Below are 144,179 nucleotides of genomic sequence, written 5' to 3'. Positions count from 1 at the left end.
CATGCTTCACAGCAGTGTACACCAAACCAATGTAAGACAAGGGAGATGTAAGCTCACAGCAGCGTAACTTTACATGAGTAAGCCTGTAGGCTTCACTCCAGGGACACAGGTTAAACAGGACCTTTTCACTTCTACTGATCACTCAACAATATGCTGCCACCAAAGCACTTGTGCTGCTTAGGTCCTGCTAACTGCATTAACAAAGCTGGATTCAGTGCAGGAGAGTGAACAAAGGTAATATGTTTTTTTAATGATGTCTGTCGAGGTTGCCTGCTGCTGTGACAGAGCATATGCAAGAATGAAGCCCAGTAGCTATGGGATCAAGAGCAATGGCATAAAAGGCAGTGGTCTTTGTCTGATCCTTGTTGTTCTGTGCCAACATATATAAAGAACAAATCTGTTACATTGAGGACAATACAATGTAAAGGGTTTATCACAGTAATGGAAGCACTAGTGCAGGTGCAGAAGTTAAAGCCTGCTCTACCTCTACAGTAGCTTGTCTGACTTTTCAGACTAATGCAAGGGTTTAGGGATACCTTTCTCAACAAACATTTCATGTGGTTGAATCATAGCAGCAAAGCATAGGTTAAGCCTTTGGCTAAGGTTCCGGAAATTATTTAAAAAAAGGTGCAATTCTGTGAGACGGACACAGGGGGGAGCAACTTAAGAATTTCTTTAAATCCAATCAGCAAATATGCGGCTTTTTCCAACAGCGACATCATGACCTCAAAACCATAAACTGGAGAGACAAAATAGTATTAGGAATCCCTATGTCCCTCATTAGCTTATTTAATGAGCAGATACTTGTATTGCTTTGAAGTGCCAGAGGCAAGTAAATCATCAAAATATTGAACCCTCAATTTTTTGGGAAAGACCCACTGCTAAGATTTCATTTCAGGGCTTGGGAGAAAATAGAAGGGAACTTGGCCAAATTAGGTAGCCTTGAAGGCAAAAGAGGTACTGTCTTTCTTCATTAACCCCTTAGCTGCTGGGCCATTTCCCCCCCCCATTGCCGAGCCCTTTTTTGGCTATTTGGGGTAGTTTGCGCTTAGGCCTTCATAACTTTTTGTGCACATAAGCTATCCACGCCAAATTTGCGTCCTTTTTTTCCAACATCCTAGGGATTCTAATGGTACCCAGAGATTGTGGTTTCCCCTGGAGGAGACCAAGAAATTAGCCAAAATACAGTGAAAATTTAGTTTTTTTTAAAAAAATGGGAAGAAAGGGCTGCTGAAGAAGGCTTGTGGTTTTTTCCCTGAAAATGACAGGAACAAAGGGTTTCTGGTGCTGAAATCACCATCTTCCCACCTTTCAGGAACGGGCAGACTTGAATCAGAAAACCACATTTTTCAACACAAATTTGGCATTTTACTGGGACATACCCCATTTTTACTATTTTTGGTGCTTTCAGCCTCCTTCCAGTTAGTGACAGGAATGGGTGTGAAACCAATGCTGGATCCCGGAAAGCTAAACATTTCTGAAAACTAGACAAAATTCTGAATTCAGCAAGGGGTATTTGTGTAGATCCTACAAGGTTTTCCTACAGAAAATAACAGCTGAAATAAAAAAATATTGAAATTGAGCTGAAAACAACAGCCATTTTTCTTTATGTTTTACTCTGTAACTTTGTCTTGCGATGTCAGATTTTTTAAAGCAATATACCGTTATGTCTGCTGGACTCTTCTGGTTGAGGGGATATAAAGGGCTTGTAGGTTCATCAAGAACCCTAGGTACCCAGAGCCAATAAATTAGCTGCACCCTGCTGTTGGTTTTCATTCTATACTGGTTATACAGCAATTCATTTGCTGAAATAAGAAGAGTGAAAAATAGGAATCAAGAAAACCTTTGCATTTCCAAAATGGGATCAAGATAAGGTTTTGAGGAGCAGTGTTTTTTTGCACATCTCTGAATTCCGGGGTGCCCATACTAGCATGTGAATTGCAGGGCATTTCTTAAACAGATGTCTTTTTTACACACTCTCTTATATTTGGAAGGAAAAAATGCAGATGAAGATAAGGGGCAATAACACTTGTTTTGCTATTCTATGTTCCCCCAGGTCTCCCGATAAAAACAATACCTCACTTGTGTGGGTAGGCCTAGAGCCCGCGACAGGAAATGCCCCAAAACACAATGTGGACACATCCAATTTTTTGACAGAAAACACAGCTGTTTTTTGCAAAGTGCCTGTCTGTAGATTTTGGCCTCTAGCTCAACCGGCACCTAGGGAAACCTACCAAACCTGTGCATTTTTGAAAGCTAGAGACCTAGGGGAATCCAAGATGGGGTGACTTGTGGGGCTCTGACCAGGTTCTGTTACCCAGAATCCTTTGCAAACCTCAAAAAGTGGCTAAAAAAACAAATTTTCCTCACATTTCGGTGACAGAAAGTTCTGGAATCTGAGATGAGCCACACATTTCCTTCCACCCAGCGTTCCCCCAAGACTCCTGATAAAAATGATACCTCACTTGTGTGGGTAGGCCTAGCGGCTGCGACAGGAAATGCCCCAAAACATAACGTGGATACATCCCATTTTTTGACAGAAAACACAGCTGTCTTTTGCAAAGTGCCTGCCTGTAGATTTTGGCCTCTAGCTCAGCCATCACCTAGGGAAACCTACCAAACCTGTGCATTTATGAAAACTAGAGACCTAGGGGAATCCACGATGGGGTGACTTGTGGGTCTGACCAGGTTCTGTTACCCAGAATCCTTTGCAAACCTCAAAATTTGGCTAAAAAAACACATTTTCCTCACATTTCGGTGACAGAAAGTTCTGGAATCTGAGAGGAGCCACAAATTTCCTTCCACCCAGCGTTCCCCCAAGTCTCCCGATAAAAATTATACCTCACTTGTTTGGGTAGGCTTGGCGCCCGCGACAGGAATGGATCACACAAGGGTCAATGGTAGTCCTTGCATGAGGGCTACTGTTAACCCTGGAGTGATTCATTCCTGAAGCAGGCACTAGGCGCAGGCACACAAGCGGGGTTGTGTTTTTATCAGGACAAGTGGGGAAACACTGGGTGGTAGGAATTTTGAGGATCCCTGCAGATCCCTGGACTTCTGCTCATTGGAATGCAAGGAAAATGTGTTTTTTTTAAGCACATTTTGTGATTTCAAGGGGATTCTGGGTGAAGGAAAACTGGTGAGAGCCACGCAAGTCCTGCACCCTTGGACTCCCCTGGTACTAGTTTGTTAAAGTTAACCCACCACTCACACTGGTTGGTTTTAACACCTCCAGAAATTATGGTTTCAAAGCATGATTACTTATCAAAGTGTCTGAATATTGAAACCAAGCCTTCTGAAGGTGGGCCATAAAGCCGCGTCCAGGCACCAACCTCTTTATGGTCCATTCACACGCCATTCACGCACAACAAACAACCCTTTCATATCACCAGCCACGGGCCCAATCCAACCAATCACTGCACTCACATTAACTTACCACTGCCAGACAAGGGCCCATCACATTCACACGCCACAGAAAGGAACGGAATAAGTTTGACTACATTTTACCACCTGTCAAGTAACTGCCTCCTTCTTCCTTAACATTACCAAATGCATGCGTAACGAACCTTTACTAATGACTCCTGTGACAGCCACCGGAGGCTCAGGAATACATGTTTTTCATGCGCCTTTAACGCACTCTCTGTGCTAAATCCAACTCCTTCCAGTTTGTGGATTCCAGTTTGTGGATGCAAGTTGGGGGTGTCCGAGTATGCCGTACAAAGCGATTCCTCAAACTGAGTGAGAATATCTACCTTTGAAACTAAGGGAGACATGCTTGGGATTTCTCATGATGTTCCCTAAAGAGAAGGTCATAGGCTATGAAAAAGGGTAGTGTTTGGTACATAGGGGAGTCCATGAGAACGTAGCATATGTCCCAGCCAACATTATGTGCAGTGATGTGACTATAATGCACTTATACAGCAAACTGAACATCTACTAAGTTCTGATGGAGGATGAACATGAAAAGCAGGTCAAACACTGACCTATACAAGTCATTCTCGTTCAGTGCTGGGATGGCACCAATGGGTTTGAATCCATAGGTGTAGATGATGTACATCTGTACTACCTTTACTATCTGCCTTCTACCTGTGCATTAACCCTGTGAAGGCACTCCTACCATAAGCTTTCCTTACCCATTCATGTCTCTGTTCTCATCACCTGTATAATAGCCAAGTGAACCTATACTAGTTTGTGGAAGCAAGTTGGGGGTTTCCAAGTATGCCGTACAAAGTGATTCCTTGAACTGAGAGAGCATATCTACTGTTGAAAGTAAGGTAGACATGCAGGTGAAGAAAGGGTACTCCGTGGCAATGTGGCATATGTTCTGTCCACTAGTATATGCAGTAGGGGGAATATAATGCATGTTAATTGAACAGAACACCGACCACGCTCGGACGGTGGATTTAGCTGTCAAGCAGTCCAAAAGGAAGTCCATGATGAAGTGAAATTCTGTGGCTCCTTGCCTAACGAAGCAGTGGCCCATGGACATTCGGTATCCATGCACTGCCACTGAAAGGATTATCGAACGGCAGCTCAACCTCAGTTGATTTCCCAGAACTTTGCTTTAGTATGATACAACATAAAGCAAGTAGGGATACAGAGGCCTGGTTGCAATGGACACTGGGGACTGTAATACCGACTCTCCTGCCGCTTTCCATGCTTCGAGCACACTTTACAGCGACGACATGGACGATCCTTTTTGGGTGTTTTAGGAATGCGATCAGCAAAGTGTCGCTCCTGCAGCCTTGCCACATCCTCCAGAACATATGAGGTGGAGGCTGCTGCTTCTTCTGTAACAACAGTGAGGCTTTCAATTACAGACAACTGGAAGTCAAGGAAGGTCATGAGTCTTCCTGTGGTTGTCTGACGGTAAACAACATACGCATTACAGTATATGTTGCCATCTGAATCAGGTGGGTAAACAGTTTCTTGTACCAAGTGCGAGTTTTACGACACGCATTGTATGGTTGAAGAACCTGGTCGTTCTTGTCCACTCCGCCCATGTATTTATTGTAATCAAGTATACAGATGGGCTTGTGGACTTCGGCCATCTGACCCCAAACCGTGATGGGAGAAGTACTCTCATCATGAATTGTAGTGAGCACGTATACATCACGCCTATCTAGGAACTTGACTGTGAGCAGTTCATTAGAACGCAATGCAGTACTCTGGGATTTCTGGAGCTTCTTGCAAACAAGCTCCCGCGGGAATCCTTTGCGGTTACAACGAACTGTACCGCAGGCCACAGTGCCAGCTTTGTAGAGCTCACTGAACAGCTCTACTCCTGTATAGATATTGTCCACATAAAGGTTATAACCTTTGTGAAGAAGTGGCTGGACAAGTTCCCAAACAATCTTACCTGTGACCCCTAACACGGGAGGGCAACCTACAGGGTTTAGGGTAGAATCCTTCCCTGTATACACTCTCAAGCTGTACACACAGCCAGTAGAGCTCTCACACAGCATGCACAGCTTTATGCCATAGCGAGCTCTTTTGCTCGCAATGTACTGTCTGAAAAGCAGCCGTCCTTTGTACAGGATCAAGGACTCATCGACTGCTATATTCTTTCCAGGAGTATAGATCTCTGGAAACCTGGCAGACAAATGTTCCACGACAGGCAGAATTTTGAACAACCTGTCATGATCTGGATGGTCCCGGGGCAATGCAGCAGAATTATCCTTGAAATGCAGCATGCGCTGCAGTAGCAAAAAATGATCTCTGCTCATGTATGGTGCGAAGATGGGAGTTACCCAAACCGTGCTAGTCGTCCAGTAGGACTGCAAGGTGGGTTTCTGCACTAAGCCCATTTTGAGCGTAAGGCCTAAAAATATCTTCAACTCCGCCAGCGAAGTGGGAGTCTACGGGCGTGCCCTAGAACGGGGCCCAAGAGTGCCACCGCGCTCCCTCAGAAATTGGTCTGCCCGCAAATTTGTTTGCTGCACAACTTTCTGAAGGAAGTCAACATCCAAAAATAGATAGATTTAGTCGACTGGCAAAAAGTTAGCTGTATCGACTTTACATCTAGCATCACCAGTAAAAGGTGGAATTTGGGGCTGAACCAAACAGGGGGGCTGCCAAGAGAGCACTCTCTCTGTGCTTGCGGCAGCAAGCACGTGCTCTCTGGGTACGGATAACCCAATGTGGTCCCGCTGCCCAGAATGTGCTTGCGAACGGACAGCACGGATGTCGTCATTGTGCTCCTTCAGACTCACTGGAAGAGGTGTCGTCGGATGGGACTCCGCCGACTGAAAAATCACTCCCAGAATCTGCCCCATTGTCCTCTCCCTCAGATGCTGCTGTCTCAGTGTCTGCTGTCTCAGTCTCTGAGCCTACATCAGAACTGTCCTCCATAACCCGAGTTAGGGCTTGATCAGCAGTCATCCAACGAGACGCCATCCCTGCAACTGGCTAAACTGTCCCTCTAAATTACTAGCCTACGTAGAAGGCAGATAGTCACAAAATTGCTTGTGGGTATGTTTGTTGTGTACAATAGGAAATGTCGTCACCTTACCTTCGCTTCTTCTCCAATTCTGCAGATTCTCTGAAAACACTGAAAAAAACAAAAAAAGAATGTATTACTTGACCTTACCACACACCCTGTGCAACAGTCATTTTTGGTGCTCTGCCTCCCATTACCTCCTCTTCTAATTCCCTCAGTACTACACAGCAAAAGTGCCACTCATATCTCCATAGTCCCCCTGGCATAACATTTGTTTTAAAGCGCAGGTAACGCTTGCCTTTACTAATCCACTCAGCTAAATACATATACATATATCTCCTTTGCAGCAGGACAATAAACCATCTGCGCTATTTTATGGCAACTGCCACTACAGAAAAGACATGCATGCATGCATATATATATAAATAATGTGTGAACAAGAATCTCACCGCACTCCACGAGGTTCAAATTGGCATCTTTTATTGCAAGCAACAGCCACGTACGCGTTTCGACTCTCAAGGAGTCTTGATCACAGTAAATGAGTCCCTCTTTTCTTTCATTGTTTATACTTGCAATAAAACATGTCAATTTGAACCTCGTGGAGTGCGGTGAGATTCTTCTTCACAAAATATTTTCGAGGTTGCTCTCCTCCGTCACTGAGCACCGGCAGTGGAGTGCGCTGCGCAACAATCTTTTAACCAATTTGTGTTGCATATATATATATATATATAATAATATATATATATATATATATATATATATATATGTTTAGAAACAAAGTGGTTGAAGGGTTGCTGGGCGGCACACTCCACAGCCGGTGCCCAGTGACAGAGAAGACCAATCTAGAAATTATGTAATGCCGAAAAATTTCACCGCACTCCACGAGGTACAAATAAACGTGTATTTTATTGCAGTCAATAACCACCAACGTGTTTCAACTCACCAAGGAGTCTTGATCACGGTCCTCATGGAGAGCGGTGAAATTGTTCCCCATTATTAAACAACACACAAAAGAAAAACAAGCATTTACAATGCAATGGGTCTCGCATCTGCTCGAGTTAGAGCTATTAGCGTTATAAACTCCTAACCCAACTTTTCTTGCCACATAAATTGATAATCGAAAGTGAGCCGATTCACAGCGCCACGGCCACCATGAGCATCAGGTGAAGAGACACACAAAAGGAAAAGAAGTTTGCTCACAGTTAAACGTAACAGCAAAAGTGCAATTAGCCATGTACCAGGGGCGATGGCCAAGGCAGTAACAAAACCTCCCCAAGGAGGGACAAAGGTAAACCATTTTCCAATGTAATCAAAGGATTTTTGAAGGGCAAGCCCATGAACGAGTGGTAGTGATGGGCATTGTTAGAAGCCCAGATCCACACGAAGTCAGAAAAGCAGCGCATGGGCGCTGCAATGCTCGACCTGAAAAAAAAAATATATATATATATATATGTGAGAGAGAGAGAAAACAAGACACTCATTTCACAAACTTTTATTTTTCATACATGTGTGCTTGCCCTTGGCAAAGCACACATATATAAAAAAAAAATTGCCCCATAGATGGTCACCCTAAGGGCTGACCACCAACAATTTGTTTTTTTTTTCCTGTTTTTATCCTGGGGGGGGCGATCGGCCCCCCCAGGCAAAACTACACGTTTTTTTTTAGCCCCAGGGGTCGGCCCGTGTTCTGAGGGCCGACCCCGCCATTTTGTTTTCATTTTTTTTTAATTTTTTGTTACATTTTATATAATGTGGTGGGCACGATCGCCCCCCAAAACAGTGGAAATAAATAAATATTGCCCCCAGGGGGGGCCGCCGTTTTACAAGGGGGCTGACCCCCCCAAAGAAGATCCCTGGTGCCTAGGAGCGATCCATGGCCAGGAAACGGTGCCAGGGAGGCATTGATGGAAAGGGGAGACACTCCCCTTTCCATCGATGCCTCCCTGGCATCTGGGGAGGCCGTTTTGGCCTTTTTCTTCCCCTACCGGAGAACAAGAGAACGCTTACCTGCTTCTCTTCTTCTCCAGTGGGGAAAAACTGTGACGTCAGCGTGCCTCGCGGCGCGCTGACGTCACAAGGGGGCGGGAGGGGGGCGGGATGGAGACGCGGAAGTTCTTCTGCGTCTCCTACGGGGAAAAAATAAATAAAAATTCATCCGGTGCATTGCACTGGAGGATTTGTAACCCCCTCCCTGGTGTCGGCCACTGGTCGTGACCCGCACCAGCGAGGGAGTGTGGGCGCCGGCCAGTGGCCAACGCTCGCAGCCAAAAGGTTAATATGGATAGAAAATATGGACGCGCATAGAACCACCACGGCGAACTTTTGAGTAATGGCTAGGATGAGAGAAAGAATGGTTGGGCACTAAAGGGAAGTAGAGCATAACCACACTGTTATCGCCTAAAGGTCCTGCACAAAGTGGTACACCGTGGTTGCTCCTGTCTTTTTGATGGGGAGAACTGGTTTGTAACAAATACTGAAAGTATGTACTTAACTCCCTTGTTCTATAAAAACAGCAATAACAGGTTTAATTCCGTCAATAGATTCAGGGTGTAATCGATATTGTGAGATAGCAGATAACTATTTTATTGGATTCACTTTATCTTTAACAGCGTCAATGGATGCAATATGACTGACATCATTGGAGTGGGTAGACTACAAAACAGTAGGAACTTATTCAAGCAAATTAGTTATATTTTTAGACCCTTGAGAATCAATCAATACATTTTGATAGTTTGGCTTGCAAAGCACTGTTAAACCACCATTCCCATAGACTTGTGAAACATTTAAGGAAACTCAGCCACCTGTGGAGATGACTATGCATTTAGACTTTCAGAGAAGGTCTCCTAACATATTTGCAGACAATGTAGGACTCAACAAAAAGGCATGTATTTCACTAATTTGTCTTAAGTAATGGAAACAGGATCAGTAATGTTGTAGGAGGCCTGTCAATATGTAATTTATGGCAGCGTAATTCACTAATACTTTCTGGAACTTTGTATTAAGCTTGTTACGTGAAAATCATCAAATGATGTCATTACACCACTTTGCAAAATTACAATCAGTTCACACTAAATATGGCACAATTTTTGTTGATTTACAGTAACAATTTACCACTAACGCAAGGGAAAAACAGATCAAAAGCAGCTGGTGTTTGTAGTTGTTTGCAATGGCCCTTTCTGTAGGGTAACCCCAAAACTTTTTGCCTCCCCCCTACTTGTTTTATGACCTTGTTTTTGTTGGCTTTAGGACTCTGTGCACTTTTCCACTACTAACCAGTGCTAAAGTGCTTGTGCTCTCTCCTTAAAATATGGTGACATTCGCCTATCCACAATTGGCATTTTCATTTATGTATAAGTCCCTAATAAAGAGCACTATATATGCCCATGGCTTGTAAATTGAATGCTACTAGCGGTCCTGCAGCACTGATTGTGCTGTCCACTACAGTAGCTTTTAAACATGTCTCAGGTCTGCCACTCCGGAGCTTGTGTGTACAGTTTTAAACTGCAATTTCGACCTGACAAGTGTACCCACTTGCCCGGCCCAAACCATCCTTTTTATTACATGTCTTCCGACCATACAGAACACCACAGTCAGACTTATCCTCAGTCTTCCCCGATGAACCAACATAACACCACACCTCAAGCAAATCCACTGACTCTCCATTCAGAAGAGATGCCAATTCAAGCTGCTGACCCACACACACAAGGCTCTACACAACCAAGCACCCGCGTACCATAACCACCGCCTGAACTTCCACCAACCATTAAGAAGACTATGCTCTGCCTCCCTTTCACTGCCCATACTCCCATCTACCAAAGCAGAAGAGGGGAATGCTCCTTCTCACACATCACAGCAAAACCGTGGAACAGACTCCCCACACACCTCTGGATCATCACCTTACTTCCGGAATTCCATTGGCCCTCAAGACCTGGCTGTTCGAATAAGCTTCTGGGCCCTGCAAGCACCTGGATACCCTATCAGATGATTAGTCACGCTTTATAAATCCTGATTGATTGATTGATGTAGGTCACTCCAAAGTTAGGCTCTAATTAGCCCCAAAGGCAGAGTGCTGTGTATTTAAAAAAAGGTTTTCACTATTGGAAAGCATTGGGATTGCTTTAAAACAATTTGAAGTGTAATTTCAAATTGGGAAAAGATAGAAATGTGAACTTTGGTGTCTCTTGACTCACAACTTAAAATCACCATTCACTGTGAAGCAGGGCTTTAAATTGTAAGTCTGAAGATGCTATTATAGAAAGTTAGCATTTTCTTACTTTAACCATTCTGTGCTTCTGTCTGTCTCTGAATACGCATCTGGGGTGGATGACACCCCAGCTTTGTGCAATCCTTCTAGACAATCCTTCTAGACATACACACACAATGGGAGCTTAGGTGTGAATAACGAGCTTGATGGGGGAGTCAGATCTTAGGACTGCCTCACTTACACTTGAATAGGGCTGTGCCACTCCTCACACAAAGTGCTGCAAATCCATTGGTAGAGTGTCTGGAGCCAGGGAAAGAAGGAAGGGCAGGGACCACATTAAAGGCACATTTGGGTATAAGTACTGGACCACAAACCCCACCAAATCAGAACTCTACTGGAACCAAGGGCATTCTGCCAAGAAGAGGGGCTGCCGTGCTTCCAGAAGGGAATGTCACTCTGCAACTGCATTTTGGTGTTGGCCTACTGCTTGCTGTGTGCTTTGCTGTAGAAGGGACTGCCACTTTGCTACTTGCTTTGATGTGTTGGCCTGCTGACTGCTGCTTCTTGCCTGCTGTGAGAAGGACTGGACCTGTTCTCTACATCCTTGAACTCAAGATTCTTCAAGGGCTTGTTGGTTTGTCACCTGTTTTCTTGCAGTTTCAGGGACATCAAAGACTGCCTGCAACTCACCTGTTACAGCATAGACTACCCTGCCTAGTGGTGCCACTCCATTCCTGGACCCTTGAACGTGACCCTAAGGTGCTCTGCCTTCTGTGGTTGTCATCGGAACCACCACAAAGCATCTCCAGGTGGACTGTGCACAAGGAATTAAGGTACTGTGATCAGCGGGCCCAAGTGGGTCCCTGTAGCTGGCCCATATTCCATCACAGTTGGCCTGAACTTGTGACTTTGTCACGGTCCAATGTGACCAGATAACCACCATTGTCACTTTGAGCTTTTAAACATTATTTTCACCTAAATGTTTTAAATTGCATAAATCTTCATCTACCTATTGGATGTTTGTCATTTTGGTCTTGTGTTAATAAGATACAACAATGCTCTATTTTTCTAAACTGGTGTGGAGTTTTTTGTGGTATTTTCAATGTTTTACTATAATTTAAGTGTTGCAAAAATACTTTACACATTGCCTCCTAGGTTTAGTCTGACTGCTCTGTGCCAAGCTACCACAGGGTTAACACAGGCTAATTTACGATGTGTATCTGACTTACCCTGACTAGGATTGTAGTCCCTACTTGGACAGGGTGTATACATCTGCCAATTAGAGACCCAATTTCTAGCAGCTGTGCTTTTGTTTAAATGCATCATCTTCTCCAAAAATGGATGGAATGGTGCATTTTGCTCAAAAATATAGCACAAAGTGATAGATTTGCATTTTAGGTAATTATGTGTAATCTCACTAAATCATACCATAATTTCACATAATCACATGAAAGCAAACTGCACGAACTTTACACACCACTAATTATAAGGAAGTATGTGGTTTGAGATGCCGACTGAGTAGTTGGGCAAGCCCAAGAAAGGTGATGAGATGAATTCAGAATTTATAAGGGGAAAACAGATGGCACCAATATTAACTAGGAATGTAATGAGTTTACTATTGATCAAACACTTGATATAGAAGCCAGGTTGATTCATGGGATGAGAATGTTTACAGCACACTTGGTGCCTCTTAGACTGTCCTAATGAACAGCATATTGTTTTTGAAAAATCTGCATATTTTGAGAGAGCTGAGTTGAGAGGGCATAACTGAAGTTACTTTTGGACAATTTATTTTCCAAGGTCCCAAGTAACCACAATTAAATCACTGCCTCTAGAAGAATTCTGTTAATTTTTTGCCTTTTCAGATCACTTGTCTACACTCCACCCTAATCCCCTCTGGGGGCACCTCTCCCTTTTTACCTTCCTTTTATGGTCGTCTGAACCTGTTGCATTTGTAAGGACATTAATTTTGGTTAATTTGATTAATTTGATTGTTTTATTCTTGAATTGCCACACAATGGTTGGCCATTGTAACCAGTTTAGCTAAATTCATAAAATGCCATCCAATGCAAAATGTGTGCTCTTTATTCTGAACATTTGAAAACAATCCCTCTAAAACATGTCTCTCTTATAGCCTTTTTTGCAGAGTCTGTAGGGTGGCGTATACATGAGTATCGTTCAAATGCATTCATAAATCTGTCTAAATAATCTGTTGGTGATGTTCCCTTATGTTGTTTGGAATTGGAGATCTTTGTCCAGTCGACCTTGATGGACAAACTTCTAAGATAGCATTCTCCAATCAACTCTTCACTTGAAGAGTCTGTAGGGTGACATATCATTCAATGCATTCTTAAATCTGTTTAAATAATCTGCTGGTGATTTTCCCTTGTGTTGTTTGGAATTGAAGATCTTTGTGCAGTTGATACACGCTGGAAAATGTCTAAGAAAGCATTCTCCAATCAACCCTTCACTGCTGCTAAGGTAGCCTCATTCACTGGACTCTATCATGGGCAATCACTTTTTTCCACCAACCAGTCTCTCACCTCATTCAGCACTACTAATGGCAACAACTGATTCACATCCACCCAGTTTGACTGTTACACCTAAAACACAATTTAAAACTTCTAACAGAACTTTATGGGTGTCTGATGAATAGTGGAGACTGTTTCCTGATGTTGATTAAGTCAGCTGGCGACTGGGGACATGAGCAGTACTTCTTCTTGCGGGGTGAGGGCAGACTTTTAGGAAAAGGATGTGAGGAAGTGGTCAAATACCTTTGTCTTCAGTGTCATTAGAGGGTATGTTGTGGAGATTGTCTTGGTTATTTTACCTTCTGTGACAAGGATAACAGCCTGTAGCGAGTCTCAGACTCTCCTGAGTAACAGTTGGACTGTTCTCCTGGTCTGTCTGACACCTCACGAGGATAAACAAATACTGGGCTGGGAAGAAGAAGGATAAATGGTGGAATCAGCCTCTTGTCCTTTGCACAGCTCTGTGTCCCCTAACACTTTGGGCCATATTTATAGTTTTTGACGCAGTTTGGCGCCAAAACTTTTACAGCCAGCTAACGCCATTTATTTGCGCCGCTTGGGCATTAAATTTATACCTTGACGCATGGCAGTGCAAACCACTGGTGTGAGTCATTTTTTTTTACTCAAACGAATGTGTCACGTTGTAAAGAAAAATGACGGTATCACGGCGAAAATGACTGTGAGCTGGTTTACGGTGTCGCAAACTGGATATGGGCCTATTTTTGATGAAATTGCGTCAAAAAGTGACGCAAACACAGCAAAATGTGCTAAGGAGCGAAAATGGATCCCAGATGCTTGCAGAGACCCCAGGAAGATGATGACAGACCAGGAACCAGCCAGGAGGACCCACAGAAGACCCAGGACAGGGAGAAGAAGAAAAGAAAGTGTTGCTTCAGTGCAGAGGAGCAGGAAATTCTAGTGAAAGAGGTGACATAACACCAGCACCAACTGTTTGTCACCTCAAAGTTGCCAATCAGTAGGAGAGAGGCAATATGGCAACAAATTGTTGACAAGATAAACTGTGTGGCAGAAGTACGGAGAACAGTCATCGAGTGCAAGAAACGCTGACATGACTGCAAGCGCAGGACCAAGGAAAAGCTGGCCAGGAACAGGAAGGCAGCACTGCAGAATGGAGGTGGGAGTCCAGCACCGCAGGAGGCCCTGGACCACAGGGAGGAAATGGTGGCAGCTGTCATCCCTGAGGGGATCGTCACAGGGATTCAAGGACAGGACAGCGCAGACTACCAGGAGACAACACAGATGCAGGGTAAGTCGCATGCGGAATTAAAATGCACAAATGTTAACTGCAAGCAGGGGGAGGATGGGGGGACATAACTACTACACAATGAATGGAAGTTATGATATACAGGGAGTAAAATGGGTAAAAGGGCACGGCACTGGGGCATGGCCCGTTCAGAGGTAACCTGGGGTACAGTACTACACTACACAAACAACCTTTGCATGGGGGTATGCTGCCATGCCAAGGATGTTGGAAAGGTAAAGCCAGTCCAGGAGGGTAGGGTACAACGTAAAACTGGCCTGCTGTCACACGTCAGCTGATATTCTCCCGACATGAACTAGGGCTCAGTTAACAGTCTCACGCCATGTCTGCAAGTGGAATTTAACATTGACAACAGTTGCCACTACCTCCTCTGCTGTGTGTGCAGGTCAAGCAGATAATGGCAGCAACGTCCCCATGGATCAAACACACCCAAATTAGAGGGTTCAGGATGACAACTTTATGAATCCCCTGTAATCAATAAAAATGTTCCAATCCTGTCAAATGTGATTGTCCATAATTGCTACAAACATGTGCCATTGTCATAAACATTATGAGGTACACAGCACCAATGTCATACCCATGCTGCAAATGTCAGGGTCCACCCTGTGCCTGGGTCACAAAAGCTCCAATGACACCATGCAACATCCTAAATGTCATACTGCTCAGACAACGGCATTGAGGGGGAGGACATATGTCCCCGGCTAGTGAAATTTACCCTCACAGTCAGAAGAGGAAATGGAACACTGTTAGGACCATCAGTGCAATCCAATGTAGCACACATTCCCCAACATCAACATTACACACTACCAATGCTGACATATGTAGTGTGTCATGCCAATGCTATTCAAAGTATATGCTAGGTCTCAGCAACATATAGCTAGATGTGAAATATCTGAGATTGGGTCAGTTACAGATTGTGAAGTGTGGTGCTAATGCCATCAGAACAACCACAGCCAGTGCAAGGCCTCACCATGAGAATGGAAGTAGAAGGAGGGTTGAGTAGGACAAGAAGGTGGCAATTCACAATTTGGCCAGAACCAAGAGGATGTGATGCTGACAAGTCCTGAAACTGACCACAATACATGTGACATGCAGGTGGGGCATAGGCCATGGAAGAATGCTAATATGAAAGACAGGAGTAATGAACCGGAACCAAGATCACAATGTGCAACAAATAGGAAGGCAGGCACGTCACATTACAAAACCCACAACACAGATACACTAATTGTACCATGTCTCATTGCAGAGCTCAATGGCTCTCCTGGGGATATGCCTGTCCTGGACTTCCCTGATGACATGGATGACGAGCTGACAAACATCAGCCAGCAGACCGTCCAAGATGTCCTTGGGACCCTCCAGACCCCACCTTCAGTCGCAAGGAGGAGCACAGAAGTTGCAACCATCACAGAGGACCCACCCACCACCCCAATCGTACGACCTGCCAGCTCCTACCCAGCTGAGGAGTCTGACGACACTGGCACCAGCTTTGAGAGAACTGTAGTTGGACTATAGCGGGAGCTGGCCAAGGAGGTGCGAGTGGGGATGGAAAATATGGCAGCCAGCCTAGAGGGGGTGCATTTGTGCATGATGTCAACAGCAGAACAGGCAGCAGCCATGCAAGGGCGAACATCAATCTTGCATGAACTCGAAAAAAGTGTGAAGAAAATCAACACAGCTGTAAGGGAGTTGACACAACACCTTCAACAACAATCCTGTCAACGCGTGCACAAATGCAATATTGACCCCCTCAGGGCCGACCTGGCTGCCTACCACAGTGATGTGGCTGCTCTACTTAAGAACCAGCAGCTCCTTCTTGCTGCAGTACTGCCCTTAATAGCCCCACAGTTGGCAGCTACCGGGATGTCTGACTCCACGTCTTCAAACACTGAGGTGTGTGTTGCCCCTTCACAACCACCATCCCCAAGGGAAGAGGAGACACCACACACATCTGAAGATGACGATGTGGAACAGATCACCTTCACCCGTAAGAGTACCTGGTAGCACTAGTCCCTGCCACATGGCCAGCTATAACCAAGGTCCTGTGCTTTGTAACATGCCAGTCTTGCAACAGCTGCTCACAAGCACTGTTCTCCAGCCCACTGTTTATCTTGTCACCCTGCCCTGTGATTGTCTCTCACTAACTCATTGGCAAATCCTGTCCCTCTGCACTGTCTGACACTTCACCCCAGTATGTTCAATGACATGTCCTTTTGCACTTGCGTAGGATCACAATGGAAGGTGTCACACTAATGGACTCATAATCATGGACAATGTACAAATAGCACTTTAAAATAAATAGCACCTACACAACAACTTTGTCTCTGTGTAATGTGACACCGTGATGGAGATCAGTGATGTTTACCTCAGGTCAATGATTATAGAATGTCAATACAACTGACCTGAAAGAATGTTCGCTGATAACTATGCACTGTGGTCTGGATTGTACCTTCATCTGCCCTTCTTGAGGGTTAATTATGAGGGAAATAGAAACTATACAGTATAATGCTGTTTTGGACAAAATTACGCTTCCTCAAGGGATGTCTAAGCCAAAAATTATTGCCTTCAACTTTTTCTTCAAGCCAATATTTACGCATATGACATTTGACCCAAATCTCTCTTAACACACACCATACAGCATGAATGGATGTGTATGAGTGTACGTACAAATATGTAACCTGGCTAAACAATGTAACAAATGTTAGGTGTGAGTTATGTATACCATATTACATGAGATCATACTACCACTCACCTTATAAGGCTTCACTTGAACATCAGGCTGCAGGCAGACTTAACACAGTGTCCTCAATACCAAATCTGGTCGCAAAGTATGTGAGATAGAAAACATACATCAACAATTAACAACACTTTGGGATCCATAGTAACCCTGAGTGGTGGGTGCAATGGATAGCAGATTCTTAGCAAGGTAGCTCTGGTGTAGCTGCCAATGTAACAGCTCAATTGGGATTTGGGTGCAGGATGGGACACAAATGCAAATACTAAAGAGACACTCAAAAAGAAAAAGGGAGCACACTGCCTTGCATTCAAGCGGAAAATAGCCCCAAGGCATCATGGTAAATGCAGTCATTTAAATATAAATAGCAAGAATTTTTCAAAAAATTATTCACCCTTAGTAGGTGCAGCAAGTGCCGTATCGCTGTAGAAAGTCTTTCACCTAAGGTAGGTGCAGCGAGTGCCGTATCTCTGGACACGTGTTTCTGGCTTTCGGCCGTCATCAGCAGAGAGCGTATGTAACTGTAGGGGTCGCTTGAAATGCCGCCAAACGTCTTTACAGGTTTTTGTACCACTCAGTAGGCACACAGGTGCATCGCCAGTGCTCGTCAGCAAGAGGCTCACGGGAGCCGTCATTTAGACATCCAAAAAGAAAAAGGGAGCACACTGCCTTGCATTCAAGCGGAAAATAGCCCCAAGGCATCATGGTAAATGCAGTCATTTAAATATAAATAGCAAGAATTTTTCAAAAAATTATTCACCCTTAGTAGGTGCAGCAAATGCCGTATCGCTGTAGAAAGTCTTTCACCTAAGGTAGGTGCAGCGAGTGCCGTATCTCTGGACACGTGTTTCTGGCTTTCGGCCGTCATCAGCAGAGAGCGTATGTAACTGAAGGGGTCGCTTGAAATGCCGCCAAACGTCTTTACAGGTTTTTGTACCACTCAGTAGGCACACAGGTGCATCGCCAGTGCTCGTCAGCAAGAGGCTCACGGGAGCCGTCATTTAGACATCCAAAAAGAAAAAAGGGAGCACACTGCCTTGCATTCAAGCGGAAAATAGCCCCAAGGCATCATGGTAAATGCAGTCATTTAAATATAAATAGCAAGAATTTTTCAAAAAATTATTCACCCTTAGTAGGTGCAGCAAGTGCCGTATCGCTGTAGAAAGTCTTTCACCTAAGGTAGGTGCAGCGAGTGCCGTATCTCTGGACACGTGTTTCTGGCTTTCGGCCGTCATCAGCAGAGAGCGTATGTAACTGAAGGGGTCGCTTGAAATGCCGCCAAACGTCTTTACAGGTTTTTGTACCACTCAGTAGGCACACAGGTGCATCGCCAGTGCTCGTCAGCAAGAGGCTCACGGGAGCCGTCATTTAGACATCCAAAAAGAAAAAGGGAGCACACTGCCTTGCATTCAAGCGGAAAATAGCCCCAAGGCATCATGGTAAATGCAGTCATTTAAATATAAATAGCAAGAATTTTTCAAAAAAATATTCACCCTTAGTAGGTGCAGCAAGTGCCGTATCGCTGTAGAAAGTCTTTCACCTAAGGTAGGTGCAGCGAGTGCCGTATCTCTGGACACGTGTTTCTGGCTTTCGGCCGTCATCAGCAGAGAGCGTATGTAACTGAAGGGGTCGCTTGAAATGCCGCCAAACGTCTTTACAGGTTTTTGTACCACTCAGTAGGCACACAGGTGCATCGCCAGTGCTCGTCAGCAAGAGGCTCACGGGAGCCGTCATTTAGACATCCAAAAAGAAAAAGGGAGCACACTGCCTTGCATTCAAGCGGAAAATAGCCCCAAGGCATCATGGTAAATGCAGTCATTTAAATATAAATAGCAAGAATTTTTCAAAAAATTATTCACCCTTAGTAGGTGCAGCAAGTGCCGTATCGCTGTAGAAAGTCTTTCACCTAAGGTAGGTGCAGCGAGTGCCGTATCTCTGGACACGTGTTTCTGGCTTTCGGCCGTCATCAGCAGAGAGCGTATGTAACTGAAGGGGTCGCTTGAAATGCCGCCAAACGTCTTTACAGGTTTTTGTACCACTCAGTAGGCACACAGGTGCATCGCCAGTGCTCGTCAGCAAGAGGCTCACGGGAGCCGTCATTTAGACATCCAAAAAGAAAAAGGGAGCACACTGCCTTGCATTCAAGCGGAAAATAGCCCCAAGGCATCATGGTAAATGCAGTCATTTAAATATAAATAGCAAGAATTTTTCAAAAAATTATTCACCCTTAGTAGGTGCAGCAAGTGCCGTATCGCTGTAGAAAGTCTTTCACCTAAGGTAGGTGCAGCGAGTGCCGTATCTCTGGACACGTGTTTCTGGCTTTCGGCCGTCATCAGCAGAGAGCGTATGTAACTGAAGGGGTCGCTTGAAATGCCGCCAAACGTCTTTACAGGTTTTTGTACCACTCAGTAGGCACACAGGTGCATCGCCAGTGCTCGTCAGCAAGAGGCTCACGGGAGCCGTCATTTAGACATCCAAAAAGAAAAAGGGAGCACACTGCCTTGCATTCAAGCGGAAAATAGCCCCAAGGCATCATGGTAAATGCAGTCATTTAAATATAAATAGCAAGAATTTTTCAAAAAATTATTCACCCTTAGTAGGTGCAGCAAGTGCCGTATCGCTGTAGAAAGTCTTTCACCTAAGGTAGGTGCAGCGAGTGCCGTATCTCTGGACACGTGTTTCTGGCTTTCGGCCGTCATCAGCAGAGAGCGTATGTAACTGAAGGGGTCGCTTGAAATGCCGCCAAACGTCTTTACAGGTTTTTGTACCACTCAGTAGGCACACAGGTGCATCGCCAGTGCTCGTCAGCAAGAGGCTCACGGGAGCCGTCATTTAGACATCCAAAAAGAAAAAGGGAGCACACTGCCTTGCATTCAAGCGGAAAATAGCCCCAAGGCATCATGGTAAATGCAGTCATTTAAATATAAATAGCAAGAATTTTTAAAAAAATTATTCACCCTTAGTAGGTGCAGCAAGTGCCGTATCGCTGTAGAAAGTCTTTCACCTAAGGTAGGTGCAGCGAGTGCCGTATCTCTGGACACGTGTTTCTGGCTTTCGGCCGTCATCAGCAGAGAGCGTATGTAACTGAAGGGGTCGCTTGAAATGCCGCCAAACGTCTTTACAGGTTTTTGTACCACTCAGTAGGCACACAGGTGCATCGCCAGTGCTCGTCAGCAAGAGGCTCACGGGAGCCGTCATTTAGACATCCAAAAAGAAAAAGGGAGCACACTGCCTTGCATTCAAGCGGAAAATAGCCCCAAGGCATCATGGTAAATGCAGTCATTTAAATATAAATAGCAAGAATTTTTCAAAAAATTATTCACCCTTAGTAGGTGCAGCAAGTGCCGTATCGCTGTAGAAAGTCTTTCACCTAAGGTAGGTGCAGCGAGTGCCGTATCTCTGGACACGTGTTTCTGGCTTTCGGCCGTCATCAGCAGAGAGCGTATGTAACTGAAGGGGTCGCTTGAAATGCCGCCAAACGTCTTTACAGGTTTTTGTACCACTCAGTAGGCACACAGGTGCATCGCCAGTGCTCGTCAGCAAGAGGCTCACGGGAGCCGTCATTTAGACATCCAAAAAGAAAAAGGGAGCACACTGCCTTGCATTCAAGCGGAAAATAGCCCCAAGGCATCATGGTAAATGCAGTCATTTAAATATAAATAGCAAGAATTTTTCAAAAAATTATTCACCCTTAGTAGGTGCAGCAAGTGCCGTATCGCTGTAGAAAGTCTTTCACCTAAGGTAGGTGCAGCGAGTGCCGTATCTCTGGACACGTGTTTCTGGCTTTCGGCCGTCATCAGCAGAGAGCGTATGTAACTGAAGGGGTCGCTTGAAATGCCGCCAAACGTCTTTACAGGTTTTTGTACCACTCAGTAGGCACACAGGTGCATCGCCAGTGCTCGTCAGCAAGAGGCTCACGGGAGCCGTCATTTAGACATCCAAAAAGAAAAAGGGAGCACACTGCCTTGCATTCAAGCGGAAAATAGCCCCAAGGCATCATGGTAAATGCAGTCATTTAAATATAAATAGCAAGAATTTTTCAAAAAATTATTCACCCTTAGTAGGTGCAGCAAGTGCCGTATCGCTGTAGAAAGTCTTTCACCTAAGGTAGGTGCAGCGAGTGCCGTATCTCTGGACACGTGTTTCTGGCTTTCGGCCGTCATCAGCAGAGAGCGTATGTAACTGAAGGGGTCGCTTGAAATGCCGCCAAACGTCTTTACAGGTTTTTGTACCACTCAGTAGGCACACAGGTGCATCGCCAGTGCTCGTCAGCAAGAGGCTCACGGGAGCCGTCATTTAGACATCCAAAAAGAAAAAGGGAGCACACTGCCTTGCATTCAAGCGGAAAATAGCCCCAAGGCATCATGGTAAATGCAGTCATTTAAATATAAATAGCAAGAATTTTTCAAAAAATTATTCACCCTTAGTAGGTGCAGCAAGTGCCGTATCGCTGTAGAAAGTCTTTCACCTAAGGTAGGTGCAGCGAGTGCCGTATCTCTGGACACGTGTTTCTGGCTTTCGGCCGTCATCAGCAGAGAGCGTATGTAACTGAAGGGGTCGCTTGAAATGCCGCCAAACGTCTTTACAGGTTTTTGTACCACTCAGTAGGCACACAGGTGCATCGCCAGTGCTCGTCAGCAAGAGGCTCACGGGAGCCGTCATTTAGACATCCAAAAAGAAAAAGGGAGCACACTGCCTTGCATTCAAGCGGAAAATAGCCCCAAGGCATCATGGTAAATGCAGTCATTTAAATATAAATAGCAAGAATTTTTCAAAAAATTATTCACCCTTAGTAGGTGCAGCAAGTGCCGTATCGCTGTAGAAAGTCTTTCACCTAAGGTAGGTGCAGCGAGTGCCGTATCTCTGGACACGTGTTTCTGGCTTTCGGCCGTCATCAGCAGAGAGCGTATGTAACTGAAGGGGTCGCTTGAAATGCCGCCAAACGTCTTTACAGGTTTTTGTACCACTCAGTAGGCACACAGGTGCATCGCCAGTGCTCGTCAGCAAGAGGCTCACGGGAGCCGTCATTTAGACATCCAAAAAGAAAAAGGGAGCACACTGCCTTGCATTCAAGCGGAAAATAGCCCCAAGGCATCATGGTAAATGCAGTCATTTAAATATAAATAGCAAGAATTTTTCAAAAAATTATTCACCCTTAGTAGGTGCAGCAAGTGCCGTATCGCTGTAGAAAGTCTTTCACCTAAGGTAGGTGCAGCGAGTGCCGTATCTCTGGACACGTGTTTCTGGCTTTCGGCCGTCATCAGCAGAGAGCGTATGTAACTGAAGGGGTCGCTTGAAATGCCGCCAAACGTCTTTACAGGTTTTTGTACCACTCAGTAGGCACACAGGTGCATCGCCAGTGCTCGTCAGCAAGAGGCTCACGGGAGCCGTCATTTAGACATCCAAAAAGAAAAAGGGAGCACACTGCCTTGCATTCAAGCGGAAAATAGCCCCAAGGCATCATGGTAAATGCAGTCATTTAAATATAAATAGCAAGAATTTTTCAAAAAATTATTCACCCTTAGTAGGTGCAGCAAGTGCCGTATCGCTGTAGAAAGTCTTTCACCTAAGGTAGGTGCAGCGAGTGCCGTATCTCTGGACACGTGTTTCTGGCTTTCGGCCGTCATCAGCAGAGAGCGTATGTAACTGAAGGGGTCGCTTGAAATGCCGCCAAACGTCTTTACAGGTTTTTGTACCACTCAGTAGGCACACAGGTGCATCGCCAGTGCTCGTCAGCAAGAGGCTCACGGGAGCCGTCATTTAGACATCCAAAAAGAAAAAGGGAGCACACTGCCTTGCATTCAAGCGGAAAATAGCCCCAAGGCATCATGGTAAATGCAGTCATTTAAATATAAATAGCAAGAATTTTTCAAAAAATTATTCACCCTTAGTAGGTGCAGCAAGTGCCGTATCGCTGTAGAAAGTCTTTCACCTAAGGTAGGTGCAGCGAGTGCCGTATCTCTGGACACGTGTTTCTGGCTTTCGGCCGTCATCAGCAGAGAGCGTATGTAACTGAAGGGGTCGCTTGAAATGCCGCCAAACGTCTTTACAGGTTTTTGTACCACTCAGTAGGCACACAGGTGCATCGCCAGTGCTCGTCAGCAAGAGGCTCACGGGAGCCGTCATTTAGACATCCAAAAAGAAAAAGGGAGCACACTGCCTTGCATTCAAGCGGAAAATAGCCCCAAGGCATCATGGTAAATGCAGTCATTTAAATATAAATAGCAAGAATTTTTCAAAAAATTATTCACCCTTGAGGCAGTGTGCTCCCTTTTTTCTTTTTGTCCAATGACTGCTCCCTTGAGCTAACGAGCTGACGAGCTCTGGAGAGGCACCTGTGCGCCAGTGAGTGGTACATAAACCCGAGAAGACTTTTGGCGGCATTTCAAGCAACCCCACAGACTTGGCTGCTCTCTGCTGATGACGGGCTAAACCTAGAAACACGTGTCCAGAGATACACAGCACTTGCTGCACCTACTTAGGTGAAAGACTTTTGATTACATTTTCAGTACAAAACGAAGTGACTGCATTTACCATGATGCATTGGGGCTAACCTTTTGCTTGAGTGTGAGGCAGTGTGCTCCCTTTTTTCTTTTTGTCCAATGACTGCTCCCTTGAGCTAACGAGCTGACGAGCTCTGGAGAGGCACCTGTGCGCCAGTGAGTGGTACATAAACCCGAGAAGACTTTTGGCGGCATTTCAAGCAACCCCACAGACTTGGCTGCTCTCTGCTGATGACGGGCTAAACCTAGAAACACGTGTCCAGAGATACACAGCACTTGCTGCACCTACTTAGGTGAAAGACTTTTGATTACATTTTCAGTACAAAACGAAGTGACTGCATTTACCATGATGCATTGGGGCTAACCTTTTGCTTGAGTGTGAGGCAGTGTGCTCCCTTTTTTCTTTTTGTCCAATGACTGCTCCCTTGAGCTAACGAGCTGACGAGCTCTGGAGAGGCACCTGTGCGCCAGTGAGTGGTACATAAACCCGAGAAGACTTTTGGCGGCATTTCAAGCAACCCCACAGACTTGGCTGCTCTCTGCTGATGACGGGCTAAACCTAGAAACACGTGTCCAGAGATACACAGCACTTGCTGCACCTACTTAGGTGAAAGACTTTTGATTACATTTTCAGTACAAAACGAAGTGACTGCATTTACCATGATGCATTGGGGCTAACCTTTTGCTTGAGTGTGAGGCAGTGTGCTCCCTTTTTTCTTTTTGTCCAATGACTGCTCCCTTGAGCTAACGAGCTGACGAGCTCTGGAGAGGCATCTGTGCGCCAGTGAGTGGTACATAAACCCGAGAAGACTTTTGGCGGCATTTCAAGCAACCCCACAGACTTGGCTGCTCTCTGCTGATGACGGGCTAAACCTAGAAACACGTGTCCAGAGATACACAGCACTTGCTGCACCTACTTAGGTGAAAGACTTTTGATTACATTTTCAGTACAAAACGAAGTGACTGCATTTACCATGATGCATTGGGGCTAACCTTTTGCTTGAGTGTGAGGCAGTGTGCTCCCTTTTTTCTTTTTGTCCAATGACTGCTCCCTTGAGCTAACGAGCTGACGAGCTCTGGAGAGGCACCTGTGCGCCAGTGAGTGGTACATAAACCCGAGAAGACTTTTGGCGGCATTTCAAGCAACCCCACAGACTTGGCTGCTCTCTGCTGATGACGGGCTAAACCTAGAAACACGTGTCCAGAGATACATAGCACTTGCTGCACCTACTTAGGTGAAAGACTTTTGATTACATTTTCAGTACAAAACGAAGTGACTGCATTTACCATGATGCATTGGGGCTAACCTTTTGCTTCAGTGTGAGGCAGTGTGCTCCCTTTTTTCTTTTTGTCCAATGACTGCTCCCTTGAGCTAACGAGCTGACGAGCTCTGGAGAGGCACCTGTGCGCCAGTGAGTGGTACATAAACCCGAGAAGACTTTTGGCGGCATTTCAAGCAACCCCACAGACTTGGCTGCTCTCTGCTGATGACGGGCTAAACCTAGAAACACGTGTCCAGAGATACACAGCACTTGCTGCACCTACTTAGGTGAAAGACTTTTGATTACATTTTCAGTACAAAACGAAGTGACTGCATTTACCATGATGCATTGGGGCTAACCTTTTGCTTGAGTGTGAGGCAGTGTGCTCCCTTTTTTCTTTTTGTCCAATGACTGCTCCCTTGAGCTAACGAGCTGACGAGCTCTGGAGAGGCACCTGTGCGCCAGTGAGTGGTACATAAACCCGAGAAGACTTTTGGCGGCATTTCAAGCAACCCCACAGACTTGGCTGCTCTCTGCTGATGACGGGCTAAACCTAGAAACACGTGTCCAGAGATACACAGCACTTGCTGCACCTACTTAGGTGAAAGACTTTTGATTACATTTTCAGTACAAAACGAAGTGACTGCATTTACCATGATGCATTGGGGCTAACCTTTTGCTTGAGTGTGAGGCAGTGTGCTCCCTTTTTTCTTTTTGTCCAATGACTGCTCCCTTGAGCTAACGAGCTGACGAGCTCTGGAGAGGCACCTGTGCGCCAGTGAGTGGTACATAAACCCGAGAAGACTTTTGGCGGCATTTCAAGCAACCCCACAGACTTGGCTGCTCTCTGCTGATGACGGGCTAAACCTAGAAACACGTGTCCAGAGATACACAGCACTTGCTGCACCTACTTAGGTGAAAGACTTTTGATTACATTTTCAGTACAAAACGAAGTGACTGCATTTACCATGATGCATTGGGGCTAACCTTTTGCTTGAGTGTGAGGCAGTGTGCTCCCTTTTTTCTTTTTGTCCAATGACTGCTCCCTTGAGCTAACGAGCTGACGAGCTCTGGAGAGGCACCTGTGCGCCAGTGAGTGGTACATAAACCCGAGAAGACTTTTGGCGGCATTTCAAGCAACCCCACAGACTTGGCTGCTCTCTGCTGATGACGGGCTAAACCTAGAAACACGTGTCCAGAGATACACAGCACTTGCTGCACCTACTTAGGTGAAAGACTTTTGATTACATTTTCAGTACAAAACGAAGTGACTGCATTTACCATGATGCATTGGGGCTAACCTTTTGCTTGAGTGTGAGGCAGTGTGCTCCCTTTTTTCTTTTTGACTAAAGAGACACTGTTCACCCATGCCAAGACCCTGATCCCCAAGCATGTGACACATACTGTAAAGGATTACCTAAATATTTATTTAACAGTAAAAAAGGAAATTAAAACCTGGGGAAACACTTTACCTAACCTAACCTATCCTAACTACACATTACCCACAATTGGCCCTAGCTAACCTAAGATAAACTTACTTATCACATTAAACAAAACGATCTAAACATCAACCCCCCTTATAAGACGGGACACATGGAGGACATCATATACTAACCTAAACACATACTATCTTATACTGAACAAATATATTTTTTTTTGTATTTTTTTCTTTAACCCCAAAACCCCAACATCATCCCCCACCCACCTACTCACACACATAATAAAAAACAGATATTAAAAGTATCATACCCCCATCCACTACTACTAACTTAACTAACAGCCTATTCTAACCTAACACTAAACCCCCTAAACCCACTAATGAAAAGAACCAGGAAAGAGGAGGGAGGGGAGGGAATCATGGCTAAGGGTAAAATGTTTACAAGTTCGCCCTCCGCAGAGTCTTCTTTATGGCACGCACCCTCCTATTCACTTTTGCCACCTCCTGCTGCAGCCTGTTCATTTTCCTCAACACACGGTCAATGTCACGTTGCATCCACTGAAAATCTGCTGGGTCAATGACTGCAGCAGGGGTGGTCTGGATACCAGTTGAAGATGTATGTCCCCTTGTCGGTGCCATGCGTGTAGGAGGAGGTGCAGGTGGTGCTGTGATAAGTCCTGGAGCAGTGAAGGTTGATGGTCCAGCAAAGGTGCCTGCTATGGTTGGTGCTATCTGGGTGGTTGTGGTGGTGCTGGTGGTGGTGGCTGTGGTGGACACGGAAGGGTCCCCCCACACTTCGGAGGCTCTTTGTCCTTGTCCTTGGGCAAATGCCCTCCACACTCCGGAGGCTCTTTTATGGCGATAACGCCGCATGTTGCGGAACCCAGACTCCACATTCAGAATGTGACGGTAACGCTTTGCCGGGCACTGAAACTCCCGAATCTGGATGGGATTCATATTGGCTGCTGTTAAAAAAATATGAAACCAAACATTAGTTACTTCATTGTGTGATATGGATCCAGAAGTAAATCAGACAATACATCTAATGTACCAGAAACAGGCCATATCATCATACAGATCACTGATTGTCCCAGAGGAAGTACATGCCAACACAGCCTACACATGTCCTATCAAACAGCACAGCAATGCTCTAAAAGATGTGTAACAACTTAAATGACCTATGCATCATTGTTCAGCCATTTGTCACGTAAAAAATGCTGCAAGTCCTCCTCATGTGACAGGCCAACTAATGACTAACTTCTGGATGACAATCAAGGGCCACAAGATCTGTGATTTGTAAATGGAATTGCCAGGATAGAATGCAGTTGCTAATCATGAGTGGGTATCCTAGTTTTGGACAAGTGATTTACAGATTTACATATCTGAGTACTAAACTTAGATCATCAGTCCTAGGTACACATTTCATAACCCTATGCCTGTGCCTGAGAGGGGGGAGGGTGGACAAGCAACAATTACTATCCAACATCTAGTACACCCAGGAAGGTTTGGACAGCTGTACATGGGTTTGGGCAGTCCACCGCAGGTAACGAGGATGCCCAACTAGGATACACCCAAACCTTGGACAATCCCATCCACATTTATGTTTGGAAATGCAGACAATTGTCAACATCATTTCATACCAGTAATACATGACTTACAACAAGCAGATAGATGCAAGCACACATCTGGCCATGAGCTGCATGCACACCTATGACATTGTACTCAAGTGCCACATACATGTAACACAACATGTGGAGCTACATGCTGCTAGGAAGTCAAACATACAGTCAAACATGTTCATTAGTGAACCGGGAGGCTCAAGTCTGTGGGTAAAATTTTGGCATCCCTATTCTGTGAGATTCAGGGTCTGACTTGCTGACTAAATCATAAATATGGTCCTCTGATAAATTTCTTGATATAAGTTTTATCAACAAAAGTCACCCTATTCACATGGCTGTGCCTACAGGGCTGCACTACAATCCCAAAATATGACTATACGCTAATGATTGTCCAACTCAAAGATGGAAAAAAAATGATACTCCACTCAAGTAACATATCCGATTATTTAACAGTGCATCATACCTTGCTATGTGTCCAACACAAAGGAGCCAATCACACAACAGCAGCAAACACAACACAGAACAGAAATATCAACACTTACTGGAGATGTCTAGGTCGGCAAATCGAGCCACCTCTCCGATTGTGTAGGGGGCAGGTCCATCTATAGAGCAAGTAAGGGAGAAATGTGCTCAATGTCTGTGCACTGTACAACACTTCCAAATACAATTACTGTGTGTAGGATTAAATCAGAAAGTCCATCCTCTCAGGCATGATGATACTGCAACCGACATACCACTGCAAACATGTACAGACCCGGGCACTCCAGTGAGTGATACACACATATCTGCACACATGCAGTGGCCCTAACTATCATGTGGTGGCCAACATACTCCATCATTTGTTTGCAGACTCATTTATGGAGTTTACTCCTCTCATCATGTGTATAAATGAGAGACATTCAAAGCCACTTTCCTGGAGGACTGCAATACCAGACACTCAGGTACATCAAAGGACAATCCTTTACTGTGCGACGCACCTGTTGGTTGAATTAAGGGTATGATTTATCATGCTTTCTATGGTCCCTTACATGTAGGGCCTGTGTTGTCTCTAGGTTACATATGCTACATTAAAAGGGTACCCTGAGCCACATATGCCCCCTATGACACCATAACGGCAGGGACCCTGTGCATTATTTGGTGACAGTTTGAGGCTAGCCATGGATTGACCAGTTTTCATATTTGGATACAACAAGGAGATATATGTTGACAGTGTATATTGTATTCATCCATGACAGACTGCATGGGCACAGGTGTAGTCATTGCACCTGAAATGTGTCTCCCATTGCCCTGTTTACCCAATATGGGTTTCGGAAATCACAGATGAGCCACATTCATCATCTTACATTTGCCACTTAGGTTGATCAGCGGATATATAGCAAACTGATACTGTGATATTATTAATACATGGTTTGGCAAATGTACCAGTGTGTCAATCATGATGATGTAGTTTTCAATTTGTATGTACCTTCGGAATGACAGCAGTCACAGGAATGCTGGTCTACTGATCTTAGCATACACCCATGTCAGTGATAGCCTCCATACTGGAAGGTTAGTTAGTAAACATATGCTGCACTTGATCAGCATGGGTGTGCCAAACTAAACTAGCTAAGTATTAGTCAACTTTATATGTATGATGGAATTGGTCAGTGGTCCCTTGCATGACATCATGCACTTAATCCATTGTGATCATGCATTCCCCAACGTCAGGTATCCCATGATGATCCCATAACTTATGAGAAGTACATGGCAATAGAGTAACACAGATAGCAAATGCATTAGCTCGGCGCCAGTTATTGTGACTAAAACCAATGTAAAACACACAGGTACAATGTACATAGGGCCATGGATAGTTGTAACCCCTCAATTTGTATAATTTGCTTCATTTTATGTGCCACAGCTATGGTAAGTTGCACCAAACATTTTGATATGAACCCGTGTGCATTACTTTTGGCATCCATCCCTAATTTAATAGCGGCACAACCAAGTCCAACTATCAGCCTAAGATATTGCCTAAGATCAGATATAACTAGTTACGTATGTGTCAGAATCCAGTTCAGACATGTATCGGAAATAATTAGGGGACACATTATTTCTTGAAAATCTCTGGATTAAAAACATGTCTTTTCTGGTACACTCACAGACCATGCATAAAACATATGTTAGAGCCACATTTGCTTCATCGATTGACGTGAAGGCAGCACTAATTTACAGGCTCCTGTTGTGTTTTGTAAGTTAGTGCAGCTGTTGCGTCATTAAATGACGGTAATGTGTAGGAATTATTGTATAACTCACAGCAACTGTATGTTTACCTTGCATTTTACATGTCCAAAAACATTGCCTGCAGCATATGAACAAATCTGCTACTGTCACTACAGAGAATTTAAATGTGCACATTACTCTGAATTGTACTCACCAACAAGGCCACCAATCACAATCCCTGGGTGGTCCGGCAGGTCTTGCTCTCTGGCAACCAGGTCAGCCCAACGTTGTTTTAGCTGGTGGTCGTTGCGCTGTGTGTTGTATATTCTCTTTAGATGATACAGGACCTTTGCCCACCAGATCCTCCTTGCCTCTGTGTGATACCCCTATATCACACAGCCACCTGCTTCAATCATTAATGTGAGGAAGTGGCACACCAGCCAAATAAATCCCCCCAGCTCCTCCTCTCCCATCCTACCAAGACGTGGCCTACCCAACATGCTTGAAAAAAAAGAAGTAATAAAGGGGTACAGAGGATAATGAAGGGAAAGTAGGAGAGGGAAATGAAAACTAATTCACAGTAAAATAGCCCAACTATCCCCAAACTAACACTACCCACAACAGACTCCCAGCAGTACAAAGACAAAATTAGACACCAGAAATGACAAAAATACACTTACACAGGATAACACAGACACTTAGGAAACACCAAAAGACAATATTAAGACCACACAGGAGACAAATTCACAATATGCACAGAGAGACAAGTCCAAACAGAGCCACACAGTCAAGAAAAATCACAGACTGCAAAGTGAAAGTGAAAGTACACCAACTATACCAATTCTGTAAACAGGATATCCTATTTCATCACTTCCTGCCCCAGCTGCAGTGCTTTTATAACGCTTACAGTCTGTGCGTTATTTTTTTTTAACGCACATGCTTACAAATTACCCTGCATCCATATTTTCAATTAATTTTTATACTTAACCAATTTCATGGGGTACAGTGTGGGAATTACCGCTCAGGGCCAATGGATATATCATGGCAGTGAGCGGCATTTTTTGACGCATATGCAGCATTTCTTTACGCATGTGCATCTTTTTTTACGCGCATGGATCAACATTTCTGTCTTTTACTGGGTTTGGATAATTTCGCAATTTTTATAGTACATGACAGATGTGACTATACAGAGATACGCTGTTTGCTTCTACATTGTGCATTACGGTGAAAGGGCACATGCGACAGATCATACTACTGCGGACCATGATCCTCTAGTTGTTGTACCGGATTTGCACTCTTCACTGGTGCAATAGATGGCCAAACGTGTGGAATACAAATTGGTATTATCCAGTTTGGGCATGTTGTGCGTCAATACAGTAACTCATTGACTGTGTGTCAATGTGTGTGAATTGGCTCTTACTAATGTAGTTGTCCACTGTGTGAACATCACAAGATGCGTTTTCTTAAATGTGCTTGTATCTATGTGTTCTCAATGTGGCCAACCATCAGATGCTTTTCAGTGTGGAAATGAGAAAGGAAATGTGTCTGTCATACACGTAGCAACAAATGCTGTGTGAACTTCCCAGGTTTTTTGGGACATAAGCATCTCCAATGACAAACCCTGCACAGGATATATAGAAGATGGTTGATCATGGCAAAGTTCCAAGACTAGGCCATCACACCGAGTCCCAAAACCAATCCATAAATGTAATGTCACGCCACAGATTGAGTCATATAAATGACCTATGTTTCTCCTGTGGCAGTGGAGGACCAGCAGACCAAGCAGCACGTGTGCACATATTTCCAGTGGTTAATTGCACAAAGGTGTCCAGTTCAAGTGTGTGGGGCCATGTGTAGCCTGTGTCATTATTGGGGTCTATGTTGTCACAGTTACGTGCAGGTCTAGTCATGAGTCTGTGGAGCCATTTCCTGCATTTACAAAGTATCCTTCACAGCTGAATTGAAGGAAAGCCGAAGAGGAATTCAGAACACTGAGAACACACATGGGGATAGGGTTCTTATAGGGGAATGTTCCTCCTTACACATATGTTGTGCAGGATGGCACAGGTCAAAATGATCTTGCAGACCATTTCTGGTGAGTATAGGAGGCTGCCTCTGGTGATGTCGAGGCACCTGAATCTTGACTTCAGGATGCCAAAGGTCTCAACTATTGTGCGTGTCCTCCGATGTGCCTCATTATAGGCATGCTCTGATGCTGTGCTTCGGTTTGCTAATGGGGTCATGATCCATGGCTGGACACCATAGCCCTGATCAGCTGAAAAAGAAAATGAGTGAGAAAATGTTGATGTTGCTTGCACCATGATTATTACTTTGCATGGCAGTGGTTCTCTTATGTTGTCTGTGACTCATCGGTGTTTGTGTTATTGTGTGGAATCCTAGGCTTCTAGGATGTAACATCAGCATTGGGTTGTTTCATTATCTGAACTGGTGTTTGGCTGATTGACCGGATGTCAGCGGTATTTTTGTAGAGTTGCAGTACATTGTGTACTCCCTTGCATTATGTCATGTGAAAGAGGCGTCATGTGACTTAACTGGGGGTGAAATGATACTTCCATACACAGAATCAATTCCACAGTAGTGGTAACATGGTTGCATCTATATGGCCTGGACATCCCATCCAATTTAACATATGCAATAGAATTAGTTAAACACCAGTGAGGCTCTTAGATTTGGCAAGGTGACAATGTACAACACATCTCCATAAGCTGTCAGCACTGACGTGTTGACAATTGACTATGCACAAATATCCCATGTGTGACAAGTTCTCTGCAGACTTATTTCTCTGCCCTTGCTGAGTCGGCTCAGGTTCAAACGTGTACCTATACTACTGAACCTGTTCCAGTTCAGCTGGCTAACTTGGTTGTGAGGTTGTCATTTACAGAGTCAGAAGGTCCATATGCCTGTACATCTGTTGTGTATATGTGTAATTTTCTCAAACCGTATGTGTCGGAATGTGCACTTTCAATATTGTCACATCAATATGTGTTTTAGCACAGTCCACTTGCTTATTGGTAGTGGGCAATGTCAGAGCAGGAGTGATGTGAGATATTGGTACTGCCTCAATGATTCCATGTCACCTTCATTAGAATCACCATCATGCCATGTGTCTCATGTTGTTTGACCTGCAGCAAAACACATTACACACCCCTTACATAGTACTTATTGCTCTGAAGGGTGTTTGATTGAGTGTTATTGAGGTGATATTGAAAGATTAATCTTCCAAGTTGTACTGGCAGTTAAGGCCATGTCATTGTCATTGTGTTGTTTTAAATTGTTCCCTTGTGTCTGTGGAGTGGCATCTGTTGTTATTTGGTACTGTCATTTGTCCATAGGTGTGTATCCCATTGGATGAGGATATCACACATGCCTAGCAGTGTCACAACCTCAGTGTATGTGTTGTGTGCCCCACAGGGTTGCTGTGCAGTGTGTATATAAGTAGGTTTCTGTACTTACCAACAAGTAGGCCATTTCCATTTCGTCCATCCTGGAAGTGTTGATTGATGGTGCAGTGGCGGAAGATGAATGAATCATATACACTCCCAGGATACTTTGCCACAATGTTGTTGATCAATTCCCGGTGATCGATAATGGCCTGCACATTGATGGAGTGTGTGTGCTTCCTGTTCCGGTATAGATGTTCGGTTGCAGCAGGTGGCACAATGCGTACATGTGTGCAGTCAATGGCACCAAGCGCGTGTGGGAAGCCATTGATTTTGTAAAAGTTCCGTTTGGTCTCCGGCTGCTCCAGCTGTGTGTTGGGGAAGCTGATGTGGCGGGGTATGAGGGAGATGATGGCATCCAATACCTTGGGTAGGAAGGCAGATAATGAGGGCTGTGAGATCCCGGCAACCAGGGCACCAGTGCTTTGAAAGGAGCCACTTGCCAACATGTGGAGTACAGCTAGCAGCTTGGATTCTGGTGGAATGGTGTGGGGTGTCTGCAAGCTGGGTGCCAACTGTGGTTCAATGTTGTGCAGCAGCTGCTGAATGGCTTTCCAGTTGAGTCTGTTCCTCTCGATTATGTCTTGTTGCGGGAGTCCCAGAAGGGTTGTCCTGGTGCGGAATATCCTCTCCTGCCTTCTGCGTTGCCTTTGGGGTCCCTGCTGGTGTTGTAGAAGCTGCTGTAGTTGGTCCTGTGCTCTGCGTCGGCGTGCATGCTGGATGAAAATCACCCCATGTCTTTCTTTTGGAGCTCTGTTGTTGCTTCTGTGTGTTTTCCTTAAGTAGTGGTGTGTTTGCCCCATTTTAACGCCTGCCCTGACCCAGGTGTTATTTTTTTATGCAAATCGGGCTGTGCGCCATTTTCTGACTCCGCCTCCCGGCTGTGCGGGATTTTTGCGTGGTAGCAAAAATATGGCGCACTGGTGTGTAAGTCATTTTTTGGACAGGAACACCGACCTTGCATGTCATTAATGCAAGGAGGTTTCCCGCATCCAGAAAATGACGCACATGGTGGACTTTTGGCGTTCGCGGGCTCGGGCGTCATTTTATAAATATGGTGCACGGTTTGCACCGAATGTGAGGCAAACTTTTTGATGCACTTTCGGTGCAAACAGGGTATAAATATGCCCCTTTATTTTCCAATTTAGTTCCAATTGCTGTGCTTGCGGCACCTGCTTGTGCATTGTTTCCCACTGTCCCTCCCACCCAGCTGGGCTGCCGACACTATTTCTAGGTGCTGCAATGGGTGCATCTCCCACTGACAAGGGGAAATTCAAAACTTCTAGAAGTTTTTATTGTTACTTTCTCTGGTGTTTCTCTGGTGTTTCAGTAATTTGAAGATTCTCACGAATCTACTTCATCCCATAGACCTGTGTCCCATGTAAGTGCTTATTAGATTTCTCATACCAATTAAGAAACACTGCCCACTGTTCTGTATCTGTCACACTTTTAAGATACTCTATCTATTCCCACAAATTAATTAGTTGCTCTTAATCAAGGATACCTCTTTCTGGAAAGCTCGTCTTTCTTTCCTCACTAGTGTGTCCTCACCACTAGTTTAAATACTGTACTTTTTTCATACTGGTGATAGCATGGGCAGGGGAGTAGTTTCCAAGGGTTTTTTGGGGGGTGGTTTATACGCCCCTAATAAGTGTATTTTCTGATAAAAAAAGTTGGGTGCAGGGGTTTTCAATCAGGTATTGTGAGGTGTCAAAAATTAGTTTTTTTTACAAAATATTATGTTTTCTCTCACTTAGTACTCCTACCAATCCACACTCCTCTCCCTTTCCACTGTTTCTCTCATGCACCCTGCTTGTCGCATAATGTATTTTAGCATTATATGTGAGTGTGACTGTTGGATAATCTGAAGCCCTTCCAATCTTACTGGCCAAGCTACACCCCTGAGCACGGGCAGGAGTCACTTTTGCTTGGGGTACTTCCTTTATCTTCGACTTCTTGGTCCCAGTCTTTATTGTACTTTTACGCACAGGAATACAAGAAAGTGTCTGCCAGTTTTGTGCCATAGCTCATCCTGTTGAGGAAGGGATGGAAATGGGCAAAGAGGGAGCCATCAGTTAATGTAACTAACTGAGCTTGTGGAGGGAGGGTAGGAAAGTGTATTTCTTTCACACCCACAAACCCCCATGCACTTGACTGATATCAGGTTAGCCTGTTACGGGTAGCAGAAGAGCGGAGGGAGACTAATCAGTGAGATGTTTTGCATGCACATTCATCGTTATAGGACCTGTGGTTGGTTCTTGACTGTACCTGGTAAAAGACAAGCAACAAGTCAACCAGCGTTCGTAGAAGTAGCTGGGTAGTGGACGTTAATGCATTGTAATGTGGGTAGCAGACAGTTAATGCACTGTAATGTAGTGTCCTTTAAAGAGGTGAATCTTCAACTCTTTCCTAAACTGGAGAAGCATTGGGTGGTCCTTTTGAGTATGGGATGTTGTTCCTGACCCTGGGTGCATGGGTGGAAAAGGCTGATGACTTGTTTTTCTTCTTTACACTTCTTAGTCTGCAGTCTGATGATGTCCTGAAGTTTTTATCTGGGACTTCACCCATCTCCTCACTCTAGCAGTCTAACCCTGTTGTTTCTTACTCTGATGACTGATGGGCATCTACATCAGTCAAAAAACACATTAAGAAATAAGCGAGTTTAGATTTAAACTTGTGTTTCAGCTCTGCTAATGCTGTCCGTCTTGATTTGCAGGTCGAGTTTTGGGCCGCACTCCACCACAGTTTCCCTGGAGAAATCTCTCCTGGGTCGTCCTGTGGAATCCGGTCCAACTCTCTTTCCTTCTCAGGTCAACAGTAGGTAGTTCATGGTCCCAGACACCAACCTTTGGGAGACAAATCTGTCTTCATGTCTTGAAATCTAAATACATTTCTCAGATGCTGAGTCATTAGCAAACCCACACTTGTCAGTGCTCAAATGAAATAGAGGGTGAATACGTCAGAAGCATGAGTAAAGTTTAGCACTAGTATAATTCAACATTCAAAACGGATGCTTTTACATAACACAGCGTTTTCATTAAATGCATTATAAATCGGCGTAAATGAAAAGTAAACAAATCTAGTGCGCAAACACAATCACAGTCATGGGGGAGAAAATAACTGTTGAGGGAGGATCCTAACTAAACAAGCAGGGCTAACAGATAGCATTTCAGCACAACTTGGAAGGAACTTTATTAGGCAAGCTGTTATAACCCAGTGGTGGATGACCTGACGTCTCTACTAATTGCACGAGACCAAATAACAATGGGAATACAAGCGCCTGCTAATCATTGGAAAAATACTCATTAATAATTATTGCAAGTAAATAGAAGTAGAAACGTAGTAAATATTTTGTCAGCTTGGTCATAGCAAGTGTACACCATGAAAAGTTGGTGAAATTCCGCCTGAAATGAGTTTTGGTTATGAGAACCATAGCAAAAGAAAATAGGAGTGATGGACCGCAAAGTATTTGTTTTGCCCTAATTTTGCCTCTTTGTCATTTTCCTAATTGCAACCGCGAGACTACTCTAGGATCTGACGAGCCTCTCTGCGAATGGGCCGAGGTGTTCCTAAGGAGCTGTTCCTTGAAGTTTGCAATGCGGTGAAGAAGTACATCAGTGCTTTCGAGTACCCTGATCACAAGAAATGGACTGTTATAATACTACAATTGTGAATTTGAGTAGATGAAAGGGAACCGTAACTATAATTTGGAAAGTGGTTATACTGCCCTTCTCTTGGGTATTTTTATGTCCCCTTTCGGGCTTTCACGTGCAGCATTATGAAAGCCCACGTCTATTACCATGAAGGTATCATTGGTACTATAAGTATTGCTATTGATGGCATAATGACTTTGTTTCTGAGACAGAATTGTGGCCGGGAAACCTACCGCTTTGAAAGCTGCTCCAATGGATGCCCCCTGTTTTCACAGGGCAGTCTGTTGTGCAGTAATTGCACCTACCATGGCTCATTTTGGGTGGGTCACTCTTTATGCTGAAAGTCCTCTGTCCAAGCTAAGAGTGCGTACATGTTGACCAAGCCAACATGTGAAGCAAATTATTTTACATTGCGTGGTGTAAGGCCTGGTTCGGAAGGGCGCAGTGGTTTAGTGGGACCAATGTGCATCTGTTATATGCAAATTTTATTTTTGTGGAAATTCGGTGGACTGCATACATTCTGTCAAATTTCCTTTTCATATTTAAAATTGGAAGAACTCAATCGAAAAATCTATAAAGGTGTGAGGGAAGCATGTTCATTATGGAACTGTGAGACTTCAAAATAAGCTGTATTCTATCACTTATAAAATACCTCCGTAGCTGTGGTATCTCCCTGCGATGCTTTCAATTTCTTGAGGAGTTTTTTCTATATAGGGATGGGCTCACCTCTTTGCATAAAGCCTTAATGCAGTTCCTTGCTGCATGCCACGTGGCTGTACTACAAAGTGCTATGGAAGTAAAAAACACATTTCCACCCATATCTGCAATCCCAGGACATGTTGCTATTACAGATTCGTGGATAAAAAAGACCTTCCAGCGGCATGTTAAGTATCCACTACCCAGGAGGGTGTCTTTTGGAAGGTGGCATTGAGGGTTTTGGGGTCCACAGGAAGATGTGAACAGGGTGTAGCCACAGACAGAATTCCTCTATGAAGCCGAGGAGCGCCAATTGTAGATAATTAGAGTCCAGACGAAATGCACACCATCAGTAGTTCTGCAGTCTTACAAAGGTGGACCCTGGAAGAAACCACAAGAGTGGGTTCAGTCAATGAGATCTTCTCAGTTGAGTTCTTCAGAACCCACTCATGAACGACAGAAGCCACCTTCGTGGATAAACGGACCAGCACGACTTCATGAATCCATATCCATATGCTTCCACTGCAAATAGAAATAGATTGTTTCTAAGCAGGCACATGGCCATGGTCTGAGTCAAGCACAATCACCAGGGTGTGGAACGAATGCAGACTCGAGCCATTCGCCGGATTGATAATCTATCCCACAGTGTCTGAAGGTCAATTCACTAATGAATAGTGCACATCTAAACTTCCGATGAACCCAAACAATCTGTTCTTAGGCATCACTCATTTACATCATGAGCATAGGGTGGCTATCATTCACCTGTCATCGCACTTAAAAGATTAAAGGCAATGCTCAGATTACCCCCTTTAAACCCTCTGCAATGGGAGCCAACAAATGTTTGCATATATGGAACAATTTTTTACATCTTCCCCCAGAACGCAATGTACAGAATGTACTCATTAATTATGCATGTATACTAATCAATTAATTTCAGTACTTCGGTGTTACAGTGTGGCCTTGCTTCATATAGGCATGTCGGCCATCATATCAAAAAACGTTACAGAAGCGTAATACATATCTCTATTTCGCTCATCATTTATGTGCTTTTGATGCATTTTACCATGGCTGTAGTATTGAGGTTCAACAAACCCCTGAAGCTCGAATATGAGGGGTCGGAATTATACATTTGCAGGTTTTACCTATACAAGTTTGACTCAATACGTTTCGGCAGGTCAAACTTTCTAATATTTTCTGATTTGCTTTATAAAACTCAAATGAGTTAATGAATGTCTTTAAACAATCTAGCGAGAAACCTCTTCAGACTTGTAGGTTAAAGGTGAGAAGATAAATCTATGGCACTGTCATATTTTGTCAATTATGTGCTATGCACCAGGGTCAAGGTCGTCCAGTGCAGGGAGAAGCCCTGCAAATACTGGTGCTTATCAATCCTATTTTTTTGGATCAGAAAACTGCCAAGGTAGAAGGCAAACGGGTCAAAGGGGGTTTTGAATTTTTTAACGCAAAGCTTCTTGGTAATCTGACTGAAACCACTACTCCTACTCCGCTGAGCTACATCACTGATTTAAAGACTACTAAACATCCAATTTAGGCCCTGATGTATACATTTTGACGGAAAAATGTGCTAACGCAGTTTTGCGTCAAAAAGTATCCCGCCGACTTGCGCCATTCCAGGAAGCCAGCCGGACACCATATTTACAAAATGGCGCAATCCAGCACAAAGGGTGGGCTAGCATCAAAAAATTGACGTTAGCTGGTTGGGGGTGGCGGTATGGGAGAAGGGGGTTTTGCACCAAAAAACATTAGGCCGGTTGGAATAAAAAAAGATGACTCTAACCAACCTAGCGTCATTTCTTGACGCAAAACCTACCATACCACATGACTCCTATTTTATAAAAGACAGGATTCATTCCCACCACCCCAATGGCCAGCACAGGGGACAAGGGTCCCCTGGGCATGGCCATTGCACCCAGGCCCCAATGGCACGTTAAAAAATAAAACAAAATACTTACCTGTACATACCTGGGATGGGGTCCCCCATCCTCCACTGTACCTCTGTTGTCGGTGGGGGTGTCGCTGGGTCCTGGGGAGGGCACCTGTAGACTCTTTCCATGGTGTACCACCATGGAAATGGGTCCACTGTTCCCCTTACGCCTGCCCTGACCAAGGTGTTAAATAATGGCGCTAAGCATGGTTAGCACCATTATTTAAGCCCGTCTCCCTCGCGTGCACCATTTTAGCACAGGAGGATAAATAAGGTGCTAGGCCATTAGAGTAATTTTTTGGGTGGCAACTCCTACCTTGCATCTCATTGACGCAAGGTAGGCTCACACATCCAAAAATGACCTTAACTCCCAAATTTTGGCACTAGACATGTCTAGCGCCAAAATATAAATATGGAGTTAGGTTTGTGCTGAATTGGTGTAAAACAAATTCACACTAACTTAGAGCAAATAGAGTATAAGTATGTTACACTAGCGCCTGATGGATCAATGATGCTAGATCGAATTTCGGGGCTCATGGATGAGCTTGATCCATCATTTTAAGCACCCCTCATTGGTTCAGGCATTAGACGATTTACACCAATTTCACTACCAGGGTTCCAGACAGAAGTATCGATAATACAAGATTTAAATTGATATTTGTAAGTGAAATAATTTTGTCCCCAAGAAGCAGTTTAAAAGTTTATGAAGATTTTTACACTTTTATTATCAAAGATGAGTTTTTCATTTTGAGAAAAAAATAAATTATTTATCAAACAAACGTATATCATTTTCATTAAAAACATGCTCATAATTTTATTAGTAGTTGGTGCTCAAGTATTAATTTGACATTTTCATCAAGTACTCACACTGTTACACCAAGATAGATTCTGCTATACATACCCAGGTATCAGCATTTCATTCCATAGATGCCCGCTGAATGCCAAAAATAATTTATTCTTGCCTGAGCATTATAAAACTGTGGGCATCATCATGCCATGAGTGTGCACAAAAGAATAGGACTCTCCACCATTATATGATAGCCAACAGTACCCAGGAGGGGCATTATTGCCCTCATTTCAACATTGGCGGTAAATGCCGCCTATCGCCACGGCGACAGCTGCCAAAAGACCATCGCCGCAGCTAACATCCATCCCCCAAATAATGACCACAGCTGGATTTCCACCACAAGAAGGGCGGAAATCTGGCTGTGGCCATACTGGCGGATGGTGTTATGGTGGCGCTACTACCAACAGCAGGGCCACGCTAGTAGATCACCGCCAGCCGTATTATGACGAATAATATGGCCTGGCGGTGTTCTGTTGGTGGGCGCTGCTGGCGGTAGCAGCACCCGTCCCGTTCCCTCCCAGAAGACCCCCTGGATGCAGGTAAGTTGGGTTTCTGACAGGGGAAGGGAGTGGGGGTTCGGGGCATTGTGTGTGTGTGTGTGTGGGGTTGTGTGCATGAATGTGTTAGTGTATGCATGAATGTGACTGTGTGTGTAGTGTTGTTTGCATGGGTGTATGCATGTGTGAGAATGCATGTATGAATGGAAGTGTGAATGAGTGTCTGTGTGTCAGTGTGAATGTGAGTATGGATCTGTGCGAGAATGAATGGATGTGTGCGAGAATGAATGGATGCATGCCTGAATGAATGTGTGTATGCCTGTGTGAGTCAGTGTGTGTATGCGTGGTGCGTATCTGCGAGTGAGCGTGAATGGGGGGGTGGGTGATCAGAAGGGGGGAGCGCAGATGGAGAGGGGCGGGGGTGTCTGGGTAGTGTTTGGGGGTGGGTGAGCCTCCTAAAAGTGACAGGGAAGGATTTTCCTGTCACTGGTAGGGCCTACCGCCATGGTTTTCATGCTGTTGCGAATGCCACAAAAACCATGGAGGTAGGCAGGGTCATAATGCCGTCAGTGGTACAATAGCAGCCGCCGGGCTGGAGATTGTTATCTCCGGCCCCGCGGCTGCCACTGCCAATGTCATAATGTGGCGGTATGTACCGCCAGTCTGTTGGAGGTACTATCGCCACATTATCACCGACCGCCAGGGTCATAATGACCCCCTATGTTCTTTAATGTGCTTAATATGCAAACAAAAACTGTGAATTTCAGAAGGTTTACGAGTTTGAGTGAGCACCATCACTCAGTTGCTAACTGTTTTTCAATGGATATGCAGACTTTTTAAGAGTAGTTTAAATGTTGCAAACCTCAGTGGCACACGTAATGCTTTGCCTTATGTTTTTGGAAGGACTGGAATCCCTTCCCATATTTTTTTTATTTTATCATTTACTAGATTTTAGCATTGTTTTCAGGTATGATTATATCAAATAAAGGGTTTAGTGGCCACTTAATAAGGTCTCTGTTAAGGAATGGTCAATGTCTTTATTATGTGGCACAACACTGGGCTTATTCACAAAGGCATTTTGAAGAAGAACATTGGTGGTACTCTTTTATGTACTCTTACAGGTCTTTGTAAATTGGCAATCAAACACACAAAAGGCCAAATAATGGGTATTTAAAAACCCAACCACCATCACCCCAGAAAGCTCAGAACATACATAAAGATACATACATTAGATAGACAGAGGCCTATCTAGTACACAATTTAAAAGTAGTGTTTAAGCAACTGGAGTTCTCTTGGAATATAGCCATTAAGGGACAAAACCCTCACCCACCATTAGGTAGCATGCTTCATCATCGTGTTTCTCCTGTTACCGCTGACCAGTGTGGTGGTGCAATGGGCTACACCTCTCTCAAAAAGACCAGAGAGGAGCCTACTGTTGCAGGGATTACACCAATGTGAGCTGGATGGTGTTGGTGAGAATAAACAGGGTGTAGTGCAAAAGTAAGGGAACAGTGAAAAAATTTCTTTGAAAATGCCTCTCAGTAATTGCATTTTAATACATGTCCCTGAGGAGCATTTTAAGAATAAAAAAGCAGAATATATTTTACCCTCATCATGATCAAAAGGGTCAACATGTTTCTCCTACAAATAATTAGCCTGCTATGAGTTGATTTGTATTCTTAAGGACCGCCGCTTCACTGATACATATCACTCTGTCAGAAAAATGTGAGAGAATACACAAAACAATAGTACAAACGCTATGCCATAGTCAATTTGGCTGTTGGTATCATTGTCGGCATCTGCAGAAAACAACTAAGAGACTACTTAAAAAAAACATGACAATCATAATGACTGCCCACCATCATATTAACATGTAACTCGGCCCCTCCGTCATATCTTTTCTAAATGCACATATAATGTAACAGTGCCACCATTAATACCACAAAGGTAAATTATTCATATCCCCAATTTTACAGACACAACTAAAGTGATGCGGAAAATGTCAATATTGGTTACCAGCATTCATCAAGTCAACTAGCTGCAACTCGCCAGCTTTGGACCAAAGCTGACAAGGCTATAAATCATGATTTAAAAAGGATAAAACGTATACACACTCACTCAATATTCAGCCACAATGGATTCCTTGAATCCAGACCTAAAACATTTTTTTCTAAAACATAGAAACCAAGAATTGTTGACTAGTACATCCCTCCTTCCATTTTCACCCATCATGCTTTCAATGCAGGACGCGTTGCACAACAACCATTATCAGTCAAATCATTTGCAAACAGAATACATTGCACTTGGCAACCACTGGGTGTAAACCCCTTGAAGTACCTAAAACAGCAATGACTCAGTGGCACTACCCTTGCCATGTCCTCTTCATAATAGTTAAATATACAAACAGAGAGCAAAACTTCTACATACCTTCACACGCTTTTCTGTCACTAAATGTGTCCTGTCCGACTCAGTGAGCAAAAAGCTTCTCACAGTGCGTGCTTGTATCAGGAATGCTGAGGAATGTGGTTTCACGGCAGTTTCTGCGCTAGGAAATTGCTTTATGGTGTCTAACTAGTTGATAGACACTACCACTCTATCCTATAGTAATTAATAGCTCCCATAGAGAAAGGCTCAGTATGCCATATTTCATCGAACCTCCCCAGTATAAAATTGAAAGCCGAAGATTAATATAAACCTGGCAACAAAAAGCTTAAATTGGCCGCATACTCCTATACTGTAAAAGTATAAAGCGGGTGCTCATACACATAAACATATTGTTGCCAAATATGTGTCCTGGTAAGGAATCTTAACCAGTATAAAAACTTACAAATAGAAAAATATGTGGACCACTCCTATAAATGGAATAAATATGTACACACTTTTGAAAAATATGAAACAAACACAAAAAGAGATGCAATCCCTAAACACCAAATATTCCAAAAAAAACAATATTTATATCATCTTCAACAGTATTTGACAGTACAAATTATACATACATAAATAAAAAAAAATAAAAAAAAAAAACCAATGTTTATCACATCTTCAACAATATTTGACAGTACAAGTTAGACAAACAGTATTTGACAGTGCAAATTGGACAATTGAACTAATTGTGTTCTTTCGCTAATGCATAGTAATATTGGCATATTGCCAACTTGCATATTTAATTTACTTAATATATCCCTAGTGAGGGCACTACATGCGCCCAGGGCCAGTAAAATAAATGCTAGTAGTGGGCCTGCTGGACTGATTGTGCCACCATCTCAAGTAGCCCTTCAAACCTGTCTCAGACCTGCCATTTCAGAGCCTGTGTGTACAGTTTAGAACTGCCATTTTGACCTTGCAAAATAAACCTTTTTTAGGTCCAAACTTTCCTCTTTAATACACAGAAGTCATCCCTAGAGTAGGTCCTGGATTACCCTGAGGGCAGGACCCAATGTGTTAAAAAGTAGGACATCCACTTACATGTGTGGGTGGTGATAATTCTGAAATTCATTTTTCACCATTGCAAAGCCTATCTTTCCCATAGGTTAGAATTGGAATTGCCTTATTAGACTTTATAAGCGTCATTTTTAAATGGGAAGAGATAACCCCTTCAAGTTTGGTGTCTCTGGAATCACAATTTAAAATTCTAACTCATGATGAAGTTGGATTTTAAATTGCAATTATGAAAATGCCACTTTTATATAGTTGGCATTTTCTTGCCTTAGCCATTTGGTGCCTGAAGCCTGTCTCTGGTCACATGAATGGTGGGACTTGGCAGTTTGGTGTTGTGTATTCCTCCTAGACAGCCACACACGACGTGAGCTTAGGTGTGACTGATGGGTCATCCACATCCTGATGAGCCATCTTGGGAAGTATGGGAGGGAAGCACTGACACTTACGTCTGAATAGGCTGCGTCCTTTCCACACACAAAGGGCTGCATGCCCACAGGAAACAGGACAGAGAGAGTAGGAAATCAGTGCACTTTAAAAAGCATGTCTTTAAAGACTCTCCCATATCAAAGGCACTACTCTGTATTAAAACTGGGCATCCAACACCACCACTTTAGTACACTTATGGACCTGGAGATACTCTGGCAGGAAGCAGGACTGCTGTGCAGCTGAAGGACTGCTCATCTGCTGAACTGCACTCTGCTGGACTCCTGCTTTGCTGTGCTAATCTGTTGCCTGCTGTCCTCTTGCCTGTGAATGAGAAGTCTGGATCTACATATCTCCACTCCAGAACCCGAAGTAACTCCAAGGACTAATTGGCTGGACTCCTGATCTGAAATCTCAGGGTCATAAAACCATTCCAACTACCCTGCTTCTGCAACTGGAGTCTGCCATCCGTGAGTCTGTCCTGCCAAGCGGTGCCACCCCAGTTCTGGGCCCTTGGAAGAAGGCCTAAGAAGTGGAACTGATGCATTCTCTCTGATGACTGGCTTATCTACAAGCAGAACTGTTGCATCTTCTCGGCTGGGCGGCACATCCTTGAGCACAACCAATGCATCGTCGATGTTGGGTGGCTTGGACCCAGCGCAGAAGCTTCGCATTGCTGCCGCATCCTGCATTGAGGGTTTGATGTATCGCCTTCAGAACCAACACTGTACGACGCTTCCTGAAGCAGGTCCTCACATTCCTCATCAACAGCAGCCTCGACGATAAAGCCAAAGCTTGCATTGCAGCTTCACTGCTCATCTGAACTGATGCATTGCCTCGGCTGTGCAACGCATCCCCAACACTGGTCTTCACATCACATGCCCCGTCAATGGGACTCTGCACCGCAGCCTCACCGCATCTTTTAACCAACGCATTGCATCGTCTGTAGGACACATTTTCATCTCAGATCCATGCAACGCTCTGCAGTCAGGATTTAAGGTACTTTGTTCAGTGGGCCTAAACAGGTCTCTGTAGCCGGTGCGTGCTCCATCCCAGTCTGCCTGAACTTTTGACTTTCACCTGATATTGCACAACCAAGTATTCCTGCTTGGAGCTTTTGGTTTTTAGGTGCTCTGCTACAGTTTATTCTTTAAAAAATCGTCACTCTGGTTCTACCAGTTGCATTTTGTTGTTTTGCTCTTGTTTTATTTCTGAAATAAAATTTTATTATATGTTTTTCTGTGGTGTTTTCACTGTGCTACTCTTTAAAGTGCTGCACAAGAATTCTACACATTGTCGTCAAGTTAAGCCTCACTGCTATGTGAAAAGCTACCAGCGGGTGAGAACAGGTTAATTTGAGGTATGCTTGTGCCTTATCCTGATGAGAATTGTGGTTGCTGCTTGATCAGGGTTCACATCCTAGTCAACCAAACCCAAATTCCCATGCCTATTAGTTAGAGATGGGCCAGGAGTCAGACCCACCCACAGGCTATTGCCAGGCAAAAATGTGGCACCCCTGGGCACCCTCTTCAGAACACTACTGGAGTTGTGGATGTCAGATGAAGGAATGCATTTGAACCCAGGACAATGAACTGGACTTCAACGGACCCCATTTGGCTGACATCCTGTCGAAACGCAGGCTAAGCACATAGGGGGTCATTCTGACCCTGGCGGTAATTACCGCCATGGCGGAGGCCGGCGGTAGCACCGCCAACAGGCTGGCGGTGCACCGCTGGGCATTCTGACCGCGGCGGTTCAGCCGCGGCCAGAAGCGGAAAGCCGGCGGGCTACCGCCGACTTTCCGCTGCCCGTCTGAATCCTCCATGGCGGCGGAGCGCGCTCCGCCGCCATGGGGATTCAGACACCCCCTACCGCCATCCTGTTCATGGCGGCTCTCGGCATGGGCACGGCAGGGGCCCCCGTAAGAGGGCCCCAAAAAGTATTTCAGTGTCTGCCCAGCAGACACTGAAATACGCGACGGGTGCAACTGCACCCGTCGCACCTTCCCACTCCGCCGGCTCAATTCTGAGCCGGCATCCTAGTGGGAAGGTTGATTTGCCCTGGGCTGGCGGGCGGCCTTTTGGCGGCCGCCCGCCAGCCCAGGGCAAATGTCAGAATCACCGCCGCGGTCTTTCGGCCGCGGTGCGGTGTTCTGACGGCGGTACCTTGGCGGACGGCCTCCGCCGTCCGCCAAGGTCAGAATGACCGCCATAGTGTATAATATCCTGTTTGTTTTACTAGAGAGGTTTTCCCTCCAGTTCTCAGAGAAGACTTAAGGGGCCTCTATCAGTATGTCCAGACTAAAGCTCAAAGGGGCTAAACCTCACTACCTTTGTGTTACCTCCTTGTAGGCAAATAAAAGGCATGGGAGTAGGGAATGGGAATAGGACATGTGGAGTTTATCAGACAATCCCTAATCATAGCGTTTATGGCTTTGCTGAATCTTTTTTCCACAAGACCATTGACGTGGAGGTGCAGAGGGGTGGCGAACTTGTAAGTCACCCCACACCAATCCCACTAAGCGGACCTGAAGGCTGTGCCCTGTCAGAGATTACTGGCATAGTTACTGTCCTCAGACATATGGCTGCAAGGTACCTAGTGTGATGGTCCACCACCACCACGATGATCCTATTCCCTGAAGCAGTTTTGGCATTCAAGGGACCAACAATGTTATTCCCCACCCTCTAAAAACCATAGGTAGTGGAATTAGAGGAGCCTCCTGTCTTGACACTGGCTTGACAGGTGGTCAAAAATGAAATAGCTACTTTACATTCTCAGACACCTGAAGCCAGTAGAATTGGTTGACTAACCTGCCCCAGGTTTTGGTCTTGCTCAAATGTCCAGCCAAGGGGATATCATGTTTTAAGAGGAAGGCCCTGTACTGCTGGGAGACTGCCAATCTCTAGGTTGCCTCAGGCTTTGGGTCACTATCCTCACTCTATCGAACACTTTCCTCCCAATAGATCCTATGGCACCCCCTGCACTTGGAATTCATCCTGGCACTGAAGGCCTTCAAGGACTGGGCATTCTCTCTGTGTTTCACAGACATCCTCCTGGAAGGGTACTCCTGCAACTCAGAGAGTTCTGACAGGTCTTCTAGGGTAGCTTCTCTGCCCCCTTTAGTCTTTAGGGGCCAGATGTATCAAAGGGTTTTACCCATTCTGTGTCTATGGGAAAATGTGTTCGTACATGTGGCCATAGATCCTTCCGTAGGTGTCAGATTCCTTCTGCGTTTGAGACACTTTGAAGCTGGTTTCCCATGCCTCTAGCTCTCCTTCATAGTTGTGGGAACATAGGCCATTGTTCCTGGCTGTTTGCACTACCTTAACAGACTGTCTGGGCCCTTGTGGCTACACACACCCAGTCAGGCTAACCTAATATTTCTGCATAGTCTTCCTTCCCACGTCAGCCCAAGCAGTAGTTTCAAGGTCATTTCCCAACAACCAATTCACAGACATGGCAGGGCAGGGCTCACAGCTACTTTCTTCAGGCGATTAACCCCACTCAAAGGTGACCGTTGCCAGGGGGTGACTTTGAGAATCATCATAGTCCGTGTTGGCTATGTCTAGTAGTGAGCATTTAGGATAATCTGTCCACTGTAGTCATTCTGGCTCCTGTATCCCTCAGAGCTTCTACCTTGGTCCCATCAATGTTTGGCCTTTTAATCTACTTCACCATACCAGGAAAGTAAAGCAGCCAGGGCTTCAACATCCACCCCACCCATGGACAATTATGTGGTTTCTGTACAACCCTTGGTTTCCCTTGGGCCAACTTCCATCACAATTCCTATATAGCAATACTTTGGGACTGCCCACCAGTAAGTCTCCCTTCTTATTTCTTGGCCTGTGGCAGACATAGGACGCTCAAGCCTTGAGGGGTGTCAAAAGGTTTCTTCCCTTGTATCCTCCCCACTTGGGTTAGGAAAAGGCATGGGCTCCCTCTCTTGTCTAGACTTTTGGGCCCTTGTGAAAACGTCTTCTTTTTGTACTGGTTGTTCCCCTCTTTTCCTTGACAGGGCGGCTTATTCTCCTTTCTTGGGATCACTCCCCTGGGACTTATTAGACACCCTAGTACACACCCACTCAGCAGGTGCTTTACCAAGCTTCCTGGGTCAGACAACTACCGGATGCTGGTGTCGCTCTGAATGAAAGTTACTCACTATGGGCTCATTCACGGTCAAACTGTATAGCCCATCATAAGACTTTACTGACTTTCACACAGTCTTCTAGTGATTTTAGTGGGGCAGCTACAAAGTCAACCCAGGATTGTTGTGTGTCTTTGTGTGTGCCCTAGAACGTCTTTCAGTACTCCTCAAGTGTGAGACCAAACTTCTCAACTAGTGCGTCCTTCATGTGTGAGCATCCCTCCCATATGTTGATACACACTTGGTAATGCTCTCCAGTGCTGTTGATGCACCCTGCACATTCACAATGCCCTTTTTAGGAGGCAAACCATTTAGCAATGTTGCCCCCACCACAAACCTAGGCACAATACCCTTGGGCAAGTGAGGAGTAAAAATCAGTTTAATCTCTTCCAGGGCTATAGCTGTAAAATTGGCCTGCATCTCCCTTCCTGATTGCTTCTCACTGTGCTCGAGTTGTTTGCTCTGTACCATAGCTACCACAGGTTAAGCTCAAGTTTAAATTACTGAAACCTTTACTGGACCTAACAAGAATAGTGATTGAAGTCAACCACCCAACCCAATTAATAATCCACTTGCTCAGAGTAATGTAGATTACACAATTCTCAATCTGCTGGAAATTATATTCAATACCATCTGCGTAGTCACGCCTTATACGAATATATTTCCCACTTGATTGTGATTTATCATATGGGTACAATTCACAACTTGGGTTACATATCATTTACGACCCAGAATCACTGAAGTTTATAATAATAGATTGTACAAAATTATCAGCAGTTCACTATAAAAAGTTTTTCTAAAAGGATGTGAATGTCAAACTTCATGTATGTTGTGTGCTATGTCCAAGTTTAATCCTATTATTCCTCCCAATATGGTAGCTTTATTAGGCAGATAACAAAAAAGATTATAGACTATACAGCTTTAAATACAAACACAAGATAGGGTTTCCAATGCGGCACACAAGTATGACACTGATACCGAGGTTGTAGATTACAGGTCCACATGTATCAGAAAGACGAGACCAAAAAGTATTTTCCAGCATTGATTTATTTTTTCATTATATTTTCAAAAGTTACTTGTGTTATCACACACACATGCTTTGTACTTATGTTTGTTTCCTGAGTGCGAAAAGTGCACTTTTAGGGGCAGTTTTAAGAGCCCATAGTGCCTCCTTGCGCCACATTAGTGTCTTTTTTTTTCACACTAATGTGGCCAAACGAGGCCAAAATCGCTGTGAAAAATGTACAAAGTGGTTCAATGCATGCATTGTGCCACTTTGTAACCCTTTGCACTACATTATGCCTGCGCCAGGCATAAAGTATGCAAATGGAGAATTCCCCCTTTACAGAGGCCCAAAAAATGACGCAAAGCATAATTTGTTTTGCCACTTTTAATGTAGGCATTAAAAGGAGGCACACCATTGTTTACAATGGGCCTCAATGGCCTTTGCAGGACTAGTGTCAACATTTTTGATGCTAATACTGCAAAACGCTGAACTAGCATAAAAAAGGATGACGCTTGTTCTCTAACTACTGCCATGGCGCGCCTTATATTAAATATGATGTACACATGGTGGTGTTAGGGGGGTGCTAAGGGGCGATAGAAAAGTGACGCTGCACTAGGTGCAGCGCCATTTTTCATAAATCTGCACCTTAGTGTTTATGTCAGTGCCTGAAGTAGAACCCCTTTGAGTCTGAAAAGTATTACGGGTACAATAGAATTTGTTCCAGCGGCTAATGTGCCTTCCTGGTACACAAAGTATGTGAATCAAATGGAATTATGAATTGCTGTAGGAATACAATCATCAAAAGTTTCTGGAGTTAGAAAATAATTAAGGTCCATCGGAATAGAGTAGTTTAATAGAAAGTCAAGATATATCTTGATAGGAAAGCTCTACAGAGCCATGCATCTTAGTGAGTTGAATGTGTGAATACACTTCCAGTTGGAGAATAGGTTCACAGTTTTTTTGGGCCAACAGACCCTCTGATTTAGCATATCAAAGTACCAAAATCAAAGAGCAACAGAAGCATGTGGGGGGGGGGGGGCAACTGAGGAGACCTCTCAGATAGTCTTCACAATGTCATTGCCACATTCATCAATGCCATATCTTGCTTTAAAAAGGGAAGCTCATTTCCACTTCACTGCATTTCAGTTAATTCCCCAGAGTGTAAAAGCATTGATACTTTAGTTGGTGGGGTTCTTGAATTCTATGTCAGGACAGGAAGTGATGAATATATATATACTGTCAACTCTTTACGAGACTCACAAGCAAAAACATAACTTGAAAGTACCTTGCCCATGTGCTCACTGGCATGACTAAAGAAAATCTCACAACATGACAATATTCATGTAACCAATATGATGAGTCAGAGTCTTTTCAAATCTATGATATGTCCTCCATTTCAAAACAACTCCTCTTTCTTTGCATGAAAGGAAAGGATTAAAGAAACAATAATTATTTTGATGGCAGTCTTGTAGAAGGAGGCTTTGGAAGAGGACATCTGCAGGCTGAGCAGTGTTCTGGCTTAGGCGAGGTCATTGGATTGGAGGTGTTTGTCCATCACCATTTATTTTCTTGTCTGCATATGGTGCCTTTGTTCTCCTTTAGTACTTGCATGTACCCTAGGACTGAGGTAACTGGTTGGTGGATTCTCAGTGTGTGTCGGTATTCAAATGGGTTTTCAGGACTGTGTTTTGCCTTGAGTAGAATGCTGACTTATGATGTGGACTGGTGAGAGGATCCTGAAGGGTTGATGAAAAGTATCTATAGGGAGATCTTTGAAGAAGTGGTATGTTTGTTTTTTTCTGTTTTTGGGTGCCTTCAATGACAGGTGAAGTAGGGAGGATAGAAAAGGGAATGTAAAGTTTTCCATCCACTCAAAGAAAACTGGGGCCTTGGGCCTTGCTAATTGTGATGGTTGATGGTGAGGCAGTCATGATAATTTTAAGGGTTTGGCCTATGGGGTGGATGGGTTTGCTCTTGTGCCCCCAGTAAAGATGAATGTAAATAAACATTGGAAAGCCAGTAGATCTGTCTTTGGAAAGCTTGTCTTATGACATATGAGCCATGCTGGATCAGTTTTGTGTGATGGAGATTTGGTTGTACCTCTTCTGTGTGTGTTTACTGATTCCTATAGTATAGATGGTGTTTGTGTCTCTATACATGTATACTAATAACCAAAGTGAACCCTCATATCATGTCATTCCAGGGACTCTGAGATCTTTCTCAACAGACCCTCAGTCATGTAGTCTACCCTCAACAGTGAATGTTACCAGCAATGAGAGATGGGAATTTTTTGAGAAGCAATCAAAATCTTCTAAAGTTCTGTAAGGGAAGAATTTGATTGCTCCTCCCAATGTTGCGGCAATAGTTGAACCACAAATCATAATTACATTTGGTGATTACTTGAAGGTTGCAGGTAATCTAATTAACAATAGGTCCTGATGAAAGCCATGGACCCTGATTGGCCGTGTCAGGCGAAAACATGTTGACCTTAATTTTAGTTGTATAGGATTCATTGCTGATCCTCATAATGTCACCCGTTTTAAATCTTAACCTTATCTTTTTTATGGACACTAATAAATAGGAATTTAGGATATGAGGTAATTTTAACTCACATTCTTTCACTTACCTCCTTACTGAGATACCTTTCAGTTGATTTGGATAACGGGATACTGAAGTGAATGGACACCCCGTGATGATGCTGCCTACAAAATCACCCCATGGTGGTCACAGCCATTCTCTGACTGCCAAGAAGACTGAACTAAGCAAAGCTGTGTGGCAAATCTTTGCTAGTCCTGCAAAATTTACAACCTAACTGCTAACAAAGGCTCCTGATACATGTATGATGGTAATGCAGGGCAGTGTCTGAGACAGAGTTACACCACATTTACATAGAATTAGAAGTGAGAATACTTTTATTTTTACAATAATGGTCATTTCCTGGCCCCAACATACACATAAAACTGCATTAATTCTCGTTTGACTGCTGAATACCTGTGCATTTCAAACAGCGCTATGTTATGTGCCTTATGCAGCAGAATGCGTACCATTTCAAAGGCCTCTTGGCACTGTTATGGCCTCCTAAAGTGGCCCTGTCTTATGACGTTCCTTTAAACATGGGAGAGTTTGCTTTCATCCTAATTGCCAGAGCATTCCCTAGCACTAAGTGGAGCCTTCCCCTGCATGGTCTTCCTGTTTCACAGAGCCGGCTCTAGGGTGGTGCGGCAGGTGCCATCTCACTGATTGCTGACTTTAAGAGGGGGTGCCATGTTTGCAAGTATATACCAATTTGAAAAGCACCTACCGCAGTATTCCTTGCCTCTAGCAATTTTCAGGCAGCAATAAAAATGTCAAGATAACTCTGGTGATTGATGTTCTAGCTGGAGAGAGCTTGGAGTTTTTTTTTACTGGAAGTTTTAAGATAGCACAGAGGGTTAATATGACTCCTGCAAAGAACATATACCATGCAGATTACAAAGTGTATATAATGCAAACAGGTGAGTGAATTACTGCTTTTGTCAGAGAGGTCTTTTTGTTACTTGCAGTTAAAATCCTAATTTAGAAAGTAAACTATTAATTTTCATCAAAGAACTGCATGCATTTCTCAAGGTATTGATTAGAACGTTATTATTTTTCCCCATTCTTTCATTATCCTAATGTTGCAAAAAGGGTTCAATTGGGTATAAATCTTTTTTCTAGTTATTCACGAGAAAAATCAACTATGGTGTTACAAAGCACTCAAACTATGCAGCCTATCTAGCAGTATGGATGAACTGTGACTCCTACATCTTGTAGTGCTCTGTCTTATGTAACATATGACACCCTACACAGGAATGAGTGGCGCCACAAAACGAATTAAAAGCATCTGAGAGAGAGTGGTTATGGAGACTTAAGGGGCACTGTTAATGGGTGGTAGTGAGGGAATCCGTGGCGGGGGTGGTCATTAGGGGCACCAACAAACATTGTCTCTCTGGGTACCACTAGCGCTAAAGCCAACCTTGTCTGTGTATTCCAGCTTACATGCCACTGTGCACTCTGTGAGGGTTATCAGCAGATTGTGGGTGACCCTGTTATTAGAGGTCAGAACAATAGGGTTGCAGAAATAGCAGTTAGACATAGCTGCAATCTATCACAGATGAGCCCCACGTATACAAGAGGGTAAAGTGTGATGTGGGTAAAATAGTAAAGGTTGTAATGGTCGAAATTAGATTGCTACATACATACATTGGTAAAGGTCCCAAGTTTAAGCATTCCACAGTAAACATTTCAACAACTCCAGTTTACCTCACATGCAAACAACCTTAAATTTACAAAACAGACTCAATTCTGCAAATTGCGAGTAATTCTTGCGATCTACACATCCGAGACAGGGAAAAAGAGCAGCACCCATGAAGGTGCAGAGCTCCTTCATGCCTCATGGATCACTGCCTACTCCAGCCGTTGCTTACAGCTGCCCAGGTTTCAGATTGCTTATGTGTGATTTCTGTGTAAATATGAGTCACATTTGAAAGACTATGGTGGTCATTACAACCCTGGCGGACGGTGTTAAAGGTGCGGTAATACCGCAAACAGGCCGGCGGACAAAAAAAGAGAATTATGACCGTGGCGGAAACAGCCAACAAAGACTGCCACTTTAACACTCCACCCGCCACGGCGGTACAGACAAGCAGCGCGGTGGTCACCACCAACAGACAGGCGGAAGACAATGTACCGCCCACAGTATCACAACCCACCAATCCGCCACCTTTTCCGGGGCGGATTCACCGTGGATAAAAACACGGCGGAAGCAGCTTTTGCAATGGGAAAACGCTCACCTGAACACATCCCACGAGGAAGGAGGACACCATGGAGCCGGAATTACAAATCCTACCTGCCCTTGTCTTCCTACTCATCTACGAAGATCAGCGCCGGCGGCAGCAAAGACAACGATGAGTACTGCACCTACGACATAGGGGAGGGGGGAGGCAAAAGTCAGGGGGACACACACGCAACACCCCCAACCCCACCCTCGCACATTACAACACACACACCAATGCATTTCCAAACATCACAGTAACAACCCACAACCCCCCCGGAAGAATGCAAAGACAAAACGAAATCAGTTCAAACATTGTAATGTATCAAAATACATGTTTCAAATATATACAGATATATATAAACTCATTCAAAAGTATATACATTACGAGAAGTAGTGCAGATATGCACATATCAATGTCCGTGCACCACTGGGCCAAAAATGCATGAGCGAGGCCCACACAAGATACCTGTCCACAAACGGAGAGAACACTGGCGGGGCATCAGAGAGAAATACAACAGGCAGACTTGGACTTTGGATCATAGCAATCTTGGAACAACAGATCAATTAATTCTACTATTTGGATGTGGACAGTGATACTGTAATTGGGGATTATGTTGGAAATAATCCTATTAATTTTCAGAAATATATGACAAAACATTGCCTATGTATACTGACTCATGAGTACTATTATTTTTCATGTTATAATGAGTGCCTCTTGTACTTTATATCCTGGGCAGTGCAAACCCACAGTCTCACAAGTCTCTACAGTGGGTGGGTTGCCCACTGCCATATCCTGGGGAGTGCAAAGCCACAGTCTCACAAGTCTCTACAGTGGGTGGGTTGCCCACTGCCATATCCTGGGAGTGCAAAGCCACAGTCTCACAAGTCTCTACAGTGGGTGGGTTGCCCACTGCCATATCCTGGGGAGTGCAAAGCCACAGTCTCACAAGTCTCTACAGTGGGTGGGTTGCCACTGCCATATCCTGGGGAGAGCAAAGCCACAGTCTCACAAGTCTCTACAGTGGGTGGGTTGCCCACTGCCATATCCTGGGGAGTGCAAAGCCACAGTCTCACAAGTCTCTACAGTGGGTGGGTTGCCCACTGATCAATCCTGGGGAGTGCAAAGCCACAGTCTCACAAGTCTCTACAGTGGGTGGGTTGCCCACTGCCATATCCTGGGGAGTGCAAAGCCACAGTCTCACAAGTCTCTACAGTGGGTGGGTTGCCCACTGCCATATCCTGGGGAGTGCAAAGCCACAGTCTCACAAGTCTCTACAGTGGGTGGGTTGCCCACTGCCATCTCCTGGGGAGTGCAAAGCCACAGCCCCACAAGTCTCCACAGTGGGTGGGTTGCCCACTGCCATATCCTGGGGAGTGCAAAGCCACAGTCTCACAAGTCTCTACAGTGGGTGGGTTGCCCACTGACCACCCTGGGGAGTGCAAAGCCACAGTCTCACAAGTCTCTACAGTGGGTGGGTTGCCCACTGCCATATCCTGGGGAGTGCAAAGCCACAGTCTCACAAGTCTCTACAGTGGGTGGGTTGCCCACTGCCATCTCCTGGGGAGTGCAAAGCCACAGTCTCTCAAGTGGATAACAGCCTCCACTGGTTCTGGAGGGGGACTGGTGCCCAGAGTGCTTCATCCTGTGAAGGACAGAGGTAGTGGATGGATCTCTCCACTGGTTCTGGAGGGGGAATGGTGCCTAGACTGGAGTAGGCTCCCCGTGACAGTTCCTGTCCCATCACTGTCCCAGCTACACATGGGATAACGATGCTTGATGTGGCGGTCTTTTCCTTCTGCAGCGGTGCTCTGCCCTGTTCAGCAGTGCTTTGCCATGGCGGTCTCTGGCCTGTTCAGCAGTACTTGCCTTGTTCAGCGGTGCTTTGCCATTGCGGTCTCTGCCCTGTTCAGCAGTGCTTTGCCATGGCGGTCTCTGGCCTGTTCAGCGGTGCTTTGCCATGGCAGTCTGTGCCCTGTTCAGCGGTGCTTGCCCTGTTCAGCGGTGCTTTGCCATGGCGGTCTCTGCCCTGTTCAGCGGTGCTTTGCCATGGCGGTCTCTGGCTGTTAAGCGGTGCTTTGCCATGGTGGTCTCTGCCCTGTTCAGCGGTGCTTGCCCTGTTCAGCGGTGCTTTGCCATGGCGGTCTCTGCCCTGTTCAGCAGTGCTTTGCCATGGCGGTCTCTGGCCTGTTCAGCGGTGCTTTGCCATGGCGGTCTCTGCCCTGTTCAGCGGTGCTTTGCCATGGTGGTCTCTGCCCTGTTCAGCGGTGCTTGCCCTGTTCAGCGGTGCTTTGCCATGGCGGTCTCTGCCCTGTTCAGCGGTGCTTTGCCATGGCGGTCTCTGGCCTGTTCAGCGGTGCTTTGCCATGGTGGTCTCTGGCCTGTTCAGCGGTGCTTGCCCTGTTCAGCGGTGCTTTGCCATGGCGGTCTCTGGCCTGTTCAGCGGTGCTTGCCCTGTTCAGCTGTGCTTGCCCTGTTCAGTGGTGCTTTGTCATGGCGGTCTCTGACCTGTGCATTGGTGAGTGGCATGACGGTCCCTCATTGGCCAGCGGGGCTGTGGGTGCCGGGGCCCTCCTGGGCACTGACTCTGGCGGTGGTCTCCTGACCAGTGACGATGCTCGTGCCCTCCTGGACAATGACTCTGGCGGTGGTCTCCTGACCAGTGACGATACTCGTGCCCTCCTGGGCAATGACTCCGGCGGTGGCGGTGGTCTCCTGACCAGTGACGATACTTGTGCCCTCCTGGGCAATGACTCTGGCGGTTGTCTCCTGACCAGTGACGAAACTCGTGCCCTCCTGGGCAATGACTCTGGCGGTGGTCTCCTGACCAGTGACGATACTTGTGCCCTCCTTGGCAATGACTCCGGCGGTGGTCTCCTGGCCAGTGACGACGGTGCTGGCGGTGGCGTCCCGGCCACCTTTGGAGGAGTCACAGCTGACTCTGCAATCCCCCTGGGGCCTCTGTGAGTAGTTTGCCTCCAGGAGTCTTCACCCGGTCCCGTCGGCCACTTTCCAACTTCAGATGCTTTACAGGGGGTTGACTGGCAGTGCCTTGGCTCCGTGTCACACTGCCTGCCCTGGTGGCCGGTGCACTCCACACACCTGTATTACGCACCACTGGTACTGGAGTCTTTTTGGCTGAGGCGCTACGACTGCACTGATGAATTGGAGGGGTGGGGTTGGGGGCAAAGAGGTCAATGTTGCAGAGGGACAGTTTCTGACGAACACTGGGATGGGTAGCTGGAGGGGGTCTGGGAGTGGAGGAAGAGGAGGTGGTTGTAGGAGGTGTCACTTTAGGTGTTTTGGGTGCAGGTGCAGGTACTGGAGGCTGTCGTGAGGTGGATGGATGTTGGGTGTGTGGGTGCCCGCGTTTGTGTACTTTGGGATGGGGCGTCACAGACACACTGGGAGAGGACATAGGGGACGTGTAAATGGGAGTGGGGGTGGTGAGTGCAGGTGAGCGGGGTGTGGTGCTGGGTGTTCTGGTACGAGTCCTAGTGACTGTAGATGTAGTGCATGCAGGTGAGAGTGTAGACTAGACTGGGAGGGAGGAGGGAGACGACGAGGAGGGGGACACAGTGGAGGCAGTGGATGTTGCTGTGTCTGCATGTGGGTGATGCTTGTGTGAGTGCCTGTGGGCTTTGTGGTGCCTATGTTTGCCTGAGCTACTTTTGGGTGTTGAGGTGTATGCATGCTTGTCTGATGGTGTGCTTGGGACAGGCTGGGGTACAGGGGATTGGGTCTGGGTGGAGGAAGTTGGAAGGGGGAGGCTAGAGACACGGACAATGACTGCCATCAGTGCTGAGGCCAGAGATTGCAGGGTTCGATGTTGGGCAACCTGACCAGAATGAATGCCCTCCAGGAATGCATTAGTGTGTTGCAACTCCCTTTCTACACCCTGGATGGCATTCACAATGGTAGACTGCCCAACAGTGAGTGACCTGAGGAGGTCAATGGCCTCCTCACTGAGGGCAGCAGGGGTGACTGGGGCAGGGCCTGAGGTGCCTGGGGCAAAGGTGATGCCCACCCTCCTGGGTGAGCGGGCTCCGGGCGAACGCTGAGGGGCTGCTGGGAGGGCGGTGCTGGTAGGGGAGGTGGCAGCTGTACCTGTAGAAGTGGGGGGCACAGATGGTGCCGCCACCACAAGGGAGATCCCATAGGCGAACGAGTACGTGTTGCTGGTTGGTGATCCGGTGACCAATGTGTAGCTCCCCTCGCCCTCCGTCCCACTGGTGCATTCTGAGTCCGTGGTGTGGCCCTCCATGGCCATGTGGCATGCAGATCCCTCGTGCCCCGGTGCCACTGTACCTCCGCCTGATGATGCTGATGCACAAAAGAACAGGGAGAGCAGAAAAATGGGGAGGGAACGAGAGAAGGAAGACAGGTTGAGTGCATGGCTTACCGCTACCGTTGGCGGACAATACAGACACAGGAGCTCCCTGAACTACGCCGTGCTCTTGGCCTCTACAGATGCAATTGCTGGGATATGGCCTACATGCCTATGGTGGACATCTGCACACATGGATGTCACAGGGGCATCTATACCTGTACTTGGCCCACTACTGAGGTGTGGTGGAGTGCCACATGCCCTGCATTACGGAGGGGCCTAGCCTACGTATTTCGGCCTGGCCTAGGTACACCCACAGCCCTCCTCCCCCACCCAGACCCCTCAACTGCACGCAACATCCCCAGAATGAGGTCGTACTCACCCCCTTGTGTCTGCTGTGATGCCCTCAAGCGCCCATCCAACTGTGGGTAGGCCACTGCCAGGATCCTGAACATCAGGGGGGTCATGGTGCGACGGGCACACCTCCCATGTTGGGAGGCCATCCCCAGCTGAGCCTCCGCCGTCTTCTTTCTCCAGCGGCGAATGTCCTCCCATCTCTTACGGCAGTGGGTGCCCGTCTTTCTGGTGGGCGCTGACCTACATGACATGCACAAGGGAAGAAGAGAAGTCATTACCAACTGCACCGTCGATGTGAGTGGCCCCCATCCCTACCCTTGCCATGTGGCACATGCATTCACATGCATTCATGTTCCCTGAACTCTGCCCCCTTCCCTCTTACAACCAGCCCTCTCCACCCAGGCCTAGCCCATACAACGTGCTCCCTGTGTACTTACCTGTTGGTCTGGAGGACCGTAGAGTAGCGTGTCCTGGGGGAGGACCCCGTCTACTAGCTTCTCCAACTCCTGAGCAGTGAAGGCAGGGGCACTTTCCCGAGACGCAGCAGCCATTGTCTCTTCCAGACCGAGGTCACAGCAGCACTTGCAGTGTAGGTCCTCTTCTGTCGAAGATCAGGTATCGAGTGATTGAACAGATAGAAAATGGCGGTCACGTCCGCAGCGGTGACGTCCGCGGCGGTGCGTATCATCACCGCCGGCGCACTTCGTCATTGGCTCCTGGGACCCATAGGGACCAATGTTAAATAATGCAGCATTGCGCTGCGGTCTCCGACCGCGACAGGGTACAACGCCAGCGCAGTGACCTCACATTCCCATTGTCCCAGTTTAGATGTCAGGGAGCCGCCATTTCAGGGGCCCACATGGCTTAATTTACTACTGCGTCACACATAGCTAGGCCTACACTCAACACACATACAGGAAGGGTTTTGTGTTTGGTGTCGTGTTCTGTGTATCTGTGGGTACATACCTGGGAATTTGTTGACTCTGTGGTTGCTGTTGTCCTTCCTAGGCACCGTCAGCTGGGACATTTGAGAAGATGGTGGAATCCTCAGGTGTACCGACCGCTGGTGGACCTGTTCACAATGGAGGAGCGACATTTACTCGTCACCTACAGGTTTGACCGTGCCACTATCCAGGAACTATGTACCCAGTTGGAGCCAGACCTGATGTCACCAATCCGCCATCCCACTGGAATCCCCCCTGACGTGCAGGTGCTGTCAGTGCTCCATTTCCTTGCTAGTGGGTCTTTTCAGACAACAGTGGCCATGGCATCAGGGATGTCCCAGCCTATGTTTTCCAACGTGTTGTCCAGAGTGTTGTCTGCCCTGCTGAAACATGTAAGGAGATACATCGTTTTCCCTGAGGTGGAGGATTTGCCTACAGTGAAAGGTGACTTCTATGCCCTTGGACATATCCCCAACATCATAGGTGCCATTGATGGGACCCATGTAGCTCTGGTCCCCCCCGCAGGAGTGAACAGGTGTACAGGAACCGGAAAAGTTATCATTCGATGAATGTACAGATGGTATGTTTGGCAGACCAGTACATCTCCCATGTAAATGCTATGTTCTCTGGTTCAGTGCATGACGCCTACATCCTGCGGAATAGCAGCATCCCTTATATGATGGGTCAACACCAGAGGCACCATGTGTGGCTATTAGGGGACTCTGGTTACCCCAACCTGTCCTGTTTGGTGTCGTGTTCTGTGTATCTGTGGGTACATACCTGCGAATTTGTTGACTCTGTGGTTGCTGTTGTCCTTCCGAGGCACCGTCAGCTGGGACATTTGAGAAGATGGTGGAATCCTCCGGTGTACCGACCGCTGGTGGACCTGTTCACAATAGAGGAGCGACATTTACTCATCACCTACAGGTTTGACCGTGCCACTATCCAGGAACTATGTACCCAGTTGGAGCCAGACCTGATGTCACCAATCCGCCATCCCACTGGAATCCCCCCTGACGTGCAGGTGCTGTCAGTGCTCCATTTCCTTGCTAGTGGGTCTTTACAGACAACAGTGGCCATGGCATCAGGGATGTCCCAGCCTATGTTTTCCAACGTGTTGTCCAGAGTGTTGGCTGCCCTGCTGGGGGGAGGATTTGCCTACAGTGAAAGGTGACTTCTATGCCCTTGGACATATCCCCAACATCATAGGTGCCATTGATGGGACCCATGTAGCTCTGGTCCCCCCCGCAGGAGTGAACAGGTGTACAGGAACCGGAAAAGTTATCATTCGATGAATGTACAGATGGTATGTTTGGCAGACCAGTACATCTCCCAGGTAAATGCTATGTTCCCTGGCTCAGTGCATGACGCCTACATCCTGCGGAATAGCAGCATCCCTTATATGATGGGTCAACTCCAGAGGCACCGTGTGTGGCTATTAGGGGACTCTGGTTACCCCAACCTGTCCTGGCTATTGACCCCAGTGAGGAATCCCAGGACCAGGGCAGAGGAATGCTACAATGAGGCCCATGGGCAGACTAGGAGGGTGATCGAACGCACCTTCGGCCTCCTGAAGGCCAGGTTCAGGTGCCTCCATATGACAGGTTGTTCCCTATTCTACTCACCGAAGAAGGTGTGCCAGATCATCATCGCCTGCTCGATGCTTCACAATCTTGCTTTGCAACGCCAGGTGCCTTTTCTGCAGGAGGATGGTCCAGATGACGGTGTTGTGGCAGCTGTGGAGCCTGTGGACAGTGATGAGGAGGAAGCTGAGGAAGAAGACATCGACAACAGGGAGTCAGTCATACAGCAATATTTCCAGTGACACACAGGTGAGAACATTGGCATTTTTACCATTACATTAACTTTCACACGTCTACCTCTATCCTGTCTGTCATTGTATACCAGTATTTGGTCACTGAGTTGTACCTTTCCATTACGGTTTCACAGGTGTGGTTACCAACGTTTGTCATTTGCTTGCATCCTTCAAGGACTTGTGATGTGTGACATCGGTATGTTGGCTTTACAATAGCAAACGCATTATGACACTGTCATTGATAATACATATTTACTAAATCACAGACTGACTCCAGATTGTTTTGTGGTTCAAGGGTGTTTATTTAAGTGCTCAAAAATTTAGGGGGTTGTAATTTGGTGATGGGGGACGGTGGAAGAATGTCCATGGCAGAGTCCAGTCCATTGGTCACACAGGTGCACTGCCCATATGGGCATAGGAAGTGGAGCTGGGGCAGTTTAAGTATGGACAGGGTAACAAAGTGGGACAGTGGGAGGACAATCAGGGTGGTCTTGTTTCCTGGCGGGGGTCCTGCCATCTTGCTCTGTCCTGTTCCTCGATCTCAGGGACCGCTTGCGTGGTGGTTGTCCGTCTGCAGGGGGTGGGGTGCTGGTGTGGTGATCCTGTGGCGGGGCGTCCTGTCCACTAGCGCCAGCGGAGGTGGTGAGCAGTTCATCGTCCAGGCTAGTGTCAGGGGCCCCTTGGTGTGCCACGGTGCCCCTCATGGTGTGCTGTATGTCCTTCAGCACCCCTACGATGGTGCCCAGGGCGGAGCTGATGGTCCTGAGCTCCTCCCTGAACCCCAAATACGGCTCCTCCTGCAGGCGCTGGGTCTCCTGAAACTTGGCCAGGACCGTCGCCATCGTCTCCTGGGAGTGGTGGTAGGCTCCCATGATGGAGGATAGGGCCGCATGGAGAGTGGGTTCCCTTGGCCTGTCCGCCCCCTTTCGCACAGCAGCCCTCCCAGTTCCCCTGTGTTCCTGTGCCTCCGTCCCCTGGACCGTGTGCCCACTACCACTGCCCCCAGGTCCCTGTTGTTGTTGGGGTGGTGGGTTATCCTGGGCTCCCTGTAGTGGTGGACACACCGCTGATTGACCTGTCCTGGGTACGGAGGTATGGGCCCGCTGGGTGGGTCTGTGCTGGTGTTACCAGAGGGTGGAAGGTCAGTGTTGGGCTGTGCCTGTACAAGGGGAACCGACTGTCCCGAGGCCCACGATGGTCCGGGCTGGTCAACAGGATCCAGTAGGGCAGATCTGCTATCGTCACTGTGGGCCTCTTCTGTGGGTGAAGTGGAGTTGTCTGGACCCTCCGGTGTGGTGACGGGCCTTTGTGATCCTGCAGGGGCATAAGAGCATGATTATTGCATGTGTGTGTGTCATGGTGTGCAATGTGTGGCTCACCGTGTACACCAGTGCAAGCATTCCTGTGTGTGGGTTTGTGTGATGATGGTTAGGGGGTTCGTATGGGTATGTGCAGTGAGCATGCTTTCGTGAGGGGTGACCATGCTTAGTTGTGTCATGCAGGGCTTGGTGTTGTGATGGGTGGTTTGTGTTATTGGTACATTAGTGAGGAGTTGGAGTGATAGGGGAGGGGGCGAGGGTGGGGGTGTGTGATGGCATGCAGGTAGGGTGGGGGATCTGATAGTTAAGATTTGACTTACCAGTGTCCATTCCTCCACCAACTCCTCCGAGGCCCTCTGGATGCATGATGGTCAAGACTTGCTCCTCCCATGTTGTTAGTTGTGGGGGAGGAGGTGGGGGTCCGCCGCCAGTCCGCTGAACCGCAATGTTGTGCCTGGAGACCGCTGAACGCATCTTCCCCCGTAGGTCGTTCCACCTCTTCCTGATGTCCTCCCGATTTCTTGGATGCTGTCCCACTGCATTGAACCTGTCCACTATTCTGTGCCATAGCTCCATCTTCGTGGCTATGGATGTGTGCTGTACCTGTGAGCCAAATAGCTGTGGCTCTACCCGTAGGATTTCCTCCACCATGACCCGGAGCTCCTTCTCAGAAAACCGGGGGTGTCTTTGGCGTGACATGGGGTGGTGTGGGTGATGTGTGGGGTGGTGTCAGTGTTGATGTGTGTGGTGATGTGTAGTGGTATGTGGTGTATTGTGAGTGTAATGTTGTATGGGTAATGGTGTGGTGTGCCTGTGTGTGGTGGGGTTCTCAGTTGCTGTGCTCTCTGTCTCTCTGGCCTTCGGTCGTGAATTGTGGTCGTAGAGGTTTGTGGGTGATGTGGGTGTGTGTTTTATATTACATTGGGTGTGTGGGAGTGGTGTGTGTATGTGTATCAGGTGTGTGTATTTGGAATTGTCCAATGTGGTGGTGTTTTGGAGATGTGTGTGTATTTTGAGCGCAGCAGTGTGTACCGCCAATGGAATACCGTGGTTGAAAGACCGCCACGTGGATTCATGGGTCGTAATAGCATGGGCGTGTTTCTGTTGGCGTGGAGGTAGAGGTTTTGTTTTCGCCAGTTTATCACTGACCTTTGGTGTGGCGGACTTGTGTGGGTGTCTGAATTTCGGCGGATTCCGAGATGTGTGTCATAATAGCTGTAGCGGAATTCCGCGGCCGCGGCAGTGTATTGGCGGTCTTCTGCACGGCGGTAAGCGGCTTTTACCGCCAATGTTGTAATGACCCCCTATGAGTGACACTTTCTTGTGAGCAAAATCAAGAAATGAAGACTAGGGAACATATAAATATCAGAAATGGCACCCATTTGAGCAATGAGAAGCTATAACATTGCAGCTCTGAAATTAGACAGGCTGCTGCGTAACTATGCAGTTCTCAGTAACACAGGGCAGACAGCTGAGAGCTCAGATGATGATTGATCATGACTGTGCCACCCATTAAAAGCAAACTTTTATTAGCATAGCAACTATACTGCCTCACTGAAACTCAGACACTTAAGCTTTTTGTGAGGTGTGCCGGTGCTGTAGCAATAATTGGCAGGCCCATGTCAGCAATGACTTGTTGTCTCTACTTCTGCTGCACTGTACCACATGATACTGGCTGAGCTGCACACACACTGGACTGGACAGAGTGCTCTGGGCTGCTGAAGCACTCTCACGGCGGCCAACGTCTTGGTCCATGGTTCACTCAGCAGCCAGCAACGGTGAGTTCAGGTCTGGTCATGGGATGATTTACTGCCACAGTGCCATTGCCAGCAGGTTCACAAGTGAGCCGCCGACTGGGTGTGGTTCCATCACGAGATCACATTTACTGCCATTGTCCAGCAGCAGCCAAAACTTTCTCATGAAAAGGGCCAGACTGGCCATATCGTGCATTTCCTGGGTGGCCGGGAGGGTGGGGCTGCTTATGCAGATGCCGGGCCAGTTTTGATACTGGGGTCTGGTTATGCAGTGGTGCTACAATATTGTCCTCCAGTAACTAAAACAACAGTACTTCAGACTTGCCCCCACCCCTTTCCCGGGGGCGAATCTGACCAAATTGCCAGTGCTGCTTTGGGTTCCCACTCCAGCCGTGCTCATGAACTACCACTCGCATGTGCCACAGGCAGCAGGACAAACCTGCCTATTAAAGTGTATGTGGCAGCTCATGTCCTGACCTCACGCAGTGGTCTGACAATGTCTCGGTAGTAGCCATTGAGCACTGACTTCTGATGTGAGTGAATGTAATGCCACACAGTGTAGGTTGCCCTATTCGGAATGTGTTACATTTATACAGAGTAGCAGCTAGAGCTGGGAGCAGCTCAGCCAGCCCACAAACCTGCTAGGAGCAGCGCACAACTGCTGCTTTCTTTTAGTATGGTGCATTATAGCAGCACTACAGCTTCAGCTGAGGTGCATGGCTTTGCATTTCAGTTAGGTGATGCAGACCACCACACTGAAATGCGTTAGTCTAATGCTTGGTGTGTGGTACTTGGCAGGGCTAGTTGCTGCCCTTCCTTCATTCTCCATCACCTGCTTTGTTATTCCTCACACCCTTTTTAATGGTAATGTTGGCATTAGCAATACAAGCTTGAAAATTCCACTTTTAGAAATTTGGCATTTTCCTGCCCTTAGCCCTCTTTGCCTGCAGCCTGTCTTAGGTTACATTACTGGGTGTAACTGACAGTTAGAACTTTGACAATTCCTCCCAGACAGTCACACAATAGTGGGATTAGTAGTGCCTGAATGGGCCATTAACTGACTTGATGGGGGCGGAGCTCAGCACAGCCCCACTTAAACTTAAATAGGCTGGGCCCTGCCACCACACAATAGGTTTAACAACCCTGCATTGTCAGTTTTGCCAGCTAGGAGCCAGGGGATGCAGGTAACCCCTGGAATGTCAAAGAGCCCTTCTGGAAACTTCTCCAAACTTCCAGGAGCAGGGTATAAGGTAGGGCTCTCAGACCCACTCTTCAGTTCACTACTGGACTTGCGGAAGGAATCTGAGAGGACTGCCTGCTATTGTGACCTGCTGTGCATTCTGCTGCTGTATGTAGAAGGACTGCTTTGTTGCCTGGAGCCCATCCTGAACCTCCAGAGGCCAGCCCTGCTGTGGATCCCTGGATCTTCCCCTGCACCCAGGACTTCAGAAGTGACTCCAAAGGATAGTGTTGCTGGCCTCCTGTTCAGAGCCACTGGGGCATATCAGGCTCCCACCATTTTGAACCCACACCTGAACCCAAACAGAGAGAGTCTTGAACCCCCAACTTGTCTCCATCTACTCCAGAAGCCTTGATGGTGGTGTTAAAAGTGCATAGCCGCCATTTTCTAAAACTGGGGACTTGCTATTTTGAAACTTAACCCAGAGCATAATTTGAGCCATGACTTCAGGTGCTGGGCACCAGCATTTATTTGTGAGGACAGGCACTTATTTTTCTACGTCAAGCATTTAATGTGAGCAAAAGACACATATGGGAAAGACGGAGGAAGAGAAAAATAAAAAAGCGTCACAAAGGGAGAAAGCAGAATGCAGCAAGAGTGAGCTGAAGGGACAGGGAGTGGCTGTAAATGGATTAATGAGGCCTGATATGGCTTCAGGATTATGCTGTCTCAATATTCTGTGCTTGCACATTTAACTGTAGCAACTGCATGTTTCAGAGAAGAGGTTTGGGCACCGGCACATTTTATTTATAAATTAAGCACTGCCTTAAATGTTACAAATTCATACCAGTTCTACTGATTGGATTTTTGTCCTCTTTGTGTCAAATAATTTATTGCATTTTACTCTATTTTTCTAAGCTGGTTATGGATTTTTCTTGTATTGTGTTCTCACTTTATTACTAGTTGTGTGCTGCATAAATACTTTACACATTGCCTGTTAGTTAAGCCTGACTGCCTTTTGTGTCAAGCTATCTAGGATTCAGCACAGGTTAATTTAGTGACTTTTTATGGTTCACCCTGAAAGGGATTGTGGCTGTTGCTTGACCAGGACTCACACCCCAGTCAACCAACAACCCGATTTCTCACAGACGAAATATGCAGCTTACATGCTGGGATCTTTGCAAGTGTTGTGGAGAACTAGGTCACAGCCAGGAACCAGCTGAGACACTGACACTATGTTGCATAAGAACAGTTTGCCTGCTGGGATATCAGAGAACCTTTGGAAGCTTCTCTTTAGAGCAAGCACACAAAAGCAGCCCACTGAAATCATGTACTTTTAACTTCCAATGTGTGGGCAGAGCCAAACCCCCTTTCTTTTGATGATGCTTACATTATTGTATGGTGACAACTATGCTGTCAAGCTACACCATAAAAAGAGATTCTTTCAGTACATTGATGCTTGAGTCAGTTAAGAGGTTAAGGTATTGGTTGAATATGGGGTGAGAGTGATGAATGGAGCAGAGGTGATAAGGCCTGAGATTTCTTTAGTGAAGTGTTCTTAGAAGGTCTGTAGATCAGACTGAAGGAGACTGCCTGAGATGCTGAGAAAGGTAAGCAGCAGGAGAGAATGTCAGGTGTTATTTGCAACTGAGTTACACACAGAAATTAAAGTGTGCAAATTGTATTTCGACCGATTTTGCGTGTGCTTTGACACTCTGAAGGTAAGTGCCCAGGTAAACAAAGGAACACGTATTATTTGCACTTTTCTGCTAATAGGTAATCGTTCGAACAATGACTCAAACTGCATGTGCACTCGTTGTACTTCTACTAGTGCACATGACTAGATGACTGCCAAAGGACGGTGGGCACAGGGCCACTCATACAATTTAGTTTCCCTTTACACCAAGATGTTTTCTCTAAGCCAAAATTACCCCTTCTATTTACTTATTAAATCACAAGGCCGGGTTCTCTTGCAGTCATGTTGTTAATATTTAATAACCTTTCTCTATCTACTGCCAAGAGTGTCTGGTAATATTTACATTACAAAAAAGTAACATGCTGTCTGTGGTGTAATTCACTAAATAACATTAACCATGTTCCGTTACTAATTGTTTTATTCTCACAAGAGTTACCTGAAGTTTGCTTTCATATCTGGAGAATAACAAATTGTGTAATTTTAAGGCAAATGATTTTCAAAGTACCCAAGATCTCCAAAATAAGAAGAGGCTCATACAACTGAGAATCTGAGGAATTTTATGAATAAAACACATTCAGTAAACATTAAAGTGAATTTTCCGAATCATTCTAAAACACGAGCATAGTGTAACTAGAATCATTGAATGTTTTGTGGCTCTAATAGGTCACTCACTAACAGGGTTATGCACCCTGTGAATAAGAAACAATTTATTTATATATTTATCATGGAATGTTGTGGAGCTTAATATATTGGTTTAGGGTTGCTTCAGGGCGCTGTTATGTTTTTGTTCACTAGCACTAATGCTAGAAATGTACTGCTAAATCCATGGTAATAACCCCAGTTTGATAATTACCTTACGAAAAGCTGGATTGACTTACCATGGATTTTGTTTTTTTACATACATACGCTGCAGCGCCACGGAATCCTAGCTATTATTTACACTGAATGGTGGATTCTGGGCTCGAGGACGATGGATTGAAGAAACATAGGTTTGAGAGGATGTCATCAATGAGTAATGTAAGCATCAACAATAATGAACACAATCAATGATATTAAACCTCAGTCAATAACCACACCAGTGTATTAAGAAACATTATACAATTTATTTCCTTAGATTAACAATGCTAATGTTACGAAAATAACTCTCAAACACAAGTGGTAAGCATATAGAATTAATAATGGTTGATTAGACCGTCTTGTATATCTCAATTTAATTTGAACAACCAAACAAATGATTTCCAAGAGAGAATAATACTAGAACAGGTAATAATGGCAAAGTATATATTAATACAACACTCAAAAGATGTCAGTGTAAATCATGAGCATTTCAAGTTAATTTGCTCACTAACCACAAATTAGCATTAACATGTTGGGCTTCATGTAAAAAGAATTTAGTAACACAAATTTAGAAAAACACTTTAACTCTGGTTAATTATAAAAAAGAATATTATTAATATGCAGCAATCAAATCATAAGTTGCAGCTGGTACCTGGAAAGCAAATGAGACACATATAACATCACAATGTCATACATTACCCTATTCGATCATAAAATGCAGAGTACTTCAGCAAAAGGACACCATCAGATATGTCAGAAGATTTGGGCCTAACGACAGCTAAACCCACACTGCTTACATGACTCAAACCATCAGCTGGAACTCTGGCATCTGACTCTCAGGTCTCTAATATGGAATCTCTCTCTAGCGTCCCTCTAAAGGTTGTTATACTTATCTCTAAAAAGTTTATGATTGGTCAGTCCATGGGATGGTTACGCTTCAGCCAATCAACAACTAAACTGATAACCTTAAACACGACAATACTACATTAACTAGAACATTTTATTCAATATTAACTTTTCCTCTTCCATCTCATCTGTAGCTCCATTGTTCCATCTCTGTCCAAACACCTCTTCTCAAGAAGAAACATTTACAGTCTCAACTCCACTTCCATCCTCGAGGAAAAATAACATATTAGTAACATTCTCAACCAATAGAACATTCAACTTATGCAATGTTCGGTTAAAACATGACCTTGTGAGACGTGATTCAGCAACCCACTAGGGGTAGCTGTGGACACATCTATTAAATCACTGAATGCACTTTTATGTAAGCATTGAATTATTGAAAATAACCACAACATTTAGTTAGAGTTTTACTCAGTTAGGAACAGAAAATGACCTGTGGCAACCATTTTCAAAAGTCACCCGTTTTACACGTTAATTCATCATACATTTTGTTATACCAAAATCATTAATAAACATAGTAGAAAATGTACACTCTCACAATTCCTCATCTGATGACTATTTATGTCATCACATTAATCTATAATAAATTCATTTATTATCATCAATTCTCAAAATTTAGTCTCACTTATTTTCGCATTATTTCTCTTTTTCCTTTAATTGTCTCTATGAAATGTATTCATTTGTATTTCAAAATTTCTTCTATTCTTTTACAATTTTCTTCTTTTGAAACATTTTATTCCCACGTTGCTAAACCAATTTCCCACAGCTTTAATCCCTTTGCCAGCTTTTTCCTAAACTGTAGTTTCTGTTAGTTCTTTTAAATCTTCTTTATTAGTATTCATTACATTTTTAATCAACTCTTTAACTTCACCTGAATTGTCAGGTATATATAAATGAACAACAATGATTTGAACCAAGTAATTGACAAACTCTGCCCTTTTTTGCCAAAAGAATGTCTAACGTAAGGCAGTTCTGAAGTGCCATAGCTCTTGTAGCAGCCAGTTCTGTATCTAAAAGAATAATAGTTCAAAAATATCTTGTCAACATGTTATCCACTTTTGTAGACAACTTCTGAATTTTAATTGAATTCAAGACTACACCCACTGAAGAAATTAGAGCCCCAAAAATGTCTCTCACAAAGCTAGAAATTGATTCTCGCTTGTGTTTCATTTGAGATTTCATTGTTTCAGGAATCTTACTCAAGTCTTCCAACTGATAGATTTTTGGAAAGACTATTCCTAAGTAACATGTTCCATACCGTCCTCTAGGAAGACGGTAATATGCATTTCACCCACAAAATAATAAATCCCAGGTACTGGTGGATCCTGTCCATCCATCATAAAATACCACTTACTCCTGAACATAGAAACATGTCAATACTCACTCTTTCCAACAAACTCTCTATCATTCTTACTCCAAAGTCTATATATACAAAGTTTCCCTACATGTTCAGCATCTATTGTTAGTTTTCTTTGTTTAGTAATGTCAGTATAAGCATAAACAACTCCAGGTTGTAAACTTATTATTCCCTTATCTATCTTTGCCTTTATTTCTCTTCTTCTATCTTCTGTATTATCTAAAAATGTATTTTCTACAAGGGTTAGTAAACACGTAAAATTATTTCTATGAGTAAAAGCAGTACCAAAAGTTAAAGTAGGCTCAAAGAAATCTCTCATAATAACTATAATACTTTCTTTGGCTATTCTATTCAAATAACCTATGACAGGTACAAATGACAATACCATGTCATAATTTGAATAGAAATACTGAATATATTCTTGATTATAGAAACGTGTTAGCAAAAGGCTACAACTTATAGCGTAAGTGACAGGCAGACTATGATATGCAGTTCTATCTTTCACTGAAGTTTGAATCTGGGTACATACATAACAATGTCCAATGTGTCACGTCCATCACCTCAACATACTCATGCAAGAAGCGATAGAAAACATTGGAAGAAGCTCTTTCTCTTCATGTAAGTATTTGACATCTATTCTAAATGTATCTCTCATTAGTGACGTATCAGTTATGTCTAAAGAACTATCAATCTTCGTAGTCTGGTTGGCTCCATTCATCTCATATACATACACTCCTACAAACAACAATAAACATATTAACGCACTCACTACCACCAATTCAATACTTAACACTTTACAACAACTAATTCTACTCTTTTGGTTATGTAAGTTACTCATATTTTCTATATTCTTAAAAAAAAGAAAAATTAAAAAAAACTTGCCAACATTTAAAAAAATTCAAAACAAACAACAAAAAATCCATCCCATTTTTTTTCCTTCTTTCAAATAATTAATTCACTCTGGTCAGTCTCCTTGTCAATTTCAGTAAAGCAGCTTGTCAAAGCCAGTTATTTATTTGTCTATTCCAGTAAGTATTATTGTCTTCTCTAAAGTACGACCTTTTAAGCACTACTTTTCATCTAATTTTCCCAATGTCTTTTCTTGCAATCTTTACGTGCCAAAGTAAACATTTTCAATGTCTTTGTCAAGACAATAGTTCAAAAATTCTTCTTGACAGTCATTTAAGTATGCCCATTCTGGTCCTGCATTTCTCTTGCTTGCAAGTCTTTTTCTTTTCAGTCTTCTGATACTTTCACCTTCTTCTCCACTAGTATTTTTTTCCTTCATTCAATTCCTTTTACTATTGAATTGGTGGAACTACATTAACCCTTGCACTCTTTGAACCTTTCTCTGGCCAATTTTCTCCTTTCAATGTCTTTTTCTTCAGCAATTTTCTCAATATTGAGTCTTCACTTGCCTTTGAACCTTTCTCTTCTGACATTCCCGCAACTGGTTCAGGAAGAGTATAATCCACTTGGACGGGACTACCCTCAATTCCTTTCCCAGTCGGGTCTGTCCTTTCTTCAGTTTGTTATGTCAAACCACCTGCTTATGAGGACACCCTCCTCTGAGCAGATCTTCCTTCAGGTGATTCCTTCTGTTCACTCTCATTCAAGGACACCCTGCTTGGATCAGAATCAGTCTTCTTCCTTTCTTTTTGGACTGACTCTTCTACTCCTTTTACAGATTGCTCAACTTCTTCAGTACTTTGCTCTTTCTCGTCTGCTATAGGAGTAGGCACATCACTGTCATTTTCAATGTTCTGCTCACTTTCTTTCTCTCTGTTTCCAGTGTTTTTAACTGTTGGCAATCTCAATAGTTCCTCTTCTCTTTCTGTTGGATCATGCACTTTCTCGAGTGGCTGGCATGCACCCAATTCGGTAATCCAGCACACTTTACAGCTGTTGTTGTAGTGAGCACGATTTGATAGGGACCCTTCCACTGTGGTTCTAGGCAATACTTTCTTATGTGCTTCCGAATGAGCACCCAGTCCCCAGCTCTCAAGCTGTGGCCTTGACCTTGCGTTTGTTATACTGTTGTTGCTTCCACCTGATGAGAAAAAGACCGAACCACATCAACTAGGCTTTTACAATAATCTAGCACCAAGTCATCTGTAATATTCACAAGTGCATTTGCAGGTATTGCTGGTAATCATATTGCTCTCCCCATTAAAATCTCATGTGGAGACAACCCAGACTTCTTGTCAGGAGTGCTTCTCATTGACATTAGCACTAGTGGTAAAGCATCTGGCCATTTTAAATTTGTCGACGCACACACTTTTGCCAATCATGTTTTTAATGTTCCATTTGTTTGCTCTACCAATCCTGAAGCTTCTGGGCGATAACTACAATGTTGTCTCTGCTGAATGTTGAATGCAGAAAAAAGCAATTTTATCACCTCATTATTGAAGTGTGTTCCCCTATCTGATTCAATTGAAACCGGAAAGCCAAAAAGTGGAATTAGTTCTCGGAAAAAACAATTTAGGTACTGTAAGACTGTCATTTTTCCTTGTTGGATATGCCTTAATCCAGTGACTGAAAAAGCACACAATCATCAACACATATTTCAAGCCAGCACATGCAGGCATCTCAATGAAATCCATTTGCATTCTACTGAATGGACCTCCCGCCATATCTATGTGTCCCATGTTGACAATTGTTACTTTGTTAACATTCATCTGCTGACAAATTACACACCTATGACAAACCAGCTCCTCCACCTGTCTGAATTTCGGATTGTACCAAAACTGTTTGAAACTCTTGATCATTGCAACTCTCCCTATGTGTGTTTGACCATAATAGTATCTAGCCATTTGTGTCAACAGATTGTTTGGTAAGATTACTTTCTCCTCAACTGTCATCCAAATGTCATCTTCCCTTTGAATGCAATGATGTTTTATCCAATCCCTACGCTCTTCTTCTGGAACATGGTTCTGTATGGCTTTCAACTCATCTAATGTCTCAACTATGTGCATTGTAAAATTTGCATATACCTCATCATTTTCAGACATCAGTTCCCAATTTCCTTTGAATGAAATCCCATTCAGAGCACATCATTTTGCAACCTGGTCTGCATAAGCATTTCCAAATGTTACATAATCTTGTCCTCTCTTGTGTACAATGCATTTGACCACGGCAATTTTCTCAGGCTTCTGTACAGCTTGTAACAAATCATGTATTCTTTCTCCATTTCTCACAGGTGAACCTGAAGAAGTCAGGAACCCCCTTTGTGACCAAATTTGCCCACAATTGTGTACAATACCAAATCCATACTGACTATCAGTATAGATAGTTACTTCATCTGGTCTAACAATAGGCATGCCCTAGTAAGAGCCACCAATTCTGCGACTTGTGCAGACATTACTCCTTTAAGCCATGAAGCTTCTAGTATACCAGTGACTGTGCACACTGCATATCCTGCTTTCAAGGCACCCTTGTTGTCTCTTAAGCAAGAACCATCAACAAAGAGAATTTGATCATTGTCTTCCAAACAAGTATCTTTATTGTCATCTCTTGGTTTGGTGCATAGTTCTGTCACCTCCAAACAATCATGTTCAATGTCATCTATTTTATTTGGATCTTCTCCCTCATTTGCTAACAATGTTGCCAGGTTAAGCACTGTGCACCTTTTGATCGTTACAGTTGGTGCTCCAAGAATCACTGTCTCATATTGTGTCAGTCTTGCATTTGTCAGGTATTGTGTTTTTGACCTAGTCAATAAAATTTCTATTGAATGAGGTACCATCACTATCACATGATAACCCATCACAATGTTTCCACTTTGAGTTATACTCTGCTCAACTGCTGCAACTGCTCATAAGTATCCTGGTAAGGCTGCTGCAACATTATCCATAGTAGCTGAAAAATATGCTACTGGATGATTGACACCTCCATGTGTTTGTATCAAGACAGGCAAAGAACATCCATCTTGCTCATGACAAAACAACAAGAAAGGTTTTGTATCATCAGGCATACCTAAAGCTGGAGCTTGACACAAACTCTCTCTCAGTTTAGTAAATGCTCTCATGCATTCCTCATCCATCGTTATGGGATCTGAAACATCCTTATGTGTCAATCTCTGCAGTTGCTTAGAAATAGCTGAAAAGTTTGGAATCCACTGGAAACAATATCCTACCATTTCCAGAAACATCCTCAACTCTTTCTGCGAACTCCGTATTTTTATTTTCGTTATTGCCGCTAATCTTTCTCTTGAAATTCTCTTTGACCCTTTCTCGATCAAATGTACCAAATATTTCACCTCCTGTTGACAATACTGTAGTTTTAGTAGGAGATACCTTATGACCATTGTCTCCCAAAAAGATCAACAATGCAATCATATCCTCTGTACAACCTTCCTTTGTATTTGATGCAATCAACAAATCCTCAATGTACTGTACTAATGTCGACTGCTAAGGCATTACCAATGACTCCAGGTTCTTTTTCAAAATATGATTGAAAATAGATGGTGATTCTGAAAACCCTTGAGGAATTCTACACCAGCAATAGACTCTGGTCAGGAACTTGAAACAAAAGAGATATCTGTTGTCCTCATATAGAGGTACTGAATAGAAAGCTTGGCACAAATCAATTACTGTGAACCATTCTGCATGACATGGAATCTGAAACATTATCAGTGCTGGATTTGGCACAACTGGACAACACTTCACCACAATGTCATTTATTTTCCTGAAATCCTGAACAAGACAACTTTTCCCATTCAACTTTTTCAAACCCATTATTGGTGAATTACATGGACTGCTCATCACATCTTTCAAGACTCCCTGTTCTAAAAACTGTTGTATCAAAGGTCTTATCCCTTCGATTGCCTCATTTGTCATTAGATATTGTGCAGTCTGAGGAAACACTACATTCTCTTTCACTGCCACTTTGACTCCTTTGACTCCTTTAAATCAAACCAATGTCTTTACCTGAAAAGTCCTAAACTTTTGATTTTACCCTTTCCTGCAAATTAATCGGCAGATCTTTCTTTCCAAAAACTGGAAAGAAATTAATTAAGTCTACCAAATTGTAATCCTCATTTGCCTGCTCATTTTCATCTGTCTGATCATCGATATTTAACAAAGCAAATTCCCAAGACATCGTCCTTTTCCCAACATTAACTGACAAATGTTCTTCCTTATCACTGTTTGTCTCAATTTTAATCCCTTTCATTGAACACAAAATTGAACAATTTATTATGCACAGCAAGTCTCATCCCAATAAAGACACAGTACTAGAATCGCAAACAACAAAGCTATGGTAATATCTAAAATTCCCAACTTTCACAAGGACTGGTTTCCTAAAAGTATTGACCAAATGTTTATTTGCAACTCCTACTATTTGCACTGTCCTTTCTGAAATGGGTAAATCTGGAACTTCTATAGTTCTTGCTGTAGAGCGTGTCACTCCTGTATTGACAAAATTAACCTCATGACCATGTACTTCACCCTTCACATAAGGACCCCTCTGATCTACTTCTACTGATGCAGCCATCATATACTCCTCCTCATCTGAACTATCCAATGGCCATTCAGCTTTTATTTCATCCTTACTGTGTAAAGGAAATTGTTCAGCTGTTTTTACACTTTTTTTCTTACTCTGATTTGTGACCACTTGTGAAAGCATTACCTGTTGCTGATCCATAGGGTTCTGTATCATTTGAACCTGTCTCGGCATTTGTTCATTTGTTGTACAGGCACCATCTGCGCCTGTGGCTGCATTTGTTGCATTTGTGGCATTTGTACCTGATGTACCTAATGTACCTGATGTTGTGCATTCTGTATCTGTTGAATTGGCTGTAAAGGCTGAAAACCCTGCATATTATTCACATTGTTCTAGAAATGTTGACTTTGACCTCCCATCCTATGTCCTCTCATGCTCTGATATGAATTTACACTATTTGTCTGCTGTACAATTCCCCCTTGATTCAACATCGGGCACTGTCTTTTCCAATGTCCAATTACTCCGCAAATATGACAAGGTAACACCTTTCGCCTTTGCTGCTCATCCTGCATCACCACTGAACTCAAATCCACATTTCTATTGACTACCGGAAGCAGCACTCCACCTCGACCTTGACTCGGAAATAAGCCATTACCCTGTGGAAGCTGTGGAAAATTTACCTGTAATCCAGTCTGTGCAACCTTAATCTGCATCACAATCACTTTCTCTTTCAGCTTTTTCTGCTTCAACTCAATTTCATCACTACAGTATTTACCATACTGCAACACCTCATCAATTGGCTTTGCTTGTCAGCAAATTAAGTGATTCTTTCTGGTTTCAACCCTTCAACAAACCTGAACACCAAATGCTCAATTGTTTCTACAACACTAAATTGCTTGAACGCCTTCAACAACCTTTCATAATATGCATGTACTGATTCCTTTCCTTACTGTGATGTTCTATCTATGCATTGCCAATCAACATTTGTTTGCCAAAACTCTCGTTTTCAGAAACTCATTGACCTTATAGTAATGTTTCATTACTTCAGGAGATGGTGCACCTGTTTTCAAATCTCTTTGCGGTTAACTCATTGGCCAATCAATACTCCTTTTGCATTCAATCCACAAATCTGCTGGAACAACAATATCAAAAAGTGCATTCAGATCTTCTCACAGACTTTTCACAAGTTTCACAAACCTGTCTGTTTGCTGATACCACTCCATCGGTTTCTCTCTCAACCTTGGGTAATCATTTGTAAAGCTTAAAATATCACTCCTATTCCAAGGTACATGTATAAAATTCCCTCCTGGTGTTTCTCTCATTGGCAGCATTTTTAATGCCTCTCCTGCCTGTGTCACATCATCTTTCTTTGGTCTTTATCTTTTCTTGACCCAATTGCCTTTTCTATTTATCTTATGCTCTCCAAACCTGTACTTTTTTGAGTAATTCTCTAAGCTGTGTTCTCATCCATGTAGATCTCATGTGAATAAAATCTTCCTCTTCCATGTTTAATCTGTAACTTCTTTTCAAGGCTTTTGTTTTGGACAAATCAATGTCATAATCGTCTGCTACCTCTTGTAACTGTTGATTGACTCTGTCTGCTCCGCTAGTAATTATTTTACATAGATATTTAAACTGAGCTTCATTACATGACTCAAGTCTATTCACCTCCAACATTCCCTTCCAAGAGTTAATTTCCTTCCATGTTCAATCTCAGTTTGCTTATTGTTTCTTCTTCTTTGTCTCTCTTGTGTTTTTGAATTACTTAAATCTTCTAACCGTTTTGTTATTTCTTGTGCAGACAAACCTTTTAATGAAACTCCATTAGCTTGTGTACCTACATCCTGAACTCATGCATTGTTGTGGAACCATCACTCTCTGTCCCTGATTATTATAAAATATTGTTCCCGAATTCTGAACAAGAGACAAATCTATTAAATAATTAGTCTCATTCCAGCTTTGTCCTTGTCTAGGAATTGATTTTTCCAAAATTCCATTCTGCACATTAATTAATGAACTCGCTCACTATTTGTGAGAAAGTAGCCTCTTTCTAGCCTTGTTACCCCCACTTTTGGCCTGTTTGTGAGTGTATGTCAGGGTGTTTTCACTGTCTCACTGGGCTCCTGCTAGCCAGGGCCCAGTGCTCATAGTGAAAACCCTATGTTTTCAGTATGTTTGTTATGTGTCACTGGGACCCTGCTAGTCAGGACCCCAGTGCTCATAAGTTTGTGGCCTATATGTATGTGTTCCCTGTGTAGTGCCTAACTGTCTCACTGAGGCTCTGCTAATCAGAACCTCAGTGGTTATGCTCTCTCATTTCTTTCAAATTGTCACTAACAGGCTAGTGACCAATTTTACCAATTTACATTGGCTTACTGGAACACCCTTATAATTCCCTAGTATATGGTACTAAGGTACCCAGGGTATTGGGGTTCCAGGAGATCCCTATGGGCTGCAGCATTTCTTTTGCCACCCATAGGGAGCTCTGACAATTCTTACACAGGCCTGCCACTGCAGCCTGAGTGAAATAACGTCCACGTTATTTCACAGCCATTTTACACTGCACTTAAGTAACTTATAAGTCACCTATATGTCTAACCTTTACCTGGTAAAGGTTAGGTGCAAAGTTACTTAGTGTGAGGGCACCCTGGCACTAGCCAAGGTGCCCCCACATTGTTCAGAGCCAATTCCCTGAACTTTGTGAGTGCGGGGACACCATTACACGCGTGCACTACATATAGGTCAATACCTATATGTAGCTTCACAATGGTAACTCCGAATATGGCCATGTAACATGTCTAAGATCATGGAATTGCCCCCTCTATGCCACCCTGGCATTGTTGGCACAATTCGATGATCCCAGTGGTCTGTAGCACAGACCCTGGTACTGCCAAACTGCCCTTCCTGGGGTTTCACTGCAGCTGCTGCTGCTGCCAACCCCTCAGACAGGCATCTGCCCTCCTGGGGTCCAGCCAGGCCTGGCCCAGGATGGCAGAACAAAGAACTTCCTCTGAGAGAGAGTGTGACACCCTCTCCCTTTGGAAAATGGTGTGAAGGCAGGGGAGGAGTAGCCTCCCCCAGCCTCTGGAAATGCTTTGTTGGGCACAGATGTGCCCAATTCTGCATAAGCCAGTCTACACCGGTTCAGGGGACCCCTTAGCCCTGCTCTGGTGCGAAACTGGACAAAGGAAAGGGGAGTGACCACTCCCCTGACCTGCACCTCCCCTGGGAGGTGTCCAGAGCTCCTCCAGTGTGCTCCAGACCTCTGCCATCTTGGAAACAGAGGTGCTGCTGGCACACTGGACTGCTCTGAGTGGCCAGTGCCACCAGGTGACGTCAGAGACTCCTTGTGATAGGCTCCTTCAGGTGTTGCTAGCCTATCCTCTCTCCTAGGTAGCCAAACCCTCTTTTCTGGCTATTTAGGGTCTCTGTCTCTGGGGAAACTTTAGATAACGAATGCAAGAGCTCATCCGAGTTCCTCTGCATCTCTCTCTTCACCTTCTGCCAAGGAATTGACTGCTGACCGCGCTGGAAGCCTGCAAAACTGCAACAAAGTAGCTAAGACGACTACTGCAACTCTGTAACGCTGATCCTGCCGCCTTCTCGACTGTTTTCCTGCTTGTGCATGCTGTGGGGGTAGTCTGCCTCCTCTCTGCACCAGAAGCTCCGAAGAAATCTCCCGTGGGTCGACGGAATCTTCCCCCTGCAACCGCAGGCACCAAAAAGCTGCATTACCGGTCCCTTGGGTCTCCTCTCAGCACAACGAGCGAGGTCCCTCGAATCCAGCGACTCTGTCCAAGTGACCCCCACAGTCCAGTGACTCTTCAGTCCAAGTTTGGTGGAGGTAAGTCCTTGCCTCACCTTGCTGGGCTGCATTGCTGGGAACCATGACTTTTGCAGCTACTCCGGCCCCTGTGCACTTCCGGCAGAAATCCTTTGTGCACAGCCAAGCCTGGGTCCACGGCACTCTAACCTGCATTGCACGACGTTCTAAGTTGGTCTCCGGCGACGTGGGACTCCTTTGTGCGACTTTGGGTGAGCACCGTTTCACACATCCTCGTAGTGCCTGTTTCTGGCACTTCTCCGGGTGCTACCTGCTGCTGAGAGGGCTCCTTGTTTTGCTCGACGTCCCCTCTCTCTCCTGGTCCAATTTGCGACCTCCTGGTCCCTCCAGGGCCACAGCAGCGTCCAAAAACGCTAACCGCACGATTTGCAGCTAGTAAGGCTTGTTGGCGTTCTTTCGGCAAGAAAACACTTCTGCACGACTCTCCACGGCAAGAGGAATCCGTCCACCAAAGGGGAAGTCTCTAGCCCTTTTCGTTCCTGCAGAAACCACAGCTTCTTCTGTCCAGTAGAAGCTTCTTTGCACCCGCAGCTGGCATTTCCTGGGCATCTGCCCATCTCCGACTTGCTTGTGACTTTTGGACTTGGTCCCCTTGTTCCACAGGTACCCTAGATTGGAAATCCACAGTTGTTGCATTGTTGGTTTGTGTCTTTCCTGCATTATTCCTCTAACACGACTTCTTTGTCCTTAGGGGAACTTTAGTGCACTTTGCACTCACTTTTCAGGGTCTTGGGGAGGGTTATTTTTCTAACTCTCACTATTTTCTAATAGTCCCAGCGACCCTCTACAAGGTCACATAGGTTTGGGGTCCATTCGTGGTTCGCATTCCACTTTTGGAGTATATGGTTTGTGTTGCCCCTATCCCTATGTTTCCCCATTGCATCCTATTGTAACTATACATTGTTTGCACTGTTTTCTAAGACTATACTGCATATTTTTGCTATTGTGTATATATATCTTGTGTATATTTCCTATCCTCTCACTGAGGGTACACTCTAAGATACTTTGGCATATTGTCATAAAAATAAAGTACCTTTATTTTTAGTATAACTGTGTATTGTGTTTTCTTATGATATTGTGCATATGACACTAAGTGGTACTGTAGTAGCTTCACACGTCTCCTAGTTCAGCCTAAGCTGCTCTGCTAAGCTACCATTATCTATCAGCCTAAGCTGCTAGACACCCTATACACTAATAAGGGATAACTGGGCCTGGTGCAAGGTGCAAGTACTCCTTGGTACTCACTACAAGCCAGTCCAGCCTCCTACATTGGTTGTGCAGCGGTGGGATAAGTGCTTTGAGACTACTTACCACTCTTGTCATTGTACTTTTCATAAGAGAAAAATATACAAAACAAGGTCAGTGTATATACACATAGCCAAAAAGTTTTGCATTTCCTCTTTTCACTCTTTTCTAAGTGCTGAAAAGTACTTCTAAACTTTCAAAAAGTTCTTAAAAGTTTAAAAAGTTTTTTTTCTGTCTTTCTAAAAAGTTCTGAAAACTTTTTTCTCTTTTTCTATCACTTTAACTCTCTCTAAAAATGTCTGGCACAGGCCAAAATGTTGATCTGTCCAAACTTGCATATGATCACCTTAGCTGGAAAGGAGCAAGGAGTCTCTGCATAGAGAGAGGTTTGAGTGTAGGGAAGAATCCTTCCTTGGAACTGTTACTTAACATGCTTAGAGAACAAGATAAGGCTATAGGTCCCCCATCTGTTGAAAAAGTACCTAATAGTTCCCAATCTGATTCAGGGACTCCCCCAGGAAAAGATTCAGGAAAGAAACTTCCTAGCCTGCCCATTACTAGACAGTCTAGCATAGTTGGTAATGATGATGAGCCACACCATACAAATAGTGTTGTCTCACATCATAGCAAAAGCATTTATTCTCACCATACTGGTAGTAATGTTTCTGTTAGCCAAGCTGTTAGGGTGGCTTCTGTAAGGGACAGGTCTCCTTCTGTTCATTCCCATCATACCTCTATATCTAGGAATGTCCCTCCCACCAACCCTGATGACAGAATGTTAGAGAGGGAACTCAATAAGTTGAGGGTGGAACAAACCAGACTGAAGCTTAAAAAGCAACAGCTGGATTTGGATAGACAGTCTTTTGAACTAGAGAAGGAAAGACAGAAGTTGGGTTTAGAAACCCATGGTGGCAGCAGCAGTATTCCCCATAGTCATCCTGCAAAAGAGCATGATTCCAGGAATCTGCACAAGATAGTTCCCCCTTATAAGGAGGGGGATGACATTAACAAGTGGTTTGCTGCACTTGAGAGGGCCTGTGTTGTACAGGATGTCCCTCAAAGGCAGTGGGCTGCTATCCTATGGCTATCATTTAGTGGAAAAGGTAGGGATAGGCTCCTTACTGTGAAAGAAAGTGATGCCAATAATTTTACAGTTCTTAAGAATGCACTCCTGGGTGGTTATGGCTTAACCACTGAACAATACAGGATAAAGTTCAGAGAGACCAAAAAGGAGTCTTCACAAGACTGGGTTGATTTCATTGACCATTCAGTGAAGGCCTTGGAGGGGTGGTTACATGGCAGTAAAGTTACTGATTATGAAAGCCTGTATAACACAATCCTGAGAGAGCATATACTTAATAATTGTGTGTCTGATTTGTTGCACCAGTACCTGGTAGACTCTGATCTGACCTCTCCCCAAGAATTGGGAAAGAAGGCAGACAAATGGGTCAGAACAAGGGTGAACAGAAAAGTTCATACAGGGGGTGACAAAGATGGCAATAAGAAGAAAGATGGTGAAAAATCTCAAGATAAGCATGGGGATAAGGGTAAAACCAAAGATCCCACTTCAAATCTTAAACACTCTTCAGAGGGTGGGGATAAAACTAATTCTTCCTCTTCTTCTCAACCCACACACATTAAAAAGCCTTGGTGCTTTGTGTGTAATAATAGAGGCCATAGGCCAGGGGATAAGTCCTGTCCAGGTAAACCCCCTGAGCCTACCACCACTAATAAATCAAGCTCTAGTGCCCCTAGCAGTAGTGGTACTAGTGGTGGGACTGCTGGCAACAGTCAAGCAAAGGGTGTAGTTGGGTTCACTTATGGGTCCATCATAGAAACTGGGGTAGTCAGTCCCAAGACAGTTTCTGTCACACCTAGTGGCATTGGCCTTGCCACACTGGCTGCTTGTCCCCTTACAATGGATAAGTACAGGCAGACAGTTTCAATAAATGGTGTTGAGGCCTTGGCCTACAGGGACACAGGTGCCAGTATCACTTTGGTGACTGAAAACCTAGTGCACCCTGATCAACACATCATTGGACAACAGTATAAAATTATTGATGTCCATAACTCCACTAAGTTTCTTCCCTTAGCTATAATTCAGTTTAGTTGGGGTGGAGTTACTGGCCCTAAGCAGGTGGTGGTATCACCTAGCTTACCTGTAGACTGTCTCTTAGGTAATGACCTAGAGGCCTCAGGTTGGGCTGATGTAGAGTTTTATGCCCATGCAGCCATGCTGGGCATCCCAGAGGAATTGTTCCCTCTCATTTCTACTGAAATGAAAAAGCAAAGGAGAGAAGGCCTGAAAACTCAGGATCCCTCTCCATCAACAGGTAAAAAGGGTATCACAGTATCCCCTAACCACCCTACCATTCAGGATAGCATTCCTGTGGTGGGAGAAACCTCTCCTGGGGTGGCACCTGTTCCAAGGGAATCATCAGCTGGCAAAGCTGGACTCCCTGAGGTAGAAGTACCTCTCTGTGGGATAACTAACATTGGTGAGAAAAAGAGCACCATTTTAGTTAACATGGAGCATCCCTCCAACCCTCCCAGAGAAACTTTAGTGCAGAAACCCTGCACTGCCTCACAACACTTAGGACAGCATCCCTGCCCTAGTGTGGAGCTCATAGGACAGCATCCCTGCCCTGCTCCAACTCAAGAGAAACAGCATCCCTGTTCTCTCTTCCAGCCATATGGACAAAGTTTTTGCCCAGCTATGGCTTTTCTGAGACAGCATCCCTGTCTGGCATTTCCATCACTACAAATAGGTTCAGTGGACAATTCCCACTGCTCTAAACTAAAACTTACTGATAGAAACTCTGAAAATACATCTTCACATTGTTGCTTAGCTAAAAAACTTCAAACAGGGTGGTTTACATCCCCACAGGGAAGTAACCATATAGTGGATGATAAAGGGAGTAACCAGTCTATTGCAGAGCTACTCTCTACTTATCACCACTTAGACAATAAAGTCTCAACTGGCCAAGGTTAGCCTTATTGTCCTTCGTTTGGGGGGGGTTGTGTGAGAAAGTAGCCTCTTTCTAGCCTTGTTACCCCCACTTTTGGCCTGTTTGTGAGTGTATGTCAGGGTGTTTTCACTGTCTCACTGGGATCCTGCTAGCCAGGGCCCAGTGCTCATAGTGAAAACCCTATGTTTTCAGTATGTTTGTTATGTGTCACTGGGACCCTGCTAGTCAGGACCCCAGTGCTCATAAGTTTGTGGCCTATATGTATGTATTCCCTGTGTAGTGCCTAACTGTCTCACTGAGGCTCTGCTAATCAGAACCTCAGTGGTTATGCTCTCTCATTTCTTTCAAATTGTCACTAACAGGCTAGTGACCAATTTTACCAATTTACATTGGCTTACTGGAACACCCTTATAATTCCCTAGTATATGGTACTAAGGTACCCAGGGTATTGGGGTTCCAGGAGATCCCTATGGGCTGCAGCATTTCATTTGCCACCCATAGGGAGCTCTGACAATTCTTACACAGGCCTGCCACTGCAGCCTGAGTGAAATAACGTCCACGTTATTTCACAGCCATTTTACACTGCACTTAAGTAACTTATAAGTCACCTATATGTCTAACCTTTACCTGGTAAAGGTTAGGTGCAAAGTTACTTAGTGTGAGGGCACCCTGGCACTAGCCAAGGTGCCCCCACATTGTTCAGAGCCAATTCCCTGAACTTTGTGAGTGCGGGGACACCATTACACGAGTGCACTACATATAGGTCAATACCTATATGTAGCTTCACAATGGTAAGTCCGAATATGGCCATGTAACATGTCTAAGATCATGGAATTGCCCCCTCTATGCCATCCTGGCATTGTTGGCACAATTCGATGATCCCAGTGGTCTGTAGCACAGACCCTGGTACTGCCAAACTGCCGTTCCTGGGGTTTCACTGCAGCTGCTACTGCTGCCAACCCCTCAGACAGGCATCTGCCCTCCTGGGGTCCAGCCAGGCCTGGCCCAGGATGGCAGAACAAAGAACTTCCTCTGAGAGAGGGTGTGACACCCTCTCCCTTTGGAAAATGGTGTGAAGGCAGGGGAGGAGTAGCCTTCCCCAGCCTCTGGAAATGCTTTGTTGGGCACAGATGTGCCCAATTCTGCATAAGCCAGTCTACACCGGTTCAGGGGACCCCTTAGCCCTGCTCTGGCACGAAACTGGACAAAGGAAAGGGGAGTGACCACTCCCCTGACCTGCACCTCCCCTGGGAGGTGTCCAGAGCTCCTCCAGTGTGCTCCAGACCTCTGCCATCTTGGAAACAGAGGTGCTGCTGGCACACTGGACTGCTCTGAGTGGCCAGTGCCACCAGGTGACGTCAGAGACTCCTTGTGATAGGCTCCTTCAGGTGTTGCTAGCCTATCCTCTCTCCTAGGTAGCCAAACCCTCTTTTCTGGCTATTTAGGGTCTCTGTCTCTGGGGAAACTTTAGATAACGAATGCAAGAGCTCATCCGAGTTCCTCTGCATCTCTCTCTTCACCTTCTGCCAAGGAATTGACTGCTGACCGCGCTGGAAGCCTGCAAAACTGCAACAAAGTAGCTAAGACGACTACTGCAACTCTGTAACGCTGATCCTGCCGCCTTCTCGACTGTTTTCCTGCTTGTGCATGCTGTGGGGGTAGTCTGCCTCCTCTCTGCACCAGAAGCTCCGAAGAATTCTCCCGTGGGTCGACGGAATCTTCCCCCTGCAACCGCAGGCACCAAAAAGCTGCATTACCGGTCCCTTGGGTCTCCTCTCAGCACGACGAGCGAGGTCCCTCGAATCCAGCGACTCTGTCCAAGTGACCCCCACAGTCCAGTGACTCTTCAGTCCAAGTTTGGTGGAGGTAAGTCCTTGCCTCACCTCGCTGGGCTGCATTGCTGAGAACCGCGACTTTTGCAGCTAGTCCGGCCCCTGTGCACTTCCGGCGGAAATCCTTTGTGCACAGCCAAGCCTGGGTCCACAGCACTCTAACCTGCATTGCACGACATTCTAAGTTGGTCTCCGGCGACGTGGGACTCCTTTGTGCGACTTCGGGTGAGCACCGTTTCACGCATCCTCGTAGTGCCTGTTTCTGGCACTTCACCGAGTGCTACCTGCTGCTGAGAGGGTTTTTTGTCTTGCTCGACGTCCCCTCTCTCTCCTGGTCCAATTTGCGACCTCCTGGTCCTTCCAGGGCCACAGCAGCGTCCAAAAACGCTAACCGCACGATTTGCAGCTAGTAAGGCTTGTTGGCGTTCTTTCGGCGGGAAAACTCTTCTGCACGACTCTCCACAGCGAGAGGGATCCGTCCACCAAAGGGGAAGTCTCTAGCCCTTTTCGTTCCTGCAGAAACCGCAGCTTCTTCTGTCCAGTAGAAGCTTCTTTGCACCCGCAGCTGGCATTTCCTGGGCATCTGCCCATCTCTGACTTGCTTGTGACTTTTGGACTTGGTCCCCTTGTTCCACAGGTACCCTAGATTGGAAATCCACAGTTTTTGCATTGTTGGTTTGTGTCTTTCCTGCATTATTCCTCTAACACGACTTCTTTGTCCTTAGGGGAACTTTAGTGCACTTTGCACTCACTTTTCAGGGTCTTGGGGAGGGTTATTTTTCTAACTCTCACTATTTTCTAATAGTCCCAGCGACCCTCTACAAGGTCACATAGGTTTGGGGTCCATTCGTGGTTCGCATTCCACTTTTGGAGTTTATGGTTTGTGTTGCCCCTATCCCTATGTTTCCCCATTGCATCCTATTGTAACTATACATTGTTTGCACTGTTTTCTAAGACTATACTGCATATTTTTGCTATTGTGTATATATATCTTGTGTATATTTCCTATCCTCTCACTGAGGGTACACTCTAAGATACTTTGGCATATTGTCATAAAAATAAAGTACCTTTATTTTTAGTATAACTGTGGATTGTGTTTTCTTATGATATTGTGCATATGACACTAAGTGGTACTATAGTAGCTTCACACGTCTCCTAGTTCAGCCTAAGCTGCTCTGCTAAGCTACCATTATCTATCAGCCTAAGCTGCTAGACACCCTATACACTAATAAGGGATAACTGGGCCTGGTGCAAGGTGCAAGTACCCCTTGGTACTCACTACAAGCCAGTCCAGCCTCCTACACTATTGTCTATGCGTGCATATAATGGAGTTACCGGACCCATTGTAATAGGTACATGTTAGACTTTTCATCCCCGGCGTGGTCTCCCTTAACTTTTTGCCTCTGTTTCCCAGGTTGTTGATCTGTGCTGGACTCTGTTTTTGTTACTCTGGGCACTTTACCACTGCTAACAAGTGCTAAAGTGCAAGTGCTCCTTTATAAAACTTATATGTAATTGGTTTATCGATGATTGGCATATTTGATTTATTAGTAAGTACACTAGAGGTGCCCAGGGCCTGTAAATCAAATGCTACTAGTGGGCCTGCAGCACTGGTTGTGCCACCCACATTAGTAGCCCTCTAATCATGTCTCAGACCTGCCACTGCAGTGTCTGTGTGTGCAGTTTTAACTGTGAATTCGACTTGCCAAGTGTACCCAATTGCCAGGCTTAAACCTTCCCTTTTCTTACATGCAAGGCACCCCTAAGGTAGGCCCTAGGTAGCCCCAAGAGCAGGGTGCAGTGTATGGTTAAGGTAGGACATATAGTAATGTGTTTTATGTGTCCTGACAGTGAATTATTGCTGAATTCGTTTTTCACTGTTGCAAGGTCTGTACCTCTCATAGGTTCACATGGGGACTACCTTTAATTATGATTAATGTGTAGATTCCCTTTGGGAGCGGATAGACATGTGGAATTTGGGGTCTCTGAGCACACAATTTAAAAATACATCTTTTAGTAAAGTTGATTTTAGGACTGTGTGTTTGAAAATGCCACTTTTAGAAAGTGAGCGTTTTCTTGCTTATACCATTTCTGTGACTCTGCCTGTTTGTGGATTCCCTGTCTGGGTCAGTTTGACAGTTGGGCTGGCTGCACCTCACAGTAGACAGTGACACAAAGGGACCTGGGGTGTAGTCTGCATTTCCTGAGGAACCATCTGTGCTAGGAGGGAAGGGAAGAGTGGGCACTCACACCTGAAAGGGATGTGCCTGTCCTCACACAGTGCCGTCTCTGGCCCCCCTGGTGAGTGTCTGGGGCCTGGCCTGGGCAAGGCAGGATTTAACATTCAAAAGAGACTTTACTTTGAAGTGGGCCTACTTCAAAGAAGAAATTGGGTATAAGAAGGGCACCCAAAACCACAGACTTTAGAACACTTCTGGAAACCAAGAGGAACCTCTGCCTGGAGAAGAGCTGAAGAGCTGAGGAAGAAGAGCTGCGCTTTGTGGAGCTATCCTGAAGTTGCTGCTTCTGCCACAATAAGAGGGCAAAGACTGGACTGTGTGTGCCTTCCATCTTGTGAAGGTCTCCAAGGGCTTGATTTAGAGCTTGACTCCTTTCGTTTGAAGTCTCAGGGACAGCAAAGACGTCTCTCTGCCAGCACCTGGAGTCTCTGGAGAGACTCCTACTCTGCCCTGTGGTGCCCATCCAGTTCCGAGACCCTGAAAGGAGAAGCTGACAGCCTAGGAGGAAGAAATCCACGCACAGAACTCCGCGTGGGGAAAAGATTGGCGCAACTCTGATCTGTGGCTGGAAAATCGATATGCCGCCGGCTTCGGTGCTGAAAATTGACACTCACCTGCAACGCGACCCGAAGATCGGCACTCCGGGCTGGAGAAATGATGCACAGCATCACTGACGGAGGCTGGTGAGATCGCAACCTGTGCTACGTGGTTTTCGGATCATTGTGCGGCTGGATTTCCAATCAAAGCACCGCTGGGCATGGAAAAACTACGCAAGACCTGCCCGGACCCAAGAGTGCTGATCGGATCGACGCATCGCTCTTGTGTAGAGAGAAGAAACGACGTGCCACTGACCTGATGAAAGGAGAAACGATGCAAGGTCTTGCCGTGAGTGAAATCGACGCATCGCAAGCCCTTTTTGACGCACACTCGCCCCTGTGGGGTTATTTTTGATGCACCCATGGTACATTTTCATGCTAACAGTGTTAGTGTGTGTTTAAAATTACATGAAGACTCTTTTTGCATTTTCAGTGATAACTTGACTTGTGTATTGAGGATTTTTGTCGTCTTGGTCTTGGCTTGTTTACATAAATATTTCCTATTTTTCTAAACCTATGTTGTGTCATTTTGTAGTGATTTCATTAAGTTACTGTGTGTGTTGGTAGAAATACTTTACACCTAGCACTTTGAAGTTAAGCCTACTGCTTGTGCCAAGCTACTAACGGGGTAAGCAGGGGTTAGCTGAGGGTGATTCTCTTTTACCCTGACTAGAGTAAGGGTCCTTGCTTGGACAGGGGGTAATCTGACTGCCAACCAAAGCCCCCATTTCTCACAGTACAGTAATTGCATCTGGATTAGTTAAAGATCCAACCCTCAGCATCGGTCCTGCATTCATGCTCTGCATTTGTGGTATCTGTATTTGAACAGGCTCTCTTATTTTCATTCCCTGGTGATCTTGTGACAACACTAAATTAGTAGTCATCTTCACAATCTGAGCCTCTGGCTGTATTTCAGGAATGTTTTTTTGGAACTGCTGTCTGTTGCTCACACTGAATCATTGAAACTACTCTGCATCTGAACTCTCTCATTGTCCAGGATACCCCTTGATAATTCTGAAGTAGATCGTGCAGTAGGAATTGTATTACTAATTCCTCTCCCATTCGATCTATTATCACTCCTCTGATCCACATTCAGTGGAGGATAGGTCTCTAAAATCTGAGAAACTATCTCATCTTCACCCATCTCATCAGCATCATTGAACATGACTCATTTCAAATCTTTCAAATTGTGTTCTTTAGTCTCTGTTGAACCCTTTTTCCTTTTTTTCCCATCTTTTGTTTCATCCTCATCCCCCTTCGTTCTTGCAGGAAATAATCTGATTCCCTGTAATGTTTCTACTCTCCACCTTTTCTGCTCTTCATCCCATCTAGATTCCACTAGAGTCTTTTCCACGCTCCAAATTTTCTTTTCAAATTTTAATGTCTGTTGCTGTTTAGCTACCAGCTCCCACATCGCTAAAGGTTTGTATTGTGCTGCCTCGGTGAAGGTTTTAAACTGTACATCTTTGACCTCAAATAATCCAAAATTCTCGATTGAATGTTCCATGTGCTAGAAAAGTCAAACAACCTTCTTTCTTTGTAATTTTGACCCAATGTTTCAACCAAAGACATGCTCCTGCACCCTTCTCCTCCAACACAATATATACCGTAGTATTCTGTGGCGGACAAACCTCTCCTTCTAGCGCCGGAATTTACTCATCACCCTTCAGCACCCTTCTCAAAGCTTTGAAAAACTTCATTTTCAACTGAAATTTATTTAAACCTGATAGCCACAACAAATTAGTAATGAACTCAGTTTAACTAAGCAAGTACAAATAGTAAATCAAATGTAAAGAAAGAAAAACCAATCATGAAAAGTGACTACGATCCCACAATTCTCTTCGGCCCTCACCTTCCAATCGCGTTACTCTATTTCGGACTGATTGACAAATCCATGCGCAACTCTTTTCACCAATCAACTAATTCCCGCATGGCACCAACTACGTCACACTAACAAGTTCACCCCTCCTCAGCAAACTTGCTGAAATGCTGACAAAGCCTATTGTACCAATTTCTTTCACAACCCACACACAAAATCAATGCAATATTCATTTGCGAGCTAACTTAAACAAAAAGAATAAGAAAACAAAGTCGCTCATTTACTACAGGTAGGGTAATACAATCGCTTCAGAACCATCCAAAGTAACCTTCAGCTTTTGCCTATCTCTTTTTCACAGTTCCCACTATTGTGAGTAAAACTGGACCTGCAATTTTCACTTCTCAACTGATCCTTGGACTATTGTCTAGTGCACTTAGCACTCATCAAATCTTCAGTATAGTTCCAATCACACCAATTCTCACAAACTTGACTTACCAATCACGCGGGATCGGTCTATTAAAGGAACGAATTACAACACATACCAAGTGTCTCACTACACTTGTCAATATACTCCGGAGTCCCAGACCTCTCTCCTTAGGTCTGTAATCAACAACCACATGGATAATTTTTCCTGCATCAAGCGCCACACTCAAATGAGAAACGCCACTTTCCTACTCTCATGCCTATAGGAGTACTCCTACTCCATCTAAAAATCTACTTGAGTATCTCCATTCCTTTAAATTCATATACACCTCAACCATCTGCAAATTAGCTAAAGCTGTGCAACCGCAAATCACTCCACTCAATTCAACCATCACCGCTAGGAACATACCCTTCAACCTAGAGGATCTCCAAGAACCGGGAAAAGTCACTTTAGGTGACTAGCAACTCATCTTGCTAAATCCATACAACATTTTAGAAAAGAAATCTCAACAAACTTTATTTTCACTAAGAGAACCTTACATCAACCGCATTATGACATCATCAAAACAATGATGTAACCATAAACTGCTACCAAAAACTGCTGCAGTGCCACAGAATCCTAGCTATCATTTACATTGAGTATTGGATTCTGCGCTAGAGGATGATGGATCGAAGCAACATAGGTTTCAGGGGATGTCATCAATAAGTAATGTAAGCATCAACAATAATCAACACAATCAATGATATTAAACCTCAGTCAATAACAACACCAGTGTATTAAGATTTATAACATTTATTTCCATAGATGAACAATGCTAATGTTACAAAAATAACTCTCAAACACAAGTGGTAAGCATATAAAATTAATAATGGTTGATTAGAATGTCTTACATATCTCAATTTAATTAGAACAACCAAACAAATGATCTCCAAGAGAGTTACACATATTAATGATACCAGTAGAGGTAATAACGGCAAAGTATACATTAATACAACACTCAAAAGATGTCAATGTAAATCATGAGCATTTCAAGTTAATTCCCTCACTAACTACAAATTAGCATTAACATGTTGGGCTTCATGTAAAAAGAATTTAGTAACACAAATTTAAAAAAACTCTTTAACTCGGGTTAATAATAAAAAAGAATATTATTAATGTGCAGCAATCAAATCATAAGTTGCTGCTGGTACCTGGAAAGCAAAAGAGACACATATAACATCACAATGTCATATGTTACCCTATTCGGTCATAACATGAGACTACTACAGCAAAAGGACACCATCAGATATGTCTTCAGAAGATTTGGGCCTAACGACAGCTAAACCCACACTGTTAATACGACTCAAACCATCAGCTGGAACTCTGGCATCTAACTCTCAGGTCCCTAATATGGAATCTCTCTCTAGCGTCCCGATAAAGGTTGTTATACTAATCTCTAAAAAGCTTATGATTGGTCAGTGGGGTGGTTACACTTCAGCCAATCAACAACTAAATTGATAACCTAAAACCAAACAATTCTACATTACCTAGAACATTTTCTTCAACAGTAACTTTTCCTCTTCCGTCTTGTCTGTAGCTCAATTGTTCCATCTCCATCCGAACACCTCTTCTCAACTTTATGGTATCAACTCCACTTCCATCCTCGAGGAAAAATCATGTATTAGTAACATTCTCAAACGATAGAACATTTAACTTATGCATTGTTCGGTTAAAATATGACCTTGTAAGACATGATTCAGCAACTCACTAGGGGTGGCTGTGGACACATCTACTAAATCACCGAATGCACTTTTATGTAAGCATTGAATTATGGAAAATAACCACAACATTTAGTTAGAGTTTTGCTCAGTTAGGAACAGAAAATTAACTGTGGCAACCATTTTCAAAAGTTACCCGTTTTACACATTAATTCCTCATATATTTAGTTATACCAAAATCATTAATAATGCACACTCTCACACATACATAGTGACTAATTAGCAGCAACCATATGTGTTGCTCCCTTTGTACACAGTGCCAACAAAGGCCCCCCAATGCGTGTGGCCCCCGAGCTTCCCCTCAGCAGAGTACACTGCGCACTATCGGCATGTGCGTGACTGAGTTCAGGCAGAAAGGGGTTCTCTCCAGGTGCTTTGCAAGAAGACCCCCCTTAAGTTTCCTTACACCATTGTTTGTATAGTTGAAAGAAGCTAAGAGTACCCTTGGCTTTATAAGAGCAACTCCATATTACTGGCCAGTTATTTTGGGAATACCATGGTTATGTAAAACATTCAAAAGTGATAAATGTATGGTAGTCTGATTACATTATATTTATCACTTTTTTACTGTGTTTATATGCAAAGAGCAACCTGCTAAGCAACAGAGGTATCACACCAAATATGTGATCATACAATTTAGATATTACTACTTTTAAAGGAACAATAGTTAGACGGATTAGTGCCCAGAGGCTTCTAACCTATGGGCCATATTCCATGACACATAATGCTGTGGGTTGTTTTAAGCATAGAAATTCATTACCAAATAAAAATATATATTATTCTTATAAGAATCGAGATCCGAACGAATATTCAACTTGAGAAAAGTTTTAAGATGAGCTATCCACATATATGAGGCCACTCCTATATCAAGATTAAATTGTTAAAAAGCATACTTAAAATTCCTATGAAATAGGGCTTTGTCTCTTTTCATTTAAAAAGTTTCTTTAGACATAAGGGAGCAGGTTTAAGGAAAGTGGCACTGCACTGAACTGCAGCCCTCTGATCGTAAAAGCCGGCACCCTCCCGCTTTAGAAAAATGCCTTGGGAGACATCAAATCTCACTCACCAGCTTGCATATTGTGCCTTAAAGGAGAATAATTTTTGGAATTTGGCCAGAACTCTTTGTTAAGAGTACCATTGAGTGGCCAAAATTCTGCCAATTCCACGGGTGGTACGGAACTGTCTGCCCACACCTAGGGTTTTTATACTTTAAGGACTATGGGGGTTATTCTAACTTTGGAGGAGTGTTAATCCGTCCCAAAAGTGACGGTAAAGTGACGGATATACCACCAGCCGTATTACGAGTTCCATAGGATATAATGGACTCGTAATACGGCTGGTGGTAAATCCGTCACTTTTCCGTCACTTTTGGGACGGATTAACACCTCCTCCAAAGTTAGAATAACCCCCTATATTCCAAAAGACCTCTACTAGCTTAAACACTACTTTTGAGTTGCTCTTTGTAAATTGGATCCAAAACATATACAATAGGACTAAAATATGAATATTCAGAGAATATTCCTACAAAGTTAGTACTTATATAAATGATTTGGCTCTTTTTGCACTTTAACAAATAGAGTTTAACATTTCAGTGCTGATTCACAAAGGTGTGTCAATGTATGTAAAATAATACTCCTCTAGTAGTAAATCCATTACTCATAAACACTTTTGTGAAACATCTCCCATGTATTTGAGTGAAATAGGTTTTATGTTACCTAGAAGCATTATCTGAGGTGACTCTCTCCGCAGTCATGGGACATCTTGTGTCATGTACATGTTGGACTGGTGCATTTCCAGTTTTGCTGGTGTGTCCTGTTTATTGAGAGGGAATGTGGCCAATTGTAGCTCAATCTGTGGCTTGTAAAATGTATGTTGTGGGGCTTTCCTAATGGTGTAAATTGTATTTGACAATCACTTATTAAAGAACATAATAAATAGGAAGAGATCAGAGATTCAATACATCTTCTGAATCACATGGAATGGAGTGCCGTCCTGTTTGTTTCGGGTGAGGAGAGTTGGTGTTTGATGTTTGGCAGTGCTCGACTGCTGGTTGGCATCCAGATCATGGGCAGTGTCCAGCGCTCTCAGGTGTAAAGATGATATATGTATGTTGCCACTGGGTAGTTATAGTGAGGTTGTAATTTTTTGTTTTCCTAATAACTTTGGCTCCATTTGAGGAATCTTGTATAAAAATTGTTTTAAAAATTAAACCACTTCGGCACCTTCTTGGAAGGTTTCAGGGTGATCCATTAAGTGGGGTGCAAGGAAAAGAGGGATAAAATCGGTTGCATGTACAGAAAAAAACTGATGTTAGGAATTACACCAAATTAGTCAAAAAGTTAGAACTTTACTTAGAAAGCATTTTTTCTGATCTGGTGTAAATCAGTTCAGTCATTTTTGAGAAATGTGTGTTTAATTTGATGTATGCAGTGGTCTTGAAGGGGTTATAATATAAATGTATCTGGAAAGGTTGATTTTGTGGGAATCCTGTTGTGATACAAATTCAAAAGCAGGACCTTCTCATTGTCCAAGGGACATTTGTATCCTATTAGCCATTACAGCACATTGGGACTGGTACAGGTCACTGATTAACTGGCCGCAAGCTGTGTGTTCTTGGAGGCGGGGCAGGAGCCCTTTAAAAACTCGTTCGCGCTCCCGCCGTCGCGGGAAGCGCTGTGTGTTCTTAGAGGCGGGGCAGGAGCCCTTTAAAAACTCGTTCGCGCTCCCGCCGTTGCGGGAAGCGCTGTGTGTTCTTGGAGGCGGGGCAGGAGCCCTTTAAAAACTCGTTCGCACTCCCGCAGCGCGGGACGCGCGCGGGCGGCGCCCGGGCGAAGCCCGGGCCAAGGGCGGGCCCGTCCTGCGCCCGTCAGCGGCTGACAGAGGCTGGGCTGGGCCACTCCCCTAACATCTATCTCCCAAGAAGGCCATATTGTACTCAGTCCCTTTTGTTATTTCCTACTCTGTCTCCCCAGTCAGCTGCTCCATTTAATCTGACACCTTATCATTTAACCTTGCACCTACACTAACACCAGATGGGCAAAAGGAAAGCAATAGAGGCAGGGGCCGGGGCAGCACTAAAAGCCAAGCGAAAAAGGCATAAGCACGCAGCTAGCAACTGCGTTATGGATAGAATCGACTCTCTCCTAGGCGAATGCAACGGAATACTAACTAGCCCCCAGGGTAACATTTCTATTGCAACTGGGGAGGGGCCCACTTCAACTAGCAGGAAGGAAGGTTCCATGAAAATCGCTGAGATTTTCGTGAAACGTGGGCAACAAGTTACTGACTCTACAGGGGTGGGTGAAAATAGGAACGTTATCACCCATGCGGCCCCCTCCCTAGCAGAAGACCTACCACTTGCCACCAACGATTCCATCCAGCTCAGTAACCGCTTCAATCCCCTAACCAACCTCCCTGAATCACGCGACGACATCAACCCAGACACCCTGGCAGATGGGCCAGCAGCAACCAACACGCACTCTCCTCATGTAACCCCACAGCATATCGAATACATACAAGCTTTAAGGAAGGAAGTCACAGAACTCAAGCATATGGTTAACTCATTACTTGCAATAGTAAAACAGCTAACCCACGCAAATAACACGACCACCAGTAACCTTGCCCAAAATCCAATCCTATCAGGCATCACAACAAACTCGCCCAACTCCTCTGCTTCTAGCCACGCTGGCCCTCACCCTACCAAAGAAAAGACCATGAACTCCCACCAGACTCCCCTCTTCCACAATTTAGGCACAGGAAATTCACTAGACATCTATCATAATACCCTCAAACCCATGAGCAACACCGCCTCAAAATACTCTACGCAACCAGCCACTGACCAGTCCCATTTAGGTAATATAGTTCTAATGGTTAACGTTCCCAAGTTAACCACATTGGCGCGCAAGGAAGGGGTAGACTCTATCAAAAACAAGGCAATCCACTGGATTCGCCATGTTAGAGGCTGCCGATCCATAATACGTGAGGACCTAATTACCGTAGTACGACGGCCAGACCCGGGAACTCACTTTGATATCCTAAAACTGACACTCAAGAACAGGACCATGGCGAACAATCTGGTGGCCCTAGACGCAAGAACAAGCCCACCTGCACACTCACGCATCCAGTTTAAACAGCCCAGGTCACCTACGCTCCACGAGGAATGCCCGAGTTATCACTCAGCAGAAAACCTATCCCCTCTTGGTAAACATGATTGACTCACAGCCCCACCTAAAATCTATGCAGGCAAACCTTGCAACCTTCCAACATCTATCACCCCCAGATCCTCCTTTTACCCCACCACTGTCTGTCCATGTATTCACCCCCCTACCCATGACACGGCGACCATTTCCGGCTCACCGAGCAATCATGACAACGATGCTCCACCCATCTTGCAGGCATATTGCCCACCAAACTTAGAGCTGCTGTCTAGGCCGGCAAGCATCTCCTTGATCAGGACCAGGCCTGTTCCAACAGAGGAACATCACCAACCACCACAAGCCTCACGGGCAAACATTGGTATCAAACCATCTCTGCTCCCTCAGCCACATCTGCCAAACCAACCCCCGACAGCCAACTTCACAAACCCCGGGCATTTAGGCAGGACAACTCAGTCACAATCTGGGGTACGACTTGTCTCATGGAACGTGGCGGGTCTGAAATCTATTCTTCCCCTTCCATCCTTCTCCTCATTTATTGACGAACATGACATATGTCTCCTACAGGAAACATGGTCACTCGACCCACTCTTCCGAACAGGCTACTCAAATTTCCACATCCCCGCTGTGGCCAGCACGAGAGGCAGGCCCTCAGGGGGTCTGACCATCTGGATCAAAACATCGCTTAGCTGCCATATATCACAGCTACCCACCGCCTCTCCCGACCTGTTAGGCCTTCGTCTATCCTTTGGGCCTGACTCTGTGGTGAACATCTTTAATATCTAGGCTCGAGGGGTCAGGGGGGGTCAAGTCTCCAAAACCCTCAGCGCCCTCGTAGCCCTCTTACAAAATTATCCCCGCCATCATAAAACCATTGTGGCTGGGGACTTCAACGTCACATTCGAACCCCTTGACTGGGACGATCTCAGGTCCACCCGCGAGGAAGATCAAGCCTGGTCTATCCCCGCCCTGTCAATTCCACCCATCAAAAGGTGGACGTCGGTTGCCATTCAGGTTAAATCATTGACCATGGAGTTTGGACTCAGGGCGCTAAATGGCAGAACTAATTCAGACACCAACGGTAGTCACACATACAACAAAACGAACCACACCAGCAGAATCGATTATTGCCTATTCGATATAAGATTATGGCCTCTAGTCATCGATATGACAATCATCGAAAGGACCGAAAGTGATCACAACCCTCTCTCTGTCCACACATTAGCCCTAGGTAACCTCCCAGCCACGTCTAACCCCGCAGCAGTAGCACCCGAGGGTATTAACCTGGCCAACAACAAAAGACACCTAAAATGGGTCAATATTGTGGCCCGGCCCGCACTCATCAATGCTGCCAACAACACCCTAAAATCCACACTAAGGGACCTAGAGGCGGGTTCTGCAACACCCCATCAGGAAATTAGCTCAATCCACACCTCCTGCTTTAGGGATATCGCGGACCACTTCTCAGCTTCCCCAGCCCACGACGACAAACGACCCAAAGCCAGGCACCGCTGGTTCAACAAAACGTGCCGGTCCCTAAACAAGCGCCTAGTTCAAGCCATTAAATCCAAGGACCCCATCGCCATCCGCGTAGCTAGGAAGTCCTATAAATCTGCAATATGCATAGCCAAGCGTGATCAAGATAGCAAATGGTGGACAGCACTCAGCGACGCTGTGCGCGAGAGAAATTATAGTCTGTTCTGGTCCCTGGCAGCGCGAGGCCCAGAAACCAGTGGTTTGGACATCACAACCAATATTGCCCCAAGAGACTGGATAGCCCACTTTAGTAGTCTGTACTCCCCTGATCATGATAGCCCCACCTCTGTTTGTACGGGTCCCCTCCTACTCCACTCATTAGCACCAACCACCGCAGCACCCCTGTTGTTCTCCCAAAGTGATATAACTTATTCTCTAAGCACTCTAAAACGCGGCAGGGCCCCTGGTTCAGACTGCGTCCCAGCAGACCTATTCTCAACAGACCTAGCATCCTGGTCAAGATATCTCACCATTCTAGCTAACGCAATAGCATCTGGGGTGCCAATTCCCGACTCTTGGAAAGCGGCCATTGTTATTCCAATCTTTAAAAAGGGCGACAGATCTCTTCCCTGTAACTATAGACCCATTAGTCTAATTGACTGTGTCCAAAAAGTCTTCTGCCACTGCCTCCTAGGGAAGATTGAAGAATGGATAATTGACCACGATATCCTTAGCCCCCTCCAAGCCGGTTTCCGAAAGAAGATTTCCACCACTGATCAAGCCCTCAGATTCCTATTATTATATTGGAAAACAGTGTTCATTGATAAAGGCAGCCTTTATGTAGCTTTCGTGGACCTCAAATCTGCCTTTGACCTAGTACCTCGCAACAAACTGTGGGTCACTCTCTCTCGGATGGGAATCCCGGAACACATCCTTGCCATTTTGATACGACTCCACGAGGACAACTACGCACAAGTCAGGTGGGGCAACAAGGGCCAACTTACCAATAGAATCCACGTCTCTAGGGGTGTGCGGCAAGGTTGCGTACTTGCCCCGACCCTCTTTTCCCTGTACATCAACAAAATTGTCCCCTCCCTCCTCAGACTGCAGGCTGACGCACCTTCACTCAGCACACAAAAAATCCCAGTCTTACTCTTTGCCGATGACACTCTTTTGATATCTAAGACCCCTAGTGGTCTAAGGAAACTCCTTGCGTGCTTCGAGCATTTCTGTTCATCCCAGGGACTCGAAATCAACGCAACGAAAACCAAACTGATGACCCTTAATCCCCACAGATCCTTCAAAGGGAAATTTACTTTAGAGGGCTCCTCAATCGAGAAGGTGGGCATTTTCAGCTACCTGGGCATAACACTCACTGACAACATGTCCTGGAAGCCACACATAGGAAAACAAGCCCTTAAATTAAGACAAACAACTGGGGCTCTACTAAAATATTTCCACCTCTCACACACAAAACCAATTTGCCCAGCATTACAGTTATACGAAGCCCAGGCAGTTTCCTCAGCGCTCTACGGGGCTGAACTTTGGGGTTATACCAAAACCCAAGACCTAACCATCGCTGAAAACAACTTCTTAAGAAACCTTGTGTCCCTTCCGCTAAGCACCCCACTGTTCCCTCTTTTCAAGGACCTCGGCATCAAACGCATTGGTCACAAAGCCCGCCTGCGACCTCTGCTGTACTGGCGGCGTCTCTGGACTACTCCGGAACTCGACATCTTCACCGAAGCTCTACAGGTCATCCTAAAAGCTGACCACCTGCACAGAATCCCCTGGCTACGATCCATCAAGGATTTACTTCACTCTATCGGGCTCGATGATCTCTGGAACTCACCAGCCACGTCAGTCTTTCCCTCGAAAAGCGAACTAAAGAAACTTTACTGGCAAATGGCCAACAACGAAGACACTCGGGCTGCACTCCACACTACATTATCTTGTGACTTTGCCAACCTAAAAGAGTCATGCAAGTACGAATCTTTTTGGGACCTAATCACGGTCCCAAGGGAAAAGAAACTGTACTTCCAGCTCCGCATTGGAACACTCCCATTAAGACTTTTCACCAGCAGCTGGTCACACAACGAATCCACCGCATGCCCTGCTTGCAAAGCCCCCGTCGAGAATCTCCCTCACCTCCTTTTTGCATGCCCCGCGTATACTGCCCCCCGTAGGAAATGGCTGGCCCCGGCATGCAGACTACTGGGAGCACGCTGCTCTGCGCTAGCTCTGCGAATCCTTAGATCAGACACCAGGCCAACGCTAGTGATCGCTATCGCCAAATTCCTCAGAGCTAGTTGGCTTATTAGAGGGAAAACTCTCCTGGACAAAGACTCCAAATAAGACTGTCCCAACATCCTGCACAGTGCATTTCATTTCATTTCATTTCATCTAATTTTATTCCATTTGTTAGAAATGGGGTTTCTGGTTGGCTAGGGTATGCACCTCAGCCAGGCAAAACTTACCCACTCTAGTCAGGGCAAGGGAGTTACACGTCCAAGATAACCCCTGCTCACCCCCTTGGTAGCTTGGCACGAGCAGTCAGGCTTAACCCGGAGGCAATGCGTAAAGCGTTTGCACAACACACACATACAGGTGACGCAATATCCCCACCACAAAGGAAACACAACACCAGATTATATGAAAATATACTGTATTGTACACAACGTAATTATTAGACCAACATCACATAACAGTACTATCCTGCTACCTTAGCAGTTGTCAGAACGTTACACATTAGTTACTCTGCAAACTAGCAGTAGTCACACATAACACACAGGTTACTCAGTATTCTGCAACATAAGCAGTAGTCAGGAAACACGTTATCACATTAGAACACTTGTCATAAGAATATCATAAAACGCCCATAGTAGGAACATTAGAAAACCTATGGCAAGTTAGGGAAACATATTAGCAAGTCATGCCCATAAAAGGAACATGTGCACACATATGTAAAAGCATCATAGAACAGGTATGTAATATACCACAATTAATAAAGTCTGTAGAAAGAACTTTAAATCGTAATTATATTTGTCCATTTAAAAGTACCTGGGAATGATGAAGAGGCACTTCCAGTGCCTAAAACGAATCATGGGGCCCCCGGCGCTCTTCTGCGCAAAACGGGGGCCTCCCTAAACTTGGCAAATAGAGAGGGGCGGCACGCACCCTCTCTGTTTCCTTGGCGGGCCCCTTCTGGGACCCGTGTTCATTGGAGGGCCCCCCGGGCCTCCACCGGCCCTCTCCAAGGGGGGCCCAAGTCAGGGAAATCCTCGGGTTAAGGAGGGGGGCGCCACGCACCCCCTCCGATCTGCGAGCGGGCCCCTCTGGGGGCCCGCAACTTCCTGGGGTCTCCCGGGGCCTCCGTCGGCCCTTTCAGCAGGGGAGACCCCTTTGTGCTGGCCTTGGGCCCACGAGGGGGCCTACCAGAAAGCTGGCGGCGGGGGCGAGCCTCCGATGAGGCTGCCTCCCTGCCCGCACACGTCGGGGAGAGCCCTTCGGGGCTGGAGCAGGAGAGGGAGAGGCGTCCTCCTCTCCCTCCGGCTCCAACAACAAACGCCGGCACCAGGTTGGGCCGGCCGGTGCCCCGGGGGCGCTCCTCGGAGCGATCCCTACCCCGGGGGCACCGCTAGGAGCAGGCTTGCTCCTCGTTATTTCCGAAGTGGTTTCCTCGTGCCCCGGGGGCACGGAGCGGAGCGCGATCCTCGCGCTTCACAGCATTTATCTCCCCGGGCTGCGGCGGTGATTTTTTTACCAACGAAGCGCTTTTCACAGCGCTTAGGCAAAATATGCAGCCTGGGCTGCGGCGGTGATTTTCATCAACGAAGAAGCGCTTCACAAAGCGCTAGGGCACAGTTTAAAGCCCGGGCTGCGGCGGTGATTTCTTTTTGGAAAAGAAAAGCGCTTTCCAAGCGCTATAGTGCATCAACAGCCCAGCAACTGAAGGAATGCCTTGTTCTCCTTCAAAGCATTCTGGGCAAAGGTTTAAACGAGCGTTGCAGGGATCAGGGGCCACAGCACCCTGCCCCTGGGAACAACCAAACCAGAAAAAGCACAAAGCTGGTGGGTCCAGCTACAGGCCAGCACAGGGGGTGCAGATGGTGGCAGTTCCTCCTAGTGACCAGGCAGGTCACAGGTCAGCACAGCAGCAGCAGTCCATGGCGGTTTCCTGGTGAGTCCATTCATCAGCGTTCTGTGTCCAGTTTCAAGTTCCAAGAATGTTCAAATTGTGGGGAAAATTCCCCTGTACTTATAGTCAGTTCTTACAGTGTTTTACAGTGGTAGGGAGAGGAAGTTCCAGCCAGTTACAACTGGTTCTGGGAGTGCCCCCTCTCTCCTTTCAGCACAGGCTCCAAACATCAGTGGGGGGTTAACGACCCTATTGTGTGAGGCCAGGACACAGCCTTTACAAATGTAGGTGTGCCCCGCCTCTCCCTTCTCTCAGCCCAGGAAGACTATTCAGTATGTAGATGCACCTCAGTGACACCTCCACCCTCCCTGTGTACAGGCTGTCTGAAAAGTATGCACAAAGCCCCAACTGTCACTCTGCCCAGACGTGGATTGGAGTCAAGCTGCAAAACACCAGAATCATAAGCACAGATAAATGCGCACTTTCTAGAAGTGGCATTTCTGTGATAGTAATAAAAAATACACCCACACCAGTAAGCAGTATTTATTATCACCATCACAACCATACCAAACACGCCTACGCTAGCCCTCATAAATCAGACAATACCCCTACACATAAGGCAGGGCATTTCTAATGCAATCCTATGAGAAGGCAGCACTCACAGCAGTGAGACACCAAGTTAGGCTGTTTGTCACTACCAGGACAGGCCATGCAATATGGCACATGTCCTGCCTTTCTACATACATGGCACCCTGCCCACAGGGCGTACTTTAGGGGTGACTTACATGTAGTAAAAGGGGAGTCCTGGGCCTGGCAAGTAAATTTAGATGCCAGGTCCCTGTGGCAGAAAACTGCGCACACAGGCCCTGCGCTAGCAGGCCTGAGACAGGTTTGAAAGTCTACTTCAGTGGGTGGCGCAAGCAGCGCTGCAGGCCCACTAGTAGTATTTAATTTACAGGCCCTGGGTATAGAGATACCACTGTACAAGGGACTTATAGGTAAATTAAATATGCCAATCAGGTATAAGCCAATCATACCAACTTTAGATGGGAGAGCACCTGCACTTTAACACTGGTCAGCAGTGATAAAGTGCTCAGAGTCCTAGAGCCAACAGCGAAAGGTCAGAAAAACCAGGAGGAAGGAGGCAAAAAGACTAGGGATGACCATGCGTATGGCCAAAAGTCCAACACAACCCCCTACCAGCCAAAATCCAGGGGAGAACAATCAATACCTTGATGTACTTTCCTGATTGGGGCGATAGAACAAGGACCCAGGCCCACAACAGCAGGGGCATGTTCCAGTTCTACGCCTTCCTGACTCCACTGGGATCTCTCTGTCAATGCGTCCCAGGCAGCCTAGACCAACCCACGGGGATTCTCTAGCTGCCAATGGCCAGAACCAGGCCCCAGGCCATCTAGGAGCCTCTGGTCTCTGAAACCATAATGAGTGGGGGGCGGTAGCCCCAGGTGCAAAGCAACCTGTCTCCACTCCCTTTCCGATCAGTTCAGGGGCTCTACCCTGCCACTGATCCACCAACCTAGGGTCCGCACCCATAGGTTCTACAGGGGCTAGAGGCGAGGCTCTCCTCCCTCTACCCCTCCTTCTAGGATCCCGCCCTCCTCTCCTAGGAGGGGTATCACCAGAATCCACACTTGCCAGGGTGCTGGGTACAGCAGCCCTGCACAACTTTCTTGCCAGCCCAGGATCACTACCTGGCAACTGACCACCCAACCCAGGGACGACACCCTTGGGTTGCACCGGGGTCCGGGGCGGGCTTCCCCCTCCCTGAACCCCACTTCCAGAGTCCTGCGTCTCCCCACCTCGGGAGAAGCCACCAGAAGTTTCACACAGGGGGGTGAGCACACTAACCGCCCCCCCAACCAGGTCAGAGTTTACCCCCTGAACCTGTCTATCTAGTCCAGGGACGACACCCTTAGACTGGACCATTGCCCAGCGAACCAGGACTTCCTTGGGAGCACACCTACCCCCTACCAGATCAGAGCTTACCCCCTGAATCTGGCAATCCAACCCAGAGTCACTACCCTGCGGTTGAACCACTGCCTGGCGCACCAGGACTTCCTTGGGAGCACACGTACTCCCCATCAGGTCAGAGTTTACCCCCTGAACCTGATCATCCAACCCAGAGTCACCACCCTGCGGTTGAATCCTTGCCTGGCGCACCAGGACTTCCTGGGGGGCACACCTACCCCCCACCAGGGAAACACTTTCCCCAAGGGCCACACAAGAGTCTGGCTGGCGCAGGTCTCCTGACCTCTGCCCATCGGACAGAGTCTGGATTCCCCCCAGCCCAGAAATGGTCTCACCAAGGTCATTCCTGGGGGGCTCTGCTCTCAGAGCTGACCCCTGACCCTCCAGGTTCTCCACTGGGGCCCGCAGCCCCCTCTCAACCCTATGTCTGGATTTCCGCCTCCTCCGCTGTAGAGCGAGACTACCAGACACCAGGACCGGCGGAACGCTATCACCAGCCACCCGCCTAAATCCTAATGACAAAATGGGATCCTTCTGAACAGCTGGCCCTACGGCACAGGTTAGGCTCACCTCCTGGCGTTCACTCATGGAACCTTCAGGGGCCTGGGACGGTATCTTGGGCACCTTGGGCCTCAGCCCAGCCCCATTCCCTCTCCTCAGAGACGGGACATGGGGTCCCTCACCCATCCCAGTCCACTGGGACCTACCTGGGACACTCCATTCCTTTCCCACCACACCTTGTTGGGAAACACCTAGACCACTCTCATTAGGAACACCCCCTAATGTCACACCAGACCCTCTGGTACGCAACCAGAAGTCTGCCTCCTTTGCAAGCTCCCTGGAGTCAGAGAGCTCACACACTGACAAGTGTTGGCGTAACTCTGAAAAACAACAACGAAACAGGTGCTCTCTGAGAATCAGATTAAACAGCCCTTCAAAATTGTTTACTGTGCTACCCTTCACCCATCCATCTAGTGCAATGCAGCAAGCCTCCACAAACTCCTCCCAAGACTGGTGGGACAGTTTCTTACCACCCCTAAACCTTTTTCTGTATTCCTCAGGGGAAAAACCATACTTCACAATCAGTGCGTTCTTCACAGCGGAGTACCCCTCCCTGTCACTCTCTTCTAGAGTCAGTAGGGCATCCCTCCCCTCCTCAGGAATAAAACTCCCTAGGCCAGTTCCCCAATCCTTCTCAGGGATCCTGCGCTCTACCAAAGCCTTCTCATATTCCTTTAACCACTGACGTATGTCACCCCCCTCTTGGAACCTAGGTACCAGATCTATGGGTATGTGAGGAACCTCTTTGCTACAGCACTGTACATTGCTGCCACCACTGGACTCCACCTGCAACGCTGGTGAGTCCAGAACCTTCAGACTGCGCTCTAGAGCGAGTCTTTCTCTGGCAAAGGCCCTCTCTGCCTCTGCCATTCTCTCCTGTACTAAGGCCTTCTCTACCTCAGCCCTTCTCTCCTCAACAGCTAGGCGCGCTAACTGCAACTTCAGGTCCCTCTCTTCCCGCCTATCTCTTAGCTCATCAGGCGTCAAGGAATGAGAGGTAGCCCTGCTTCTTACACTGGGCCCAGCAAGGGACTCCCTATCACTGGGGCCTTCCCTGTCAACTGGCGTCCCCAACCGGTCATTCTCACCCTCCTGATCAGTCTCTCTACCACTCTCTAGGGATGAGGTCTGGGAGCCCTCCCATTGGGAACCCTCGCTACACTCAGGATCCTCTGGGTACCCCCTACGCACACTCCCTCCCTGGGTAAATGTCACAAACCTTTCAAAGAAATTCAGAGATCTCCTGAGGTCCCCTTCTACAGGCAGCCCTCTCTCTCTACAGAACCCCTCTAATTCCCCCTGCGTGTAAAACGGCAGGTCCTCTAAATCAAAGGTAAGCCCCATCTTGAAAAGGTACAAATAACTCAACTGTGACAACCACACTACCCAAGCATGAGAACTGAAAACAGGAAAAATGACCAAAGAGAGAAAGTTAAGAGAAGCCAAACATGTGATGGTCTAAACGCAATCCTTGTAGTGAAATAATGAGTCACAATGGTATTGTGCAAGCGCAAGTCCTATCCTCACCGCTGACTTCCAATGTTAGAAATGGGGTTTCTGGTTGGCTAGGGTATGCACCTCAGCCAGGCAAAACTTACCCACTCTAGTCAGGGCAAGGGAGTTACACGTCCAAGATAACCCCTGCTCACCCCCTTGGTAGCTTGGCACGAGCAGTCAGGCTTAACCCGGAGGCAATGCGTAAAGCGTTTGCACAACACACACATACAGGTGACGCAATATCCCCACCACAAAGGAAACACAACACCAGATTATATGAAAATATACTGTATTGTACACAACGTAATTATTAGACCAACATCACATAACAGTACTATCCTGCTACCTTAGCAGTTGTCAGAACGTTACACATTAGTTACTCTGCAAACTAGCAGTAGTCACACATAACACACAGGTTACTCAGTATTCTGCAACATAAGCAGTAGTCAGGAAACACGTTATCACATTAGAACACTTGTCATAAGAATATCATAAAACGCCCATAGTAGGAACATTAGAAAACCTATGGCAAGTTAGGGAAACATATTAGCAAGTCATGCCCATAAAAGGAACATGTGCACACATATGTAAAAGCATCATAGAACAGGTAGGTAATATACCACAATTAATAAAGTCTGTAGAAAGAACTTTAAATCGTAATTATATTTGTCCATTTAAAAGTACCTGGGAATGATGAAGAGGCACTTCCAGTGCCTAAAACGAATCATGGGGCCCCCGGCGCTCTTCTGCGCAAAACGGGGGCCTCCCTAAACTTGGCAAATAGAGAGGGGCGGCACGCACCCTCTCTGTTTCCTTGGCGGGCCCCTTCTGGGACCCGTGTTCATTGGAGGGCCCCCCGGGCCTCCACCGGCCCTCTCCAAGGGGGGCCCAAGTCAGGGAAATCCTCGGGTTAAGGAGGGGGGCGCCACGCACCCCCTCCGATCTGCGAGCGGGCCCCTCTGGGGGCCCGCAACTTCCTGGGGTCTCCCGGGGCCTCCGTCGGCCCTTTCAGCAGGGGAGACCCCTTTGTGCTGGCCTTGGGCCCACGAGGGGGCCCACCAGAGAGCTGGCGGCGGGGGCGAGCCTCCGATGAGGCTGCCTCCCTGCCCGCACACGTCGGGGAGAGCCCTTCGGGGCTGGAGCAGGAGAGGGAGAGGCGTCCTCCTCTCCCTCCGGCTCCAACAACAAACGCCGGCACCAGGTTGGGCCGGCCGGTGCCCCGGGGGCGCTCCTCGGAGCGATCCCTACCCCGGGGGCACCGCTAGGAGCAGGCTTGCTCCTCGTTATTTCCGAAGTGGTTTCCTCGTGCCCCGGGGGCACGGAGCGGAGCGCGATCCTCGCGCTTCACAGCATTTATCTCCCCGGGCTGCGGCGGTGATTTTTTTACCAACGAAGCGCTTTTCACAGCGCTTTGGCAAAATATGCAGCCTGGGCTGCGGCGGTGATTTTCATCAACGAAGAAGCGCTTCACAAAGCGCTAGGGCACAGTTTAAAGCCCGGGCTGCGGCGGTGATTTCTTTTTGGAAAAGAAAAGCGCTTTCCAAGCGCTATAGTGCATCAACAGCCCAGCAACTGAAGGAATGCCTTGTTCTCCTTCAAAGCATTCTGGGCAAAGGTTTAAACGAGCGTTGCAGGGATCAGGGGCCACAGCACCCTGCCCCTGGGAACAACCAAACCAGAAAAAGCACAAAGCTGGTGGGTCCAGCTACAGGCCAGCACAGGGGGTGCAGATGGTGGCAGTTCCTCCTAGTGACCAGGCAGGTCACAGGTCAGCACAGCAGCAGCAGTCCATGGCGGTTTCCTGGTGAGTCCATTCATCAGCGTTCTGTGTCCAGTTTCAAGTTCCAAGAATGTTCAAATTGTGGGGAAAATTCCCCTGTACTTATAGTCAGTTCTTACAGTGTTTTACAGTGGTAGGGAGAGGAGGTTCCAGCCAGTTACAACTGGTTCTGGGAGTGCCCCCTCTCTCCTTTCAGCACAGGCTCCAAACATCAGTGGGGGGTTAACGACCCTATTGTGTGAGGCCAGGACACAGCCTTTACAAATGTAGGTGTGCCCCGCCTCTCCCTTCTCTCAGCCCAGGAAGACTATTCAGTATGTAGATGCACCTCAGTGACACCTCCACCCTCCCTGTGTACAGGCTGTCTGAAAAGTATGCACAAAGCCCCAACTGTCACTCTGCCCAGACGTGGATTGGAGTCAAGCTGCAAAACACCAGAATCATAAGCACAGATAAATGCGCACTTTCTAGAAGTGGCATTTCTGTGATAGTAATAAAAAATACACCCACACCAGTAAGCAGTATTTATTATCACCATCACAACCATACCAAACACGCCTACGCTAGCCCTCATAAATCAGACAATACCCCTACACATAAGGCAGGGCATTTCTAATGCAATCCTATGAGAAGGCAGCACTCACAGCAGTGAGACACCAAGTTAGGCTGTTTGTCACTACCAGGACAGGCCATGCAATATGGCACATGTCCTGCCTTTCTACATACATGGCACCCTGCCCACAGGGCGTACTTTAGGGGTGACTTACATGTAGTAAAAGGGGAGTCCTGGGCCTGGCAAGTAAATTTAGATGCCAGGTCCCTGTGGCAGAAAACTGCGCACACAGGCCCTGCGCTAGCAGGCCTGAGACAGGTTTGAAAGTCTACTTCAGTGGGTGGCGCAAGCAGCGCTGCAGGCCCACTAGTAGTATTTAATTTACAGGCCCTGGGTATAGAGATACCACTGTACAAGGGACTTATAGGTAAATTAAATATGCCAATCAGGTATAAGCCAATCATACCAACTTTAGATGGGAGAGCACCTGCACTTTAACACTGGTCAGCAGTGATAAAGTGCTCAGAGTCCTAGAGCCAACAGCGAAAGGTCAGAAAAACCAGGAGGAAGGAGGCAAAAAGACTAGGGATGACCATGCGTATGGCCAAAAGTCCAACACCATTTTATTCTATCTCATTTTTATTCCATTTTAATTTTTATTTATGTTTTACTCCCTTTTATCACCATATTTACCTGCAATTTTATTTTATTACGTGCATTTACTTGTATTTATTACTGCTCGCCCTTTTTTGGCTCTTGTAGCCGCAATAAAGCTTCTTTGAATTGAATTGAATTGAACTGGCCGCAACCCAGAGAAAGATGGATTAAAGAACTTGGGGACTCTGTTCATATGTCCTGAATTTGTATAAAACAGTAGTGTAAGGGGGCAGGCTTGGAGCACACTTTTCCCCTGACACTTGTGAGGTGGGACCGAGAGGGAACCCAGAGTCAAAATGTAAAAAAACAAATGTAGTGGCCCAGGTGCCCAGCAGGGTCCACGGTGGCTCTCCTATGAAGAACCATGGTACTTCTGCAGGAGCAGCCATGCAAGCTTCACCCCAAGGTACTGCGGTGTAATGTAAGCTCCTCCAATGGACGTTTGCACTGTACTGCAGTACCATGGGCCTGATACTTAAGCACCCGTACAGCAGGGTTAACGCAGTACTGGTGAAACAATTAAAAAAAATAAAGGAAATGTAGATTGGGAATTCATGGTGAATTAGCTGCCTATGGGGGTTGGGTGCAGTGCCTGACTAGTGGGGAAGAGGTTGGCCCACCATGCTTACTCACTGTGCAAGGCCGAAACCCATGCTCAGCAGAGGAGTTGGCTGAATGTGATAAAAAAAACACTGAACCCTGAAAAAATGAACTGTTAAAGTGACATAATATTTCGTTATGGTAACAAGATCTTAGCTTACATAAAAAAAAAACCTCACTGAAAAAATTAAGGTTAAAAGTAATTTGTCTGTAGTACTGCTGCATTACACAAGCACGTGCCACTATACACACTGGTCAATAACCTATTGTAAACAGAAGCTTTAAACTTACTGTCACATTTTCTCCAGGAGGCTGTGGAGCTAAGAAGTATTCAACTCTGAAACCCTACTCTGCAACCTATAACACATACTGGTTTAACATAGAGTACTAATTGGACCCCAAACTTTAATGCAAATAGTAGATTGTTTTACCTTGATCATCTACAACTGCACTCTCATCAAAGCCTTACGCCATTTCCACGCCCACATGTTCACAAAGTATCTCTACGCTGTACTGCATTATCAGATTTTCCAGGTAAATAAAAGAGTTCACTGGGGGAAAACATAGCACAGTTCAGAAAAAGCACACAGAGCAGGACATCGCAGTTTTTCAAGCCGCACAGTGGCCTTCATCACAACAAATCATGTTTGCAAGTAGGGGTTAGGAAGCTGCTTAAGAATTTGGATTTGTGGAACTGGCATGGCAACACCGGTGGGTTCTAATGAGACATGGTTGGTGGCAGTCTGTTCATTTGCATATGTGGTGAAAGATGCTAAATAAATATCTGCTTAATAAGTGAGGATTCATCACGGCTACATCTTATATTCACTTCACCTTCCTGGTTTTGCTAACATCCTTCCTGATTGTAACACATATTTGTTTCTTTGTCTTATTCTTTTTGTCTATGTCTATCTCTGTCCCTTTTCTTGACTGCCTCTCCAACCCCCCCCTTTTTTCTTCCTTTCTATCTGTAAGTGCAATATGTCACACTACTAGTCCCCCACGATGTGCTCAACTGTCCACCCATAATGGTTGCCACTTTCTCACCTTAACTAATGCTCTCCTTCACAGTGCGATCCCTCTTGCTGTTTCCAAGTCTCTCTGCATGATCATTACTTTTTCCCTTTTTTGTCTTGCATCCTTGGGCTGTCTGTCACCCATTACCTATGTTTCCCCTCTCTGTCTCTCTCTTCTATTCATTCCCTATGTCTTCCATTGTTTTCAATCTGTCTTTGAAACAGTCAAACAAAATTAATTCTCCTTTTGTTATCATCTTGGATATCTTACTCTTTCTGCTTCCTCTTTCCTTCTATTACTCTCACACACTCTTCCTATCTCCCTCTCTTTATCTTCTCCTTTCTCTGCCTTCCCCTCTCTCTTTTTCTTTCCCAGGCATTATCCTTGCCATTCTGCTTTTGGGCCTCTTTCTATACTTGATCCTTCCCCGTCCTCTTCGGCACTCATTCATGACCGGGCCAGAAAAAAGACCCAAAGACACTGACATTTACACAATGGGCATCATTACATCTGTAATTATACAGGCTTACATTTTATTTGCTCATCATTTTGTATATGTGAGAATAGGTGATCAGCATTATGAGAAGGAAGAATGTATATCACTAATCTAATCCCTATAACAAGGGAACTACCTCAGCAAAGGTTTAGTAGAAAACATAACGGAAGAAGCAAAAGGATTAGGAGATAAAGAAAGTGGACGAAAACCTGATCTTAGCAACAGTTGTAAAGGAATGTATGTATCAATAATAACTATTGCACTCTTCAGTTATTAAAATATTATGTCATATTAATTTTCCTAATGGAATGTATAATCCATAAAATGTTATTTTAAGAGATTGCATGTAGCCTATGTACGATTTCCAGTGAGCTATACCCATGCTGGTTAAATGTACATTTCATACTTTTTCGATGTATATTTGACCATGCAGTTTGTTTGTTGACCTCTCAAATGTGTCTGTCTGCATAATTTCTTTTATCCAATCAGTATACTGTTGGACATGTGGAGTTCTCAAATTATTAAGCATACACATTTTTGGTGTAGTCATAAAGGAGACAACCCATCATCCATCAATCAAGCATTCAAACTATTATTCCAGAAAATCTTAACATCAGCACAGGTCTACAAAATACCACCTATATCTCAGGCTGTTTGATCAGATCTGCAAAGTGTAGAATCTAGTTGATGCTCATTCAGTATCTAGGACACATTTTAATTACACTGATAAAACTGGCATAATTCCTCAACATGGGATTAAGCAAAATTACTATAATTAGTTGAAATTTCACATTACCCAGTTCTGTGTGATTTCATAAAACCTCTCGCCCAGGAGGTATTTTTTGCTCATACAAGTCTACTACTGGTATCTCACAAGTCTTTGTTTTAGGTAGAGAGGAGCAATGTGGGATTGATTGCAGTAGGGCAAACGGGAACTGCTACAAAAGTGGTGGGGTTACTACTGGGAACCCTTTTCCTATTGTTAAACCTGCCATCTTGGTGTGGTTTCCCCAAAACTTTTTGCCTTAAGACCTCCTGTTGTTGCTGACTTAGTTTTTCTTGGATTAACGATTCTGCACACGTTACCTTTGCTAACCAGTGCTAACCTGCTCGTACTCTTTCCCTACAACATAGTAATAGGGGCATATACCAAACCTGTCTCAGACCTGCCTTTGCAGAGACTGGGTGTGCAGTTTAGAACTCCTATTTCTGCCTGGTAAAATTATCTTTTTGTCAGGTCCAAACCTTCCTTTTTAATACATATACATCACTCCTAGGGTAGGCAATGAACAGCCCAGAAGGCAGAGTGCAATTTAAAAAAAAGAAGGACATGTACTTACTTGTCCTGGTGGTGAAAATATTTAAGTTTGTTTTTCACAATTGCAAGGTCTGTCTCCTACAGATTAGCATTGGAATTGCCTTATTACACTTCATAAGCTTAATTTCCAAATGGGAAGAGATAACCCCTTCAAAGTTGGTGTCTCTGGAATCACAATTTAGAATCCTAATTTATGATGAAGTCGGATTTTAAATTGCAATTCTGAAAATGCCACGTTTAGAAAGCTGGCATTTTCTTGCCTTAGTCATTAATGAACAGTGGCGTGGCACCCCATGCAGTGCCACTTTTCTTGCAACCCTTAGCACCCCCTAACACCACCATGGTACCACCTATTTATAAAACAGCGCACTATTGTGTAGTTATGATGACTTGCATCATAATTTGTGACGCTGCTTCGGCACTTTGCAGGACTAGCGTCACAAATTATGATGCGAATCCTGCAAAGACCCCAGAGGCCCATTGTAATCAATGGGAGCCTCTTTTTAATGCCTGCACTTAGCAGGTGTTAACAAATGCCTATAAGAATGATGCAAAGGAATCTCGTAGATTCCTTTGAGCCATTTTTACGATCCCCTCCCCAGTGCCAGAACACCCCCCTTGCATACATTATGTCTGGCACGGGCATAATGGGGCACAAGGGGTTTCAAAGTGGTACAATGCAAGCATTGTGGCACTTTGTAAACGGGCTGCATGCTAAATGCCACCTTAAAGCCACATTTGTGTCTAAATAAATTCCGCAAATGTGGCGCAAGATGGCGCTAGGGGCTCATAAATATGCCCCTTGGTTCCTGCCACCTGGCTCTGGTCATGTGACTGGCTGTATTTGGCATCTGGCCTTTGTGTATTGCTCCTAGACAGCCACACTGTTCTGCTTATGCTGGGCTAAGAGTCTTATGATGTAATTAGTATAGGAATGTAGAGTGTTGGGCAACCTGCATCCTAGATTTGATTATTCAGCTAGTATTCCAGCGAAATCAGTTAACCTGGAGCTGGTCGAGAGATAGCTATGCTCTTGTTGTAGATGTACCCAACATACTAAATAAACCCCGTTTTACATACCTTGTATGACTTACAGTTACTTTGGAATGGTGGAAGAATTGGCGACAAGAAGGCCAACTTATCCCTGAAATGGTGTAGGTGGCTCTGGACCCGGCGGTATACTGCACCACAATTAGTGGCATTGGTGTCTTCAGAGATGAACGGATGGCAGACACACAGACAGCGGACACAGCAGAGTCAGTCCTGCATTGCAGAGCAGCACTACTTGGTGGTCTACCACCATTTTGGGGTCCAAAATACACTACGACATGAGCAGAAGTGAGGAGTCTGTTGAGTGGACCTCAACGCGAGTCGGCGTGGAGCTAGAGAAGACAGAGACATATGCACAGAATGAGGACTCGATGCACCCATGTCACAAACATCTCCACCATTTTGGTTTGGGAAGTTTTAACAAGTAGTGCACATTGATTTGCAACAGCGGTGCACACACTTCTTTAAAATACGAGCAATTGCAAACTTTCTCTAGTTCATTAACATTGGCGTGCATCACTGATTCACAGCACGATTCACACGCTTCTATAAAATACATACAGCTGAAAGCATTCTTCAGTTTGATAACAGCGATGCACACGCTGATTTAATTTCTGTGCGCACTTTACACTTACAGCGCTTTGTGTGCATGCAGTACACTTCAGGCGGTGACTTTTTAGCAGTGCACATCTGTGTATTGGTGATACACACCTTCTGCAGAATAGCACCAACTAGATCTCTGCTACATTTAACTCGTTAATATTTTTTTGGGGTGAAATTTGTAGCGGAAGTTCTTCTGACCTGTCATTACTCATTTTAGTTTAAGGAATTCACCATGCAGTCAGAGTGTAATTGTTACCCCAACTCTCTTTCTATCTCAGTCAGGTCCATTAAATGTGGTGTGGGAAAACTGGATAGAGATGTCTGAAATGTACTTAGAGGCTTTGGTTAGGCAAAAATGTAGTGCTACTAGAAAGAAAGCTTTATTGTTGAACACACATTGTAAGGCGGGTCAAAGTATCTTCCTGTGTGCACAGAACCAAATGGGGACCCTTTTGAAGATGTCTATATTGAAGCAAAAAAAGCTTGGAATGTGGGTTTGCGAAGGAAATTAATGTAGTGTTGAATAGATATATATTTTGTATATGCCCTCAAGCAGAAAACGAAACAATTGATGACTTAGTAGGAAAGCTGAGACAGTTATCCATGAAATGTAGGTTTGGGGCGATGACGGATAAACTTGTATGGGATCAATTAATTGTTCAAGGCAAGAATAAGACAATTCAGGAACGACTATAGGCTGCCAAGAACCCATCCCTGAAGGATGCTATAGACATGGCTAAAATAGTACAATAGTCCCAGTTGTGCATGAGAGAAATGGAGAAGAAAGAAAGGTGTACTGGTGATGTGTCAAATGTGTCTACGGGTGCATCAGATGTGGGTGCAGTGGTCAGGTCTGGTAGTTCCTTAGGGGAATCTAAACAATACAACAGAACATGTATTGGTGTGGAAGCAATTTTCAGACCACAGAGTATAAGAAATGTGGGGCAGTGAATGAGGACTGCAGGAAATGTGGTCAAAAGGGTCACTTTGCCTCAGTATGTATGCAAGGTAGCAAACAGGAAGGGGAGACCATCAATTTGGTGGCATATTTGGAAGCATAAACGCAGTTTAGAGGGCAGGACAAATGGAAAGGTGTATGTGGCAGAAGCTGGGCCACCCATATTAGGTTGGCTACACCAATATGATCCTAATATTATTATCAACCTGACAGGGGCCCCACAAGTATTGGTGGTTGAAGAAATATTACTTAAGGATATTTTTGGATGAAGCATGGGAATTGTTTAAAGATGAATTAGGTCTTCTCAAGGGGTGCATCCATAAAATTGTGTTGAAGACTTATGCGTTGCCTATTCATCACAAAGTAAGAAGAATACTCTTGGTTACTCGTACTGCTGTGAAAGAGTTGTTGGATGAGATGGCATTGAGAGGAGTAATTGAACCGGTGGAGGCATCCAGCTGGGTGTCTCTAGTGGTCATTACAGAGAAATCAGATGGTCGCTACAGATTCTGTATGAATTTGAGGTCGCTCAATCAAAATGTTGTGGTAGACACCTAACCATTAAGCAATATCAGTGAAATAATTTTTGGCACTTGGTGATGGTAGGTAATGTCAAAGCTTGACTGGACAATTGTCTACCACCAAATCAAGTTACATGGAGATTCCAAATCTCTCACATCTTTTATTACCATGCAAGGCACGTTTCATTTCACTTGCATGCCCTTTGACCTTTGCTCAGCAGTTAGTGTATTCCAGAGAATAATGGATGAAGTCCTCAAAGACATGAGAAATATCTTGTACTTTCAAAACTACATTTTGACTTTTGGCATTACTGTTGAGCAACACAAAATGATTCTCAGTCAAGCGTTGCACAGAGTGACGGAGGCTAGGTTGAATTTATGTTGAGAATAATGCAAAACTTTGGTACAACAGGTGGGTTATTTGGAATATAGCATCATGGCAGACAGAGTCAAACCTAAAAATGTATTGCAAGCAATCAAATTGGTTCCAGCTCCTACAGACAAGGATATATTGAGATCTTTCTTAGGTCTCCTCGAGTATTATGCCAAATTTGTGGAGACATTTTTGGACAAGAGATAGGCCCTCATTATGACATTGGTGGTAAATCCCACTTACCGCCATGCCGACTAGCGCCAACATACCGCCACGGATATCCGCTACCCATATTATGACACACACATGGCAATCCGTCAATATTCAGCCACACATAAAAGTCTGCCACACCAAAGGTCAGTGATAAACTGGCGCTATCAAAACCCACACCGTTATGCCAACAGAACAATGCTCACAACATTATGACCCACGAATCACCACGGCGGACATTCTTTGGCGGTAAACCATTGGCGGTACATACCGCCGCACTCAAAATGCACACACTCAAACAAAACTACACCACATTGCTCAATTTAAACTACACAAACCTGACACCCATACACACACCATATCCACATACCCACACCACTATAAAACACACACCCAAATTACCCACAACCCTTTACGAATAAAAACAATTGCCACAAGAGAGTTAGCAAGACCACAGACAAGACCTCAGCCACACACCAGCATCACCTATACACCACCCACGCACCCCACACTACACACCCCAACACAGCATCCTACACACCCTCACCCACACCACTCACACTTCACCCATGGCACCACAACGACACCCCAGGTTCTCTGAAGAGGAGCTAAGGGTCATGGTGGAGGAAATCATTCAGGTAGAGCCACAGCTATACGGAGCACAGGTGCAGCAAATAACCATTGCTAGGAAGATGGAGCTATGGCGGAAGATCGTAGACAGGGCCAGCACCCTGGGACAGCACCCCAGAACAAGGGATGACATCAGAAAGAGGTAGAACGACCTACGGGGGAAGGTGTGTTCCATTGCAGCAAGACATCAACTGGCTGTACAGAGGACTGGCGGTGGACCCCCACCTCCTCCCCCACAACTAACAACATGGGAGGAGCAAGTCTTGGCAATCATGCATCCTGAGGGCCTGGCAGGAGTAGGAGGAGGACTTGACTCTGGTAAGTCAACTCTCTATTACTATCACCCCCCCTACCTGCATGACACCACATACCCCACCCTTACTCTCACTCCCATTACTCCACCACCTCCCACACACCCCACCATCACAACCCACTCATACCAAAGCCAAGCTCTGCATGCACCACCTATGCATGGACACCACTCACAGCCCTGCATGGACAACTGTCACTAAAGCATGCACACTAGAGATGATCACCTAGCCCACCAAATAACACCTCATACAAGGCAAAGCTGCCAGGAAGGAATCTGCCATTGGAAGTATTGACGAATAATTGCACTTCTGTTTTCCTCATCCTCTGCCTCCTCAATTTCACTGTCAACAGGGTCCACTGCTGCCACACGGCCATCTCTATCCTCCTCCTCCTGCAGAATAGGCACATGGCGGCGTAAGGCAAGGTTGTGCAACATACAACATGCCACGAGGATCTGGCAGACCTTCTGGGGTGAGTAGCACAGGGATTCGCCTGTTAGATGGAGGCAACAAAACCTGGCCTTCAGGAGGCCGAAGGTCCTTTCTGTAATCTGTCTTGTTCACCCATGTGCCTCATTGTAACGTTCCTCTGCCCTTGCCTGTGATTCCTCACAGGGGTCAGTAGTCATGAGAGGTTGGGGTAACCAGAGTCACCTGCAAATATTGAGGGACAACTGTTAGCCACACACTCACCCTTAGGGCCCACAACATACCCATTCACCAACATCCACTTGGTGGGAATCAGGGCTCACCTAATAGCCACATCCGGTGCCTCCGGAGTTGGGCCATCACATTTGGGATACTGCTATTCCACAGGATAAAAGCATCATGTACAGACCCAGGATATTTAGCATTGACATGGGAGATGTACTGGTCCACCAGGCACACCATTTCTGATTTTGATTTCTGAAGACCTGTTCATTTCGCCGGCGGGGGGACAAATGCAATAAGTGTCTCATCTATTGCCCCAATGATGTTGGGGATATGTCCCATTGCATAGAAATCAGATTTCACTGTGGCCAATTCCTCCACCTGGGGTAATACAATGTAGCTGCACGTGTGTTTAATCAAGGCAGACAACACTCTGGTCAACACTATTGAGAACACTGGCTGTGACATTCCTGCTGCCAAGCTCACTGTCACTTGGAAAGAACCAGTTGCCAGGAAAAGGAGCACAGATAGCATTTGCACAAGAGGGGTGATCCCAGTGGGGTGACAGATAGCAGATATCAGGTCAGGCTCCAATTGGGGACACAGCTCTGTGACGGTGGCCCTGTCAAGTCTATAGGTGATGATTATGTGCCTGTCCTCCATTGTTGCCAAGTCCACCCTGGGGTCTGTACACTGGGGGATGTCGCCATCTCCTATTCATCCGCAGAGGTTGCAATCAATGGAGCAAAAGAGTGAGTAGTTGGTCATTATTTGTACATTCTAACAACTACAGTGCAATGCATTTTGCGATTGTTACAATATTGTGGTGGGATATGTCCATAATGTGTATTTGTGTACTGTGACGCAGTTAGGATCTATGGCCTAACCCCCACCCCTGAAATGGTGTCCACCTGTCCTGTATGGAGGGACAAGTGGAAATGGGGTGATTCCTCATTGGTTTATATTGGGCCTTATGGGTTACACTGGCAAATGGTGATGTACGCCAGCGATGACGGTACGCACTGCAGCGGACGTGACCGTCATTTTCTATCTGTGCACATACTTGCTACCTGACCTTCAACAGGAGAGGACCTACACTGCATTTGCTGCTGTGGCCTGTGTCTGGAACCTACCATGGCTCGTGTCACTGGGGAAAGGGCCCCTGCCTTCACCTCAGCCGGGTTGAAGCGACTGGTGGATAGGGTCCTACCCCAGTACCGACTATTGTATGGGCCTCCAGACCAACAGGTGAGTACACTGTGAGTACGATGCATGGGGTGTGAATGCATGGATTGCTGTGTGTGAAGCCTCATGTGGGGAGGGTGAGTGGATGGGCCCTGGGCAGCATGCAGCAGGTATGCTGGGCCATGTCTGTAATAATAGGGATGGGATAGGGCATGGTGGGGCATAAGTGTAACAGGCAGGACGGTCGGACTAATACCTTTCCCTGTGTATATTTCCCCTGCATGTCAGCCCCATCAAAAGAAGGGTATATGGCGTGCCATCGCAAAGGACGTGCAGACGCTGGGGGTCTACTGCTGGCGGAACACCCACTGTCGGAAATGGTGGGAGGACCTGAGATACTGGGAATGGAAGACGGCGGAGGTCCAGCTGCAGATGGCCTCCCAATGAGGAAGGGGTGCCCGTCGAACTCTGACCCCCTTGATGGCCTGCATACTGGCAGTGGCCTATCCAGAGCTGGATGGGCGCTTGGGGGCATCACAACAGCAACAAGGGGGTGAGTACAGTGCTGTTCATTAATACTTACGCCTGGTGGGGTGGTATCCGGGTGGGGGATGTGGGCCTGTGGATGCCCCTAGGCCAGGCCTGACATTGCATAGTAGGTCCCATGTTGGGCAGGGTTCTGATGTGAAAGTCCTCCAACCAAGCTAGTAGGCACCCACTGCTAAGCAGGGCTCTGTGGGTCTCAGGTAAGCTGCAATTGGCGTTAGGTGTCCCTATCCATGGGCTGGGGAGTAGCATTGTGACGGTAGTGCATTGCCTAATGCGTAGGGCTGTTCCCTGTGTGTGAGTGTGTTGTGTACGCCAACGGTGGTGTTGGTGCCGCCATTGACCATGTGTATCCTTTGTCTCTCTCTCCCCCTTTTAGTTTTGTCACCCTGTCCTTATGTGCATTAGCATCATCTGGCGGAGGAGCAGAGGCACCGGCTATGGAGGGAGCTGCATCCCGCAGGACACAGGAGGCCAAGTCCACCGATGTTGAGGGCACAAGTGGAACGGAAGGCGAGGGAAGCACAACGGCAGAGACAGGAGCGGACAGTTCGGACACGGATACCTCTTCCGATGGAAGCTCCCTGGTGGTGGTGGACACCTCTGTGCCCACCCTAGAAACAGGTACAGCCTCCACCCCCTGTACCAGCACTGCCCTCCCAGCAGCCCCTCAGTGAGTTTTCCATGCCCACTCACCCAGGAGGGTGGGATTCTCCTTTGCCCCAGGCACCTCATGCCCTGCCCCAGTTAGCCCTGCTGCCCTGAGTGAGAAGGCTATTGACCTCCTGCGATCCATCTCCGTTGGGCAGTCAACCATTGTGAATGCAATTCAGGGGCAGCCAGCCCAAATGCAACAGGCCAATGCATTTCTGGAGGGCATTCACACTGGCTTGGCAGACCAACAAAGATCAATCCAGGCTCTGGCCTCCTTTCTGATGGCAGCCATTGTCCCTGTTTCCACTCTTCCCCTCCAACTTCGTCTACCCAATACCAGTCCCCTCAACCCCTACCTATCCCAAGCACACAGGCAGATGAGCATGCACACAGGACAACACACAAGAGTGGACATGGCAAACACAAGTACCACACATCATCCCACAGGCACCCACACAAACACCATCCAGATGCAGACATAGCAACATCCACTGCCTCCACTGTGTCCCCCTCCTCCCTGTCATCCACCTCCCTCCCAGTAGCGTCTCCACTCACACCTGCATGCACTACATACTCATCCATTACCACCATCACCAGCACACCTGTCAGAGCACGCCCCTCACTGGCAGTCACCACCCCCACATCCATGCACATGTCCCCTGTTTCCTCACCCACTGTGTCTGTGCCCCCTCCTCCCAAAGTACACAAATGCAAGCACTCAGACACCCAACAACCATCCACCTCACAACAGCATACAGCCCATGCACCTTCACCCAAACGTAGCAGACTGACACCTCCTACAACCACTTCCTCTTCCTCCACTCCCAAACCTTCTCCCTCTTCCCGCCTCAATGTCCCTAAGAAGTTTTTCCTCTCCACCATTGACCTCTTCCTTACCCCTCCTCCCCCCAGTCCCTCATGTCAGGCCAGGGTGATGAAAACCCAGGCAAGCACCTCAGCCACCCAGTCCATGGGCACAGTAGTGTCCACAGCCACTCCAGGTGGGAGGGAATCGCGGGCAACAGGCAGCCACACGGAAAGGGTGCCTGCACCAAGAGCTGCAAGGAAGGGCAAGGAGGCACCCCCAGCTGCCACAGGGAATGGCAAGGAGGCATCCCCAGCTGCTGGCAGGAAGGGCAGGGGGCCTGCACCAGCAGGCAGAAAGGGCAAGAGGCCTGATGCTGGGACTCAGTCAGAGCCCACACCACCGACCATGGTGGTGCAGCCATCCAAGGCTGATGGGGATGGGCTTGAGCCTCCCCCACCACTACCACCACCAGCTCTGCAAGCAGCACCACTGTCACCAGCACTGTCACCAGCAGCAGCAGCCTCAGTGGGCAGCCGTCTGAGGCTGCAGGGGATGGGCTGGTGCCTCCCCCCACCACTGCCAGCACTGCCACCAGCAGCGCCACCAGCAGCAGCTGCCCCAGTGGGCAGCTGTCCGAGGCTGTAGGGAATGGGCTGGAGCCTCCCCACCACTGCCAGAAGCAGCAGCGCTGCCACCACTGAACAGCCATCCCCGCCGGCGGACAGTGTGTAGTCCTGCATCCATGGGCTGTTGTGCGGCCTCGCCCCTGCAAATCATGTAGGTATGACACCCACCTGAGAGACTGTGACCTTGCACTTCCCAAGTTCTGTATCACTGGGCATGATGTCCCCTCCAGAACCAGTGAAGAAGCCTTCCACTCACCCCATCCTCCCCAGGATGAAGCTCACTGGGCACAATGCCCCCTCCAGAACCAGTGGGTATGACACCCACCTGAGAGACTGTGGCCTATAATTCCCCAGGACAGAGAACAGGGCATGTTGCCCCTTCAAGAGCCAGTAGGCAAGTCACCCACTTGAGAGACTTTGACCTTGCACTTGAGAGACTGTGGACTTTCACTCCCCAGTACAGAGCACAGTGTATGTTGCCCCCTCCAGAGCCAGTGGGCAAATCATACACTTGAGAGACTGTGGCTTTGCACTCCCAGGACAGAGCACAGGGCATGTTGCCCCCTCCAGAGCCAGTGGGCAAGTCACCCACTAGAGAGACTGTGGCCTTGCACTCCCCAGGACAGAGCACAGGGTATGTTGCCCCCTCCGGGACCAGTGGTGTTCTACTATCTTCCGGCTGAGGTGCCCCCCCCCATTTCCCCGTCCCCCTGAGGTGCCTGGCTATTTTCAAACTGATGCCCCTGCAGTGTTCTCTCCGTGTTGCTGTAGGAGTGAGGTGGGGCTTTGGACTTTGTGATGTGGCCCTGTGGCCCACAGACATTAAGGACTGGACAGTGGCCCTTGCATTGTCAATATGTATATACTTTTTGATTTGGATGAATGTATTTCTACTATATTTATCTTATTACAATCTTTTTGCTCTATAGTAGTTGCCCTTGCATTATTCCTGTGGGGCATGGGGTGGATATGTTATGTAACTGCATCTGCTTTTGTGTATGGTGTTGGGGGTGGGAGTGTTGCGTGTGTGTGTCACTCTCTTTTTCCTCCCCCTCTCCCCTGTGTGCTAGGCAGCATTACTCACCTTGGTCGTCCTCACTATCGTTGGTGTTCGTAGGTGAGCAGGACGTAAAACAACATCGGGAAGACATGCAACTCGGGCTCCATGGCGGCGTGGTTGTTACCTGAGTCTCCGGAAGTGAGTCGTTTCTTTTCTGTGCACTGTTTCCACCAGGCTTTTGATGTCGTTGGTACCGCCCCGGAAAAGTTGGTAAATTGGTGTGTCATATTACAGTGGGCGGAACATTGTTTTCTGCCTGGCTGTTGGCGGTTACCGTTGTGGTGCCTGTTGATTCCACCCTGGGGGTCGGTGTGTTAAAGTGGCTGTTTCCGCCGTGGTCATAATCCTGCGTGTATTACCGCTGGCCTGTTGGTGGTATTAACGCCACTTTATCACCGACTGCCAGGGTTGTAATGAGGGCCATGATGCTTGAGTACTTTGCTGAAAAAAGGTAGTGTTTTTGACTGGCGGCAGGAATAACAGGAGTGCTTTGAATCAATCAAAGATGAAATTTGCAATGCTGGTACCTTAATGCTACATGATACTAAATTGAAGTCAGTACTTATGGTGGATGCAAGCTCCGCTGGTATAGGAGCTGTGTTATCCCAAGTGCATATCTCTGGTGAGAAAACTGTTACATTTGCTTCTCACACTTTGACCACCTCTGAAAGGAATTATGAGGTTATTGAATGTGAGGTGTTGGCTGCAGCATGGGGAGCAGAATACTTCAGGACTTCAGGACTTACCTGTGGGGAACTAAGTTTCTCCTACATAAGACCACAAACCGTTATTCAAAGTACTGTCGGCAGGAGGAGCAGGTAATGGATCGGCTAGGTTAGCGAAGTTAGCTGCCAGACTTCAGGAATATTGCTATGCTATATAGCATATTTAGGGATGAAGTGGATTACTTGTCCAAACTATCTCTGGTTTGGCAGGTTGTGGATGGACCAGCTGTCTTGGACAAAGAAAATGAGGGAGCAGTGGCATTGGTGCAGAATGTGTTAGAAATGAGAGGCATGCATGCCATCTTTAAAGATGATTGGGTCAAGGAGATGGCATTGAATCCCATCATTCTAGAAGTTAAATGATTGATGCAAGTGGGTGCTAGAAGAGAAAGCAGTGTGTCAATTTCAGTTAGACCCCACGTAAAAGTGCTGGAGGCATTGTCTTTTTGCGGTGACATGGTGCTAATGAGAGGTGAGAAATTTGTGCCACCATGTGGTCTTTGACCCAAGTTGATTAGTATGGCACATGAGGGAATTTAGGGCAGTCTAAAACTAAGAATAGGTTGATGGAAATTTGGTGGCGGCCCAGAATGGATGAACAAGTGGATAAACGGATTGAGAAGTGTATTGTGAGCAAGAAGGGTGAGAAAAGATTGAGGGTAGAAGTAAAATCTGACATGAGTCACATATCTGATCCTGGTAGATCTTGGCACACTTTAAGTCTGGATGTTATCGGTCCCATTCCCAAGAGTGATCCCCTCTGCCCCAAGACCTTCTCAAAAAGTGAGCTCCTTGATTTTAATGAAGAATTTACTGGTATGCACTGTACGCAGATTGATCCTGCCCATTCAGGTACTCCTTGCTGTAAGAATTGTTCCTGGAACATTATTATGGGGGTCATTACAACATTGGCGTGAAAAGCCGCTTACCGCCGTGCAGAAGACTGTCAATACACCGCCGTGGCCGCGGAATTCCGCCACAGCTATCATGACCCACATCTCGGATTACACCGAAATTCAGACACCCACACAAGTCCGCCACACCAAAGGTCAGTGATAAACTGGTGAAAACAAAACCTCCACCGTCACACCAACAGAAACACGCCCATGCTATCACGACACACGAATCCACGCAGCGGTCTTTCAACCGCAGTATTCCAGTAGCGGTACACACCGCCACGCTCAAAATACACACACACTTACAAAACACCGCCACATTGGACAATTCAAAATACACACACCTGATACACATACAAACACCACTCCCACACACCAACACAATATAAAACACAGACCCACATCACCCACAAACCCCTACGACAAAAAACTATAGACGAAGGCGACAGACAGAGAGCACAGCAATAGACAACCCCACCACACAGAGGCACACAACACCATCACCCATACAACATCCACGCACAAAACACCCCACACCACCACACATCACCACACTCATCAACACATACACCACCCCACACATCACCTACACCACCCCATGTCACTCCAAAGACACCCCAGGTTTTCCAAGGAGGAGCTCAGGGTCATGGTGGAGGAAATCGAACGGGTAGAGCCACAGCTATTTGAATCACAGGTGCAGCACACCTCCATAGCCAGGAAGATGGAGCTATGGCGAAGAATCGTGGACAGGGTCAACGCTGTGGGACAGCATCCAAGAAATCGAGAGGACATCAGGAAGCGGTGGAACGACTTACTGGGGAAGGTGCGTTCAGTGGTCTCCAGGCACAACATCACGATTCAGCGGACTGGCGGCGGACCCCCACCTCCTCCCCCACAACTAACAACATGGGAGGAGCAGGTCTTGACCATCATGCATCCAGAGGGCCTCGGAGGAGTCGGTGGAGGAATGGACACTGGTAAGTGAAATCTTAACTATCATATCCCCCACCCTACCTTCATGCTATCACACACCCCCACCCTCACCCCCTCCCCTATCACTACAACTCCTTACTAATGTACTAATAACACAAACCACACATCCCAAAACCAAACCCTGCATGACACAACTAAGCATGGACACCCATCACTAAAGCATGCTCACTGCACATACCCATAACATCCCCCAACCATCATCACACAAGCCCCCACACAGGAATGCTTGCACTGGGGTACACGCAAACCCACCCATTGCACACCATGACACACACACATGCAATAACCATGCTCTTATATCCCTGCAGGACCACTACGTAACGTCACCAGACAGGAGGGTCCAGACATCTCCACTCCACCCACAGAAGAGGCCCACAGTGACGACTGCAGCTCTGGCCAACTGGATCCAGATGACCAGCCCAGACAGTCGGTTCCCCTTGCACAGGCACAGCCCAACACTGACCTTCCACCCTCTGGTAACACCAGCACAGCACCCACCCAGCGGGCCCATACCTCCGTACCCAGGACACGTCAATCAGCTGTGTGTCCACCACTACAGGGAACCCAGGATAACCCACCACCCCAACAACAACAGGGACCTGGGGGCAGTGGTAGGGGGCACACGGTCCAGGGGACGGAGGCACAGGAACACAGGGGAACTGGGAGGGCCGCTGTGCGACAGGGGGCGGACAGGCCAAGGGAACCCACTCTCCACGAGGCCCTCTCCTCCATCATGGGAGCATACCACCACTCCCAGGAGGCGATGGCTACGGTCCTGGCCAAGTTTCAGGAGACCCAGCGCATGCAGGAGGAACAGTATTTGGGGTTCAGGGAGGAGCTCAGAACCATCAGCTCCGCCCTGGGCACCATCGTAGGGGTGCTGAAGGACATACAAAAGACCATGAGGGACACCGTGGCACTCCAAGGGACCCCTGACACTAGCCTGGACGATGAACTGCCCACCACCTCCGCCGGCGCTAGTGGACAGGACGCCCCGCCACAGGACTACCACACCAGCACCCCACCCCCTGCAGATGGAGAACCACCCCCCAAGCGGTCCCTGAGATCCAGGAACAGGACAGAGCAAGATGGCAAGACCCCCTGCCAGGAAATGAGACCACCCTGATTGTCATCCCACTGTCCCACTTTGTTACCCTGTCCAGATTGGAACTGCCCCAGCTCCACTTCCTATGCCCATATTGGCAGTGCAATTGTGAGACTAATAGACTGGACTCTGCCATGGACATTCCTCCACCATCACCCATCACCATTTTGCCACCCCTCCAATAATTAGCACTTCAATAAACACCCTTGAACCACAAAACAATCTGGAGTCAGTCTATGATTTTGAAAATGTGTATTAGCAATGACAGTGACAAAATGCGTTTTCAAATGTAATGCCAACATACCTATGTCACACATCACAAGTCCATGAAAGGATGAAAGCAGATGACACACGTTGGTAACCACACCTGTGAAACCGTAATGGAAATGTACAACTCAGTTACCAAATACTGCTTCAAATTGACAGACAGGATAGAGGTAGAAGTGTGAAAGTGAATGTAATAGTAAAAAAAATGTTCTCACCTGTGTGTCACTGGAAATATTGCTGTATGACTGACTCCCTGTTGTCCATGTCTTCTTTCTCAGCTTCCTCCTCATCACTGTCCACAGGCTCCACAGCTGCCACAACACCGTCATCTGGACCATCCTCCTGCAGAAAAGGCACCTGGCGTCGCAAAGCAAGATTGTGAAGCATCGAGCAGGGACACCTTCCTTGGTGAGTAGAATAGGGAACCACCTGTCATATGGAGGCACCTGAACCTGGCCTTCAGGAGGCCGAAGGTACGTTAGATTACCCTCCTAGTCCGCCCATGGGCCTCATTGTAGCGTTCCTCTGCCCTGGTCCTGGGATTCCTCACTGGGGTCAATAGCCATGACAGGTTGGGGTAACCAGAGTCCCCTAATAGCCACACACGGTGCCTCTGGAGTTGACCCATCACATACGGGATGCTGCTATTCCGCAGGATGTAGGCGTCATGCACAGAGCCAGGGAACATAGCATTTACCTAGGAGATGTACTGGTCTGCCAAACATACCATCTGTACATTCATCGAATGATAACTCTTCCGGTTCCTGTACACCTGTTCACTCCTGCGGAGGGGGACCAGAGCTACATGGGTGCCATCAATAGCACCTATGATGTTGGGGATATGTCCCAGGGCATAGAAGTCACGTTTAACTGTGGCCAAATCCTCCACCTGAGGGAAAACGATGTAGCTCCTCACATGTTTCAGCAGGGCAGACAACACTCTGGACAACACGTTGGAAAACATAGGCTGGGACATCCCTGATGCCATGGCCACTGTTGTTTGAAATGATCCACTTGCAAGGAAATGGAGCACTGATAGCACCTGCACTTCAGGGGGTATTCCTGTGGGATGGCGGATTGGTGAGATCAGGTCTGGCTCCAACTGGGTACTCAGTTCCTGGATTGTGGCACGGTCAAACCTGTAGGTGATGATCAAATTTCACTCCTCCATTGCTAACAGGTCCACCAGCGGTCGGTACACCGGAGGATTCCGCCATCTCCTCAAATGTCCCAGCTGACGGTGCCTAAGAAGGACAACAGCGACCACAGAGTCAACAAATTCTCAGGTATGTACCCACAGCTACACAGAACACAACACCAAATACAAAACTCTTTCTCTATGTGTGTTGAGTGTAGGCATAGGTATGTGTGACACAGTAGTAAATGAAGCCATGTGGACCCCTGAAATGGCAGCTGCCTGACCTCTAAACTGGGACAATGGGATGTGAGGTAACTGCGCTGGCGTTGTACACCGTCGCGGTAGGCGGTTGTAGACCGAGGCACAATGCTGCATTGGTTAACATTGGACCCTATGGGTCCCAGGAGCCAATGATGAAGTGCGCCGGCGGTGATGATACGCACCCCCGCGGATGTCACCGCCGCGGACGTCACCGCCATTTTCTATCTGTTGAATCACTCGATACCTGATCTTCGACAGGAGAGGACCTACACTGCAAGTGCTGCTGTGACCTCGGTCTGGAAAAGACAACGGCTGCTGCGTCTGGGGAAAGGGCCTCTGCCTTCACTGCTCAGGAGTTGGAGAAGCTCGTGGATGGGGTCCTCCCCCAGTACACGCTACTCTACGGTCCTCCAGACCAACAGGTAAGTACACAGGGAGCACGTTGTATGGGCTTTGCTGGGTGAAGAGGGCTGGATGGGGGCAGAGTTCTGCGACCATGAAGGACTGTGAATGCATGTGCCACATGGCAAGGGTAGGGATGGGGGGCACTCACTTCGACGGTGCAGTTGGTAATGACTTCTCTTCTTCCCCTGTACATGTCATGTAGGTCAGCGCCCACCAGAAGAAGGACATCTGGCGTGCCATCGCCAAGGACATCCGGACCCTGGGGGTCCACCAGAGACGGGGCATCCACTGCCGTAAAAGATAGGAGGACATTCGCCGCTGGAGCAAGAAGACGGCGAAGGCTCAGCTGGGGATGGCCTCCCAACGTGGGAGGGGTGCCCGTCGCACCAAGACCCCCCTGATGTTCCGGATCCTGGCGGTGGCCTACCCTAAGTTGGATGGGCGCTTGAGGGCATCACAGCAGACACAAGGGGGTGAGTACACTCTCATTCTGCGGACTTTACGCACAGTGGAGGGGTCTGGGTGGGGGAGGAGGGCTGTGGGTTTCCCTAGGCCAGGTCGAGTTACGTAGGCTAGGCCCCTTCGTAAGGCATGGCCCTGTGGCCCCCCATTCCACCTCTGTAGAGTGCAAAGTACAGGTATACATGCCCCTGTGTCATCTATGTGGACAGATGACTCTCATAGCCATCTAGGCCATATCCCAGGAATTGCATCTGTAGAGGCCAAGAGCACGGCGTAGTGCAGGGGGCTGTTGTGTCTGTATTGTACGCCAACGGTAGCGGTAAGCCATGCACTCAACCTGTCTTTCTTCTGTCGTCCCCCCCTTTTGTGCTCTCCCTGTTCTTTTGTGCATCAGCATCATCAGGCGGAGGTACAGTGGCATTGGAGCACGAGGGAGCTGCATCCCACATGGCCAAGGAGGGCCACACCACAGACTCTGAATACACCAGTGAGACGGAGGGTGAGCGGAGCTTCACGTCGGTCACGGGATCAGCAAACAGCGACACGGACTCGTCCGCTGATGGGAGCTCCCTTGTGGAGGCGGCACCATCTGTGCCCCACACTTCTACAGGTACAGCCGCCACCCCCCCACCAGCACCGCCCTCCCAGCAGCCCCTCAGCCTTCGCTCAGTGCCCGCTCACCCAGGAGGGTGGGCATCACCTTCGCCCCAGGCACCTCAACCCCTGCCCCTGTCACTCCTGCTGCCCTCAGTGAGGAGGCCATTGACCTCCTCAGGTCACTCACTGTTGGGCAGTCTACCATTGTGAGTGCCATCCAGGGTGTAGAAAGGGAGTTGCAACACACTAATGCATTCCTGGAGGGCATTCATTCTGGTCAGGCTACCCATCATCGAACCCTGCAATCTCTGGCCTCAGCACTGATGGCAGCCATTGTCCCTGTGTCTAGCCTCCCCCCTCCAACTTCCTCCACCCAGACCCAATCACCCTGTACCCCAGCCTATCCCAACCACACCATCAGACAAGCATGCACACACCTCAACACACAAAAGTAGCTCAGGCAAACATAGGCACCACACATACCACAGGCACTCACACAAGCATCACCCACATACAGACACAGCAACATCCACTGCCTCCACTGTGTCCCCCTCGTCGTCATCTCCCTCCTCCCTCCCAGTGTCCTCTACACTCTCACCTACATCTACAGGCACTAGGACTCGCACCAGAACACCCAGCACCACACCCCACTCACCTGCACTCACCACCCCCACTACCATTTACACGTCCCCTGTGTCCACTCCCAGTGTGTCTGTGACGTGCCCTCCCAAAGTACACAAACGCGGGCACCCACACACCCAACACCCATCCACCTCACGACAGCCTCCAGTACCTGCACCTGCACCCAAATCACCTAAAGTTACACCTCCTACAACCACCTCCTCTTCCTCCACTCCCAGACCCCCTCCAGCTACCCATCCCAGTGTTTGTCAGAAACTCTTCCTGAGCAACGTTGACCTCTTTCCCACCACCCCCACCCCTCCAATTCATAGGTCCCGTAGTAGCACCTCAGCTGAAAAAAAGTCTGGTACCAGTGGTGCGTGTTAAAGGTCTGTGGAGTGCACCGGCCACCAGGGCAGCCAGTGTGACACGGAGCCAAAGCACTGCCAGTCCACCCCCTGTAAAGCACCTTAAGTTGGAAAGTGCCCGACGGGAGAGGGTGAAGACTCCTGCCGGCAAAACAGCTCACAAGGGTCCCGGGGGGAGTGCCGAGTCAGCTGTGACTCCTCCCAAGGTGGTGAAGGGGCACAAGAAGTCTCCAAAGTCTGGTAAGAGCAGCACGGCGGAGAAGGCCGCCATCCTCCCCGCTGGCCGGGACGCCACCGCCAGCACTATCATCACCTGGTCCGGAGACCACCGCCAGAGTCAGTGCCCTGGAGGGCAGCACTATCGTCACTGGTCCGGAGACCACAGCAGCGTCAGTGCCCTGGAGGGCCCCGGCAGCCACAGCCCCGCTGGGCACTGAGGGTCCATCATGCTACACACCGCTGCACAGGTCAGAGACAGCAAAGTCAAGCACCGCTGAACAGGGAAAAGACCGCCATGGTGAAGACCGCTGAACAGGGCAAAGACCGCCATGGCAAAGCACCGCTGAACAGGTCATAGACAGCAAAGGCAAGCACCGCTGAACAGGGCAAAGACCGCCATGGCAAAGCACCGCTGAACAGGTCATAGACAGCAAAGGCAAGCACCGCTGAACAGGGCAAAGCACCGCTGAACAGTGCAAAGACCGCCATGGTGAAGACCGCTGAACAGGGCAAAGCACTGCTGAACAGGGCAAAGACCGCCATAATGAAGACCGCTGAACAGGGCAAAGCACCGCTGAACATGGAAAAGACCGCCATGGCAAAGCACTGCTGAACAGGGCAAAGACCGCCATGGCAAAGCACTGCTCAACAGGTCATAGACAGCAAAGGCAAGCACCGCTGAACAGGGCAAAGACCGCCATGGCAAAGCACCGCTGAACAGGTCAGAGACAGCAAAGGCAAGCACCGCTGAACAGGGCAAAGAGTGCCATGGTGAAGACCGCTGAACAGGGCACAGACCGATAAAATCAAGCATCGTTAGCCCATGTGCAGCTGGGAAAGTGACGGAACTGGGACGTCACGGGGAGCGTGATGCACTCTGGGCACCATTCCCCCACCAGAACCAGTGGAGACCTGCATCCAGTCCGTCTGTCCTGCACAGGATGAAGCACTCTGGGCACCAGTCCCCATCCAGAACCAGTGGAGACCTGCATCCACTCCGTCTGTCCTGCACAGGATGAAGCACTCTGGGCACCAGTCCCCCTCCAGAACTAGTGGAGACCTGCATCCACTCCATCTGTCTTGCACAGGATGAAGCACTTTGGGCACCAGTCCCCCTCCAGAACCAGTGGAGACCTGCATCCACTCCGTCTGTCCTGCACAGGATGAAGCACTCTGGGCACCAGTCCCCCTCCAGAACCAGTGGAGACCTGCATCCACTCTGTCTGTCCTGCACAGGATGAAGCACTCTGGGCACCAGTCCCCCTCCAGAACCAGTGGAGACTGTTATCCACTTGAGAGACTGTGGCTTTGAACTCCCCAGGATAAAGCAGTGGGCAAACCACCCACTTGTGAGACTTGAGAGACTGTGGCTTTGCTCTCCCCAGGATAAAGCAGTGGGCAAACCACCCACTTGAGAGACTTGAGAGACTGTGGCTTTTCACTCCCCAGGATTAAGCAGTGGGCAAACCACCCACTGGAGTGACTGGGAGACTGTGGTTTTGCACTCCCCAGGATAAAGCAGTGGGCAAACCACCCACTTGAGAGACTTGAGAGACTGTGCCTTTGCACTCCCCAGGATAAAGCAGTGGGCAAACCACCCACTGGAGTGACTTGAGAGACTGTGGCTTTGCACTCCCCAGGATAAAGAAGTGGGCTAACCACCCACTTGAGAGACTTGAGAGACTGTGGCTTTGCACTCCCCAGGATAAAGCAGTGGGCAAACCACCCACTGGAGTGACTTGAGAGACTGGGGCTTTGCACTCCCCAGGATAAAGCAGTGGGCAAACCACACACTTGAGAGACTTGAGAGACTGTTGCTTTGCACTCCCCAGGATAAAGCAGTGGGCAAACCACCCGCTGGAGTGACTTGAGAGACTGTGGCTTTGCACTCCCCAGGATAAAGCAGTGGGCAAACCACCCACTGGAGTGACTTAAGAGACTGTGGCTTTGCACTCCCCAGGATACATCAATGGGCATGGAGCCCCCTCGTGGATCTGGCGTGGTGCTCTAATCCGGCTGAGGTGCCTCCCCCTTCCCTTCTCCCTGAGGTGCCTGTTGTATTTCTATCTGATGCCCCTGCAGTGTTCTCTCCGTTTGTGGACAGGTATCTAGTGTGGGCCTCGCCCATGCATTGTGGGCCCAGTGGTCCACGGACATTGATATGTGCATACCTGCAGTACTAATCGTGATGTATGATTTTAAGAATGTTTATATATTTCTGTATATATTTGGTTACTGTATTTTGATACATTACAATGTTTGAACTGATTTCCTTTTGTCTTTGCATTCTTCCCGGGGGGTTGTGGGTTGTTGCTGTGCTGTTTGGAAATGCATTGGTGTGTGTGTTGTAGTGGGTGAGGGTCGGGGTGGGGGTGGGGGTGTTGTGTGTGTGTGTCCCTGACTTTTGCCTCCCCCCTCCCCTATGTTGTAGGTGCAGTAATCACCGTTGTCTTCGGCGCCTACGTTGCTGGTGTTCGTAGAGGAGCAGGAAGACAAGCGCAGGAAGTGTTTGTAGTTCCGGCTCCGTGGTGGTCTCCTTCCTCGTGGAGTGTGTTGAGGCGAGCGTTTTCCCATTGTAAGAGCTGTTTCCGCCGTGTTTTTATCCACGGTGAATCTGCCCCGGAAAAGGTGGCGAATTGGCGGGTTGTGATACTGTGGGCGGTACATTGTCTCCCGTCTGTCTGTTGGCGGTAACCGCCGCGCTGCTTGTCTGTACCGCCGTGGCGGTGGGAGTGTTAAAGTGGCTGTCTATGTTGGCGGTTTCCGCCACGGTCATAATTCAATTTTTTTGTCCGCTGGCCTGTTTGCGGTATTACCGCAGCTTTAACACCGTCCGCCAGGGTTGTAATGACCACCTATATCTCCTAAGAAAGATAGTCCTGTGCTAAGAATAAACGAGGTAGGGGAGTAAAAACACTTTGATAGACCATAAGCTTTCTAACATTATCTGTGGCTTAATTAATGTTCGCTCTCTGGGGAAACATGCGTTTGAAATCAGGGAACTGATTGAAGCAGCCCACTTGGACTGCCTCTTCATTACTGAAACCTGGGCTAAAGAAGATTCTAACCCAGATTTCCTAGCTGCTTCACCTCCAGGGTCCACTTTTTCCAGGCTAGATAGGCTAGAGAAGAGAGGAGGTGGGCTGGCCATCATTTTTAGAAATCATTTCGGTTGCACGCTGGATGGGCTTAGTATCAGCCAGACCATTTGTGAAGGAGCCTTTTTCAAGCTCCACCTACAGCGTACAGTGTTGCTGGAGGGACTACTGCTATACAGACTGCCCGGCCCTAGGAAGGATTTCTTATCATCCTGGCCCACTATACTGGAACACTTGATATTGGCCCCTAAGGCAATTGTCCTGGGTGACTTTAATCTTCATCTTGAAGACCAGTCTGATCCAGTTATCCGTGATTTCCTAAGTTTGATGAGCAGCCTGGAATGGTATATTGGAGATTTGACTGTAACACATCGTGCAGGGCACATGCTGGACGGCATTTTCCTTCGGCATGAAAATCGCATTAGGCCAGACAATATGGCCCTGGACTCGACCGACCATCATTTGTTGTCTTTTAAGTTAATAGGCACAGAGACAGCCACTAAAATTCGCCCTGTGTCTAGACTGATTAGACCATGGCACAGGGTCCAGGAGACAAATTTTGCCCGGGCTCTCCAGTTAGGCTGGGATCAGGAGAAAGCGCCGGTCTGTTCTACTTTGGAGATCTTTGATTTAGGATTAAGACTAGCTATAGACTCTATAGCACCCATGGTTCCATCTAAGGCTAAACCAGGACGCTGCCTCTCCGCTCCCTGGTTTTCGAAGGAACTTAAAATTTGCAAAGAATCTATCGCAGACAGGAACGTGAATGGCAGCTCAATAAGACCAGTAGAGAGAGGGATAAATTGAGGAGTACTTTGGCGAATTACAAACAGGCTATCAGATCAGCCAAGACAGAATACATTTCTCACACGATTAAAGAAGCACAGAGCAAACAGAAAGAACTGTTCAATATAATTTGCTCACTTACTATTCAGCCTCCACCCTCCAGCTTAGAGAACTCTGAGACTTTCTGCCAAAAAGTGGCAGACTTCCTCAAAGATAAAATCTTACAAATACAGTCACATTTTCCACAAACCATCCATGAGTGTGAGAGGGATTTACGGGAGGACTTTGTACCCGCCGATGCTGCTAATAGACTGAATAGCTTTCAGCCTTTATTGGTCACACGAATTTCAGAATGTCTAGCAGCTGTAAAATCTGGCTCTCCAAATGATCCCTGCCCTCCGCGAATTCTCAAGTTAGTGCCTGACCTGATCTCCTCCGCCCTGGAACCTGTTTATGCAGACATCCTGCAGAAAGGTCATTTTTCGGATTCCTGGAAAGAATCCATTCTAATTCCACTAATTAAGAAACCAGGCAGGGACATCATGGGCCTGACAAATCTCCGACCAAACTCTCTATTGCCCACCCCAGCTAAGATCCTGGAAAGGCATCTGAACAAGGAGCTTGCGGACTCTTTACGGGCAAACGGGGGCCTGGATGCATCCCAACATGGATTCTGTTATGCTCATAGCACGGAAACTGCACTGATATATTCGGCGGATATTATTCGCCGAAGATTTGATCAGGGGCAGGGCACGATCCTTGTTCTGCTTGAATTGTCAGCTGCGTTTGATACTATATCTCCGCAACTCTTAGTTCAGAGACTATATCAGGAAGGAGTAAGAGAAAAAGCACTGGACATACTTAAGTCCTTCTTGTCCAATAAATCTATCACAGTGTCCTGCGGAGACCACAGGGTCACTCCTTTTCAACTACCTTGTGGTGACCCTCAGGGATCTTCGCTCAGCCCTACTCTATTTAATCTTTATGTGGCCCCACTGGCCAGTTTGGTGCGCTCCTTTGGCTTCCATAGAGTGTTCTGCACCTGGACTCTGCCATCTGTGGGTCTACCCTCCCAAGTAATACCACCTCAGTTCTGGACCCTTGGACATAAGACTGAGGTGCTTCCCAGTGGAAGAAATGCATCCTCACTGTTCAGTGGCCTAGCCTGAGCAGATCCAAAGAATCTTCTCACCTGGGTGGCACATCCTCGACCAGAACCAGAGCATCACCGTTGTTGCGTGGATTGGACTTAGGCCGATGTTGTGTTGATTGGGATAATGGCAGAAGACTCGCATCGCTGCTGCATCCCGCATCTTGGGTTTGATGCATTGCCTTCAGAAACGCTGCTGCACAATGCTACCTGGAGCACGTTCTCGTATCCCTTGTTGAGGCAGCCTCAACAATGATGCCAAAGCTTGCATCGCATGTCCACCGCTCATCGGAACTGGTAGATAACCTTGGCTGTGCAATGCATCTCCAATAGTTGGCTTCACTTCGCAAGCCCTGTTGACAGGATCCTTGACATCAACACAACAGGACCTCGAACCACAGCCTCGCCGTATTTCGGAACCACTGCAGTGCATCAGCTGTGGGGTGCATCTTCATCTCAGATCCATACATTGCTCCACAACCAGGATTTAGGGTACTTTGTTCAGTGGGCTTAAATGGGTCCCTGTAGCCAGCCCAGGCTCCATTGACCGCGCTGGAAGCCTGCAAAACTGCAACAAAGTAGCAAAGACGACTACTGCGACCTTGTAACGCTGATCCTGCTGCCTTCTCGACTGTTTTCCTGGTGGTGCATGCTGTGGGGGTAGTCTGCCTCCTCTCTGCACTAGAATCTCCGAAGAAATCTCCCGTGGGTCGACGGAATCTTCTCCCTGCAACCGCAGGCATCAAAGAACTGCATCACCGGTCCTCTGGGTCTCCTCTCAGCACGACGAGCGAGGTCCCTTGAACTCAGCAACTCTGTCCAGGTGACTCCCACAGTCCAGTGACTCTTCAGTCCAAGTTTGGTGGAGGTAAGTCCTTGCCTCCCCACGCTAGACTGCATTGCTGGGAACCACGTGTTTTGCAGCTACTCCGGCTCCTGTGCACTCACCGAGGATTTCCTTTGTGCACAGCCAAGCCTGGGTCCCCGGCACTCTAACCTGCATTGCACAACCTCCTGAGTTGTCCTCCGGCGGCGTGGGACTCTCTTATGCAACTTCGGGTGAGCACTGATTCACTCCACTTCGTAGTGCCTGTTCCGGCACTTTTACGGGTGCTGCTTACTTCTGAGTGGGCTCTTTGCTTGCTGGACGCCCCCTCTGTCTTCTCACGCAATTGGTGACATCCTGGTCCCTCCTGGGCCACAGCAGCATCCAAAAACCCTAACTGCGACCCTTGCAGCTAGCAAGGCTTGTTTGCGGTCTTTCTACGGGGAAAACACTTCTGCACGACTCTTCGCGACGTCGGGCATCCATCCTCCAAAGGGGAAGTTTCTAGCCCTTGTCGTTCTTGCAGAATCCTCAGCTTCTACCATCCGGTGGCAGCTTCTTTGCACCCACAGCTGGCATTTCCTGGGCATCTGCCCACTCCCGACTTGATCGTGACATTTGGACTTGGTCCCCTTGTTCCACAGGTACTCTCGTCTGGAAATCCATTGTTGTTGCATTGCTGGTGTTGGTCTTTCCTGCAGAATTCCCCTATCACGACTTCTGTGCTCTTTGGGGAACTTAGGTACACTTTGCACCCACTTTTCAGGGTCTTGGGGTGGGCTATTTTTCTAACCCTCACTGTTTCCTTACAGTCCCAGCGACCCTCTACGAGGTCACATAGGTTTGGGGTCCATTCGTGGTTCGCATTCCACTTCTAGAGTATATGGTTTGTGTTGCCCCTATCCCTATGTGCCCCCATTGCATTCTATTGTGACTATACATTGTTTGCACTGTTTTCTATTGCTATTACTGCATATTTTGGTATTGTGTACATATATCTTGTGTATATTTGCTATCCTCATACTGAGGGTACTCACTGAGATACTTTTGGCATATTGTCATAAAAATAAAGTACCTTTATTTTTAGTATATCTGTGTATTGTGTTTTCTTATGATATTGTGCATATGACACTAGTGGTACTGTAGGAGCTTCACTTGTCTCCTAGTTCAGCCTAAGCTGCTCTGCTAAGCTACCTTTTCTATCAGCCTAAGCTGCTAGACACCCCTCTACACTAATAAGGGATACCTGGGCCTGGTGCAAGGTGTAAGTACCCCTTGGTACTCACTACAGGCCAGTCCAGCCTCCTACATTCATCCCAGTAGATTTTATGGATTCCAATGGTATCCCCCTGATCCTGCGCTTCAGCCTGGCGCTGGAGGCCTTTGGGGATAGGGCATTTTCTCTGTGCTTCACAGAAGCCCTCCCTGGAGGGTTCTCCTGCAACTAAGAGAGTTCTGGCAGTTCTCCTGTGGTAGTCTTCTCTCCTTCTTTAGTCTCCAGATCCTTCCCCTGAGGTTCAGATTCTTCTGCGCCATGAGAGGTTCTGAAGTTCCCCACACCTCTAGACTTTCTTCTTAGTTGTGGGAAGGAACATAGGCCATTTTTCGAGGCTCACCGTACTACCATGACTGACTGTCTGGTCCTTTGAGGCTACACACACCCACTCAGGCTAACCAAATATTCCTGCTTCGTCTTCCTTCCGGCTTCAGCCCAAGCAGATGTTTCTACATTGTTTCCCAATATCCATTTCACTGGGATGGCAGGGCTCACACCTACCTTCTTCAGGCCAAAAACCCCTTTCCACTCAAAGTTGATCATTGCCAGAAGATAAGATTTCCCATCGTTTTCAGCTTTGGCTACTCTATGTCTAGTAGCGAGTATCTAGGATAATCTGTTCTAGGGAAAGTAGCTAGTCCATCACTGTGGTCATATTAGCTCTGGTATCCCTCAGATCTTCTACCTTGGTCCCATTGATGATTAACCATTGAGGAGGGTAAGATGACCATGGATTCAACATCCGTCCTACCCATGTAGAATTATGTCCTTTTGCTCTAGCCCTTGGTTTACCTTGGACCAACCTCCATCACAATTCCTACACTAGCAATCCTTTGGGACTGTCCTCCAGTGGGGGTATTTTAGGAACAGACTGAGGTGGTCATTACAACCCTGGCGGACGGTGTTAAAGGTGCGGTAATCCCGCAAACAGGCCGGGGGACAAAAAAAGGGGATTATGACTCTGGCGGAAACCGCCAACAAAGACAGCCACTTTAACACACCACCCGCCATGGCGGTACAGACAAGCAGCGCGGCGGTTACCGCCAACAGACAGACGGGAGACAATGTACCGCCCACACTATTACAACCTGCCAATCCGCCACCTTTTCCGGGGCAGAATCACCGTGGATAAAAACACGGTGGAAACAGCTTTTGCAATGGGAAAACGCTCACCTTAGCACATCCCACGAGGAAGGAGGACACCATGGAGCCGGAATTACAAATCCTACCTGCCCTTGTTTTTCTGCTCCTTTACGACCAACAGCTACGTAGGCGCAGAAGATACCGGTGAGTACTGCACCTACGACACGGGGGAGGGGTGGGCAAAAGTTAGGGGGACACCCACCAAACACCCCCACCCTCGCATATCACAACATACACACCAATGCAGTCACAAAAATCACAGTAACAACCCACAATCCCCCCGGAAGAATGCAAAGACAATGCGAAATTTGGGCAAACATTGTAATGTGCCAATATACATGTCATACAAAAATAAACAGATACATATCTCAAAATCACGCTTATTTACACATACAATCCGAGAAGTAGTGCAGATATGTACAAAACAATGTCCGTGCACCAGCAGTCCAAAAATGCATGGGCGAGGCCCACAATAGATACCTGACCAAAATCGGAGAGAACACTGCCGGGGCATCAGATAGAAACACTACAGGCACCTCAGGGGGAATGGAAGGGGGGGCACCTCAGCCAGATGAATGCGAAGCCAGATCCACGACGGGGCTCCATGCCCATTGATGTATCCTGAGGAGTGCAAAGCCACAGTCTCTCAAGTCTCTACAGTGGGTGGTTTGCCCATTGTTCAGTCCTGGGGAGTGCAAAGCCACAGTCTCTCAAGTCTCTACAGTGGGTGGTTTGCCCACTGTTCAATCCTGGGGAGTGCAAAGCCACAGTCTCTCAAGTCTCTACACTGGGTGGTTTGTCCACTGTTCAATCCTGGGGAGTGCAAAGCCACAGTCTCTCAAGTCTCTACAGGGGGTGATTTGCCCACTGTGCCATCCTGGCGAGTGCAAAGCCACAGTCTCTCAAGTAGATGCAGGTCTCCACTGGTTCTGGAAGGGGACTGTTGCCCAGACTGGATGAGTCTCCCCGTGAAAGTACCTGTCCTGTCACTGTGCCAGCTGCACATGGGATACGGATGCCTGATGTGGCGGTCCATTCATTCCTACACGGTGCATGCCCTGTTCAGCGGTGCTTTGCCATGGCGGTCTATGGACTGTTCAGTGGTGCTTTGCCATGGCGGTCCTTGCCCTGTTCAGCGGTGCTTTGACATGGCGGTCTTTGACCTGTTCAGCGGTGCTTTGCCATGGTGGTCTTTGCCCTGTTCAGCGGTGCTTTGACATGGCGGTCTTTGCCCTGTTCAGCGGTGCTTTGACATGGCGGTTCAGGACTGTTCAGCGGTGCTCTGCCATGGCGGTCTTTGCCCTGTTTAGCGGTGCTTTGCCATGGCGGTCTTTGCCCTGTTCAGCGGTGCTTTGACATGGCGGTCTTTGCCCTGTTCAGCGGTGCTTTGACATGGCGGTCTTTGCCCTGTTCAGCTGTGCTTTGCCATGGTGGTCTATGGACTGTTCAGCGGTGCTTTGCCATGGCGGTCTTTGCCCTGTTCAGCGGTGCTTTGACATGGCGGTCTTTGCCCTGTTCAGCGGTGCTTTGACATGGAGGTCTTTGCCCTGTTCAGCGGTGCTTTGACATGGCGGTCTTTGCCCTGTTCAGCGGTGCTTTGACATGGCGGTTCTGATGAGGACATTGGTGTGTGGCATGACGATCTCTACACTGGGCATTGGTGTGTGGCATGACGATCTCTACACTGGGCATTGGTGTGTGGCATGACGATCCCTACAATGGGCATTGGTGTGTGGCATGACGATCGCTACAATGGGCATTGGTGTGTGGCATGACGTTCCATCATTGCCCAGCAGGCTGTGGCATCCTGGCCCCTCATGGGCTGTGACTCCGGAAGTGGTCTCTGGACCAGTGACGATACTTGGGCCCTCCTGGGCTGTGACTCTGGCGGTGGTTTCTGGACCAGTGACGATACTTGGGCCCTCCTGGGCTGTGACTCCGGCGGTGGTTTCTGGACCAGTGACGATACTTGGGCCCTCCTGGGCTGTGACTCCGGCGGTGGTTTCTGGACCAGTGACGATACTTGGGCCCTCCTGGGCTGTGACACCGGCGGTGGTTTCTGGACCAGTGACGATACTTGGGCCCTCCTGGGCTGTGACTCCGGCGGTGGTTTCTGGACCAGTGACGATACTTGGGCCCTCCTGGGCCGTGACTCCGGCGGTGGTTTCTGGACCAGTGACGATACTTGGGCCCTTCTGGGCTATGACTCTGGCGGTGGTTTCTGGACCAGTGACGATACCTGTGCCCTCCAGGGCTGTGACTCTGGCGGTGGTTTCTGGACCAGTGACGACGGTGCTGGCGGTTGTGTCTGGACCGCCGGAAATGATGGCGCACTTCTCCGCCGTGACACTCACAACAGGCTGGGCAGACTTCCTCTGGACCTTCCCCACCTTTTTTGGAGTTACAGCTGACTCACCAATCGCCTTCGATCCCATGTCACTTGTTGTCCCACCAGGAGTCTTAAGACGGTCCCGTCGTCCACTCTCCAATTTCTGAGCCTTTACAGGGGGTGGGCTGCCAGTGCCTTGGCTCCGGGTCCTACTGCCTGCCCTGGTGCCCGGTGCACTCCAAAAACCTGGAACACGCACCACTGGTACTGGAGGCTTTTTGGCTCAGGCGCTATGACAGGACTGATGAATTGGAGGGGGGGGGGGTGGGGGCAAAAAGGTCAATTTGACATAGGGACAGTTTCTGACGGACACTGGGATGGGTAGCTGGAGGGGGTCTGGGAGTGGAGGAAGAGGAGGTGGTTGTAGGAGGTGTCACTTTAGCTGTTTTGGGTGCAGGTGCAGGTACTGGAGGCTGTTGTGAGCTGGATGGATGTTGGGTGAGTGATTGCCGGCGTTTGTGTACTTTGGGAGGGGGCGTCACAGACACACTGGGAGAGGACACAGGGGACGTGTAAATGGCAGTGGAGGTGGTGAGTGCAGGTGAGCGGCTTGTGGTGCTGGGTGTTCTGGTGCGAGTCCTAGTGCCTGTAGATGTGGTGTATGCAGGTGTGTGTGTAGACGAGACTGGGAGGGAGGAGGGAGAAGAGGAGGAGGGGGACACAGTGGAGACAGTGGATGTTGCTGTGTCTGTATGTGGGTGAGGCTTGCATGAGTGCCTGTGGTGTGTGTGGTGCCTATGTTTGCTTGAGCTACTTGTGTGTGTTGACTTGTGTGCATGCTGGTCTGTAGGTGTGCTTGGGATGGGCTGGGGTACAGGAGATTGGGTCTGGGTGGAGGAGGCTGGAGGTGGGAGGCTGGACACAGGGTCAATGGCTGCCATCAGTGCTGAGGCCAGAGATTGCAGGGTTCGCTGAAGGACAGCCTGACCAGAATGAATGCCCTCCAGGAATGTATTACCGTGTTGCAACTGCCTTTCTACACCCTGGATGGCGTTCACAATGGTAGACTGCCCAACAGTGAGTGACCTGAGGAGGTCAATGGCCTCCTCACTGAGGGCAGCAGGGGTGACTGGGGCAGGGCCTGAGGTGCCTGGGGCGAAGGTGATGCCCACCCTCCTGGGTGAGCGGGCACGGGGCGAACGCTGAGGGGCTGCTGGGAGGGCGGTGCTGGTAGGGGAGGTGGCGGCGGTACCTGTAGAAGTGGGGGGCACAGATGGTGCCGCCACCACACGGGAGCTCCCATCGGCGGACGAGTCCATG

Source organism: Pleurodeles waltl, chromosome 6, assembly GCF_031143425.1.
Source record: "Pleurodeles waltl isolate 20211129_DDA chromosome 6, aPleWal1.hap1.20221129, whole genome shotgun sequence".
Classification (NCBI taxonomy): Eukaryota; Metazoa; Chordata; class Amphibia; order Caudata; family Salamandridae; genus Pleurodeles; species Pleurodeles waltl.
The sequence above is the reverse complement of the archived record's forward strand: the minus strand, read 5'-3'. Positions refer to the sequence as shown.